Source organism: Perognathus longimembris, unplaced genomic scaffold, assembly GCF_023159225.1.
Source record: "Perognathus longimembris pacificus isolate PPM17 unplaced genomic scaffold, ASM2315922v1 HiC_scaffold_5261, whole genome shotgun sequence".
Classification (NCBI taxonomy): domain Eukaryota; kingdom Metazoa; phylum Chordata; class Mammalia; order Rodentia; family Heteromyidae; genus Perognathus; species Perognathus longimembris.
The window spans coordinates 1-127203 of NW_025960669.1; the positions used below are offsets into that span (position 1 = coordinate 1).

The window sequence follows — 127203 nt, forward strand, 5'->3', positions numbered from 1 at the left end:
CTGGTCTGCAAAATACCAGACAAACCAAACTGAGTGACATTCTACAAAATGCTGTTCCAAAACATGCAGCTTATGAGAGACAAGACTAAGGAATTGTCGCAGATTGGAAGGGAATAAGGAGATAAGACCAGTAAGTTAAGTTCAAGATTTTAGATTGCGCAATGGGGAAAAAGAGGCATTGATGGGCAAGCAGAATTCAAATTATAGTTGGTATATTAGCTACTAGCATTCTTACTATGGTTGTATTAATGTCAGCATTAGCAGAAATTAAGTGAAAGACAAAGATTTAAACATTTACAAATTTTTCCATAAGTCTAAAATTATTTCCAAGTTAAACTAAAAAGAACTATACATAGCAATTACTAAAAAGTAGTCATAGCCCGGCCCTGCTGGCTCAGACCTGTAATCCTAGCTACTCAGGAAGATGAGATCTGAGGATCATAGTTTGAAGCCAGCGTTGGCTTCGTGAGACCTTTATCTCCAATAAACTACTCAGAAAAAGCCAGAAGTGGTGTGACGGCTCAAGTGATTGAACTAGTCTTGAGACAAAGAAACTCAGGGACAGAACCCAGGCCCAGAGCTCAACTTGCAGGACCAGCAAAATAATAAAAACAAAAAGCAGGGGCTGCAAATGGGGCTTAGTGGTAGAGTGCTTCCTTGCCTAGCATGCATGAAGCCCTGGGTTTGATTCCTCAGCACCACATAAAGAGAAAAAGCCAGGAGTGGTGCTGTGGCTCAAGAGGTAGAGTGCTACTAGCATTGAGCAAAAACAAACCAGGGACAGTGCTCAGGCCCTGAGTTCAAGCCCTCATACTGACAAAAAATAAAATAAATTAAAAAATAGCCCTAGTACATTAATTGGTATTTTTAAATAAATAGCTTTAAGGGAGAGAGCAAGGGAAGGAGTAACTTTGTCCAAAAAGAAATGTACTCTTTACCTGATTTATGGAACTGTAACCCCTTTGTCCATCACCAGTATATTAACAATTAAAAAATTAGAAAAAATAGCAGCAACAACAAAATAACACTGAAGCCATAAAACTACTGATCCAAAGAGTAGCTAAGTTCAGCAGGTAAGTGGGATGTTGAGGTTGGAAGATCTTTTAGAGCACAGAAGTTCAAGAAGTGTAAGACCCGACTGGGCAACATGGCCAAGCCCCACATCAACAAACAAATAGCAAATCAAATAAAAACAGGAAAAAAAAAAAGCCTCCTGCAGGACTGGGATGTAGCTCAGTGGCAAAGCGCTTGCTTAGCAAGTGCAACCAACATCCTGGATTCCATCCCCACTAAGAAGAAAAACAATACTGCTTAACAACAACAACAATATACATATATATATATATATTATATATATTAAAAAAAAAAGTAAAGGCAGACGCAAGTGGCTCACACCTGTAATCCTAGCAACTCAGGAGGCTGAGATCTGAGGATGTGAACTTCAAAGCCAACCCGTGCAGTTGCCCATGAGACTCTTACCTCCAGTTAACCACTAGAAAACCATTAGTGGGGACTGGGAATGTGGCCTAGTGGCAAGAGTGCTTACCTCATATTCATGAAGCCCAGGGTTCGATTCCTCAGCACCACATCTACAGAAACGGCCAGAAGTGGTGCTGTGGCTCAAGTCGGAGAGGACAAACCTTGAGAGCAAGAGTTCATGGACAGCGTCCAGACTCAGAGTTCAAGCTCCACAACTGACAAAAAAACAAAATGCAAAAAAAACCTACTTCACCCACAAAAGAAAATTAAGGCACGTTGTATAAACTACCTCCAACAGAATTCCTGATAATAACAGAAATCATAACCATAGGCTAGACCCCCAAGTCTCAGGATAGTCATCAGTTGCTATAGCAGTTGTATAACCAAATACTACCAACATGCCCCCTAAGTAAATTAAAAATACTATTAACCCAATATAAGAACTTCCGCTTAAAACCAATAGACCACACCCAACAGCCCCACCAATAGAACTCAAACATTTTCACAAGTGAGTGTTCCAAAACAGAAAACTGGGCGTCATGCTACTCTTCCAATCTCACATTCGCTATCACGCTCCCTTTTCCACTCTAATCTCTTAAGCCTTAAGTATCATCCTAATCACATTGTTTCTTTTACTTCCTTCCCTTCCTCTCCTAGCAGTACTGGACATTCAACTCAAGGCCTGTTTCCAGGCCTTGCATTTGCAAGGCTTACTTCTTGAGCCACAACCCCAGCCTCCAGCTAAATACTTCTTTTTTGTTGTTGGTTGTTGTTGGTTGTGGGGCTGGACCTCAGGGCCTGGGGGCTGTGCCAGAGCTTTTTCCACTTAAGGCTGGCATTCTACCACTTTGAGCCACAGTACCACTGCCAGTTTTCTGGTGGTTAACTGGAGATAAGAGCCTCAAGGACCTTCCTGCCTGGGCTGCCTTCAAACCGTGATCCTGAGATCTCAGACCCCTGAGTAGCTAGGATTACAGGTGTTAGTCACTGGTGCTGGCTCCAGCTAAATATTTCTAATGAGTCTTTGCAGGTCATATTCCCTATAGCCTACACCGTCCATTCAAACTACTAAGAATAAAATGCATGCTTCATGTTCTGTTCCTTAAGTAGGACAGGTAGGGCCAGTGTCCTTATCATAACAGATAAATAGAAACCATTTCTATTTAGTGGCGAGAAGTAAATGACCTCTATAAGTACATCCCATTGCTCCCACACCTGTACTTGGTATCTACATAGAAAGGAAAGGCAGTATCAGGCAGGTACATATTTCGTCCTTATGATATTGACATTTAAAATTACCTGACCTGGCTGCCATGGAATAGTCCTATATGTCTACTTACAGTCCTTGAATTATTATCTTAGCTTCCAAACTCTACCAATATCCTACTTTACATCACTGTGCCATCCATGATGCACACCTGACATCTGTTAAGTTTTTTTAAAAAAGGAAAAGGAAAGAAAATAGGGAGGAAGGGATAGGGAGAGGGAGGGAGAGCAAAGACACTGATTAACATAACCAAGACAGGGGCTGGGAATATGGCCTAGTGGTAGAGTGCTTGCCTTGTATGCATGAAGCCCTGGGTTTAATTCCTCAGCAGCACATATATAGAAAAAGCCAGAAGTAGCACTGTGGTTCAAGTGGCAGAGCGCAAGCCTTAAGCAAAAAGAAGCCAGGGATGATGCTCAGGCCCTGAGTTCAAGGCCCAGGACTGGCAAAACAAAACAAAATTTTTAAAAAAGTGAGCAAGAGTATTTCCTATGACCACCTATTATGGGATAATAAACAACCATCAAAAACTTCCATCACGGGCTGGGGATATAGCCTAGTGGCAAGAGTGCCTGCCTCGGATACACGAGGCCCTAGGTTCGATTCCCCAGCACCACATACACAGAAAACGGCCAGAAGCGGCGCTGTGGCTCAAGTGGCAGAGTGCTAGCCTTGAGCGGGAAGAAGCCAGGGACAGTGCTCAGGCCCTGAGTCCAAGGCCCAGGACTGGCCAAAAAAAAAAAAAAAAAAAAAACTTCCATCACTAATAATGATCCTCTGCAAAATACATCTTAACAATATACACTACAGAATACACCACACAAAATTCTTACCTGGCAATAAGCATAGTTTCCAAGAGCCTTATGAGCTTCGTCAACAACTACACACTTGACATCAGCAGCAGGACAAGCTCCTCTAGTAAGGTCATTTACCATGACCTGAGGTGTAAGAAACAGAACTCTCTTGCTGGACCATATTTCCTTCCTGGTGACAGCTTGAGTAGAACCTGCAAATTAAAGTGACAGTCTACCTCTAAACTTCACACTGAAGCTGGAGATGTGGCTCAAGTGGTAGAATGAATCTGAATCTGCAATTCAGCCAATAAATAAACTTCATATTGTTTATCTACAAAGTCATATAATCTGGACAACTTTATGAATGGTTTGGTACATTGGTTAAGTGAAGAACAATTTTCACAATGCACTGGAATGATATTTTCATTATTTTTTGTTACTGATTGATTAGTGGACCTGATGTTGGAACTGAAGGCTTTATGCACTTGCTAAGGCAGAGGCTCTCCTGATTTTGAAGACATGGGACTCACTTTGCCCAGGGAAAGCCTGGATAACTATCTTCCTATTGATGTTCCCATTAAGTTCGGATGCCAGTTGGATAACCTCAGGCCCAGCCTCTTCTAGTTAGAGACTTGTCAACTTTTTTGTTTGTTTGTTTGTTTTTTGGCCTGGGATGGCCTGGAACCTTCATCCTCCCCATTGCAGCCTCGAGGTAGCTGGGAGCACAGGCAGGGGCTACTCATGCCAGGCCTATTAGGCCACACATTAAAGCGCTGATGTTGCCCAAATGTCAAAGCTGCCTCTAACCAAAGGCCGCAAGTAGGTTATATTTACATAATTCCTGCAGAAGTGCACACGAATTGAAGAGAAGCAAAAATATACAACAGAGAAGTTTTTCTTGAGATGAATACCACAATTATCTAGAGATTATACACTCTTCATTGCTTCCAAATATTGACAAGCTATACAAAGGTAATCTCTGAAAGCTAAATAAAGTAATCAGTACTAGACTTGCTACAAAACCTGCCATGGGAGAGAATGGGATATGTGTATGTTTGCATGCGAACTACTGTACATGGTGCAGGAGTTCCAGTAGTTCTATTTCCACCAGAATACGTCCACATCCCCTTGGGAACCCGGCTCTTCATCCATTCCTACTAACATACCTGTCAGTTCGGCCATGTGGGGTTGCGGAATACCCATCACCTGGTAGCAAGCCTCGATCTGTTGTGTCACCAAAGGCTTGGTGGGCGCCATGAAAACCACCTTGCCAGAAGGGAACCAGCGGTAGAAATTGTACATGACCACTGCGGCAATGAAGGTCTTCCCCAGCCCGGTAGGCAGGCAGACGAGCGGGTTACAGAACAGGGCGGTCCGGGAGATGCGCAGCTGGTAGTCTCGGACCGGACAATTGGTGGGATAAATCCACAGGGCGCCCGAGGAGGTGCAGAAGCCGCCATTCTCTCCCCTCAGCCGCTGCTCGGCCTCGAACGCCGCCACCAGCAACACCTCGTCATCGGACTCGGGCTGGGCCTCCTCGACCGCGGCGGACAACCGACGGCGCCCGGGAGCTGCGGACGCCGGGGTCCCGAGGCCGCTCCCTCGGGAGGCTGCAACCCGGGGCCCCGGAGGATCGGGAAAGGCTGGAGCCCCACGTCTGGAAAAGCGTTCGCTGCCGTCCGCTCATCGCGCAGAGGACGACCAGAAACTCCGCTCAGCCTCCCGCAGCCACGGCAGCGGAACCGCCACAGCTGCGGCCCCGGTAGGCTTCATTCGCACCAAAGTGTGCAAGCAGAAGGCGAGGGCGCGGCGGGCTCGGCTCCCATCCGAAATTGCCTCCAGCCAGCCTCGGGCTGCGATTGGGGATCCGGTCGTTTCCCGGAAGTCTTTGCGCGAGCTCCCGCAGGCGCATGCGCGCTGTGAGAGTGTGTGCCGCGTTACTCTAAACCTCGTCCGGTTCCCATTCGCTGTTTCTTTAGCCTAAAAAAAGTCCCAATCTAGATCTGAGTTCCGCTTGCAAGCCTTGAGAGCCTCGACGACACTGCTACGGTGTTAATCACTTACAATGATTGAATAAATAACTAGGTAAAAAGCCGTGAGACCCGGGGGACGATATTTGTGGAGGAAGTCGTGGTTACTGAGCATTTAAACCTGAAGATGAAGTGAGAAACAAATACGTGTGAATATTTGTAAATTCCTACATTTTTCTCTCTCAAGGGAAAAACATACCACGTCTTTTTTGCTGTTAGGAGTGGTAACCTATTAGATCTGTGTGTGTGTGTGTGTGTGTGTGTGTGTGTCTGTGTCTGTGTCTGCGTCTCTGTGTATGCCGTTATGGGGGCTTGAACTCTGGGCCTGGGTGCTGTCGCTGGGCTTTTTTGCTCAAGGAGAGCACTGTACCGCTTGAGCCTCACCTCCACTTCCGGCTTTTTTGCTGGTTAGTTGGGGACTTTCCTACCCAGGCTGTCATGGCATCATGATCCGCAGATCCCAGCCTTGTGAGTAGATAGGATGACAGGCATGAGCCACTATGCTCAGCTTTTAATGGTTTTTTAAGTTGTTTACTCCCAAAGGAATGCAAATCCAAACAACTCTGAAATTCCATCTCACCATAGTTAGATTGGCGAACACTGTGAATTTGAACAACAAATATTGGCAGGACTGTGAGGGGGGAGCGTGGGAAACCCAATTGCACTGTTGGTAAGAATGTAAACTCTCAACAGAAGTCTGGAGGTTCCTATGGAAAACAAAACATAAGTGTTAGGTTTTAAAGTAGGTAGCCGGTAAGGAGCCCGCCACCTGGTACTCAGGCACTTTATTACTGAACTGCTGGCCTGTGGCCAAGGTGATGCATGACCTGAGAGAAGGGGTGACCCCCACCCAGCCCTGCCTTATCTAGGGCAAGGGCAGGGGGGTATTGCCAGGTGGATTAGGTTGTGACCTCAGGGCAGAGGGAAGTAACTGCCTCCAGGTCTGCTGGTTACCCAGATAACTGGGTGGAGACTTAACCAGGTGAGGGACATGTCAGGTGAGGGACATCTTCATGGAGCCCTCCCAGGGCAGACCCTACATTAAGGGCTGGGAATATGGCCAAGTGGTAGAGTACTTGCCTCGTATACATGAAGCCCTGGGTTGGATTCCGCAGCACCACATATATAGGAAAAGCCACAGTGGCACTGTGGTTCAAGTGGTAGAGTGCTAGCCTTGAGCAAAAAGAAGCTGGGGACAGTACTCAGGCCCTGACTTCAAGCTCCCAGACTGGCAAAGAAACAAAAACAAAACCAAGAACAAAAACAAAACCAAACATAAGGGGTGGACACGTGGCTTAGTGGTAGAGCGCTTGCCAAGCATGCATGAAACCTGGGTTCAATTCTTCAGTACTACATAAACAGAAAAGGCTGGAAGTGGCACTACAGTGCTCGCCTTCAGAAAAAGCCTAGGGACACTGCCCAGACCCTCAGTTCAGCCTCAGGACTGGAGAAACAAAACAAAAAAGCAAACTTAAACATATACCTTCCTTACCACCCAGCCATATCAAGACTATCTACCTAGAACATCACAAACCAGGATACTGTAAAGACACTTGTACATCCATGTTCATTGCTGTATTATGTACAGTAGCGCAGTTGTGGAAATAGCCCAGATGCCCAGCCAAAAAAAATGTGGTACTAGTATGGAATGGAATTTTGCACAGCCATTAGAAAGAGTCATATTATGTCATTTGCAGGGAAATGGATGGATCTAGAACAAATCATGTTAAGTGAGGTAAGCCAAGCTTAGAGAGACAAATGACAATGTTTTTCTCTAAACTATACCAGCTGGTAATATGGCCTAGTGGCAAGAGTGCTTGCCTCGTATACATGAAGCCCTGGGGTCGATTCCATATCAACACATATAAACAAAATGGCCAGAAGTCATGCTGTAGCTCAAGTGGCAGATTGTTAGCCTTGAGCAAAAAGAACCCAGGGACAGTGCTCAGGCCAAGACCAAGCCTAGGACTGGCAAAAAAAAAAAAAACAAGAACAAAAAAACAACAACAAAGACCTATTTGCTTCCTAAATATAGCAGAACATGATAAACTGCACAGGACTGTAGGCATTCACACACAGTCAGATCAAAGGAGGACACTCTTAAGGGAAAAACTCAATGGCACAATGCACACGTGCCTCTGATCATATAAAATAATATTCACGTAAGTGAACTCCAGGAAATGGGAAAAAGTTTTCTCCTTGTACTATTTGTTCATTTAGAAAAATAAAACTAGGTCATATACTTTCTACCAAATAATGCTTAACATAACTTTGATAACACATATGCATATATAATATTGCAGTTTATTGAATCCAAATATAAAATTGCAAAAGATAAAACTTCCTGTAGACATCACCTTTATAATAACAATCAAAACTACAAAAATATACAAAATATATATACAAATATACAAAAACTACATTTATTGTTTAAATGGAAGTACATGTAGCCTGGTACTGTTGATTAGGAAATTAAACAAGCCATTCAAGGCAGCATCTTAACACTCCATTAGTACATCTCTGGTTTGTGTTTATTGGGGTTTTTTTTGGCAAGTCCTGGGCCATGAACTCAGGGTCTGAGCACTGTCCCTGGCTTCTTTTTGCTCAAGGCTACCACTGTGCCTCTTGAGCCACAGCGCCACTTCCGGCTTTTACTATTTATATGGTGCTGAGGAATCAGTCCCTGGGCTTCATGCATGCTAGGCAAGCACTCTACCGCTAAGCCACATTCCCAGCTCATGAGGACATTTTTGACACCTATTTCTAGCACAAGGCACATTTGACCTTTTCAGTTTTTCTTTTTTTTTTTCAGACTTAACATTTCTGATGAACTAAAGATTGGCTTTTTCACCTCAGACCACGCCACTCAGACTGAGCGCAGTGAAATTTTGCCACTAAATGAATTGACTTCATCTACAGGAAAGTTGGTACAGGTAGAGTGGGGTTTATTTCTAAACATCTAAAATAATTATGGAGAATTGTCTACATTGTATCTTTGATCAACAGAACTGAACTTACCAAAAATATGCGCATCTGAATGACAGTATGTATTATAAAAATTATGAATATAAGCTATGATTTGTATTTGTCATATGCATGCCATGCTTTTATAGGTAACTTGCTTAATGTTCTTTATTCTCAGGACATCTGTGAGCATTTCTGACTTTGATATTTAAAAGATACAAGACATTTTTGTGTATAGTTCAATGAGGTAAGACAATGAAATACTGAATACTTGGGAAACCATCACACAGCTTTGTCAGAGCCTGACATTTTATCTTATTTCTTTTAGATGTATTTTTTATTGTAAAGGGATAAAAAGCCTTTCGTATGCATCAGAACATCAAGAGTTATTGTTAAAACAAAACAAACAAAAAAAAACAACCCCTAGGGACTGGGAATTTGGCCTAGTTGCAAGAGTGCTTGCCTCCTATCCGTGAAGCCCTGGGTTCGATTCCGCAGAAGTGGCGCTGTGGCTCAAGTGGCACAATGCTAGCCTAGAGCAAAAAGAACCCAGGGACAGTGCTCAGGCCCTGAGTCCAAGCCATAGGACTCGTAAAACAAAAAGAAAAGAAAACAAAAAACGAAGGTTAGGAACAGTAGTGGTTGACATATTCCTATCACCTGTAGGCATTGCTGTGCTCTGGTGAGAAAGGCATCCCCCTCTATGGCTTTTGCCACCCACATTTTACGACATCAGTCAATTCATAAAGCATCAAACCCATGTGAGGGACTTTCAAAAGCATCACGGTAAGGACAGAAACTACTACAGACTGTAGAAAATTGAACAGCTATTAGATGGTTGCTGGTTGGCACATGCCTGTAATTCCAGCTACTCCCGAGGCTGAGATCTGATGGATATTTATATTTGTGCTACTGCTAACATCAATCTCACAATAAAGATAAATATGGGAAAAACTAGATTAAAACAATTTTTATGCCTGTCCTGGAGCTTGAATTCTGGGCCTGGAAACTGTCTTCAAGCTTTTTTGTTCAAGGCTAGAACTGTACCATTTGAAGCACACCTCTACTTCTGACGTTGTGGTAGTTAATTGGAGATGGGAGTCTCAAGACTTTTCTGCCTGAACTGGCTTCAAACAAAGATACTTAGATCTCAGCCTCCGGAGGAGCTAGGATTACAGGCATGAGCTACCAGCATTGGGCTTGTATCTTGTTTTTCTTTACTTTTTCCATACTTAAACCTTTGTTGTGCAGATTTTCTCTTATTGAGTTTATGGATAGGATTACAGGGATGCGCCACCAGCACCAGGTGTGGTCAAATTCTTTTTGCCCTTTTTTGTTGTTGTTGTTGCCAGTCCTGGGCCTTGGACTCAGCGGCTGAGCACTGTCCCTGGCTTCCTTTTGCTCAAGGCTAGCACTCTGCCACTTCAGAGCCACAGCGCCACTTCTGGCCATTTTCTGTATATGTGGTGCTGGGGAATCGAACCCAGGGCTTCTTGTATACGAGGCGAGCACTCTTGCCACTAGGCCATATCCCCAGCCCTTTTTGCCCATTTTTTAAAAACTTATGGTGCTGGGGATGGAATCCAGTAGCTCATGAATGTTAGGCAAGTGCTCTACCACAAAGCCTGACTTACACGTATTTTACAGAAGATAATAATTTAATGAAAAAGATTACTTAATGGAGTAAATGAATATGATCAAAGTACCTTGTATGTATATATAGGAGTATAACAAAACCTATTATTCATAATAAGTATTACTAAAAATGATTATTATTTTGCCTGTCCTGGGGTTTGAACTCAAGGCCTGGGCACTGTCCCTGAACTTTTGCTCAAGCTTTTGCTTCTTTTGCTCAAGGCCAGCAGCACTCTACCACTTAAGCCACAGCGCCGCTTCTGGCATTTTCTGTTTATGTGGTGCTGAGGAATCGAACCCAGGCCTTCATGCATGCTAGGCAAGCACTCTACAGCTAAGCCACATTCCCAGCTCCAATAAAACCTCTTATTTTGTACAATTAGTATGCACTAATGAAAACAAAATAAAAGGATTCTTTGGGTTTTTTGGTATGAGACAGCATTTGGGTTTTACAGATGATACTAGGATTTTATTTATTCATAAGGCATGACTGAGTCTTGAAAGAAATCTGCTTATTTGTTCATTCATCCTTGTATTAATTCACAAAACTACTCAGTAACAAAATGTATTAAAGAATGTAACCTGAGCCCTGGAAAGGTAAAGCAAAATAATAAAGTTTTAGCATAAAAATACAAATCATGTTACTCTCTTTCATGCGACTTTTAGTTTTCTTTTTGGTGAGTCAAGGGGCTTGAACTCGGGGCCTGGGTGATGTTCCCGAGCTGTGTTTTGCTCAAGGCTAGTGCTCTGCTATTTTGAGCCACAGCACCATTTCCAGTTTTCTGGTGGTCAGTTGGAGATGAGTCCCATTGACTGTCCTGCCCAGGTGGGTTTGCACTTCGACCCTCAGATCTCAGCCTCCTGAGTAACTAGGATTACAGGCATGAGCCACCAGCGTCTGGCAGTATGGCTTCATCTTATGCTTCAACTTCCATTCCAACCTCACAGCCAGAAGGCACGGCCTGACTGATTCCTGCCTGTCTCCTACTGTATGTGCTCACTCTCCTCTGCCTTCACATTTCTTGAGCCTACCATCATCCTTCTGTGTCCATGGGGGTCTGATTCTAGGAGAATCCTCCTCCATGGGATTTATTTTATATACAAATCCCTTGTATCAAATGATATATTTGAATGTAATTTGAACACATCCTCCCATACACATTTGTGTGTGTGTGTGTGTGTGTGTGCTGGTACCTGGGCTTAAAATTGAGGGCCTTGTACTCTCACGAGGCCTTTTTGGTCATGGTTGGTGCTCTACTACTTGAGCCACCCCCTTCAGCCCTGCTTTTGGCTAATTATTTTGGGAATGGAATCTCCAGGACTTTTCTGTCTAGGCTGTCTGATTCATGATCCATTGGATGTGAGTCTACTCACTAGGCAGTACTACAGATGTGAGCCACTGGCGCCCAACCCCCTGAATAGTTTTGATTCAGTTGAGGAAGACTGTCTATGCAGAATCAGCTTCTACCTTAAGGAATATTTATTACTATCTTTTGCTCTGCATTTATGTGCTTTATTTTTTCTTAAAATCTGTAGTAATGAAGACGCTTCAGGCAATGACATGTGACATCTTTCATATTAATTCTTCTCTGCAGGGGATATTCTATCTCTCCACTACCTATCTGAAGTCAAATGCCACTCTCCAGAGATGTCTTCCCTGCCAACCATATCTAGACATTTTCTCCATAACGACATATCACTTTCCAAACTTCTCTTGCTCAGTTGTTTGCCTGTTCTTGTCTGTCTACCTTCTGTAGCATGCAAGGTCCAGGAGAGCAGGAACTTTGTCCCATTCACTCTTGTATCTCCAGTCGCTTCAGGAGTGCCTGATACATCTCAGGCATTTGGCAGTCCCTGTTCTGTTTCTGGGAGAGACCAAGTAAACTTATTGGTTCAAAGTTGCTGTTCAACAAACATTCCTTGCTTTTCTTTTTTTTTTTTGGCCAGTCCTGGGCCTTGGACTCAGGACCTGAGCACTGTCCCTGGCTTCTTCCCGCTCAAGGCTAGCACTCTGCCACTTGAGCCACAGCGCTGCTTCTGGCCGTTTTCTGTGTATGTGGTGCTGGGGAATCGAACCTAGGGCCTCGTGTATCCGAGACAGGCACTCTTGCCACTAGGCTATATCCCCAGCCCTCCTTGCTTTTCTTACCTCTTGAAGAAATGTGGGCACATTTGTAGCAATAGCTAATATTTCCAGGATGGTGGGTGTTTCGTTTTGATTCACATCTTTCTTAGGCTAATCAAAAGATGAATTTAAAGTTTGCTCTCGATTCCCAGTACCAATGAAATAACTAAGGTTTGGTGGATTCTCATTGCTCTTAATTTAGAACATTACTTATTAGTTGAATTTAGCCATAAAGTATTTAATATTGAACACAAAACAAAAAAGCGAAACAACATTAATTACTAATTTTTTCATCATTTATTTTTTTGTGCCAGTTCTGAGTCTTGAACTCAGGATGCTGTCTTTGAGGTTTCTTGCTCAGGCTAGCACTCTACCACTTGAGCCACCACTCCATTTCTGGCCTATTGGTTATTATTTGGAGTTAAGACTCCTATGGACTTTCCTCCCCAGGGTGGCTTTGATCCATAATGCTCATGTCTCAGCTTCCTGAGTAGCTAGGATTATAGGCATGAGCCACCAGTGCTCACTACTAAATATTCTTATTTAAATATTGGCTATAATAATATAAAGTATAAGAGTAATCTTGTGGCAGATCTTGTATAGCTGATCCTTATGTAAATGTCTTGACAACATAGCTTTATAGTTGGTGAGAGTATGTGTGTGTATGTTTTGTACAACTGTGTATTGGGCTGTTACAAGCTAATTAACTTTCAGACGCATGTTCTATCATTCTTTTGGATGATGTAAAAAGTCTTATGTTGGTCAGAGTCTTAAAAAAATAAACCGACCAGGCACCTGTGGTTCATGTTTTTAATGCAAGCTACTCAGGAGGCTGAGATCTGAAAATTGAGGATTGATGCCAGCTTGGGCAGTAAAGTCTGTGAGACTCTTAACTTCAGTTAACCTCCAAAAAGCCTGAAGTGGAACAGTGGCTCGAGTGGTAGAGTGCTAGTATTAAGCACAAAAGCCCAGGGGCAGCACCTAGTCCCTGAGTTCAAGTCCCACAATGGTACATGTACACAAAAATAAACTTGCAAGTAAATAAATATATTTTCTTTAGGACATCTTGAAAAGGTCCTGGGCTGGGGATATGGCCTAGTGGCAAGAGTGCCTGCCTCATATACATGAAGCCCTGGGTTCAATTCCCCAGCACCACATATACAGAAAATGGCCAGAAGTGGTGCTGTGGTTCAAGTGGCAGAGTGCTAGCCTTGAGCAAAAAAGAAGCCAGGGACAGTGCTCAGGCCCTGAGTCCAAGCCCCAGGACTGGCCAAAGGGGAAAAAAAGAAAAAAAAAAAAAAGAAAAGAAAAGGTCCTGGGGCCAGGAATGTGCTTTTGTGGTAGAGTACTTGTCTAGTATGCACGAGGCCATGGGTTCAATTCCCTGGTACCACATAATTAAAAAGTAAATAACATTAATAATTAAAAAAACAAAAAGAAAGAAAGAAAGAAAGAAAATGTGCTACCTTGTGTATGCTCAGTCTCTAGGTATTTGTCCCCTAGCCACTGGCACCCGTATCTCCCCCAAACTCCCATTAGATTACAAGCATTTCTATTGGACTTTGATCCTTTTAAAGTGAGAGCAAAATTCAAATGAATTGATTTTTAAAGTTGTATTGTCATTTTAACCCCATACATGCTGTGGTTTTTAGAAACAGAAAGCCATACAACATAGAAAATTACTAAGAATACCATGAGAGGGCTGGGAATGTGGCTTAGTAGTAGAGTGCTTGCCTAGCATGCATGAAGCCCTGGTTCAACTCCTCAGTGCCACATAAACAGGAAAAGCCAGAAGTGGAGCTGTGGCTCAAGAGGTAGAGTGCTAGCTTGAGCAAAGGATGTTCAGGGACAGTGCCCAGGCATTGAGTTCAAGCCCCAGGACTGGAAAAAAAAATGCCATGAGAAATCATACATATACATCCTCACTGTATGGGAAAACATTTTCCCCACCTTTCCACCTCTCATTCTTCCTCCACTTAGAGAACTATGCAGATAATATGACATATATAGAATAATACTCTCTGCTGCTTCTGTAATGCTGTTTGTCCAAACTAAGTAGACCTCCTTCCACAGTAGATGATTTGATTCTCGACTGTGAACACTACTGTTACTGTTACTGTTAGAGTGTTGGGTTTAAGTTCCTTCTCCACTGACTACATGACATTGCATTATGACCTGGCTCTAAGTGCTTTTGTTTCCTTAAATGCAAATATGGTGATGATAATGTTATTTTCTCCATAGAGACATACATCTATCTGTGATCTTAAGAAAGTTGGTGGGGCTGGGGATAGGGCCTAGTGGCAACAGTGCTTGCCTTGTATACATGAGGCCCTGGGTTCCATTCCCCAGCACCACATATACAAAAAACGGCCAGAAGTGGCGCTGTGGCTCAAGTGGCAGAGTTCTAGCCTTGAGCAAAAAGAAGCCAGGGACAGTGCTCAGGCCCTGAGTTCAAGGCCCAGGACTGCCCCCCCCCCAAAAAAAAAGAAAGTTGGTGAAACTTAGTAAGCTTTTGTTTTGTGTTAGTCATTATTAACTTCTTGGTAACTTCAGAGTAACACTGGAGAAGTGTGTGTGCATGTGTTTGTGTGTTTGTGCACGTGTGTGTGCATGTGTTTGTGTGTGTGCGTGTGTGTATGTGCATGTGTGTGTCTGGGGGGGGGGTGTATGCACAGTACTGGGGCTTGAACTCTGACCTTGGACTCTCACTTTGCATTTTTTGCTTAAGGCTGGCTGACTACCACACCCCTTCTGGCTTTTTTCTGGCTAATTGGAGATAAGTTGAAATCCAAATTTAGAGCCATCCTTTTTATGCACAACCATGCACTTTCTCCGTTGAAGCTGGCATTTGCTTGTAGCAAATACGTGGTTTGTACTTCTTGTCGGGAAAGAGATGAACTGCCTTTTCAGGGAGGCTTGTCCTGGGCCTTTAAACAGTCTGCTTCCTGGGGCCACCTTTATATAAGACTTTAGTCCAACAACAACAACAAAAATCCCTGTTAATTATTAACCCTTGGTGTACTACCTGATACCGGACTCTACAGCTTGAGAACAGAGTGTTTTCTTCCTCACATTAAGCCTATTTATGAGTAGAGGAATGTAGCTATCAAGAGAATTTTAAAAAACCAAACACCTGCCAGACGTTTTCCTCTGGTATTTGGTGAAGAACGTTTGGTGCTGTGGCTGGCATGTCTACAATCTGAACCACTGGTGTAGATGTCCTTTGGGATTCCCGGTTTATTTTAGCATGGCTGAGCCCTCGCTGCACAGAATCCTTCTTCTGGTTATTTCTCTGGCAAAGTGTCTGGAAGGCACCAAACTTCTGTCACACCTTAAAAAATGTGGTGACCTGGAATGTGCAAGTAAGTCCACTTTTCTTCTCCTTTTAAATGAAGGCTCTGAAATCTCATACAAATGTTATTGCAGATAGGTGTGTTAAAAATAACACTTTTGAGAAAGCTTTGAATCCTGAAGTAGAGATTGATACAAAAAAAAGATTTTAGTGACAAAATATTTTGTGATTCTGTTTGAAACAAGTATAAAAGGACCAAAGACAAGGTTAATATAGAAATATATCAGAGGTTATGTTCCCTCTAAACCATAAGAATCAGTCTTCCTCCCACCCATTTTTAAAGAGAACTGGAACTGATTTCTTTAAATCAATTTCTTAAAATTCACTAAAACAAAAAGAAAGCAATTTTATTTTTTTTTTTTAGTTTTTTATTTTTTTTTGGCCAGTCCTGGGCCTTGGACTCAGGGCCTGAGCACTCTCCCTGGCTTCCTTTTGCTCAAGGCTAGCACTCTGCCACTTGAGCCACAATGCCACTTCTGGCCGTTTTCTGTATATGTGGTGCTGGGGAATCGAACCCAGGGCCTCATGTATACCAGGCAAGCTCTCTTGCCACTAGGCCATATCCCCAGCCCCAAAAAGCAATTTTAAAACAACAAAGAAAAGTTTCTTTTCTCCCTAGATCTTTGTGATTCTCATGAGTTTATAAAAAGTCTTCATTTCAAATTATCATGGTATATTTAGTGTCTTCATTTCAAAATATCATGGTTTATTTAGTCATTTCTGTGTCTTTAACTATGTGAAAATGCTAAAATAAGTGGATATAATTTTACGCCATGAAATATTAAACTTGATTTACCATGAAGAAAAATGGATTTCCATTTTAATCTTTGAGAATTTAGCTTTTTGGTACTGGAATTATTGTACAAAATAGTTGCATCTCAATATATTAAAGTTATAAATATGTTACATTCTAGTATGTGAATTATTTCTAATTTTGTGTCATTCAAACAAAAATGTGAAATATGGTCGATACATACACAATTTCCAACTAACATACTTACAAGTGAAGATTTGTCTTAATTTGTTGTATATGTATAATATGCAGAGATGGTATTTTACAGTAGTAATTCCTTCATCTCATATTTTAGAATTCTTACTGCCTGACACGAAAAGAGAACATGCAAGTGTCTAGTAACTGTATAATGTTTTAACTGTCATTGCATAACAATCACAGCGTTTTACTTTTACACATGTAGTATCATTTGAGCACCGCTATGATGATTATTATCTGAGTTTTTGAATTGGAGGGTGGACCCTCGCATGGTCGATGGGATTCATTCATGGTTACTGAAGGTGCTTGGTCTAGGGGAGTGGTGGGTTCTGTGTCCGATGCACTTAATGGTGATAACTCAGATCACCACGAAGCAGAGCACAGTGGTGCACATGAAGGGCCCCAGGTCAAGTGGACATTGGGAGAAGGCTGGGATGACGAAAGCCTCAAGGAGGAAACAGGACATGAGCTTGGCATGAAGAGAGACGGGGCTTTCTAGGCTGAGGAAAGCAGGAGGAAACGCTTAGCAGACAGGACTTTGTTCTGCAAATCTTCAGTACAAACCTGGCTCCACTCTCTCACCTAAGCTAACAGGCTCATTTGTGGCTGGAGATGGATTCTTTTCCTTAGATTATTGCAATGTCTGGAAATAACAATACATAACATAACAGTACAAGAAAGTAAAAAGTTCCCTTGGCTACAGATTGAAGAATGAGGGTGACATATTCCAGAGATGACAGATTTACTAGCTTACTTAGAGTCTCCCCTGCCCCTGCCCCATCTGTGTAAAGGAATAGAAGGAGGTTCTTTTAAAATCGTTTATGGATATTCTTGAATACTGAGCTCTGCGCTTCATTCTGTTCCCATCGTGAAGTTCATGTAGCTTTTTGAGAATGTAAAGAACGTCAAGAAATAGGCATTTCAAAATATGTAGGGTGTGGGGCTGGGAGTGTGGCTTAGTGGTAGAGTGCTGGCCTACGGAGTTTGATTGCTCCATACCACATCAACAGGAAAAGCCACTGTGGCTCAAGTGGTAGAGTGCTAGCCTAGAGCAAAAGAAACTCAGTTGACAGTGCTCAGGCCTGGAGTTCAAGCCCAGCACTGGAAAACAAAATGTAGGATGCATTAAAGGAAGGGAAATGGGAGAAGAGGCAGGCAGAGTAGTACATGTGTATAATCCCAGAATTTGGGAGGCAGAGACAGGGAAATCTCTAGTTTAAGGCCAGCCTGGGCGATTCTCGTTAAATAAAAAGTAGTTCAAAAGAGGAACAATAACATTTTAATTTGAAGTATGTATGTTTTTCTTTACACATGTACATAGTTTTACTCAGCAGAGTCTTAGCCATGAAAGATTTCACAGGACCTGATTGTCGATACCTGAACTTCACTGAGGGAGAAGAAATATCTGTTTATATTAAACTTTCGGGAGAGAGAGAAGATTTGTGGGCAGGAAGTGTAAGTATTTCGTCGTAAGAATTAGATGTAGAAAAAAAATGACCAACTTGCCCAAGGATATCTGCTTTTCCTTTCTAAAAGAACTAAGAATTTCAAAGGACTGTACAAGAGCGAAGAGACCTTACACAGACAATAGTGATTCCAAAATTCCTGTGAAAAAAGCTTTGAGAAAAGTTTCCTTGAGATAGAGGAAAAAAGGGAATACCTTAAACTTATTTTTTACACATCATACATACTTTTTTTTTTTTAAGTGGGGCTTGAAATCAGGGCCCAGAACTCTCTCAGGGCATGTAGCTCATGGCTGGTGCTCTACCGCTTGAGCCATACCTGTAGTCTGACTTTTGGCTGTTTAAACTCTTTTGCTCAGATTGGCTACAAACCTCAATCGTCTAGTCTCAGAGTCCTGAGTAGGATTACAAGTGTGAGCACCTGGTACCTGGTTTGCATTTATGATTGTGTGTATGTGTGTGTGTGAGAGAGAGAGAGAGAGAGAGTGAGAGAGAGACAAAAAGAGAGAGAGATCCATCAGTACTCAGAGAATTTATGATTCTTTGAGCTTAAGTTTTTTATTTATTTGGAGATACTTTAGAGGTACTTAGATAGATTATGTGGTGGGACCCAGCCATATCTTCGGAAGTTTTAGTTAATATTTTTTAAGGGCTGGATTGTTTTTGAAAAGATCATCAGAAAAGTTGGTAGCCTAGAGAAGTGAAGTATTTAAACTGTTTATAGAAAACCAACTATCAATTGGGAGACCCTTTTACTTGGCCCAAATTCCTAGTCTATCGAGATACCTGGAAGAATGAATTCTCTTTCAGATTATACAATAGAGGAAACTTGTGATTAATGTTTTCAGTTGAAAATGGCGTATATCATTGCTTGTATTATTATGCTTCATGATAACAGTCTACATTAAGTGATTTACTCTCAAACTGAACAGGCAGGACCAACATCATCTCCACATTGCAAACACACCAACTTCTCCCTTCTGGGATTTTTGATCCTTGTTTGGAGAAGCAAATTCTATCTGAAGCTGGTGGCTGAACTTTTGCCTGGCCAGACCTGCCCTGTTTTGCAGTGCCCAGCATTCCTTACAACTTATGAGGACTTACAAATGCCTATATATTGAAGTCATTGGAAGAATATAACGCAGGTATAAGAAATAACATAATAGGTGTCCTAAGAGGCAAAGAAAGCATTCTTCCTGGTTTATTAAGAGAGAAAATACTAGAATGGCTGTGCACTGGTAGCTCATGATTGTAACCCTAACTACTCAGGAAGCTGAGATATGAGGATTGAAGTTTGAAGCCAGCTTGGGCAAAAAAGTCCATGAGACTTTTATCTCCAATTAATGACTAAAAAGCCAGAAGTGGAGCTGTGGCTCAAGTGGTAGAGGGCTAGCCTGGGCAAAAATGCTCAGTGACAGCACCTAGAATGTAATTTCAAGCCCTAGGTCTGGCACAAAGAAAAACAAAGAATGTCTTACATGCTCTTGATCCGGGTTAATATAATTAGTTTTACTAACTTAGGTTCAGGAAGATTGACTAGCACTGAATCTTCCCTTAAGGACTTGTGGACCTTTGCAATCTTGATGAATTCATTTGTGAGTCTTTAGTGTTAAAAGCTCTTACCTGATTGTGACAGTTTGGAAATGTCACATAGATTACAGCTCCATGTAGGCTATCATCCCATTCCTTGTTTGGTATCTTAAGTCTATTAGTATAAATTTTAAGAACACATGGGCAAAGAAGATCATTAAAGAAGATGTGTGTGTGTGTGTGTGTGTGTGTGTATGTGTGTGTGTGTGTGTGTGTGTGTGTGATACTTTACATTCTGACGTTTAGGGTTTTTTTGTCTGTTTGTTTGTTTTTTTGGCGAGTGCTGGGCCTTGGACTCAGGTGTCAGTGCTGTCCCTGGCTTCTTTTTGCTCAAGGCTAGCACTGTGCCACTTGAGCCGCAGCGCCACTCCTGGCCATTTGATGTATATGTGGTGCTGCGGAATTGACCCCAGGACCTCATGTATAAGAGGTGAGCACTCTTGCCACTAGGCCATATCCCCAGCCCACATTCCAAAGTTTAATTTAAAATTGTGTCATTTTATAGTTTAGCTCATTGTACCCTTAAATTATTGTTTTTTTTAAATAATAAAAGCATGTTCCTACCCATGTTTGTTCTTTTGTTTTCCTGCTTTTCTTTTCTATCTTTTTTTTTCTTTCTTTTTGGGGCTAGAACTCAAGGCCCAGGCACGGTCACTGAGTCTCTGAGCTCTTGAGCTACCTCTTCAGCTTTTTCTGGGAAGTTTTATAGGAGGTGAAAGTCTCACGGACTTTCCTGCATGGACTGGCTTCAAACTATGATCCTCAGATCTCAGCCTCCTCAGTAGCTAGGATTACAGGCATGAGCCACAAGTTACTGGACTCACTTTCTTTAGATGGCAATTGATTGCCAATTAATGTTTTGTGACTTGATATAGATGAAAGTTATCATCACAGGGATAAATTGAGCTTAGTAATCGTTGTTTGACCAGTCTTCTTTGATAATCTCATTTCTTTGTTTTGATAGAAAGGAAAAGACTTTGGATTTTTCCCCAGAGATGCAGTCCAGGAACAAGAGGTGTTCATACATGAAGAAGCTGAAATATCAGCTAAAGTGAGTCAACTCATTCTCAGCTGTGAACTAAATGGAACTTTCTTGACTAAGTGTCCATTGATTGTGTACCATGTACAATTGATGTGTAAAATAGTTGGCCTGAGGACTTTTTTCATTTTTGAAATGTTTTAAAGATGAAAATTATAAAATTTTAAATTGTTATTATAAAGGTGATGTACAAAGGGGTTACAGTTATGTAAGTCAGGTGAGTACATTTCTTTTTGGACAGTGGAGGACTTGTTCTTGGAATAATTTATGTGACTAAGATGGTAAGATGGAACTGATTACAGTTAAGGATTTTACTTTTTGAACAATTAACAGACAGTTGAATGGATACTAGGATGGACTGAGTTCAAGCCTGACTCAACGACTCACTGTACAAGTGGCACTATGTGCCTTAATTTTGCCATCTGTAAAATGGAAATGATGGCTGTAATATAGTGTCACTTCAAATTTACTGAGGAAAACATGAGTATACAAAAAGTACATAGAGTTGCACTTAGTAAGCACTATGTGAGTGTCAGGTATAATTACGAACACCATTGTCCTACTAGGGTTGAAGCTTATTCCTACAACACTCCCTAGATCTCATGTTTATATATCCTTTATAGGGCTTGAATTCAGGTTCTTGTGCTTTTGCTTGGCTTTTTCTGCTCAACGTCAGTGCTCTATCACTTGAGCCATACCTCCACTTCTGGCTTTTTGCTGTGTAATTGGAAATAAAAGTCTCAGCGATTGGTCTGCCTCAATTGACTTTGAGCTATGATTCTCAGCTTTCATCCTCTTGAGAAACCAGGACCAGTGTCTGGCTGGAGTTTTTTTGTTATTGTTTTTGCCAGTCCTGGGGCTTGAACTCAGGGCCTGAGCACGTCCCTGGCTTCTTTTTGCTCAAGGCAACCACTGTACCACTTGAGCCACAGCACCACTTCCAGCTTTTTCTATGTATGTGGTACTGAGGAATCGAACCCAAGGCTTCATGTATACGAGGTGAGCACTTTACCACTAGGCCATAATCCCAGTCCCTGGCTGGAGTTTCATAATCTTAATAATGTTAAACTTGATAATAAGAACAGGAATTAAAAAACAACTGACTTATGAGCTAGAGGAATAGTTCCTCTAGCAGGGAGCTATTTAACTCCCTTGAATGAAACTTTTGGTCCCACTGGAAAAAAAAGGTAACTTTTTAATGTATACACTTGTATGGAGCCAAGCTCAGAGAGACAAATGGCATATGTTTTCTCTCATATTGAGAAGGTAGACCTAGATATGATAAATTATACAGGACTGTAGGCATTCACACGCAGTGAGACCAAATGAGAGAGGAATACAAAGGGGCAATACCTATGTGCATCTCATCATACAAAATAATATTTATCAAAATGAACTCTAAGAGATGGAAACAAGAGGTTTTGTTCTTTTGCTTTCTTTTCTTTTTTGGTATTGTTCATTTATCTGTTTTGGAGGAGGGGAGGAGGGTACAGAAATCATGGGACAAAGAATCAACAAATGCAGCAGTGATACTCACTAGACACGTTGTTGACAATGAGCTATTCAACTTGTGGGTGAGGATGGGAGGGAAAAACTGGGAGAGAGTGAGGGAAAGGGTGGCATTGTCCAAAAAGAAATGTACTCAATACCTGACTTATGTGACTGTAACTCCTCTGTATATCAGCTGTATAACAACTCTAAAAAAACGTGATCAGGGGCTGGGGATATAGCCTAGTGGCAAGAGTGCCTGCCTCGGATACACGAGGCCCTAGGTTCGATTCCCCAGCACCACATATACAGAAAACTGCCAGAAGTGGCGCTGTGGCTCAAGTGGCAGAGTGCTAGCCTTGAGCGGGAAGAAGCCAGGGCCAGTGCTCAGGCCCTGAGTCCAAGGCCCAGGACTGGCAAAAAAAAAAAAAAAAAAAAAAAAAAAAAACGTGATCAGTCAGTTGAATTCAGATTCCACGTTAAGCCAATTGACCACAAATGACCTCAGCATGAAGTGAGCTTATTTAGTTAAGTTCAATTATCTATTGTCTGGCTCTTCCCAACACACACTTTGGGATCAACTACCAGCTGTCTGTTTCCTGTAGAATAACTGGTCCTCTCAGTTCTGTCTCTATAATATACCTGTAGGTAAACTGTCTTCTCGAATGGTAGCCCGAGTCCCACTGATTATAATACTGCAATAGACTGCCAACTGCTCTGCTTGCTTAAAATTTGCCATCTTTCAAGCCATTCTCCAAAAGCAGTGGATCTTGGAAAAACAAAACCAAAAAAAATTCAGGCCATTAAATCCCTTCTTGGCTTTTCCCCTGGACCTGGTGCAATGCCCTTCATCCTTCTGGCCTCCCAGGTCTGGATCAGCTTCCCCTGCTCGTGCTTCTCCTTTCGCTCCCGGCCGCTGCCTCAGAACCATCTCCCTTTTTCACCAGACAAACTGGCCTTTGCACTCTCTTTCTTCTTCCTGTTAGAACGCTTTCTCTGCATTCTTCACTTCCCTAGGCTTTTTTTCCCCTTCTTCAGGTTGTGGGGCTTGCACTCATGGCTTGGGTGCTGCCCCTGAGCTTGTTTGCTCAAGGCTAGCATACTACCGCTTTGAGTCACAGTGCCACTTTCAGTGTTTGAGTGGTTAATTGGAGATAAGAGTCACATGGGTACTTTTCTGCCAGGGTTGGCTTTGAACTGCGATCCTTAGAGCTCAGCCTCCTTTTGTTTTTTTTGCTTTTGTTTGGAGACAGAGTCACTCTATATAGGACACAGGCCTCGAAGTCATGATTCTTGTGTCCCCATCTTCCAAGTGCTGGAATTATAGGCATGCATTACCATTCTTGGATTCCTTCCTTTCTTTCTTTTCTTTTTTTTTCCAGTTCTGGGGCTTGGACTCAGGGCCTGAGCACTGTCCCTGGTTTCTTTTTGCTCAAGGCTAGCACTCTGCCACTTGAGCCACAGCGTCACTTCTGGCTTTTTCTGTGTATGTGGTGCTGAGGAGTCGAACCCAGGGCTTCATGCATGCAAGGCAAGCACTCTACCGCTAAACCACATTCCCAGCCTCCTGGTTCTTTCTTTTTTAAAATTTATTTTTATTTTTCAACTTTTATTGTAACGTGTTGTAGAAAGGGGTTGCAGTTATACAAGAAAGGCAATGAGGACATTTCTTGTCCAACACTGTTACCCCCTCTCGTTTTTCTCTGGCTTTCTCTGCCCCCCACCTGTCTCTCCCCCTCCTTTCTTATCCCTTAGTCCACAGCTTCGATATTATTCTCTCTCAGGAAATGTTAGGCATAATAAGTTATTTATTTGCCTGGATGAGGTAATGTTTAATATCAGTATTAAAATTCACTAAATTTGTCCCCAAATCACTAAATTTGTCCTCGAATCACTAAATTAGATACAGTAATTACATGCAGTTTTTTTTTTCTGTGCTAATTCCTCCATAGAGCTGCAGGAAAAAAAAGTATGCTGAGTTTTCAAACCAAATGTATGTTTGGTTTTTTTTTTGTTTTTTTTTTTTTGCCAGTCCTGGAGCTTAGACTCTGGGCCTGAGCACTGTCCCTGGCTTCTTTTTGCTCAAGGCTAGCACACTGCCACTTGAGCCACAGTGCCACTTCTGGCCATTTTCTGTATATGTGGTGCTGGGGAATCGAACCCAGGGCCTCATGTATATGAGGCAGGCACTCTTGCCACTAGGCCATATCCCCAGCCCCTCAAACCAAATGTAAAGACATATATATATGTGTGTGTGTGTGTGTGTGTGTGTGTGTGTGTGTGTGTGTGTGTGTGTGTATGATATATATATGTAAAAAAAAATATATATATATATATATATCATATGGCTCAGATCTTGGAGCACTTGCCTAGCAAGCACAAAGACCTGAGTTCAAGGCTCAGTATTGCTAAAAAAAAAAATTAACAGTTAAAAAAAGCAAAAAATAATACCCATAGAAAGTCCTCCGTGATGTTTCTAAAGGAATTACTGATGATCATGAACCTGCTTATATAATAGCAGGATGCATTCATTCCCTCTGGTATTTCTGGTATTCCCCTGGCATTTCTCTTTAGGTCCCACTTCCTAACACTGTTGCTTTGGGGGTTGAATTTCCAGTACAGCCATGGGAGGACCACATGCAGATCATAATCCTTGAGTCCACTCAGAATACTCGTAGGAAGTGCAAGGTTATATGAACACGTATGTCTGGCCATCAGCGTTTATGTACAAGATCAAAGCATTGATACTCTCTGATTCTGAGCTATGTAATAATAAGTCATACACAAAAGGATGTTTATCATTACGTTTCTACATTCACTCCTAGAATTCGGTTCTAATATGTATTTGTAATATGTATTTCAGTTGTAAATGTATTTAAGATGAGACGATCTGGTTTCAGCTTTTGTTCTGTGGCTGAGCTGGTTGTGTCATCTTAAGAAAATCATTGTCATCCACTTTGAATGGTTTGGGGAGAAACCATGGTTGAGTACATTTATGTTTTTTTTTTCTTTCAGGAATCTGACTTTCTTTGTCTTCATGGAGAGAGCTATATATTTGAAAGTGAAGATAGTGAGTTAAACAGCGGCAATGGTGAAAAAATGTATTCATATAAAGAAGATGGAGACCAAAAATATAGTACATTTGCAAGTGGTTTCCTAAGACAGTCTGGATTTTATGAAACTTCTGCAAGTACTGTACTTCCAGACCAATTTGTAGCATCAGAGGCTCCTGGAAAAATCCCAAGTGCCAGTGAGCCAAGAGATTGGGAAGAAGTGGCAGCTGGAAGGGGGCAGGACCAGATTGCAGAAGTGGAAGGTGTCGTGACCTCCTCCACCCTGCCTGAAGGAAGAGAACAGTTTGGACTGGGAGAAGAACAAATTGAAGACAAGGCTTTTGAACCAGTTATTGAATCTGTACATGAAAACTCTTTTCAAAGTAGAAAATTAGCAGTGGAAGATGGAAACGATCTGGAGGAATCACACAATGCTGAGTCCCAAACAGAACATGCCTCAGAACCTGAATCTGAATTGGATTCAGAGCCACCCCATCTCGTTTCAATGACACAGGAAGACTCAGAACAAGCTGCAGAGCTAGAGCACACTCTCAAATCTCAAGCCACTGGCTGGTTTGGTGGTGGATTTACAAGTTATTTAGGTTTTGGAGAGGAGAGTACAGAACTTGAGTTATTGTCCAAAGAAAGCCATCCACTACTCCAAGATATTCCTGATGCTAAATCATCAGAGGAAGATGCCACTGTTCCATGGACAGAAATAACAACAGGGAAAGAGGACACAATCATGAACGACAGCTCCACTCAAAAGTCAAGTTGGTTTGATTTTGGTTTTGGCATGCTAGGCTTTGTATATGCTGATGAAGAGAAAATGATAACAGATGATGGACAAAACAGTGATAGTGGGCTAGATAAACACAAACATCCTCCAGCCAGTGATTCTGAGCCTGATAAAGAACAGGAAATAAACATAATCAAAGTGATGGAAGCAGAAGATCAAATACACAAGGAAGGAGTCTTAGAGGAAACAGATGATTCTGATGACACACTATATTTGAAGAAAATCTTACATAATTTTGATAACCCCTGGAGGTTCCAGAACACTCCAGAGAAGCAGAATTGCCATATTCAAATCAGATACTGGATGAAAATAATAAAGGTGAAAATGATGGAATGCAAGAGTCTTCAATTGAAAATCATGCCACAGATGACACGGAAGAATCCATGCTACTGAGAAGCAGTCACCGTTGGTCAGGTTGGTATGAAAAGATTTAGAATTTATTTGTTGACATAATGAAAACATTTGAAAATTATTATTCTAAAGGTGACATACATAGGAGTTAAAGTGATATGTCCCATGAAGATTCCATTTCTTTTGCGGCACTGTCACCCCTTCCTTCCCTCCCAGTTTTCCCCTCCCACCCACATAGTTCATTTTCAACACATGAGAAAAGTTGAGAAATTCCACATTTCCTAAACTCTCCTTAGCCCATAACAACCATCGTTCTATCAGTTTCTAGTTGGCTCTGGAACATAAATTGTAATTTTATTGTGTGAGCCCATACTGGGACTTGATTAGCTTTTTTATTTAAGGCTTGGTAATCTACCGCTGAGCTATAGCTCCACTTCTGGCTTTTTTGGCGATTAATTGAAGATGAGGGTCAGGTCCAGGTTAGTTTTAACCATGATTTTGTGTGTGTGTGTGTGTGTGTGTGTGTGTGTGTGTGTGTGTGACAGAGAGAGAGAGAGAGAGAGTCTTGCTGTGTAGTCCAAGTTGGCCTCAAAGTTGAGATATGATTCCCGCTTGAGTCTTCCAATGCTGGATTGTAGGTATGTATCGCCATACATTGCCTCTGAAAATTTTTAATTTGAGGCTTGCATTTATGCTTTACTTTTCATATGGAGCACTACAATAACAAGGCTTTTAAGTATACAAGGTAGTAGGGATTTCAAGCAAGACTAAGGTAAAAGGTTTTCAGCTTTCCTCAAGTCTCTTAGTTCTGAGATTTTTACCAGAAGGCGGTAGAAGAAAGTGAACATCAGAGGACACTTCTATTTCTAAATGTCCAGAAAATTTAGCAACTTTGGATTCAACACATGTGGATCAGACATGCACAGTGGTGCACAGCTGGAATGCCAGCAATTGGGAAGCAAGAGGATCACGAGTTGTAAAACAGCTTGGATTACAAAGCAAAAGTCTTAACTAAAACCCAAACAACCCAGGCATTGGAAGCTCACCCCATAATCTTAGCCACTCAGGAGGCTGGGCGAAGCCAGTCCAAGCAGGTTAAAGTCAGTGAGGTCCATCAAAAAGCCAGATATGGTGCTGTGGCTTAAGTAGTGGAGGGTCAAGTATCCCGAGTAAAGAAGCTAAGAAACAGACCAGAACGAATAATAAATAAGTAAAAACAAAACAAAATGAAACAAAAACAGCCGCTCTGATCCACATCCAAATAAAAAGAGAAAAACACTAGGATTGTAAACTGTGTGGAACTTTTACTTGGCTTCTGCACATCTCCATACTGAGGTGTCTATGATGGATAGATGTGAAATTTAGCAAATATTGACTAATAATACAGCAACAATTGGGCTGTAGAATGACAGCAAATGTTTCATAAGAGGCCAAGAACAGTGCAAACTCTGAAGGAAACCCATTTCCATTAGAACCAGTTGATTTTCTGAACTGGCCAGAACTGCGTATCACACCTTACCATTCCCCCAAATGTGAACTCTGCATTTCACCAACATCCTCCCTCTTCCAGCATGTGGACATTTAGATTCCAATCCTTTTCCAAATGAGAAAGGTGGATGACAACAAACAGCAGAGATTATTAAAGGCTAGTTGAAAGGAGATTCTCATGTTCCAAAGTTTTGACATTCTAAAGGAATGTTTGGTTTTCACATTCAGTCTGGAAACAAAACAAAACAAAATCTGGTTTGATTAGTCAATTCAAAACCAAGCTGACTCTGAGATCTGAGGATTGCAATTTGAAGCCAGTCAAGTCAGCCCTGGCAAACAAATCTGAGAGACTCTTATCTCCAGTTAATAGGTAAAATGCTGCAAGTAGAGCACTAACTGGAAAGAACACATTTTGGACTTACTTTGTGTCATTGTTTTACACAACCCAGTCTCGTTAATTAGTAACTAACACGGTGTCCTCTAAAATATATGACATCTGTTAATGTAAGTGATCAGAATTCCTCTAAATCAGATCAGACACCATTTTTTTGGGGGGGTGGCTGGATAGGGTTAGTTATGATGTTTGAATTCAGGGCTTAAACACTGCCCCTGAGCCTTTTCTTTTTTTTCCCCCAGTCCTAGGGCTTGAACTCAAGGCCTGAGCACTATTCCTGGCTTCTTTTTTTTCTCAAGGCTAGCACTCTACCTCTTGAGCCACAGCACCACTACTGGCTTTTTCCGTTTAAGTGGTGCTGAGGAATGAGGGCTTCATGCATGCTGGGCGACCAGTCTACTGCTAAGCCACATTCCCAGCCCCTGAGCTTGATTTTTAGCTCAAGGCCAGCACTCTGCCACTGTGATCCACAGTACCACTTTGTTGTTGCTTCTTTTTTTTTTTTTTTGCCAGTCCTAGGCTTGGACTCAGCACTGTCCCTGGCTTCTTTTCTCAAGGCTAGCACTCTGCCACTTGAGCCATAGCGCCACTTCTGGCCATTTTCTATATATGTTGTGCTGGGGAATCGAACCCAGGGCTTCATGTGTACGAGGCAAGCACTCTTGACACTAAGCCATATCCCCAACCCCTGCTTTTTGTTTTTGGTGGTTAAATGGAGGTAAAAGTCTCATGGGCTTTCCTGCCTGAACTGCTTTGAAACCCAGTCCTCAAATTTCAGCCTCCTGAGTAGCTAGGATTACAGCTATGAGCCACCAGTGCCCAGGGTTGGGTTTTTTTTTTTTTCTTTTCTTTTCTTTTCTGCTCTGGCCCTGTGCACTGTCCCTGAGCTTTTGTGCTCAAGGCCAGCACACTACCAGTTGAGCCACAGCTCTACTTCTGGCTTCTTTTTTGTTTTTGTAGTTCAGTGGAGTTAAGAATCTCATGGACTTTCCTGCCAGGCTGGGTTTGATCTCAGCCTTCTCTTGAGGCAAGCACTCTACCACTAGGCCATATTCCCAGCCCATCAGCCTTCTCTTGAGTAGTTAAGATTACAAGCACAAGCCCCAGGTGCTCAGCTGGTTCTCCCCTCCCTTCCCCTCCCCTCCTCCTTCCTTCCTCTCATCCATCTTTCTTTCTTTCTTTCCCTCTCTCCCTCCCTCCTTTACTTCCAGCCTTCTTTCCTTTTGTTCTATACTGGACTCCAATTGGGTATCTGATGCTTGCTTTCTTCACTCATTGGCTGGCCACTATGACCTGAGGCATGCCCCCCACCCCCACTGTCTCTTTTAATGTACTTTCTCAATGGTGTGATTTGATAGAGTAAATAATGATATAATAAATGGACATGGCATGAACAGGGAAGCCAAGGCTTGAATGTGAAATTAGTGAACCTGTAAGACAACAGAAAAAGGAAAATGCATGACGCTTGATTGGCGCCTTTTCATTACCATGTTTAGGATGTTTCAAACATCCTAAAGAGACAGGCGCCTTCCTGTGCCAATAGCATATAAAGTTTCTTCAGTAGTGGAGTGAATCTTCTACCTCTGTAGCAATCCCGTGAGACTTTGGAGTGATAATTGTTTTTATATTCTCTAGTGCAAGAGGCAGACATGCATGCTACAGGGGACTAGCTTTTGGAACCTGGAGATTAACTGCTGTAAGTTCTAGGATTGCTTTTCTTTGTCAAACTTTGTAATACAAAACTTTCCTGCCTGAGCTGGCTGGGCATGGGGATCCTCGGATCTCAGCCTCTTGAATAGCTAGGATTGCAGGCACAATCCACTGGCACTCAGCTTATTTTTGAGACAGGGTCCTGTAATGTAGCCTAGGCTGGTTTTCAATACACAACCCTCTTGCCTCATCCTCAGGATTGATGGGATTACTGTTGTGCACCACCATCTCCAGTTTATTATTTTTATTTAAATCATGGTTTTTAAGATTAAAAAGTGAAAAATTGAATACAATGGAGTTTTTTTTCCCCATCTTGCTCAAGGCTAGCACCCTACCACTTGAGCCACAGTGTCAATTCTGGCTTTTTCTGTTTATGTGGTCCTGAGGAATTGAACCCAGGGCTTCATGCATGCTACGCTTTCTGTTTATGTGGTCCTGAGGAATTGAACCCAGGGCTTCATGCATGTTACGCAAGCACTCTACCACTAAGCTACCTCCTCAGCAATTGTACAGCTTTTATAATTCTTTCTTGGCCAAGGAATAAAGGCGAGGCTAGGTTGTAGGTTGAATAAAGGTCCCTCCATGGTGCCAGGGTCTGGACTTTGCATGGTGTGATTCTGTATACTCTGTGTGGAAAATGACCTATGGAACCTGTGGGTAATGATAGGAGAGGTAACTGGGGGAAAGCCAAAGAAGGGGTGACATTGTCCCAAATAAGAAATTACCTGACTTATGAAATGGCAACCCCTCTGTACAAAATGTTAATAACAATAAAATTACAAACACACACACACACACACACACACACACACACACACGCGACTTTGCAGATGTGCTTAAGGATCCTGAGCTCAAGAGATGTAGGCTACAAATGTAGGAGGCTTCTAGAAAAGGCAAGGATAGGCAAAATATTTTCCTTTAGAGTTCCAGTAGGAATGTGGTCCGGTACATTTGGATTTTTATGTGCACACTTGTAATATATATATATATACACATACATACATACACACACACACACACACACACACACATATTTCTACAAACCATGCCAGCAAGCTTGTGGTAATTTATTGCACCACAACAGAAACAAATGCTGGCTACCCTTAAGCTGTTGTGCATTCTTCCTCACAGAGGAAGACAAAAGTTCAAGAACGACCTCTGAGAAAAATAAAGGGATGCCCATATAAAGCAAGTATTTTCACAAAGACATATCTATCTATCTATCTATCTATCTATCTATCTATCTATCTATTTATATTTATTTATTTACTATCTCTGAAATAGACTTACCTGAGAGAATACCTGAAAAAACACATGGCCAAACCTCATCTTGTAAAAATGCTGAACAACTAACATCATTGGGAGACCTTGAAGTGTCTGAGCAGGGGGAAACAGATACATCTGTGGAAAACTTTATCCAAAGCAGCCAGGTGGCTTCCCTTGATAATGCTTTATCTTTGCAAAACCACATTCTCCAGAAAGGTAATAATGGGGTATTCCTTCTCCAATTCACCACTTAAGGAAGAAATGCACTCAAATTTACATAGCAAACTTTAACTTATTGTTTTTTTTTCTTTTTTTGGTTAATCAACAGATGATGTTACAGGGTTTCGGGTTCTGAAGTACTTATTTCAAATTGACATTTACAATCTCATGAATTCTGCATTTTCATCAGTTATCATGTTGCTAGAAAGGGTAAGCTGGCTTTACAATTTTGTTTAGCAATAATTTTACTTGTTTTATTAAGTAGAAGAGTGATTTCAACATATGCTTGTGTAGATTTATCCTATATAAACTTCTTACAATATTGGTTTCTCTTTGAAATCTTACATGCACACAGTTTCTTTCTTTCTCTTTCTTTCTGTCTCTCTCTCTCTTTCTTTCTTTCTTTCTTTTCTTTCCAGTTCTGGGCCATGGACTCAGGGCCTGAGCACTGTCCCTGCCTTCCTTTTGCGCAAGGCTAGCACTCTGCCACTTGGGCCACAGCATCACTTCCGGCTGTTTTCTATATGTGATGCTGGGGAATCAAACCCAGGGCTTCATGTATACAAGGCAAGTTCTCTTGTCACTAGGCCATATTCCCAGCCCACACACAGTTTCTTTTCTTTTTCTTTTCTTTTTTTTTTTTTTTTTGGCCAGTCCTTGGCCTTGGACTCAGGGCCTGAGCACTGTCCCTGGCTACTTTTTGCTCAAGGCTAGCACTCTGCCACTTGAGCCACAGCGCCACTTCTGGCTTTTTTCTGTGTATGTGTTGCTGAGGAATCGAACCCAGGGCTTCATGCATGCTAGGCATGCACTCTACTATTAAGCCAGATTGCCAGCCCCAACATAATGTCCTATAACTATCACTGATGCATTGGTTTGTCCTTTGTCTTTTATAATGGAGAATTTCACAACAAAAATAAACCACAGGGGCTGGGATTACGGCCCCAGTGGTAAAGTGCTTGCCTTGTATACATGAAGCCCCGGGTTCCATTCCTCAGCACCACATGTATATAGAAAAAGCCGGAAGTGGGGCTGTGGCTCAAGTGGTAGAGTGCTCGCGTTGAACAAAAAGATGCCAGGGACAGTGCTCAGGCCCTGAGTTCAAGCCGCAGGATTGGCCACAAAAACCAAACAAAAATAAACCACATTTCTGTGAACTAGCTCTTTAACAAAGACTCAGTAAGAATAAGGGCTAAGATGCTGTATCATCTATTGTTATATTAAAGTTTCTTTTGAAATAGGAGATTAAAACAACTGCCACCTTGTTTACTCATAATTCTGAATCTGGAGATAAAATTCAAGCTGAGAACTGAGGAGCCTAGAAGCAATCATACCACAGTAACACTGAACACAGGCATTGGTTTGTGTTTTGAGACTATGTAGAGCATGCTAGTCCTAAACTCATGCTATCTACTCTTCTGGCTTCAAACCTGTCATTCTCCTGCTGGAATTCCAAGTGGATGCCATAATATCCAGTCATACTTTGTTATTGTTATTTGTTTTTGGTTTCTTAGGCCAATGCTGGGGCTTTAAATCAAGAGTCCTATGTTCTCCTTAGGCTTTCTTGTTCATGGTGAGTGGTCTACTGTTGAGCTACACCTCTAGTCCAGCTTTTTGCTTCTTCATTGAAGATGGGGTCTCACTGGCTTTGAACCACCAACTTCCAGCTACTCAGGCTCTTGAGTAGCTAGGACTATCGCCTAAGTCACTGGAATCTAGATCACATATTGGATTTTAAACATCATTCTTCCCTAAGAAACAAAGGCTCCTTGGAGAAATGATAGATCTCTTAGCAGGCACAGAGAAGTACTAGATAAACAAAGTACCTTTTTTTTTTTTTTGGCCAGTCCTGGGCCTTGGACTCAGGGCCTGAGCACCTTCCCTGGCTTCCTCCTGCTCAAGGCTAGCACTCTGCCGCCTGAGCCACAGCGCCCCTTCTGGCCGTTTTCCATATATGTGGTGCTGGGGAATCAAACCCAGAGCTTCATGTGTAGGAGGCAAGCACTCTTGCCACTAGGCCATATTCCCAGCTAAACAAAGTATCTTGTGATACCAGGAAGTCAGGCAGGAGAGGAAAACAAGCTGCCAAAAAGTGACCTTTAAAGGACTCACTGGATCCCCTGGTTGCAAAGTTGTAGCTCATTAGAAAATATATCAGCAAGTCTATACTCCAGTGGAATTAATTAGTATGTGGTAGAAAAAAACAAACAGCTTTTCACTACTGAATAATTCAAATGAACAAATTTGAGAACTTTTGAAAATGAAATAACTATTAGGCAAACACAACAGAAACAATAGCTACACATTAACAGCCATCATGACAAGCTAAATCAGTGGGACAATATTATTACAAACAGTATCCCGGGGCTGGGAATATAGCCTAGTGGCAAGAGTGCTTGACTTGTATACATGAAGCCCTAGGTTCCATTCCTCAGCACCACATAGATAGAAAGGGCCAGAAGTGGTGGTTTGGTCAAGTGGCAGAGTGCTAGCCTTGAGCAAAAAGGAACCCAGGGACAGTGCTCAGGCTCTGAGTTCAAGGCCCAGAACTGGCAAAAACAAATCAATCAATCAATTAAAGAAAGAAAGAAAAAAAAAAGAAAATGACAATCATATTAAAAAAAAGAAAGAAAAAGAAACAGTACCCACACAAAGTTTCAAAGTAGCTGCCCACTGGAAAGAAATGTACACTAGTTTTACAAAGGTCCGTCCCCTCCCCACCCCTTCTTTCCTTCCTCCCTTCCTTGTAGTTACTGGCACCTGAAATAACGGCCTCAAGTTCTCCCTCTTTCACTCAGGTTGGTGCTCTACCACTTAAGCCATTCTGTCTTTTTGCTGGTTACTGGAGGATAAGAAATTCATGGACTGTTCTCCCTGGGATGGCTTTGAACCACATTCATCAGATATCAGTCTCCTGAGTAGCTAGGATTTGAGGTGAGAGCCGCCAGCTAAGATTTATAAACTTCTTGAAAGGCTGAAATGATAATGAAATATCAAAAATTAAAAAGTTACATTAAAAGTATGGCTCGAACAGTAGAAAGCTTTGGCTAGCACATAGAAGGCCCTGAACACAATTTCCAATATCACCACACACACAAAAAAAAAAAAAAAGAAAAAAGAAAAGAAAAGAATGCGGCAAGGTATATGGCCTAGTGGTAAAGTGCTCGCCCCGTATACATGAAGCCCTGGGTTTGATTCCTCAGCACCACATGTATATAGAAAAAGCCGGAAGTGGTGCTGTGGCTCAAGTGGCAGAGTGCTAGCCTTGAGCAAAAAGAAGCCAGGGGGACAGTGCTCAGGCCCTGAGTCCAAGCTCCCAGACTGGCAAAGAAACTAAAACAAAACCGAGAAAACCAAACATAAGGGGTGGACACGTGGCTTAGCGGTAGAGCGCTTGCCAAGCATGCATGAAACCTGGGTTCAGCTATGGAGGGAATGAAACCTATCCAAGCCATAGTATGCCTTATTTTGCAAGTTCCTCTTTCTGAAAGCTTAGATCCACACCAAGAGAGAATAATTGAAATTTCCTAAGTACATGGCATCTGAGAGGTATTCTGGAAAGCCCAACCAGATTCTAGTCAGATACCAGGCCATACGCTCAAGAGCAGCGAGGTCACTGGACTATGTATTTACAATAAAGTATGCTTTTCATTTTTAGATGCTTACATCCTGCCAGGTGGATTTTGTGTTCATCAAAGATTTGCTTCCGTTGAAATTTGAGGATCGTCTTAAAGAGGAGTCTTTCAATATCATCACTAACATCTATGACAGGATCAGGGCTATTGAAAAACATGATCGCCAGGTAGACTTTCGTGTTCTCTCTGCCTGTGTGGCTTGAGCTACTTACACACATGCACACTGCAGTGCTGAATTTAGTAACTTAAACAGGGAAGAAATTTTTTCCTAGGTTGTGACTCATGTTACAGCTTCTACTTAAAGCTTTTCTGTATCTGAGGAACTTCTAGCTTTGTATGTGAGCCATTGATCTTCACACGTACCTTATCAAGTAGATCATTATTTTTCATTTATGGCAGAGGAGGGGGCTGAAGCACAGAAAGTTAACTTGCTTAAAGCTATTAATTGGTTCAGCAGCTTGGGCAGGCAGTTTGATGGTTGATCTTGCCTGCCTGCCTTCTCTCCTTCCCTCCCTCCCTCCCTCCCTCCCTCCCTCCCTCCGTCCCTCCCTCCCTCCCTTCCTTTCCTTTCCATTCTTTCTCCAAACTTCACAAGGACCAACACACACACACACACACACACACACACACACAGCAGCAAGTTCTTACATATACATTTCTTTTAAAATAATTTATGCTTAAGCAATTAAAGCCATTCTAAATAAAATTTGAGTTTGATTTTTGAAAATAATTCTTCATGGCAGAATATTTGGGTATTTGATTATGATGATTGTTTGGCATTTGTTTTTTTTCTTTCTACCTTTAAATGTAAGATTAATGATAATGTTAGGGATTTTCTTTTCTATTTTTAAATCCTAATGTCAAGTTAACTTATTTTATTTCTGTTCCTGGGGCTTGAACTCAAGTCTTAGGTGCTGTCCCTTAGCTTTTCTTGCTCAAGGTTGGCACTCTACCACTTGGGCCACAGCTCCACTTCCAACTTTTTGGTGGTTAGTTGAATTAAGAGCGTCATAAACTTTCCTGCCCAGTCTGGCTTTCAACCTCAGTCCTCAGATCTCAGCCTCCTGAGTAGCTAGGATTCCAGGTGTGAGCCATTGGTGCCCTGCTTTTGTGTATGCATAAGGGAGAGAAGACCAAAAAGAAATTGCTGACCCAAGTAGTGAGATGGAGAATTCTTAAGTGCTAAATCACAACCATGACCTATTGATATCAGAATGAGCCTCCCCTGTCAGTTGTCAATTTGAAACAACCCTTTCACCCTTCAAGATGAACTTCTATCATTAGACTTCCACACTAGATGGTAGAGCGCAAAACTGAACCCTGATGTCCTGACTGTTAGACTATACTAGACTATGCCAGGAACCAGGCAGACATCAGGTGTAGCTAAACAAAGGGATGGTTTATTGCCAGGAGGGGGATCCGCTCCTCTCCGCGGGCCAGCAGCTCCTCTCTGTGGCCGCTTGGTCTCCCCCGCCCCCAGGGTTTGGCTATCAGGCACAGTGAGGTGGTGTCTGCACCCTGCTGCTCCTGAGGGTGCTGCTTGGTGGTCCTGTGCTGGGGGTGGGGGTGGAAGGGGGGGACCCTTTCCTCTGCCGGCGGATTATTGGTGTTGCCCGCCCTGGTCATCCGCCGGCTGAGTGGTGGGTGGTGTTCACTCCTCCGCTCCTTCCACTGTCGCTGATGGTCTCCATCCCGCTCTTCCTCTCCGCCGCTCCTTCCCGTATCTAAGGTGGTCTCTGTCCCGCTCCTCCTCTCCTCCGCCCCTTCCACTGTCTGATGGTCTCTGTCCCGCTCCTCCTCCGCTCCTTCCACTGTCTGATGGTCTCCATCCCGCTCTTCCTCTCCGCCGCTCCTTCCCGTATCTAAGGTGGTCTCTGTCCCGCTCCTCCTCTCCTCCGCTCCTTCCACTGTCTCGCATGCTCTCCCCCGCTCCTCCTCTCCTCTGCTCCATCCACTGTCTAATATGGTCTCCATTCCGCTCCTCCTCTGCTCCTTCCACTGTCTGATGGTCTCCACCCGCTCCTCCTCTCCTCTGCTCCATCCACTGTCTAATATGGTCTCCATTCCGCTCCTCCTCCGCTCCTTCCACTGTCTGATGGTCTCCACCCGCTCCTCCTCTCCTCTGCTCCATCCACTGTCTAATATGGTCTCCATTCCGCTCCTCCTCCGCTCCTTCCACTGTCTGATGGTCTCCACCCGCTCCTCCTCTCCTCCGCTCGTCTGCCTTTGGTGGTCTCCGTCCCGCTCCTCCTCTCCTTCACCTGCTGTGTGTAGTGTTTTCCACCCCGCTCCTCCACTGGCTCCTGGTTAATCTCCGCTCTTGTTCAGGCTGGCTGGGTTCCTTCGCTGTGCTCCCCTTGGTGTCAAGGTGTGGATTTCTGCTTGGTTCAGCTTCTAACCCCAGGCTGGGCCGCTCCTGCCCCCAGGCCAGGGCTGGGGCTCTCCTGTCTCTAGGACTAGGATCCCGTTCTCCGAATCTTTGCAGACCCGGGCTCTGGCCTTCGGGTCCACAGGCTGGGCCGGCATGCTTAGGTGCACAGGCCGGGGCACCCCAGCAATGTGCATTTGTTGGGGCTCTGACCCTACTGTCCCTGGGGCCCGGGTTCTCTTCTCCAGTTTCCCGGGCCCCCCATCCTCCAGTCCCTGGGGCCCGGGTTCTCTTCTCCAGTTTCCCGGGCCCCCCATCTTCCTGTCCCTGGGGCCCGGGTTCTCTTCTCCAGTTTCCCGGGCCCCCCATCTTCCTGTCCCTGGGGCCCGGGTTCTCTTCTCCAGTTTCCCGGGCCCCCCATCTTCCTGTCCCTGGGGCCCGGGTTCTCTTCTCCAGTTTCCCGGGCCCCCCATCTTCCTGTCCCTGGGGCCCGGGTTCTCTTCTCCAGTTTCCCGGGCCCCCCATCTTCCTGTCCCTGGGGCCCGGGTTCTCTTCTCCAGTTTCCCGGGCCCCCCATCCTCCAGTCCCTGGGGCCCGGGTTCTCTTCTCCAGTTTCCCGGGCCCCCCATCTTCCTGTCCCTGGGGCCCGGGTTCTCTTCTCCAGTTTCCCGGGCCCCCCATCTTCCTGTCCCTGGGGCCCGGGTTCTCTTCTCCAGTTTCCCGGGCCCCCCATCCTCCTGTCCCTGGGGCCCGGGTTCTCTTCTCCAGTTTCCCGGGCCCCCCATCCTCCTATCCCTGGGGCCCGGGTTCTCTTCTGCCCTTCCCCGGGCCCTCACTTCTGTAATCCCGGCCTGGCCTCGCTTCTCCTTACCCCAGGCCTGGGGGCTCCTTCCTTGCACCTGAAATAGCTTAATGCCACGCCCCCTTCTATGTCCTAGGCCACGACACAGCAGGTTCCAGAATTCCCCTGCCTGGTGGGTTAGGACAGTTCCATTGTGATGGTTTTATGCATGTATATACTAGACTTGCATTGTAGCACTCATCTCTTGCCCTTCATCTCTCTTCCCCTTTCTTTCCCCTCCCTGGCAAGTACTGGAGCTTGAACTCCAGTCCTGGATGTTGTCCCTTAACTTTTTCCTTCAAGGCTAACATTGTAGCATTGGAAGCACAACTCCATTCCTGGCTTTTTGGTGGTTCATTGGAGATGAGAGTGTCAGGAGCTTATCCTGCCTGGGCTGGCTTTGAACTGTAATTCTCAGATCTCAGCCTCCCGGGGTAGCTAGGATTATAGATGTGAGCCACCAAGGCCTGGTAGAGTTCAGCTGTCACTCAGAATGAGATGGGACCGCAGGAGGGCAAGAGGACCAAAATCTCATTGTCTAACTTAGCTGTCTGTGAGATTTTCATGACTGGTGTTAGATTATTATAGGGACAAGAACAGAAACAGGAAACCCGGTAGGAAATTATTACCTACAGAAAAATGTATGGGAAAGCAGCAGTTGGAGGTCCTGAGGTGCACAGTTAATGTCTAAATATGTGTTGAAAGCATGACTGGTAGGGCTGATGGCATCAGAAAAGCTCTAGGGGGCTGGGGATATAGCCTAGTGGCAAGAGTGCCTGCCTCGGATACACGAGGCCCTAGGTTCCATTCCCCAGCACCACATATACAGAAAACGGCCAGAAGCGGCTCTGTGGCTCAAGTGGCAGAGTGCTAGCCTTGAGCAGGAAGAAGCCAGGGATAGTGCTCAGGCCCTGAGTTCAAGGCCCAGGACTGGCCAAAAAAAAAAAAAAAAAAAAAAAAGCTCTAGGGTTTTGGACCTACTTTGTTAACTGAAAGAATGCAGTCACCATTAACTCTGTTGAGAAAGATAAGAAGATGATAAAGCTAGAGACACAGAATGCCAGTGGGACTATTAAGCACCCATTTAAGCTGCTAAATAAGTAGTTGATTAGGAGCTCCAAGTTCTAGTAAAAGAACCAACTTGATTCACCAATGTAGGAACAATTGACATAAAGATGGTGTGTAGAACTGTGAGATTTGGTAAGATGGGCCATGAAATAGAGATGTCTGTAAGCCATGGGGCACTGCAAAGTCTGATGTTCTTTGAAGAGGGAAAAAATGGCAACAATATGGATCTTATATTTCCCCAAGCAACTTAGCACATCTAATGCCATCTCCACTGATTCCACTCCCGAAAGAAGTCCCAAAGAAAGCTTGATGGTCCGCTAATTCAATTGAAAGTCCAAGCAAGAGAAAAGAGTAGCTCGGAACGGGATTTCCTCAAGAAAGTCAAACACCCTCTCTCCCTCTGCACAATCTGCTGTCTCCACATTGGAGCTAGAGTAGCCTTTTTGAAGTCTAAATCTGATGTCTCTCTCCTGCTTCTAAAAATCCCAGGATGGCTTCTCTTCTGAAACAGCAAGACAGATGGCGATTCCATTGGCTGTTTGTGAAAGTTATGGAGAAAGCAAGAGGTTTGTGAAGCAGGAAAGAATCAGGAGAATGTGTCTTGAAGCCAGTCTCTTTGAACGGTAATTTCCTCTTTTGCTGTAATCATTTTACCTATGATTATCTTACCAGTGTTCTGGTTTTTTCTGTTCCTTCTCTCTGTGGATCTGCATTCTATATTGCTTCTTCTTTCCTTTTTCTTTTCTTTTTTTTTTTTTGCCTGTCCTGGGCCTTGGACTCAGGGCCTGAGCACCATCCCTGGCTTCTTCCTGCTCAAGGCTAGCACTCTGCCACCTGAGCCACTGCGCCCCTTCTGGCCATTTTCCATATATGTGGTACTGGGGAGTCAAACCAAGAGCTTCATGTGTAGGAGGCAAGCACTCTTGCCACTAGGCCATATTCCCAGCCCCTTTCCTTTTTCTATGGACGTAGTTATTAATAGGGATATCTCACAGAAAACTGATTGATCATGACCAGAAAACTGATTCTGCTTCCACTTCTCCTAAGTCCTGGATCTAGGAGTGTAGGGGAGGCAGCACCATATACTCATTCAAAGCAGATCCTAAAGACAGAACTGCACTCATTCATGGAGATGTCTCTTCATTTCTCACAATTGAATCTTCAGTCAATCTATTGCATTGTTCTCTTAGGCCACCCGCTGTGGGCCAAGAGTTACATGATAAGACCAGGTAATTCCTAGGGCATGAGGTCATTACTGTACTTCTTTCTACTGTGAAATAAATTCTGTGATTATAAGTGATGCTTTACAGAATAATGTAAGGGTGATAAGATACCTGGGTAAGTGCATGTATGGTGGGCCTGGCAGATGCAAATTCAGGAAACGCCAATTCATACCCAGACTGTTGCTGTCTGTCCCTTTGAGAATGATGGCAGAGATTCAATGCTATCAACCTTCCACTAGGTAGCCAGCTCACTTCTCTGGTTCATATTGCCTTGTATTGATGTCTGTGGTTGAACAGTTGACTGATGAGATTCTCTTGCACTTTGGTGGGTGACTTGGACAGTCTTTTTTTTTTTTTTTTCGGCCAGTCCTGGGCCTTGGACTCAGGGCCTGAGCACTGTCCCTGGCTTCCTTTTGCTCAAGGCTAGCACTCTGCCACTTGAGCCACAGCACCACTTCTGGCCATTTTCTGTATATGTGGTGCTGGGGAATCGAACCCAGGGCCTCATGTATACGAGGCAAGCACTCTTGCCACTAGGCCATATCCCCAGCCCCTTGGACAGTCTTAATAAAGGAAAATCCTTGCCTTGAACTCTATCCCTGCCACCAAGGTCATTTTATTCAAGGATCATTGGGCAGACATTGGAATAGCTAAGGAAAATGACTGATAGCTAGAGTGTATCATTGTGTCTACCTGGATATGGTGACATTTAGAAATGTCTCTGTTCAGTCTTAAAGTTTCAGCCACATAAATCTTCTTGTCATCAACCTGTTCATTTTGTTCCTCCCTGATTCCTGACCATTCAGCTGAACCTTTTGCACTTGTCCATAAATTAACATGGAGATGTGTTTCTGTCCCTTTCTCATCTAAGAAGTACACAAACAAATGCTCTTCTTCAAGTTCTGCTCAGTGCGAGGTATGCTCTTCAGGATTGCCTCTGAGTGGGGTGGTAAGACTCAGGTGCTTAACATCTACTGTTGGGTGACAGATCCATTTGCTAATCAGGCTTCAGTTTTTTCCCTTCAGTCAAGTGATCCTGACTTCCCTTGCGGCCAAATGCCACATTCAGTCTGGGAGAGTTCCTCAGCCTTGCCCTGTCTTTTATATCCTTGTCACTTTAAAAGTACAGATGTTCCATTCTGTCTGATGATCAGCTCTACCCTGTTTCATATCTTGTTTTATCAAATCCAGACTGAAGTCAGGCATCCATGGCAGGAGTGCCACAGAAATGAAGCCAGATGTCTCTCAGGGCTCCAATGCTAGTGGGACCACTGTGCAACTTCTCTCCACTCACTTTGACCTTGGGAATTGGTAGATTCTAAGGTTCTCTACTTTAAGTTTGTGACACTTCCCTCTGTAATAAGTGACTAAATTGTTCATAGGGATGACAAGATTTCCTTTTCATAAACTCAACTGATCAGTCTACCCATCATTATCCATGTTTTCCTTCCATCCCTCCCTCCCTCGCTTCCTTCCTTTGGTTCTTTTTTTGTTTTGTTTTGTTTTTTTGGTGGTAATTAGGTTTGAACTCAGTGCCTTGCACTAATTAGGCAAATGCTTTCCCATTTGAACCAAGCTCCAGATATTGTTTTACTTTAGGTTATTTTTCAGAAAGGGTCTCTCACTTTTTCCCTGGACTGACTCAGATTGCTATTCTCCTATACCACTTCTCATATCACTGGAAATACAGGTATGTATCTTGATGCCCAGTTTATTTTTGAGGTAAGGTCTTGGGCCTGGGCCGGTCTTAAACCGTGAATCTCCCATCTTCATTTACTCCATATCTGGGTCTATAGGCATGTATCTCCTCCTCCAGCCAACAATTGCATCTTACTCTCTATTTTTCTGCTTTTTCTGATGCTTACATTGTCTTGGATATGGCCAGTGGGACACGCTTCAATATGATTTTTCATCATTTTCATGTCCCCATCATTTTCTGAGTACTTGTTCACTTTCTAGCTAAAAAACTATTCTAGGCTCTGCTAAGTGGTTTGACTATGCACTTAGACCAATCCTTTCAATTTCATTCCATTGTCTCAGAGCAGTAGCTAGTGTCCTCCTTCTCTATGTTTATAAATACCTCTCCTGGGAGTGAAAAGGCTTAACTTCTGTCATCTTCAGTTCACTTACCTTCTTGTTCAGTATATCTGATCTTCCCACCATTGTAGCTGTTTCCTCTCCATGTCACTTCTAAGCCGGTCCACTCTTCCTCCTCTTGCCTGCTGACTTTCTCTGTACAGCTCCTGTCCTTTCTCATCATCTCATGTCATTGGCCTCCACTAGAGAAGGGAAAAAAATGAAAGGAAAGATGGAAAAGAAGGTGATTGCAGATTTTTTTTGAGAAAGAATCAGAACACATTTATTTGTTCCGTGAATAGGCTGGTAAGAAGAGCTTAAGAGGTTCATAGTCATTTGTGTTCAACATTTTCTCCAATGTCAGCAATCATATAAGGCTTTTCTCTTTAGCAGGTGTGAGGCAGGGGTTGGAAAGAAAGGTCATAAATTACAGATAGTGTCTTTCTCCTGGATACTGTTCTAGTCTTTGTGAATTCCCACAATAAATTACAATGAAGTGGCTGGCTTAAAAGATAAAAATTCATTTCTAACAGTTCTTGAAGCTGAGAAGTTCAATCAAGGCTCTCTTCCTGATTTGCACAAATCTGCCTCTCTCTATGTTCTTACATAGCCTTCAATGACTGAAGGTAACAATTCTTCTTACAAACCCATGAGGACCCTACTTACTCCTTGAAGGCTCCATCTTCAAATACTACCCCAACAGATGTTACGACTTGGTTATGGTATCCCCTCAAGAGGCTCATATTTTTATGCCTTGATCCTCGGCTGGATCCAGTCATTGAGAGGTGATGATCTTATGAGATCACACCTAATCAATGGACTAATTCATTAATGGATACATCATTCGCTGGCAGTATTGGGAGGTGATGTGAGGTGGGGCCTAGTTAGAGGAAGTAGTAAATCATTGAGATGACTTATTGAAGGGTATCCTGTCTCTGTCCACTGGACTCCAGGAGGTGAGTGACTTTGCTCTCCATGACCTTCTGCCATGAAGTTCTGCTTCTACTTTCTAAACAAAGTAGCCAGTGAATCACTGACTGAAACCCCTGAAGTCATGTTCAAAAAGAATTCTTTCCTTTTTCCTTTCGGCTATTTTGCCATGCTAACAAAAGCTATTATAGGGTTCAACATATAAAGTTAGAGAGTCCTCAGATATTCAGTCCATAATCCTTCTTTATCCTATAATAGCTGATATGTCATTATTGTCCTATGAGTATGGCTGTTATCATCGTCATTGTCGTTATTCAGAAAATGGTAGATACCATGGTAGATAGATTTAAGGGGATCACTTGCTCTTTAACCTGGGTGAAGTGCGACAATAACGAGAATATAACATTGCCCCTGTCTTAAGCATAGACTTCACTGGATTTGCTGAGATGTTAATCCAGTTTAAGGAAAGGATTTCCACGCATGGGGTGCCTGCCCTGGGTGGCTGTGAGGGAGGCAGGAGGCCCCATTTATAAAACTACAGAAGTCAAGGGAATTATTCCCACTGAAGGGGAATGAGGAAGAACAAAAGTAGTGATTCTTTGTAGACATGGTCTCTACACTTGTATCTGTTATTTGTAGATTTCAGAGTAACTCTCAGAGGGCATTCTCAGTGTTGTATTCTGAGAGGGAGAATAATCCCCTGAGGCACAACATAAGGTGGGAAGGGGTTTTATTTACAAAAGGATTCTATTTACAATCTAAAACCCAGAACCAGAGCCACCCTCCCCCTCCTAATGCTTGCCTGTCAATACCTTGTCCTGGGTTAGTTACCCAGAACCCAGACCTGAGACCTGTCTTGACCTGAACCACGACCCCCCACCTTAATTTCTAATCACTTCAGCCTCCAGGCCTCCAAATCTGCAAGCCTCCAGAGGAGCAAGCTTCCTTCCTGTGGGCTTCGCCTCTCCTCCAGCTTAAATTGAAGCCTCCTCAAACCTCCACACAGGCTTTAGGCTTCTCTGCCGGCCTAAGGCTCTGGACTCTTCCTCAGGCCTAAGGCTCAGGACTCTCCCACAGGCCTCAGGCCTAAGACTCCTCCTCAGGCCTAAGGCTTCACACTCTCCCTCAGGCCTTAGTCCTCAGACCTCCTCCTGTCAGCCCAGTTCAGCTCTGCCCCGTTCCTCTGGCCGGCCCAGGGTCGGTTCAAGGCTCCATTCTCCCGTTGGCACGGCTGGACTCTCAGCTCTGCTCCTCGGGCCCGTCTGCTTTCGCTCCGCTCTGCCTCACTCCTCTCTCCTCCTCCTCCTGAGGCTCTTCTCTTCTCTCAGCTCTCCGGCCTGTCCAGTATGGGTCACTGCTCCGCTCCTCCTCCGACCGGTCTGGACTCGGGCCTCCTGCACACTGGACCGGACTCGGGCTTCTTCCTCGTTTCTTCTCTCAGCTCTCCCCCGGTCCGCAAGTGCAGATTATTTTTTTTTGATAGGATTGTCAGCAGGTGATCACAGGAAGCTTTTACTGGAGTTTGCGGACATGAAGGTGGTTCTCGAAAACGTAGAAGTCATGCACTTCTGGAGAGGGAGCTATGATGCATCATCAATTCCTCCTACAGGTGGACAAGAGGGAATTCTTGGTCTTGAATGGTCAGATTGGGACTATCATTTTCTGGGAGCTCTCTATGTCAGAAAGGTCCTGTAGGGTGGCATAAGCTGTTCTGTTAATGTCAGCAGTCCAGGATGTGATACCTTTCCAACATCTAATCCATCTTCTCAGTCTCTGGGCTTCCTAAAACCCTACCGAACTCAATATGGCTGTTATCTTTGGTAAAACGTTAGCACTCATTTTTTAATAAGTTAAATGTATGAAGCTTGGGTAGTTTGGGCCCAGATTTGCAGAGTCAGAATTAGAAGACCGAGTTTCTCTCTTTGAAAGAGAAAAGCTTTGTAAAAGGGTGACTGTAGAAATCAATGTTTAGTCAAATATCTTGAGGGTAATGGGAGTAGTTGATAAGAAATACATAAAGTTTAGAGATATATAATAATTTCTAGAAAACTTTTCATTATTACCTGAGTTTTCCAGGATACGTATTTGTAAGTATAATGTTTGTATTTTTGCTTTATTTAATTTTCTCAAGTATATCATAAAAGAAAACTTAAAACTTCCATGTGTTGGGTAGAGGATGGGAGGTGTTACCTGTACCTTTGTCATGGATAAAAATTGTCATTTTGAAAAGTACCAAAAATATTTTATGTCATCCTTGCTTAAAAATTGTTTTTCTTGGGCTGGGAATCTGGCCTGTTAGTACAGAGCATGCGTCATATACATGAAGCCCTGGGTTTGATTCCTTTCCAATATCTACTCCATCTTCCACATACATAGAAAAAGTCAGAAGTGGCGCTGTGGCTCAAGTGCTAGAGTGCTATCCATGAGCAAAAAGAAGCCAGGGACGGTGCTCAGGCCCTGAGGTCAAGCCCAGAACTGACAAAAAAAATTGTTTTTCTCCTAGTTTGTTATAAGTTATTTGGAAAAAAAAAGTTTATTTGATTTTTATTATATGACTCATTTATTTCCCTAATACAGTGTAATTTTAGTGTGACAATTATAATTTATTGGTGGTTTGCACACATGAGTTTCACGGATGGTTATAGATTTAGGTAGACAGAACATAAATATTGGTATTCAGTTCAGTAAATCACTTCATCATGATCGTAAAAGGCATTCAGCCAGGTGCTGGTGGCTCATGCTTATGATCCTCGCTACTCAGGAGGCTGTGATCTGAGGATCACAGTTTGAAGCCAGACTAAGCAAGAAAATCCATGAGATTCTTATTTCCAGTGAGCTACTCAAAAGCTGGAGGCAGAGTTGTGGCTAAAGTGGTAAAGTGCGGGGCTGGGGATATGGCCTAGTGGCAAGAGTGCTTGCCTCGTATACATGAGGCCCTAGGTTCGATTCCCCAGCACCACATATACAGAAAATGGCCAGAAGTGGCGCTGTGGCTCAAGTGGCAGAGTGCTAGCCTTGAGCAAGAAGAAGCCAGGGACAGTGCTCAGGCCCTGAGTCCAAGTCACAGGACTGGCCAAAAAAAAAAAAAAAAAAAAAAAAAAAAAAGTGGTAAAGTGCTAGCCTTGAGAAAAGCAGCTCCCAGGCAGTATTCAGGCCTTGAGTTCAAGCCTCAAGACTGGCACACACACACACACACACACACACACACACACACACACACACACACACATGTAAGAAGGAGTTTTTTCTTCTTTTCTTTATTTCTTTTTCCTTTTTTTTTTTTTTTAACAGATTCACTCCATCTAGCCTAGTCTGGCCTTCAATTCACAATCCTCCTGCCTCCACTTCCCAAATGCTGGAATTCCAGGCATATTCTACCATGCTCAGTTTGCAAGTAGAATTTGGAAGGATTGGTTTTAAATTAGATAATGGTCCAGTACTGAATAGTATTTGAGCTCTTGCCTTACTTAAGGAGTTGTAAGTTTGCCTGTAACTGTTCTGTGACCCTTGGCAGAAAACACAAGATTCCTTGGTCAGAGACAAAGGACTTTATCAAAAAGCAGTGACCTAGAGCTCCATGATCTTCCATACGGATTCTCCCTACCCCTAACATGGACCAGGGTGGCACAAAAGTTCCATCACTTGCCTACAGGCACTGTGAGTTGAGCTGAAGGAGAGGAGCGATGAGCATGGGGATTCAATATTTGTACATGTCTCTAGACTGGGGCCTGGACACTATCCCTGAACTCTTTTTGTTCAAGTCTAGCACTCTATTGCTAGAGCCACAGCTCCATTTCTGGCTGTTGCAATTGGAAATAAGAATCTCATGGACTTTTCTACCTGCACTTGCCTAGTTTTCTGCAAAGATGATGAAAAAATTGTGAGGTTCCAAAACATCATGTGGATAATGGAATCAACCACTACCATACCACCCATGGTGTGTGTGTATGTGTGGTCTGTGTGTGTGTGTGTGTGTGTGTGTGTGTGTGTGTACGTGCCAGTACCAGGCCTTAAAAACTTGCATTCATCTTTCTTGTTCATGGCTGGTATTCTATTACTTGAGACACACTTCTAGTCTGGCTTTTTCCTGATAAATTTGAAAAGGAAACTTGAAGACTTTTCTTCTAGGGCTGGCTTCGAACCTCATTACTACAGGTCTCAGCTTTCTGAGTAGCTGGGCTCTGAATTCAAGCCTAGTACCTCACAGAAATATAAAAGAGAAAGAGATAAAAGGAAGGAAGGAGGAAGGAAGGAAGGAAAGAAGGAAGGAAGTTAGTTGAACATTGTGTCCTCACATTAGATGTAAGACCTATCTCAAAGTATTTCTGCTGGATATACCCATGCAAAACTTATAATAGTTTCCTGCAGTAGATGGGTAAGAGCAGATAATCCACTAGCTTCCACACCCCATTCCTTTGAAAGAGTCTGGAATTTACCCCAAAGTGTTTGCATGACACCTATTTCTTTTTTAAAAATTATTATTCTTAATTTATTATTATTATTATTACTAATTTATTGTTGTTACAGAAAGAGTCCAATTACATGAGTCAGGTAATGAGTACTTTTTGTTTGTTTGTTTGCAGTCCAGGGGCTTGTTACTGAAGGCCTGAGTACTGTCCCTGGCTTCTTTTTGCTCAAGGGGTAGTACTGTGCCTCTTGAGCCACAGCACCTCTTCTGACTTTTTCTGTTCATGTGGTGCTGAGGAATCAATCCCTGGGCTTCATTCATGCTAGGCAAACACTCTACCGCTAAGCCACATTCCCAGCTCATGAGGACATTTTTGACACCTATTTCTAGCACAAGGCACATTTGACCTTTTCAGTTTTTCTTTTTTTTTTCAGACTTAACATTTCTGATGAACTAAAGATTGGCTTTTTCACCACAGACCACGCCACTCAGACTGACTGCAGTGAAATTTTGCCACTAAAAGAATTGACTTCATCTACAGGAAAGATGGTACAGGTAGAGTGGGGCTTATTTCTAAACATCTATCATAGTTGCGCAAAATTGTTTCCATTGTATCTTTGATCAACAGAACTGAACTTACCAAAAATATGTGCATCTGAATGACAGTATGTGTTTCAAAAATTATGAATATAAGCTATGATTTTTATTTGTCATATGTATGCCATGCTTTTATATGTAACTTGCTTAGTTGTCGTTATTCTCAGGACATCTATAAGCATTTCTGACTTTGATATTTGAAAGATATAAGATATTTTTGTGTATAGGTGAATGAGGGAAGACAATGAAATACTGAATACTTAGGAAGCCATCACAACAGCTTTGTCAGACCTTGACATTTTCTCTTATTTCCTTTAGATGTATTTTTTATTGTAAAGGGATAAAAAGCCTTTCGTATGCATCAGAACATCAAGAGTTATTGTTAAAACAAAATGAACAAACAAACAAAAAAACAACCCCTAGGGACTGGGACTATGGCCTAGTGGCAAGAGTGCTTGCCTCCTATACATGAAGCCCTGGGTTCAATTCCTCAGCACCACATATAGAGAAAAGGCCAGAAGTGGCACTGTGGCTCTAGTGGCACAGTGCTAGCCTTGATCAAAAAGAAGCCAGGGACAGTGCTCAGGCCCTCAGTCCAAGCCTTAGAACTGGCAAAACAAAAACAAAACAAAACATGAAACCCTAATCAATAAAACGATCACATGAAGTCGCATACTACTAATTGCTCAGGGGTACCTTCTTTGCTTAAGATAGCTCAGAAATAACCCCATGACAACACATCAACAGTTTGCTCATAGGCAGGCATGGTGGTGTATGCCTGTCATTCCAGCACTCAAGAGGCAAAGGTTTGGCCTTTTATACCCAAATCCCTGGGTTCCTTTTCACTGTTGCCCCCACTTCCAAAGAAAACCTCCAACATTTAATTCACAAGCATATATAATGGCACAAAATGGACACCATCTATTTAGACATGTGGGCGGCATCTAATCTTTCACTGTGGTGATGCACAATCCCTCTGATTCGTGGGCCAGCAAATGTGCGGGTGTAAGTTCTTAACTGGGACTTCTGAGTCAGAGAACCCAAATTAAACATGAAATCAACGAATTAATAAGCCACAATGACAATGAAAACACATCACAAAGAAACCTATGGGACACAGCTAAGGCAGTACTGAGGGGCAAGATCATTGCCCTCAGCACTCACATTAAAAGAATGGAAGCAGAGCAGGTGAATAACCTCACGATGAAACTAAAACAACTGGAGAAACAAGAAATGACAGAATCTAAAACGACTAGGAGGGGAGAGATCACAAGATTAAAGAGGAGATAAATCTGATTGAAAATAGAAAGACCATTCAACAAATAAATAAGACTAAAGCTGGTTCTTTGAGAAAATAAATAAAATTGACAGACCCCTTGCAAGACTTACAAAAAAAAGAAGAGACTCGTATATGTAAAATCAAGGACTCCACCGGAAAAATTACAACAAGTAGACACGATATTCAAACAATCATAAGGAGCTATTTCCAAAACCTCTACTCAGCCAGAAACAATAATTTTACAGAAATGGATCAATTCTTAGAGAAGTACAAACTGCCCAAACTGAACCAAGAAGAAATAAATCAACTAAATAAACCAATAACTTACGGTGAGATACAGGAGGCAATCAAGAACCTCCCAACAAAGAAAAGCCCAGGCCCAGATGGATTCACCAATGAATTTACAAAACCTTTAGTGATGACCAAATACCAATGTTCCTCAAACTCTTCCGCAAAATAGAAACAGAGGGAGAAATCCCAAACTCATTCTACGAAGCTAATATCATACCCATTCCCAAACCAGGCAAAGACCCAACAAAAAAAGAGAACTACAGACCAATATCACTAATGAACACAGACGCAAAGCTCCTCAATAAAATATTAGCTAACAGGATCCAGAAACTGATCAAGAAAATCATACATCATGACCAAGTAGGCTTCATCCCACAGTCACTAGGATGGTTCAACATCCGTAAATCAATCAATGTAATTCACCACATCAACAGAACTAAAATCAAGAATCACATTGTTATCTCAGTCGATGCCCAAAAAGCCTTTGACAAAATACAACATCCATACTTATTAAAAGCTCTGGAGAGAACAGGAATAGATGAAACATTCCTCAAAACAATAAAAGCCATATACAACAGACCAACTGCTAACATCATATTAAATGGATAGAAACTTAAATCATTCCCCCTAGACTCGGGAACAAGACAAGGATGCCCACTCTCCCCACTTCTATTCAACATAGTGCTGGAATCCCTAGCCATAGCAATAAGGCAAGAGGAGGATATCAAAGGGATCCACATCGGCAAGGAAGAAATCAAGCTATCCCTATTCACAGATGACATGATCTCCAGCTCTGTTTTATTCCCTGGAAATTTTTGAGCTATAGGGTCTTGAGAACTTTTCTATTGGAGTTAGCCTCAAACATTTATGTTCCTGCTCTCTGTCTGCCAAACAGCCAGGATTATAGGTATAAGCCAATCCCACCTGAAAAAATACTATTCTTTTATAGCTAACATATTTCTAAAGAGAGAAAGGAAGCTGTTATTTATGTACCTCCTATTGGCATTGATCTGTCATTGAATGAATATTCACTTCCATGAATTTTCCCCCTAAATTCAAGACTTACATACTCAATTATTTCTTCAATGTTTCCACTTCATTTTGTTGTTTTTTTGGTGGGGGCCAGTCCTGGGGCTTGGACTCAGGGCCTGAGCACTGTCCCTGGCTTCTTCTTGCTCAAAGCTAGCACTCTGCCACTTGAGCCACAGTGCCACTTCTGGCCATTTTCTGTATATGGGGTGCTGGGGAATTGAACCCAGGGCCTCATGTATACGAGGCAAGCACTCTTGCCACTAGGCCATATTCCCAGCCCCTCCACTTCATTTTTAATGACGCTACTCAAAGTGTGGTCCAAGAATCTGGATCAGTCCAAAAGCTGTTTATTACTGAGTGATAAAAGAAAAGTTCAACGCCGGGCATTGTGGGCTCATGCCTATAATCCTAGCTACTCAGAAGGCTGAGAGCTGAGGGTCACATGTCAAAGCCAGCTCAGGCAGGAAAGTCTGTCAGACTCTTATCTCCAATTAATCACCAGAAAATTGGAAGTGGTGCGGTGGCTCAAGTGGTAGAGCTCTAGCCTTGAGCTGAAGAGCTCAGGGATAGCAAGCACCCAGGCTCTGAGTTCAAGTTCCAGGACTGAGAAGAGGAAAAAAAAGTTTGCAAACTGAAAGCTAAGGTTTAAAAATTTGATTGAGTAAACTGAATAACCATAATAATATATAGGTATATATATATATTTTTTTATTTTTTTATTTTTTTTTGGCCAGTCCTGGGGCTTGGACTAAGGGCCTGAGCACTGTCCCTGGCTTCTTTTTGCTCAAGGCTAGCACTCTGCCACTTGAGTCACAGCACCACTTCTGGCCATTTTCTATATATGTAGTGCTGGGGAATCAAACTCAGGGCCTCATGTACACGGGGCAAGCACTCTTGCCACAAGGCCATATTCCCAGCCCCCTAATAATAATTTTTTTTTTGGCAGTCCTGGTCTTGGGTTCAGGGCCTGAGCACTGTCCCTGGCTCCTTTTTGCTCAATCCTAGCACTCTGCCATTTGAGCCACAGAGCCAATTCTGGCCGTTATTTATATATCTGGTGCTGGGAAATCGAACCCAGGGCTTCATGCATACAAGGCAAGCACTCTTGCCACTAGGCCATATTCCCAGCCCCCTAATAATAATTTTTAAAGTATCATCATTGAGTAAAAATGTAGTCTCATAAAGGACTTTATCTGGCTATTCAAAACGTACTTTGTCATTTTTTTTCACATTTGTTATAAAATTTTATTTCAGTAGCCAAGTGACTAGTGCTTACAAAAAAAGTTAAATGTTAATTGGTTTTATTTCTGTTTCACCATCTACAAAATTACCTCCAACTGCTCCTTCTGGGTAAAACCTTTCATGCTTTTCCCTGAAGCATGGCCAACAAACGTCATCACTCTAATAATTGGCTGATGCTTTAAAAGCATTTCTGGGGCTGGGGATATGGCCTAGTGGTAAGAGAGCTTGCCTACTATACATGAGGCCCTGGGTTCGATTCCCCAGCACCACATATAGAGAAAACGGCCAGAAGTGGCGCTGTGGCTCAAGTGGCAGAGTGCTAGCCTTGAACAAAAAGGAAGCCAGGGACAGTGCTCAGGCCCTGAGTCCAAGGCACAGGACTGGCCAAAAAAAAAAAAAAAAGCATTTCTGCAATTTCCTGAACACTGTCTCGAAATCAAGAAAACAATCATAACTCTTGTGTCATCATATTTCTTTTCAGAGGTGTTTGTAGCTGTGGAACAGAAAATACTTTAGTTACAACTTTTCAAAAGTCTTTACAGAAGAACTAGTTTAAAACACTACCCTGAAGCCATATATTAATATTAAGTAATCATTTTTAATATATACGTAAGAAGTTTTAACGTCTTTTTCTACTGCATTACACAGTAATTTTAACAATCTTGACTCCATTTCTCATAGGCTATCATAAAGTTGTAGTCAGGCACAGGTGGCTCACACCTGTAATCCGAGCTTCTCAGCGGAGGCTCACATCTGAGGAGCATGGTTCAAAGCCTATCTGGGCAGAAAAGTCGATCAGACTCCAATTTACCACCAGAAAACCATAAGTGGAGCTGTGGCTCAAAGTGGTGGAGCACTAGCATCGAAGAAAAGAACTCGGGGACAGCACCCAGCTTCTGAGTTCAAACCCTATAACCCATAAAATGAAATATAAAGTTCCAAAGAAGACCATTAAGTGTCTGAGTCATTTTGAGTAGCCCCTAACACAGGGCATGACTGACTCTCCCCTTTAACTTTCTGGACAGACAGAAAAACACACTGCAGAGCTACCACTAGTTTCCTACAACTTTCCCTCCTGTTCACTAAAGGCCTTCTTAACCTGGCCACACATGCTCAACTTCACAAAAGATAACTGCAGAATACCCTCTAGTCAATTCTAAAGCTGCTGCCAATGCTTATTCTTGGTAACCAGCAGAATGCACGAAGATGAACATGAATTTTATGATCAAGCAACATATTTTCTAAGTGATATGTCTTATCTAAAATATACTATTATCCCTACTACTTCATGTTAATAGAAAACATTGAAAATAAGGTAATAATCTAAAACATGAAATAAAATGGACTGGCAACTAAATGAAATAGAAAATGGAAGTATGAATGGGATAATAAAGGCCAGGTAGTTACACAGATATTTTTGTGATTGTTTGCCTTGGCTTTCAAGCTTGGTATGGAACTTCAAATGAAATTTTTTTTTCTTCCTTGTGTCTGTGGTTTTTTTCTTTGTTTTTGTACTGCTCCTGGAGCTTAAACTCAGGGCCTAGGTTCTGTCCCTGAGCTTCTTTTTGTTCAAGGCTATTATTGCTATACCACTTGAACCACAGTGCCACTTCTGGCTTTTTCTGAGTAGTTTATTAGATAAAGTCTAGAGTCTCATCGATTGGTTTTGAAGCAGGATCCTCAGACCCCAGCCTCCTAAGTAGCTAGGATTACAAGTGTGAGCCACCAGCTGCCAGCCTATATGTTCTTCTTTTTTGAGGTAGGGTCTCACTATGTAGCTCAGCCTATCCTCAAACTCTTAACTCCTTCTGCCTCAACCTCTTGTATGCTGAGATTGCACATTTGTACAGTCAGGTTGACAATGCCTTTACCTTCCTTATTCATCATATACAAATGCCAGTAACCAAACACTGTATATACTAATTAATTAATTAATTTCATTTTCACAATAATCCATTTTATTAAGAACTGGCTCAGACTATTCCTCGGGAATCCATACAGTGATAGTTCACAATACAAAAGAAGCAAAAAGTAAGAGCTGAGAGAAGCAACTATAGCAAATAAACTTATTCTAAACATACTTGCTCTGAATCATTGTAGCATGAAGTTTCTGCGTGTGATCAATACCTGACAACCTGCTACTCTCACTGCAAATCCAGTCTCTAACCTGCTAGCGCCGGCCTCTCTACTCTCATTTCACTGAGGCTCTATCAAAGGCATCAATGACTTCCACACTGCCATATTAAAGGAAAACTTGGTAGTTCTTGTGACATTTCTCTTAAGCGTTCCAGAGTCTACTCTTTCCTACTGCTACTGTTGTTTCTTCCCTACTTCTCCCATACACTTCTCCATTTCCTTCTCAAACTCCTTGGTGACTGCTTTGCTTTAAACTCTGTAGACGTTAATCTTCAGGACACCCTTCTAGACCCTCTTTGGTCTCCAAACTATCAATCTGGTGAACATCACACTGAATATCAAAAAAGCCAAGCAGGGGCTGGGGATATATCCTAGTGGCAAGAGTGCCTGCCTCGGATACACGAGGCCTTAGGTTCGATTCCCCAGCACCACATATACAGAAAACGGCCAGAAGCGGCGCTGTGGCTCAAGTGGCAGAGTGCTAGCCTTGAGCAGGAAGAAGCCAGGGACAGTGCTCAGGCCCTGAGTCCAAGGCCCAGGACTGGCCAAAAAAAAAAAAAGCCAAGCAAGAGAATGATCCTGAATTCAAGTCTTAGTAACAGCACCAAATAAGTAATTGAGCCCTACACAGGAAGTGACACTGTAGCTCTAAGTAGTAGAGTGCTAGCAAGTGCCCAGGCCAAGAGTTGAAGCCCCAGAACTGAAGGGGGAAAATAAAAGCCCTACACCATCTGGCCTTCATTACTGCTCATCTGCACACCTCTTACCCTCACTCATCCTAATCTAGTCCACTGATCTTTAATAAAACTAACCAAACTAACAAATAGGGTCCTTGGACCATGCTATTCTTTCTGCCTACAGTAATCCTTCTTCCAGAAATCCCCAGTTTGCCTCCCTCACTTCCACCAGGTATCAGCTAAAACATTTCACACACAGGCTTCTCTAACCACTCTCTACACATGAAACTTTCTCCCGATGTGCCATAACTTGCTACCACTTTATTATAGATGGTTTTACTCTCACTCTTACTGGCCCCAAACTAACTTTTCCCTTATTATCTTATTCTAAGCATTCCTACTGCTCATACTTTCCAAAATGTATTCAAATTTTTTTTCTCTCTCTCTATTTTTTTTTTTTTTTTTTTTGGCCAGTCCTGGGCTTGGACTCAGGGACTGAGCACTGCCCTGGCTTCTTTTTGCTCAAGGCTAGCAGTCTGCCACTTGAGCCACAGCGCCACTTCTGGCCATTTTCTGTATATGTAGTGCTGGGGAATTGAACCCAGGGCTTCATGTATACGAGGCAAGCACTCTTGCCACTAGGCCATATCCCCAGCCCTGTATTCAAATTTTTACCATTAATTATTTAGAACAATTAAAATTCCTCCTCCTCCTTTTTTTTTTTGTCAGTCCTGGGCCTTGAACTCAGAGCCTGAGCACTACCTCTGCCTTCCTATTGCTCAAGGCTACCCCAGCCCCAAAATTCCTCCTTCTTTATAAGGTGTGTTAGCATAAACTAGTAAGTGGAAATCTTAGCACTTTCAGCAACTACCATACCTTCAACACTACTAAGTATTACCTACCATTCCATGACCTGAAGTGTTTGATTACAACTACTTCTAATTTCTTTTTTTTTTTTTTTTGGCCAGTCCTGGGGCTTGGACTCAGCGCCTGAGCATTGTACCTGGCTTCTTTTTGCTCAAGGCTAGCACTCTGCCACTTGAGTCACAGCGCCACTTCTGGCCATTTTCTGTATATGTGGTGCTGGGGAATCGAACCCAGGGCCTCATGTGTATGAGGCAAGCTCTCTTGCCACTAGGCCATATCCCCAGCCCTTCTTTAACTTTGGATGAGTATAGAAAAAATCTTTACATTTTTCTCCTGCAGGAAAAAAAATCAAAATTATTTCTATAATTTCCAAAGTAATCATATTAATGTATTGTTCTTTAAGCATGTGAAAAATTTACTTTTTATTTAAATAGTAACTAAGTATACAGGTAGGATAGGAACATCCAAACGGAAGTCAGTAATAAAACAAAGAGAAATATGTTTATTTAAACTTTAAATCAGACTGAGGATTTTCACTACAAATAAATGAGGCTAATATCTAATATGTATTTAAGGTTTAAATTGATAAACAATAAACTTGAATAAGTATTAATCCTAACAGACAATAAAACACTTAAACATTTAAAGGACCTATTGTTACCCAAATATAAACAAGGGTATTCGCGTGCATCAATCAAAAAATGTTTTAAAATTCATATTAATTAATAAAGAACAATTTGGGCATGGTGGCATATCAGAACTTGGTTGGGATGGGGGCTGGGAATATGGCCTAGTAAAAACAGTGCTTGCCATACATACATGAAGCCCTGAGTTCCACGATTCAGCACCACATATAGAGAACAGGCCACAGGTAACTCTGTGGACCAAGTGGCAGAGTGCTAGCCTTGGGCAAAAAGAACCAGGGCCAGTGCTCAGGCCCAGAGTTCAAGCTCCCAGATGTCAAAAAAAAAAAAAAAAAGAACTTGGGACGGTAAGGCAGAAGGATCACAAGTTTGAAGGTCGACTGGGATTCATAATGAAACCTTGCCTCATTTAAAAAAGCGCACGCTGGGGGCTCTGTCTTGTAATCCTAGCTACTCAAGAAGCTGAAATCGAAGGATCTCAGTTCAAAGCTAGCCCAAGCAGCCCAAGTCCATGAGACTTTCACCACCAATTAATCACCAGAAAACTGCAAATGAGCCAGTGGCTCAAAGTGGTAGAGTGCTAATGTTGAGCGAAAGAGTTCAGACTCAGCACCCATGCCCAAAGCCCCAATGACTGATTAAAAAAAGACAGAGAAAAAAAGAAAAAGACAAACAATATATAATCTTTCTTTTTTTTTCAATTTTTTATTATCAAACTGATGTACAGAGAGGTTACAGTTTCATACGTTAGGCATTGGATACATTTCTTGTACTGTTTCTTACCTTGTCCCTCATGCCCCCCTCCCTCCCCCTCTTTCCCTCCCCCCCAGGTGTTCAGTTCACTTACACCAAACAGTTTTGCAAGTATTGCTTTTGTAGTTATTTCTCTTTTTTTATCCTGTGTCTCTCAAATTTGGTATTCCCTTTGAATTTCCTACTTCCAATACCAGTAAACGCCGTTTCCAATATACTCAGATAAGATTACAGAGATAGTGTAGGTACAACCATAGGAAGGTGATACAAGAACATCATCAATAATAGAAACTACACATACACATAGGACGTTGAAAGTAGTTACAACTGTGGTATAACAATTGTTTCCATAACATGGAGTTCATTTCACTTAGCATCATCTTATGTGTTCATAAGGGTATAGCTATTGGGCCTTGTGATGCTCTGCTATGGTTTGCCTAAACCTGTACTAATTATTCCCAATAAGGGAGGCCATAGAGTCCATGTTTCTTTGGGTCTGGCTCACTTCACTTAGTATAAGTTTTTCCAAGTCCTTCCATTTCCTTACAAATGGAACAATGTCATTCTTTCTGATAGAGGCATAAAATTCCATTGTGTATATGTACCACATTTTCCTGATCCATTCATCTATGGAGGGGCATCTGGGTTGGTTCCAGATTCTCGCTATGACAAATTGTGCTGCGATGAACATTGTTGTGCTGGTGGCATTACTGTGATTTTGTTTGTGGGCTTTTGGATAGATACCCAACAGTGGTTCTTCTGGGTCATAATCTTATAATTCTATAATTCTTATAATCTATAATTCTTATAGCATATTTTAGGTTTTGGCTTGCTGTATTACCTAGATGTACCTCAAAGTCCTAAACAGAATCAATCGTCCCGCCTCAACTTTCTACGAAACCGAGACTACAGGTATGCATCACTACACACAGCTAACACAAGACAGAATTTTAAATGAAAATCCATATCTTTGTGGAGGAAAGCATTAACACTTGCTAAAGTACCATGTGTATGTGTGCAGTTATAGTTTCATAAAGGTCTCATTTCGGCTAAGTTCGTTTTTTACCCATGTCATTCCTTCAAAAATTAAGAAAAGGGGGACTGGGAATATGGCCTAGTGGCAAGGCCTAGTGCCTCTTATACATGAAACCCTGTGTTTGATTCCCCCACACCACATATATGGAAAACGGCCAGAAGTGGCGTGGTGGCTCAAGTGGCAGAGTGCTAGCCTTGAGCAAAAAGAAGCCAGGGACAGTGCTCAGGCCCTGAGTCCAAAACCAGGACTGGCCAAAAAAAAAAAAAAAGAAAAGGTTCTACAAATAAGTAAACTTAAAACAAATTAGTTAGTAAAAAGAAATTCAACTCTAAAAATGAATGCAGATTTTTGCAATTTAAAAATAAAAAACATCTGGTTTTCCCAGTTCGAGTCATATGTATTGTTTTCTAGCAATTACTCAAAAACACCTCATTGCTTTTAAAAACAACGCATCTGGGGCTAGGATTGTGGCCTAGTGGTAAAGTACTTGTCTCACATACATGAAGCCCCAGGTTTGATACCTGAGCACCACATATACAGAAAAAGTCAGAAGTGCTGCTGTGGCTCAAGTGGTAGAGTGCTAGCCTTGAGCACAAAGAAGCCAGGACAGTGCTCAGGCCCTGAGTCCAGGCCCCAAGACTGGCAAAATAATAACCAAAATCATAACAATAAAGCATCTTAGATGACTGTTTTATGTATCTTCAACAAAAATATTTTCATCATTTCTTTACATAATTTCATACCACGTACCTTTTGTTCCATGCGTAATTCCAGAAAGGAAAAAATATCTCATTCCCATATGCTGCAGTAGTTCATAACCATGATATAAACTAATACAAATGGCATACTCGCCGTCAATTATGCCTTGATGACATCCCTGAAAAAAATCAATAATAAGTTGGGCTGGGGCTATGGCCTAGTGGCAAGAGTGCTTGCCCCTTACACATGAGGCCCTGGGTTCAATTCCCCAGCACCACACATATAGAAAATGGCCAGAAGTGGCACTGTGACTCAAGTGGCAGAGTGCTAGCCTTGAGCAAAAAGAACAGTGCTCAGGCCCTGAGTCCAAGACCCAGGACTGGCAAAAAAAAAAAACCCAAAACAATCAGCACATGTTAAATTCAACCAAAGAAACATGAAGATACAAGCACTATACCCATGCTCTCAGGCTAATGTGCCCATATGATAACCAAGTTTTGTTTTTTCCAGTCCTTACGGCCACAAGCACTGTCCCTGGCTTCTTTTTGCTCAAGGCTAGGTAGCACTCTACCACTTGAGCTCACAGCTCCACCTCTGCCTTTTTCTATGTATGTGGTACTGAGGAATCAAACTCCGGGCTTCATGTATGCTAGGTAAGTACTCCACCACTAGGCCATATTCCCAGCCCCTGGTAACAAAGATTTAAAAGAAGAATACTGAGAATGTATTTCAATTATTTTCCTATAGCTTACATTTTTAGTGGCATTTCTCAGTGAATCATTCTAAATTCTTCCCTGACAGTGTTGAATAGTTTTCTATAGCACCCTAACTATCTGAAACAGTAAACTTGCCTCTTTATCAAATACACTCACCAATAAAATCAAAATCAGCAAGTTTAGATTTACTGAAAATTTTAGTGAACTTTTAACTTTAGGAAGAAATTTAAACATGTTTATTCATGTTTTAGATAACATAGTGAAATAGACTCCTTTAGAGGTTTGTTTGGCATGGCAGGACTGCATTTTCTGGTGTAAAATAAAAGTGACTCCTATGTAGTCACAAATATTCATTAATTATTCTCTCTGGCCTCTTCAAAATCTTTTTTCTCTAGCTAGGTGCTCTTACCCTTTTGCTCCTTGCTACTTGGGAGTCTGCCTCAAGAATACTTCTCACCAGCCATCCTAGCAACTAAAAGCCTAGGCTGATCAAGCATGTGTCTAGGAAGGAAGCAAGATGCTTTCTCAAGACCTAACCAGCAAAATCCAGAGCCCAAGAAAGCAAAGACCTTAATTCAGATCCCAGGAACTGCTAAATAAAAGCAATGTTCCATGGAGTTACACTTCTAGACTTGGGTGTCTTTTTATATAGTGAGCTTTTCTTCTAACCTTGGGCCCAGCTTGACAGACATTTTCATACACCTACTTCTCTCCAATGAACATTAAGTATTACAAGTTTTTTGTGATGCTTCTTCCTTTCTGGTATTACAAGTAAGCCTAAATATTCTGGGATTCAAATTTAGCTACAATTTGCTCTTTCATGGGTCAGTGATACACTTCAATAACTCATTTTATGTTTTAGCCTTCCTATCATAAACGTTTATACTTACCACAATATTTGGAGATGGGTTTTTCCTAAATTGATCTCTGGCCAGAATTATCTGGTACTTGGTTAGATTGGGGATATCTCTTCTCATCAAAACATTGCTCAGAATCAGAGAACTTGCAAATGTTTCCAAACTCTGCAAATGTAAAAAAAAATATTGTAAGTTTAAAGACCTTTTTTCAAACATATTAATTTTTGCCACATGTTAAAGTAATTAATATATTTAATAAAGTTTGTTTTGAAATGAAGTTTTGGGCTAACACAGCATAGATAATAAAATTGAAGCATCGTTGACATCTAAACCTGGATAGTATCTAAACATGGGCCTCACAAGCTAGGGCTCACACCTGTAATCCACGCAACTCAGGATCTGAGCATCACAGTTCAAAACCAGCCTGGACAGCAAAAATTAAACTCTTTTTTTTTTTTTGCCAGTCCTGGGGCTTTGACTGAGGGCCTGAGCACTGTCCCTGGCTTCTTTTTGCTCAAGGCTAGCACTCTGCCACTTGAGCCCCAGCGCCACTTCTGGCTTTTGTCTGTGTATGTGGTGCTGAGGAATCGAACCCAGGGCTTCATGCATGCTAGGCAAGCACTTTACCACTAAGCCACATTTCCAGCCCCAAGATTAAACTCTTATTTCCAATGAACTACTCAGAGAAAGCCAGAAGTCTTGCTGTGGCTCAAAAAGTAGAATGCTAGCTAGCCAAACAAAACAAGCTTATAGACAGTGCCCAGGCAAGTTTTCGCCCCAGGATTGGCAGAAAGAAAAAGAAGGGCAGTGGTATTTTTCATTACTGCATCTTCCACCTCTAGAACAAATAATAGCACATAGGTCCCAAGTAAATGTTTGCAGATGGTTGAATAAATTGAAATGTCTTTAATTTCATTCATTAATTCTTCCAACCAGTATTAAATATCCATCACATATCAAATGTACCTCTTAAATACCGGGAATCTTATGACTAAGACACATTACGCTGGCTGCTCTCATAGTTTACAATCCAAGGAAGGAAACCAAAGGATCAAGAAATGGATAGAGATGGAGATTGAAGCTCCTAGCAAGTGCAGGGTCCTATGTCTGATCCCTGATTCTAGGACAAAAAAAAAAGACTAAAAGATGGTAATAGATAAGTTTTGTTTCCTGGTTTTGTTGTGGAAAGTGTTTTTTGTTGTTGTTGTTGTTTTTTTTTTCAAATTTTTATTATCAAACTGATGTACAGAGAGGTTACAGTTTCATACGTTAGGCATTGGATACATTTCTTGTACTGTTTGTTACCTTGTCCCTCATGCCCCCCTCCCTCCCGTGGAAAGTGTTTTTATTTTTATTTTTTGTAGCCCAAATTAGCCTCAAACTTGTAATCCTCCTGCCTCATCCTCCCGAGTTCTAAGATTACAGGCATAGCCACATAACCAGTTGAAAATAGGTAATTTTGATAAATACAATGTTATTAATACAATTAAGAATCTAGAACTTCATTGTATGTATGTATGTATGTATGTGTGTGTATAAATATGTATACACACACACACACATATATATATATCACATTTTCTTGAGTGGGTCAGGGGAATGTGGTATATGTACACCATGGAATTTTATGCTTCCAACAGAAAGAAGGACATTGCCCCATTTGTAAGGAAATAGACTTGAAGCAAGCCAGACCTGAAGAAATATAGGCTATATGGTTTCCCTCATTTGTAATCAATAGAATGTATCTATAAATCTACACATAAACTTAATGGATAGTAAAAGACAAAAATATTACACTTGGACATGATAGATTAAACAGGACTCTAAACATTCACACAGTGAGAACAAAGGAGGATATTCTTAGGAGAGGATCATAGGGCTCAAGCGCTATGTGCATATGAACACAAAAAATGATGCTTGTCCAAGTGAACTCCAAGAAATGGAAATAACAAGTTTTTTCATCATATTGTTTGTGGGTTTTTTCCCCCTCTTTTCTTCTAGTTTTCCCTTTAGTCGCCGTTTTTTATTTCTGTATCCTTTGTCATGTATACAAGTTTATCTCATTTGGGGAGGGGAAGGGAAGCTTAGGAACAGTAGGACCAATTGTGCACTAATTCAGCAGTGATACTCGACAGTCACTACATTGGAAATGAACTATACAACTTGGGGGGGAGCTGTTCAGGATGGGAGGAACTGGGAGAAAATGAGGGAGGGTGTGACACTGTTTAAAAAGAAATGCACTGTCTTAAGTAACTGTAACTCCTCTGTACATCACCTTAGAATAAAAAAAAGAATCTAAAAGAGAGTAAAGTTACGTAGCTTTGAGGCTACGTATGTTAACATGAACGATGAGTTGAGTCTATGATGTTATGTTCTGACGGAGCAAGCATTCCAGAAAGAAAATAGTAAACCAACAGGAATAATCTTAATGGTAAATGAAGGAAGAAAGAGACCTCTACATGAACAGCTGCTAGAGTGACAAATAATTGTTTGTTTTAGTACATTTCTTACCTCTCTCTTCCAGCTTTCCTGAATACATTGTCTTACAAAAAAAGCACTCTAAACATATTAACAAAGTGAAATTCTAACTGCACATGACTAACAAATGAGGCAAATATTGGAGTTAAGAATGTAGTTCAGTGCTTAGGGGACTGATCTATTATGAAAGACCCTGCCACCAAAGGAGTGGGGGCAGGAGGGAGGAATGGAGGAAAGAAAGAAGAAAAAAAGAGAGAATGACCAGAATATTCTATATCTTCAATAAATAATACTTAGGAAAAAATAATGCTAAGATTTTTTTATTTAATTTCATTGTCAAGGTGATGTACAGAGGGGCTACAGTTACATATGTAAGGCAGAGAGGAAATTTCTTGTAAACTAGTTACCTCCTCCATTTTGTTCCACCTCCGTTCCTCCCTAGTGCTGCCCCCCCCCCAAGTTATACAGTTTCTTTATATTATCTTTTTCTTTTCTTTCTTTTTCTCTTTCTCTTTTTCTTTTTTCCTTTGGCCAGTCCTGTGGCCTGAACTGAGGGCCGGGGCACTGTCCTTGGCTTCTTTTCGCTCACGGCTAACATTGTACCACTTGAGCCACAGCGCCACTTTCAGCTTTTTCTGTTTATGTGGTGCTGAGGAATCAAACTCAGAGCCTGAAGCATGCTAGGCAAGCACTCTACTATTAAGCCAAATTGCCAGCCCCAACATAATGTCTTGTTAAGTATCACTGTTGTATTGGTTTGTCCTTTGCCCTTTGTAATGGAGATTTAATAACAAAAAGAAACCACAGGGCTGGGAATATGGCCTAGTGGTAAAGTGCTAGCCTCATATACATGAAGCCCTGGGTTCGATTCCTCAGCAACACATGTATATACAAAAAGCCAGAAGTGGCGCTGTGGCTCAAGTGGCAGAGTGCTAGCCTTGAGCAAAAAGGAAGCCTGGGACAGTGCTCAGGTTCTGAGTTCAAGGCCCAGGAATGGCAAAAATAAATAAACTAATTAATTAATTAAAGAAAGAAAATGACAATCATGTTAAAAAAAAAAAAAAAACAGTGTCCCCACAAAATTTCAAAGTAGCTGCCACTGGAAAGAAATCTACACTATTTTTACAAAGGTCCCTCCCCTCCCCTCCCCTTCTTTCCTTCCTCCCTTCCTTGGAGTTACTGGCACCTGAAATAAAGGCCTCAAGTTCTCCCTCTTTCACTCAGGTTGGTGCTCTACCACTTAAGCCACACCTCCACTCTGGCTTTTTGCTGGTTGATGGAGGATAAGCAGCTCATGGACTTTTCTTCCTGGGATGGCCTTGAACCACAATCATCAGATATCAGTCTCCTGAGTAGCTAGGATTTCAGGTGAGGGCCACCAGCTGAGATTTGAACTTCTTGAAAGGCTGAAATGATAATTAAATATCAAAAATTTAAAAAGTTACCTTAAAAGTATGGCCCAAATGCTAGAAAGCTTGGCTAGCAAATGGAAGGCATGAACAGAAATTCCAATATCACACACACACAAAAACAACACGAATGCAGCTGGGAATATGGCCTAGTGTAAAGTGCTTGCCTCGTATACATCAAGCCCTGGGTACGATTCCTCAGCACCACATATATAGAAAAAGCTGGAAGTGGTGCTGTGGCTCAAGTGGTAGAGTGCTATCCTTGAGCAAAAAGAAGCCAGGGACAGTGCTCAGGCCCTGAGTTCAAGGCCCACGACTGGCAAAAAAAAACAAAACGGAGCAAAATAGAAAGAAAGAAAAAGGAAAAAAATATGTATGGAAGTACTGGAGGAAAACTAGTCTATCCTCCTTATTGTTTAGAGAATTAGATTGCTGGCAGCTTTGTAAAAGGTTACCTGGGCTCATAGATCTATCTGATTACTCCTTTTTCTTCTACATGGTTAGCTTTCTTAACCATGTGGCTAACATGCAATCATCAAATTCCGTAGGTCGTTCAGAGAGCCAGCCCACTTTTGAGAAAGAAGAACATATTCATGTCTCAATAGAAGAAGTGGCAAAGAAATCACTCATCATCTTTAATCCATCCCCAAACTCATAACTTCAAAGACCTCTTCAATATATGGATTCTATAATATATGGATTCTGTATGTTCTCTTTTCTAGATTCTGCCAGTGAATTTATGCAAACCTAGAACTAGGAGAAAAAAGGCTTACCTGGATGTATGTCTTTTGGATGGCTGCCAGTTCTTCCCCAAGGTGCACAACAAGCTTCACAACTCGTCTTTCATGAGACTATGGCAAAATATCTGCAGAATCTTCAGAACAAAGCTCAATCTGCCCAATTAGTAGGTTAGTAATAGCCTGCTGCACAGCCTACACAAATCCATAAAATATGAGAATAAATTTTTTTTTATTTTATATATTTTGGCCAGTCCTGGGCCTTGGACTCAGTGCCTGAGCACTGTCCCTGACTTCCTTTTGCTCAAGGCTAGCACTCTGCCACTTGAGCCACAGCGCCACTTCTGGCCATTTTCTGTATATGTGGTGCTGGGGAATCGAACCCAGGGCTTCATGTATACTAGGCAAGCTCTCTTGACACTAGGCCATATCCCCAGCCCAGAATAAATTATTTAACATGTTGATTTTTTAACTATATACAGAAATGAAATAGTAAGAGTCTCAGGCCAGCATAGGCCCAGATAGCAAGAGTCTGTCTCAAAAGCAAACAAAAATAACCCTCCTACACCCTCCCACCAAAAAAAACCCACAGGAAGAGGGAAACTGGAAGAAAAATGACGGAGGGGGTAAAAATGTTCCACAAGAAATGTACTGATTACCTAACTTATGTAACTGTAACCCTGCCATACATCATTTTTTAATTTAAAATTTTTAAATTAAAAAAAATTACACATTCCACATACCGTATGAGAACAGGAGAAAAATAATTTTGAAACATTTTTTTCTACCTGTAACATTTCTCTAATAAGAACATTAGAGCATTTCTAACAAATTTCGTAAACGTATTTTTGGCACTTTTCAAATGTAATCTTACAGAGATAGACAAACATATTTTAGAGGAGGGCTGTAAATCCTTGAGGGGGGGGCTGGAATTTTTCCCAAGTGGAAAGAGTACACACCTGGCATTCTAACAACCCTGGTTCCAGCATCAAGAAATAAAATATCTGCATTTTGAATATTCTCCAGTATAGGGAACAAGAGCTCTTTAAAAAATGCTTGATTCTATACCTAGGCCAAGGAAAATAATAAATAAGCATAAATTATCTTGTGATGTCAGAAAAATTTTAAATGTTTTAAAGGGAAATAGAGACGCGTATGTATCTAAAGGACATAGAAATTGTGTTGAAGAAGGTCTGCAATGGCCAACGCTAATCCAGTCTCAGCAACAAAACTGAATATGGACTGTAGCCCATAGAAAACAATCAATATATATTAGTTCATAAAGATATAAAGAAGTGAATTCACAAATAACAGCTCTTTGTTACAAAAGAATGTCAGTTAAGCATAGAAGCTGAACTCATGGGATACCCCAATCATCTGAAAACCTAGTACAGTACTTGAAAGGCAGAGACTGGAGACCTTGAGTTCCAGGCTAGTCTAGAACTCACTAAGCAATCTGTTGAAAGGAAGCAAAGGAAAGAAGGAGGGTAAGAGGAAGGGTGAGTAAGAGAAAAGGGATGGAGGAGGGGTAGTAATAGTGATTTTTTTTTTTTTTTGGCCAGTCCTGTGACTTGGACTCAGGGTCTGAGCACTGTCCCTGGCTTCTTTTTGCTCAAGGCTAGCACTCTGCCACTTGAGCCACAGCGTCACATCTGGCCATTTTCTGTATATGTGGTGCTGGGGAATCGAACCCAGGGACTCATGTATATGAGGCAGGCACTCTTGCCATTAGGCCATATCCCCAGCCCAGCAATAGTGATTTTAAAGAAAACAGAAAAGTAGGGCTGGGGATATAGCCTAGTGGCAAGAGTGCCTGCCTCGGATACACGAGGCCCTAGGTTCGATTCCCCAGCACCACATATACAGAAAACGGCCAGATGTGACGCTGTGGCTCAAGTGGCAGAGTGCTAGCCTTGAGCGGGAAGAAGCCAGGGACAGTGCTCAGGCCCTGAGTCCAAGGCCCAGGACTGGCCAAAAAAAAAAAAAAAAAAAAAAAAGAAAACACAAAAGACGTTATCTTAGATTAGGAGCCCCAGAAGTAAGTCACCGTGTAGCCCTGACAGGATGTGCTGAGCATAGCTATGTACAGCGTCCCTTCTGGTCTGCAAAATACCAGACAAACCAAACTGAGTGACATTCTACAAAATGCTGTTCCAAAACATGCAGCTCATGAGAGACAAGACTAAGGAATTGTCGCAGATTGGAAGGGAATAAGGAGATAAGACCAGTAAGTTAAGTTCAAGATTTTAGATTGCGCAATGGGGAAAAAGAGGCATTGATGGGCAAGCAGAATTCAAATTATAGTTGGTATATTAGCTACTAGCATTCTTACTATGGTTGTATTAATGTCAGCATTAGCAAAAATTAAGTGAAAGACAAAGATTTAAACTTTTACAAATTTTTCCATAAGTCTAAAATTATTTCCAAGTTAAACTAAAAAGAACTATACATAGCAATTACTAAAAAGTAGTCATAGCCCGGCCCTGCTGGCTCAGACCTGTAATCCTAGCTACTCAGGAAGATGAGATCTGAGGATCATAGTTTGAAGCCAGCGTTGGCTTCGTGAGACCTTTATCTCCAATAAACTACTCAGAAAAAGCCAGAAGTGGTGTGACGGCTCAAGTGATTGAACTAAGTCTTGAGACAAAGAAACTCAGGGACAGAACCCAGGCCCAGAGCTCAACTCCCAGGACCAGCAAAACATAAAATAATAAAAATAAAAAGCAGGGGCTGCAAATGGGGCTTAGTGGTAGAGTGCTTCCTTGCCTAGCATGCATGAAGCCCTGGGTCCGATTCCTCAGCACCACATAAAGAGAAAAAGCCAGGAGTGGTGCTGTGGCTCAAGAGGTAGAGTGCTACTAGCACTGAGCAAAAACAAACCAGGGGCAGTGCTCAGGCCCTGAGTTCAAGCCCTCGTACTGGCAAAAAATAAAATAAATTAAAAAATAGCCCTAGTACATTAATTGGTATTTTTAAATAAATAGCTTTAAGGGAGAGAGCAAGGGAAGGAGTAAGTTTGTCCAAAAAGAAATGTACTCTTTACCTGATTTATGGAACTGTAACCCCTTTGTCCATCACCAGTATATTAACAAAAAATTAGAAAAAAATAGCAGCAACAACAAAATAACACTGAAGCCATAAAACTACTGATCCAAAGAGTAGCTAAGTTCAGCAGGTAAGTGGGATGTTGAGGTTGGAAGATCTCTTAGAGCACAGAAGTTCAAGAAGTGTAAGACCCGACTGGGCAACATGGCCAAGCCCCACATCAACAAACAAATAGCAAATCAAATAAAAACAGGAAAAAAAAAAAGCCTCCTGCAGGACTGGGATGTAGCTCAGTGGCAAAGCGCTTGCTTAGCAAGTGCAACCAACATCCTGGATTCCATCCCCAGTACCAAAAAAGAAAAGAAGAAAAACAATACTGCTTAACAATATATATATATATATATATATATATATATATATATATGTATGTATTAAAAAAAATAAAGGCAGATGCAAGTGGCTCACACCTGTAATCCTAGCTACTCAGGAGGCTGAGATCTGAGGATGTAAACTTCAAAGCCAACCCGTGCAGTTGCCCATGAGACTCTTACCTCCAGTTAACCACTAGAAAACCATTAGTGGGGACTGGGAATATGGCCTAGTGGCAAGAGTGCTTACCTCACACACATGAAGCCCAGGGTTCGATTCCTCAGCACCACATCTACAGAAACGGCCAGAAGTGGTGCTGTGGCTCAAGTCGGAGAGGACAAACCTTGAGAGCAAGAGTTCAGGGACAGCGTCCAGACCCAGAGTTCAAGCTCCACAACTGACAAAAAAACAAAATGCAAAAAAAAACCTACTTCACCCACAAAAGAAAATTAAGGCAGGTTGTGGAAAGGCTGTAGTCTTAAAGTCAAACTAGGTAAATACTAGAATAGAAAATCGACCTGGCCCATACAAAAATTCTTATTTGCTGAAATGTGTTTTGTTTTTGTTTTTCCAGTCCTAGGTCTTGAACTCAGGGCCGGGGCACTGTCCCTGAGATTTCTTTGCTCAGGGCCAGTAACCCTGTACCAGATGAACACAGCACCACTTCATCTTTTTCTGCTGATGTGTACTGAGAAATCAAAGCCAGGGCTTTGTGCATGCTAGGCAAGCATTCTACCTCTACGCCACATTCCAAGCCCTGAAATGCTAATAAATGGAAAGACATTTTACTTACCTTTACATGACTACCTGGTGTGGCACTAAGTGCCAAAATTCTAAAGTGATGCGTATGTTTAAACAGTTCCTTAAAACCTGAAAGAAAAAGAAAACAATATTGATTTCACCTGTCCAATGCAAGCATAGCAGTGCTTTGATTAAACAAGCTGCTCTATCTAGTCTGTTAATAATTTTTAATTGGTACAGTGCTCAGGGACAGTGCTCAGGCCCAGAGTTCAAGCCCTCATACTGGCAAAAAATAAAATAAAATAAAAATTAGCCAAAGTACATTAATTGGTATTTTTTAATAAATAGCTTTAGGGGAGAGAGCAAGGAAAAGAGTAACTTTGTCCAAAAAGAAATTTACTCTTTACCTGATTTATGGAACTGTAACCCCTTTATACATCACCATTATATTAACAATTAAAAAATCATGGGCTGGGGATATAGCCTAGTGGCAAGAGTGCCTGCCTCGGTATACCCGAGGCCCTAGGTTCGATTCCCCAGTACCACATATACAGAAAACGGCCAGAAGCGGCGCTGTGGCTCAAGTGGCAGAGTGCTAGCCTTGAGCGGGAAGAAGCCAGGGACAGTGCTTAGGCCCTGAGTCCAAGGCCCAGGACTGGCCAAAAAAATAAAAATAAAAAAAATAAAAAAAAAATCAGAAAAAAACAGCAACAGCAGCAACAAAAATAACACTGAAGCCATAAAACTACTGATCCAAAGAGTAGCTAAGTTCAGCGGGTAGGTGGGATGTTGAGTTTGGGAGATCTGTAAGAGCACAGAAGTTCAAGAAGTGTAAGACCCGACTGGTCAACATGGCCAAGCCCCACAACAACAGACAAATAGCAAATCAAATAAAAACAAACAAACAAAAAAGCCTCCTACAGGACTGGGATGTAGCTCAGTGGCAAAGCGCTTGCTTAGCAAGTGCAACCAACATCCTGGATTCCATCCCCAGTCCAAAAAAGAAAAGAAGAAAAACAATACTGTTTAACCAAAAAAAAAAAAAAAAAAAAAAAAAAAGGCAGACACAAGTGGCTCACACCTGTAATCCTAGCTACTCAGGAGGCTAAGATCTGAGGATGTGAACTTCAAAGCCAGCCCATGAACTTGCCCATGAGACTCTTACCTCCAGTTAACCACTAGAAAACCATTAGTGGGGACTGGGAATATGACCTAGTGGCAAGAGTGCTTGCCTCGTATACATGAAGCCTTGGGTTCGATTCCTCAGCACCACATCTATAGAAAATGGCCAGAAGTGGTGCTGTGGCTCAAGTCGGAGAGGACAAACCTTGAGAGCAAGAGTTCAGGGACAGCACCCAGATCCAGAGTTCAAGCCCCACAACTGACAAAGAAAACGGAAAAAAACACCTGCTTCACCCAAAAAAGAAAAGTTAAGGCAGGTTGTGGAAAGGCTGTAGTCTTAAAGTCAAACTAGGTAAATACTAGAATGGAAAATCAACCTGGCCCATACAAAAATTCTTATTTTCTGAAGTGTGTTTTATTTTTGTTTTTTCCAGTCCTAGGGATTGAACTCAGGGACTGGACACTGTCCCTGAGTTTTCTTTGCTCAAGGCTAGTAGCACTCTGCCACTTGAACACAGCACCACTTCATCTTTTTCTACTGATATGTACTGAGGAATCAAAGCCAGGGCTTTGTGCATGCTAGGCAAGCATTCTACCACTACGCCACATTCCAAGCCCTGAAATGTTAATAAATGGAAAGACATTTTACTTACCTTTACATCACTACCTGGTGTGGCACTAAGTGCCAAAATTCTAAAGTGATGCGTATATTTAAGCAGTTCTCTTACCACCTTAAAGAAAAAGAAAACAATATTGATTTCACCTGTCCAATGCAAGCATAGCAGTGGCTTGATTAAACAAGCTGCTCTATCTAGTCTGTTAATATTTCTTAACTGGTACATTGGGGATCTAGTAAGCAAAACTACCACAGAGCATCATTTATGTAGAGAAATGATCTGGGCTCCCTGAGACTCATACTGAATCTTAACATTCAAAAAATACTGTTTATCATATTTTTAACATGATACAGATTGTGCATGAAGACATAACATTATACACAACAGAGACTGAAGCAGAATTATTTCAGTTGAGAACTAACAGAAGTCTGAGGGATGAATCTCACTCAGAGTGCTTGCTGGGCATGGCCAAGGCCCTGAGGTGTAATCTCCAGGACCACAAAAACAAAACCTAAAAACAAGACAAATTTATTTCTCATTGCCAATTCTACTTGATCTAAGTACTAAAACTGATGGCCTTGGACATGAAAAAAGGACTTTAAATAAGGGTCATAGATGCAACCAAAGGAACTGAATGTGACCATTTATTGGATTGGTGCTTTCATAAATCATTTTGTTCTTTTTTTATGCCAGTCCTAGGACTTGAACTCAATGCCTAAGCACTGTCTCTGAGCTTCTTTTCCTCAAAGCTTGCACTCTGTCACTTGAGGCACAGTGCTACTTCCAGCTTTTTCCATTTATGTGGTACTGAGGGATCTAACCCAGGGCTTCATGCATGCCAGGCAAGCACTCTAGCACTAAGCCACATTCCCAGCCATAAATCATATTCTTATGGTAGACAGAATTCAGTGTTGTTTCAGATTATAAGGCAGTTCTGACTCCTCTAAATGATATAGCAATGTTTATAATAATAAGATTATTTCATGTGGATGTATCATTATACCTACCAAGACTGTTTCTCATAAACAGGAAGCCACGCCGGGTGCGGTGGCTCACACCTGTAAGCCTAGCTATTCCTGAGGCTGAGATCTGAGGATCGTGGTTCATAGCCACCCCAAGCAAAGTCCCCATGAGGCTCCTATCTCCAATAAACTACTCAGAAGAAGATGAAAGTGGTGCTGTGGATCAAGTGGTAGAGTGCAGAAGACTTGCAGTTTAATAAAGGTCATTGAATGTGACTATGAATTAAATAGAAGATAAATCTACAAAATGGATTCCAAATAGAATAAAAAGTTTAAAGTAGCATTCTCACAGGGAAATCTGAACATACATGTGTTCAATTTAGAACCATGAACAAATAGAAAAATAGGTCCATTACAAGGATATAGTTAAAAAGATCAACTATAAGAAAGATGCCAATTTTCCCTAACACAAAGACACAAGTCAATCATACTTAAGTCTCCAAGGAAGCCAAATTATGCATCCATAAACTGGTAGTGAAATTCATTTAAAACCAAAGGCAAATCCTTTCCATTCTCCCCAAAACCTACTGTGCCTCCAGAACTCACACATTTTCACAAGTGAGTGTTCCAAAACAGAAACCTGGGAGTCATGCTACTCTTCCAATCTCGCATTCACTATCACGCTCCCTTTCCACTCTAATCTCTTAAGCCTTAAGTATCATCCTAATCACACTGTTTCTTTTACTTCCTTCCCTTCCTCTCCTAGCAGTACTGGACATTCAACTCAAGGCCTGTTTCCAGGCCTTGCATTTGCAAGGCTTACTTCTTGAGCCACAACCCCAGCCTCCAGCTAAATACTTCTTTTTTGTTGTTGGTTGTGGGGCTGGACCTCAAGGCCTGGGGGCTGTGCCAGAGCTTTTTCCACTTAAGGCTGGCATTCTACCACTTTGAGCCACAGTACCACTGCCAGTTTTCTGGTGGTTAACTGGAGATAAGAGCCTCAAGGACTTTCCTGCCTGGGCTGCCTTCAAACCGTGATCCTGAGATCTCAGACCCCTGAGTAGCTAGGATTACAGGTGTTAGTCACTGGTGCTGGCTCCAGCTAAATATTTCTAATGAGTCTTTGCAGGTCATATTCCCTATAGCCTACACCGTCCATTCAAACTACTAAGAATAAAATGCATGCTTCATGTTCTGTTCCTTAAGTAGGACAGGTAGGGCCAGTGTCCTTATCATAACAGATAAATAGAAATCATTTCTATTTAGTGGCGAGAAGTAAATGACCTCTATAAGTACATCCCATTGCTCCCACACCTGTACTTGGTATCTACATAGAAAGGAAAGGCAGTATTAGGCAGGTACATATTTCGTCCTTATGATATTGACATTTAAAATTACCTGGCCTGGCTGCCATGGAATAGTCCTATATGTCTACTTACAGTCCTTGAATTATTATCTTAGCTTCCAAACTCTACCAATATCCTACTTTACCACACTGTGCCATCCATGACCGGCACCTGACATCTGTTAAGTTTTTTTGAAAAAGGAAAAGGAAAGAAAAAAAGGAGAAAGGGATAGGGAGAGGGAGGGAGAGCAGAGACACTGATTAACGTAACCAAGACAGGGGCTGGGAATATGGCCTAGTGGTAGAGTGCTTGCCTTGTATGCATGAAGCCCTGGGTTTAATTACTCAGCAGCACATATACAGAAAAAGCCAGAAGTAGCACTGTGGTTCAAGTGGCAGAGCGCAAGCCTTGAGCAAAAAGAAGCCAGGGATGATGCTCAGGCCCTGAGTTCAAGGCCCAGGACTGGCAAAACTTTTTTTTGGCCAGTCCTGGGCCTTGAACTCAGGGCCTGAGCACTGTCCCTGGCTTCTTCCCGCTCAAGGCTAGCACTCTGCCACGTGAGCCACAGCGCCGCTTCTGGCCGTTTACTGTATATGTGGTGCTGGGGAATCGAACCTAGGGCCTCGTGTATCCGAGGCAGGCACTCTTGCCACTAGGCTATATCCCCAGCCCGAAACAAAATTTTTTAAAAAGTGAGCAAGACTAAGTATTTCCTATGATCACCTATTCCGGGATAATAAACAACCATCAAAAACTTCCATCACTAATAATGATCCCCTGCAAAATACATCTTAACAATATACACTACAGAATACACCACACAAAATTCTTACCTGGCAATAAGCATAGTTTCCAAGAGCCTTATGAGCTTCATCAACAACTACACACTTGACATCAGCAGCAGGACAAGCTCCTCTAGTAAGGTCATTTACCATGACCTGAGGTGTAAGAAACAGAACTCTCTTGCTGGACCACATTTCCTTCCTGATGACAGCTAGAGTAGAACCTACAAATTAAAGTGACAGTCTACCTCTAAACTTCACACTGAAGCTGGAGGTGTGGCTCAAGTGGTAGAATGAATCTGAATCTGCAATTCAGCCAATAAATAAACTTCATATTGTTTATCTACAAAGTCATATAATCTGGACAACTTTATGAATGGCTTGGTACACTGGTTAAGTGAAGAACAATTTTCACAATGCACTGGAGTGATATTTTCATTATTTTTTGTTACTGATTGATTAGTGGACCTGATGTTGGAACTGAAGGCTTTATGCACTTGCTAAGGCAGAGGCTCTCCTGATTTTGAAGACATGGGACTCACTTTGCCCAGGGAAAGCCTGAATAACTATCTTCCTATTGATGTTCCCATTAAGTTCGGATGCCAGTTGGGAAACCCCAGGCCCAGCCTCTTCTAGTTAGAGACTTGTCAACTTTTTTTTGTTTGTTGGTTTGTTTTTTGGCCTGGAACCTTCATCCTCCCCATTGCAGCCTCGAGGTAGCTGGGAGCACAGGCAGGGGCTACTCATGCCAGGCCTATTAGGCCACACATTAAAGCGCTGATGTTGCCCAAATGTCAAAGCTGCCTCTAACCAAAGGCCACAAGTAGGTTATATTTACAGAATTCCTGCAGAAGTGCATAAGAATTGAAGAGAAGCAAAAACGTACAACGGAGAATACCACAATTATCTAGAGATTATACACTCTTCACTGCTTCCAAACATTGACAAGCTATACAAAGGTAATCTCTGAAAGCTAAATAAAGTAATCAGTACTAGACTTGCTACAAAACCTGCCATGGGAGAAAATGGGATATGTGTATGTTTGCATGCGAACTACTGTACATGGTGCAGGAGTTCCAGTAGTTCTATTTCCACCAGAATATGTCCACATCCCCTTGGGAATCCGGCTCTTCATCCATTCCTACTAACATACCTGTCAGTTCGGCCATGTGGGGTTGCGGAATACCCATCACCTGGTAGCAAGCCTCCATCTGTTGTGTCACCAAAGGCTTGGTGGGCGCCATGAAAACCACCTTGCCAGAAGGGAACCAACGGTAGAAATTGTACATGACCACTGCGGCAATGAAGGTCTTCCCCAGCCCGGTAGGCAGGCAGACGAGCGGGTTACAGAACAGGGCGGTCCGGGAGCTGCGCAGCTGGTAGTCTCGGACCGGACAATTGGTAGGATAAATCCACAGGGCGCCCGAGGAGGTGCAGAAGCCGCCATTCTCTCCCCTCAGCCGCTGCTCGGCCTCGAACGCCGCCACCAGCAACACCTCGTCATCGGACTCGGGCTGGGCCTCCTCGACCGCGGCGGACGACCGACGGCGCCCGGGAGCTGCGGACGCCGGGGTCCCGAGGCCGCTCCCTCGGGAGGCTGCAACCCGGGGCCCCGGAGGATCGGGAAAGGCTGGAGCCCCACGTCTGGAAAAGCGTTCGCTGCCGTCCGCTCATCAGGCCGAGGACGACCAGAAACTCCGCTCAGCCTCCCGCAGCCACGGCAGCGGAACCGCCACAGCTGCGGCCCCGGTAGGCTTCATTCGCACCAAAGTGTGCAAGCAGAAGGCGAGGGCGCGGCGGGCTCGGCTCCCATCCGAAATTGCCTCCAGCCAGCCTCGGGCTGCGATTGGGGATCGGGTTGTTTCCCGGAAGTCTTTGCGCGAGCTCCCGCAGGCGCATGCGCGCTGTGAGAGTGTGAGCCGCGTTACTCTAAACCTCGTCCGGTTCCCATTCGCTGTTTCTTTAGCCTAAAAAAAGTCCCAATCTAGATCTGAGTTCCGCTTGCAAGCCTTGGGAGCCTCGAAGACACTGCTACGGTGTTAATCACTTACAATGATTGAATAAATAACTAGGTAAAAAGCCGTGAGACCCGGGGGACGATATTTGTGGAGGAAGTCGTGGTTACTGAGCATTTAAACCTGAAGATGAAGTGAGAAACAAATACGTGTGAATATTTGTAAATTCCTACATTTTTCTCTTTCAAGGGAAAAACATACCACGTCTTTTTTGCTGTTAGGAGTGGTAACCTATTAGATCTGTGTGTGTGTGTGTGTGTGTGTGTGTGTGTGTGTGTGTGTCTGTGTCTGCGTCTCTGTGTATGCCGTTATGGGGGCTTGAACTCTGGGCCTGGGTGCTGTCGCTGGGCTTTTTTGCTCAAGGAGAGCACTGTACCGCTTGAGCCTCACCTCCACTTCCGGCTTTTTTGCTGGTTAGTTGGGGACTTTCCTACCCAGGCTGTCATGGCATCATGATCCGCAGATCCCAGCCTTGTGAGTAGATAGGATGACAGGCATGAGCCACTATGCTCAGCTTTTAATGGTTTTTTAAGTTGTTTACTCCCAAAGGAATGCAAATCCAAACAACTCTGAAATTCCATCTCACCATAGTTAGATTGGCGAACACTGTGAATTTGAACAACAAATATTGGCAGGACTGTGAGGGGGGGAGCGTGGGAAACCCAATTGCACTGTTGGTAAGAATGTAAACTCTCAACAGAAGTCTGGAGGTTCCTATGGAAAACAAAACATAAGTGTTAGGTTTTTAAAGTAGGTAGCCGGTAAGGCGCCCGCCACCTGGTACTCAGGCATTTTATTACTGAACTGCTGGCCTGTGGCCAAGGTGATGCATGACCTGAGAGAAGGGGTGACCCCCACCCAGCCCTGCCTTATCTAGGGCAAGGGCAGGGGGGGTATCGCCAGGTGGATTAGGTTGTGACCTCAGGGCAGAGGGAAGTAACTGCCTCCAGGTCTGCTGGTTACCCAGATAACTGGGTGGAGACTTAACCAGGTGGGGGACATGTCAGGTGAGGGACATCTTCATGGAGCCCTCCCAGGGCAGACCCTACATTAAGGGCTGGGAATATGGCCAAGTGGTAGAGTACTTGCCTCGTATACATGAAGCCCTGGGTTGGATTCCGCAGCACCACATATATAGGAAAAGCCACAGTGGCACTGTGGTTCAAGTGGTAGAGTGCTAGCCTTGAGCAAAAAGAAGCTGGGGACAGTACTCAGGCCCTGACTTCAAGCTCCCAGACTGGCAAAGAACAAAAACAAAACCAAGAAAACCAAACATAAGGGGTGGACACGTGGCTTAGTGGTAGAGCGCTTGCCAAGCATGCATGAAACCTGGGTTCAATTCTTCAGTACTACATAAACAGAAAAGGCTGGAAGTGGTGCTACAGTGCTCGCCTTCAGAAAAAGCCTAGGACACTGCCCAGACCCTCAGTTCAGCCTCAGGACTGGAGAAACAAAACAAAAAAGCAAACTTAAACATATACCTTCCTTACCACCCAGCCATATCAAGACTATCTACCTAGAACATCACAAACCAGGATACTGTAAAGACACTTGTACATCCATGTTCATTGCTGTATTATGTACAGTAGCGCAGTTGTGGAAATAGCCCAGATGCCCAGCCAAAAAAAATGTGGTACTAGTATGGAATGGAATTTTGCACAGCCATTAGAAAGAGTCATATTATGTCATTTGCAGGGAAATGGATGGATCTAGAACAAATCATGTTAAGTGAGGTAAGCCAAGCTTAGAGAGACAAATGACAATGTTTTTCTCTAAACTATACCAGCTGGTAATATGGCCTAGTGGCAAGAGTGCTTGCCTCGTATACATGAAGCCCTGGGTTCGATTCCATATCAACACATATAAAGAAAATGGCCAGAAGTCATGCTGTAGCTCAAGTGGCAGATTGTTAGCCTTGAGCAAAAAGAACCCAGGGACAGTGCTCAGGCCAAGACCAAGCCTAGGACTGGCAAAAAAAAAAAAAAAACAAGAACAAAAAAACAACAACAAAGACCTATTTGCTTCCTAAATATAGCAGAACATGATAAACTGCACAGGACTGTAGGCATTCACACACAGTCAGATCAAAGGAGGACACTCTTAAGGGAAAAACACAATGGCACAATGCACACGTGCCTCTGATCATATAAAATAATATTCACGTAAGTGAACTCCAGGAAATGGGAAAAAGTTTTCTCCTTGTACTATTTGTTCATTTAGAAAAATAAAACTAGGTCATATACTTTCTACCAAATAATGCTTAACATAACTTTGATAACACATATGCATATATAATATTGCAGTTTATTGAATCCAAATATAAAATTGCAAAAGATAAAACTTCCTGTAGACATCACCTTTATAATAACAATCCAAACTACAAAAATATACAAAATATATATACAAATATACAAAAACTACATTTATTGTTTAAATGGAAGTACATGTAGCCTGGTACTGTTGATTAGGAAATTAAACAAGCCATTCAAGGCAGCATCTTAACACTCCATTAGTACATCTCTGGTTTGTGTTTATTGGGGGTTTTTTTGGCAAGTCCTGGGCCATGAACTCAGGGTCTGAGCACTGTCCCTGGCTTCTTTTTGCTCAAGGCTACCACTGTGCCTCTTGAGCCACAGCACCACTTCTGGCTTTTACTATTTATATGGTGCTGAGGAATCAGTCCCTGGGCTTCATGCATGCTAGGCAAGCACTCTACCGCTAAGCCACATTCCCAACTCATGAGGACATTTTTGACACCTATTTCTAGCACAAGGCACATTTGACCTTTTCAGTTTTTCTTTTTTTTTTTCAGACTTAACATTTCTGATGAACTAAAGATTGGCTTTTTCACCTCAGACCACGCCACTCAGACTGAGCGCAGTGAAATTTTGCCACTAAATGAATTGACTTCATCTACAGGAAAGTTGGTACAGGTAGAGTGGGGTTTATTTCTAAACATCTAAAATAATTATGGAGAATTGTCTACATTGTATCTTTGATCAACAGAACTGAACTTACCAAAAATATGCGCATCTGAATGACAGTATGTATTATAAAAATTATGAATATAAGCTATGATTTGTATTTGTCATATGCATGCCATGCTTTTATAGGTAACTTGCTTAATGTTCTTTATTCTCAGGACATCTGTGAGCATTTCTGACTTTGATATTTAAAAGATACAAGACATTTTTGTGTATAGTTCAATGAGGTAAGACAATGAAATACTGAATACTTGGGAAACCATCACACAGCTTTGTCAGAGCCTGACATTTTATCTTATTTCTTTTAGATGTATTTTTTATTGTAAAGGGATAAAAAGCCTTTCGTATGCATCAGAACATCAAGAGTTATTGTTAAAACAAAACAAACAAAAAAAAACAACCCCTAGGGACTGGGAATTTGGCCTAGTTGCAAGAGTGCTTGCCTCCTATCCGTGAAGCCCTGGGTTCGATTCCGCAGAAGTGGCGCTGTGGCTCAAGTGGCACAATGCTAGCCTAGAGCAAAAAGAACCCAGGGACAGTGCTCAGGCCCTGAGTCCAAGCCATAGGACTCGTAAAACAAAAAGAAAAGAAAACAAAAAACGAAGGTTAGGAACAGTAGTGGTTGACATATTCCTATCACCTGTAGGCATTGCTGTGCTCTGGTGAGAAAGGCATCCCCCTCTATGGCTTTTGCCACCCACATTTTACGACATCAGTCAATTCATAAAGCATCAAACCCATGTGAGGGACTTTCAAAAGCATCACGGTAAGGACAGAAACTACTACAGACTGTAGAAAATTGAACAGCTATTAGATGGTTGCTGGTTGGCACATGCCTGTAATTCCAGCTACTCCCGAGGCTGAGATCTGATGGATATTTATATTTGTGCTACTGCTAACATCAATCTCACAATAAAGATAAATATGGGAAAAACTAGATTAAAACAATTTTTATGCCTGTCCTGGAGCTTGAATTCTGGGCCTGGAAACTGTCTTCAAGCTTTTTTGTTCAAGGCTAGAACTGTACCATTTGAAGCACACCTCTACTTCTGACGTTGTGGTAGTTAATTGGAGATGGGAGTCTCAAGACTTTTCTGCCTGAACTGGCTTCAAACAAAGATACTTAGATCTCAGCCTCCGGAGGAGCTAGGATTACAGGCATGAGCTACCAGCATTGGGCTTGTATCTTGTTTTTCTTTACTTTTTCCATACTTAAACCTTTGTTGTGCAGATTTTCTCTTATTGAGTTTATGGATAGGATTACAGGGATGCGCCACCAGCACCAGGTGTGGTCAAATTCTTTTTGCCCTTTTTTGTTGTTGTTGTTGCCAGTCCTGGGCCTTGGACTCAGCGGCTGAGCACTGTCCCTGGCTTCCTTTTGCTCAAGGCTAGCACTCTGCCACTTCAGAGCCACAGCGCCACTTCTGGCCATTTTCTGTATATGTGGTGCTGGGGAATCGAACCCAGGGCTTCTTGTATACGAGGCGAGCACTCTTGCCACTAGGCCATATCCCCAGCCCTTTTTGCCCATTTTTTAAAAACTTATGGTGCTGGGGATGGAATCCAGTAGCTCATGAATGTTAGGCAAGTGCTCTACCACAAAGCCTGACTTACACGTATTTTACAGAAGATAATAATTTAATGAAAAAGATTACTTAATGGAGTAAATGAATATGATCAAAGTACCTTGTATGTATATATAGGAGTATAACAAAACCTATTATTCATAATAAGTATTACTAATAATGATTATTATTTTGCCTGTCCTGGGGTTTGAACTCAAGGCCTGGGCACTGTCCCTGAACTTTTGCTCAAGCTTTTGCTTCTTTTGCTCAAGGCCAGCAGCACTCTACCACTTAAGCCACAGCGCCGCTTCTGGCATTTTCTGTTTATGTGGTGCTGAGGAATCGAACCCAGGCCTTCATGCATGCTAGGCAAGCACTCTACAGCTAAGCCACATTCCCAGCTCCAATAAAACCTCTTATTTTGTACAATTAGTATGCACTAATGAAAACAAAATAAAAGGATTCTTTGGGTTTTTTGGTATGAGACAGCATTTGGGTTTTACAGATGATACTAGGATTTTATTTATTCATAAGGCATGACTGAGTCTTGAAAGAAATCTGCTTATTTGTTCATTCATCCTTGTATTAATTCACAAAACTACTCAGTAACAAAATGTATTAAAGAATGTAACCTGAGCCCTGGAAAGGTAAAGCAAAATAATAAAGTTTTAGCATAAAAATACAAATCATGTTACTCTCTTTCATGCGACTTTTAGTTTTCTTTTTGGTGAGTCAAGGGGCTTGAACTCGGGGCCTGGGTGATGTTCCCGAGCTGTGTTTTGCTCAAAGCTAGTGCTCTGCTATTTTGAGCCACAGCACCATTTCCAGTTTTCTGGTGGTCAGTTGGAGATGAGTCCCATTGACTGTCCTGCCCAGGTGGGTTTGCACTTCGACCGTCAGATCTCAGCCTCCTGAGTAACTAGGATTACAGGCATGAGCCACCAGCGTCTGGCAGTATAGCTTCATTTTATGCTTCAACTTCCACTCCAACCTCACAGCCAGAAGGCACGGCCTGACTGATTCCTGCCTGTCTCCTACTGTATGTGCTCTCACTCTCCTCTGCCTTCACATTTCTTGAGCCTACCATCATCCTTCTGTGTCCATGGGGGTCTGATTCTAGGAGAATCCTCCTCCATGGGATTTATTTTATATACAAATCCCTTGTATCAAATGATATATTTGAATGTAATTTGAACACATCCTCCCATACACATTTGTGTGTGTGTGTGTGTGTGCCGGTACCTGGGCTTAAAATTGAGGGCCTTGTACTCTCACGAGGCCTTTTTGGTCATGGTTGGTGCTCTACTACTTGAGCCACCCCCTTCAGCCCTGCTTTTGGCTAATTATTTTGGGAATGGAATCTCCAGGCTTTTCTGTCTCGGCTGTCTTTGATTCATGATCCATTGGATGTGAGTCTACTCACTAGGCAGTACTACAGATGTGAGCCACTGGTGCCCAACCCCCTGAATAGTTTTGATTCAGATGAGGAAGACTGTCTATGCAGAATCAGCTTCTACCTTAAGGAATATTTATTACTATCTTTTGCTCTGCATTTATGTGCTTTATTTTTTCTTAAAATCTGTAGTAATGAAGACGCTTCAGGCAATGACATGTGACATCTTTCATATTAATTCTTCTCTGCAGGGGATATTCTATCTCTCCACTACCTATCTGAAGTCAAATGCCACTCTCCAGAGATGTCTTCCCTGCCAACCATATCTAGACATTTTCTCCATAACGACATATCACTTTCCAAACTTCTCTTGCTCAGTTGTTTGCCTGTTCTTGTCTGTCTACCTTCTGTAGCATGCAAGGTCCAGGAGAGCAGGAACTTTGTCCCATTCACTCTTGTATTTCCAGTCGCTTCAGGAGTGCCTGATACATCTCAGGCATTTGGCAGTCCCTGTTCTGTTTCTGGGAGAGACCAAGTAAACTTATTGGTTCAAAGTTGCTGTTCATCTTTTTTTTTTTTTTTTTTTTTGCCCAGTCCTGGGCCTTGGACTCAGGGCCTGAGCACTGTCCCTGGCTTCTTCCCGCTCAAGGCTAGCACTCTGCCACTTGAGCCACAGCGCTGCTTCTGGCCGTTTTCTGTGTATGTGGTGCTGGGGAATCGAACCTAGGGCCTCGTGTATCCGAGACAGGCACTCTTGCCACTAGGCTATATCCCCAGCCCTCCTTGCTTTTCTTACCTCTTGAAGAAATGTGGGCACATTTGTAGCAATAGCTAATATTTCCAGGATGGTGGGTGTTTCGTTTTGATTCACATCTTTCTTAGGCTAATCAAAAGATGAATTTAAAGTTTGCTCTCGATTCCCAGTACCAATGAAATAACTAAGGTTTGGTGGATTCTCATTGCTCTTAATTTAGAACATTACTTATTAGTTGAATTTAGCCATAAAGTATTTAATATTGAACACAAAACAAAAAAGCGAAACAACATTAATTACTAATTTTTTCATCATTTATTTTTTTGTGCCAGTTCTGAGTCTTGAACTCAGGATGCTGTCTTTGAGGTTTCTTGCTCAGGCTAGCACTCTACCACTTGAGCCACCACTCCATTTCTGGCCTATTGGTTATTATTTGGAGTTAAGACTCCTATGGACTTTCCTCCCCAGGGTGGCTTTGATCCATAATGCTCATGTCTCAGCTTCCTGAGTAGCTAGGATTATAGGCATGAGCCACCAGTGCTCACTACTAAATATTCTTATTTAAATATTGGCTATAATAATATAAAGTATAAGAGTAATCTTGTGGCAGATCTTGTATAGCTGATCCTTATGTAAATGTCTTGACAACATAGCTTTATAGTTGGTGAGAGTATGTGTGTGTATGTTTTGTACAACTGTGTATTGGGCTGTTACAAGCTAATTAACTTTCAGACGCATGTTCTATCATTCTTTTGGATGATGTAAAAAGTCTTATGTTGGTCAGAGTCTTAAAAAAATAAACCGACCAGGCACCTGTGGTTCATGTTTTTAATGCAAGCTACTCAGGAGGCTGAGATCTGAAAATTGAGGATTGATGCCAGCTTGGGCAGTAAAGTCTGTGAGACTCTTAACTTCAGTTAACCTCCAAAAAGCCTGAAGTGGAACAGTGGCTCGAGTGGTAGAGTGCTAGTATTAAGCACAAAAGCCCAGGGGCAGCACCTAGTCCCTGAGTTCAAGTCCCACAATGGTACATGTACACAAAAATAAACTTGCAAGTAAATAAATATATTTTCTTTAGGACATCTTGAAAAGGTCCTGGGCTGGGGATATGGCCTAGTGGCAAGAGTGCCTGCCTCATATACATGAAGCCCTGGGTTCAATTCCCCAGCACCACATATACAGAAAATGGCCAGAAGTGGTGCTGTGGTTCAAGTGGCAGAGTGCTAGCCTTGAGCAAAAAAGAAGCCAGGGACAGTGCTCAGGCCCTGAGTCCAAGCCCCAGGACTGGCCAAAGGGGAAAAAAAGAAAAAAAAAAAAAAAAGAAAAGGTCCTGGGGCCAGGAATGTGCTTTTGTGGTAGAGTACTTGTCTAGTATGCACGAGGCCATGGGTTCAATTCCCTGGTACCACATAATTAAAAAGTAAATAACATTAATAATTAAAAAAACAAAAAGAAAGAAAGAAAGAAAGAAAATGTGCTACCTTGTGTATGCTCAGGCTCTAGGTATTTGTCCCCTAGCCACTGGCACCCGTATCTCCCCCAAACTCCCATTAGATTACAAGCATTTCTATTGGACTTTGATCCTTTTAAAGTGAGAGCAAAATTCAAATGAATTGATTTTTAAAGTTGTATTGTCATTTTAACCCCATACATGCTGTGGTTTTTAGAAACAGAAAGCCATACAACATAGAAAATTACTAAGAATACCATGAGAGGGCTGGGAATGTGGCTTAGTAGTAGAGTGCTTGCCTAGCATGCATGAAGCCCTGGTTCAACTCCTCAGTGCCACATAAACAGGAAAAGCCAGAAGTGGAGCTGTGGCTCAAGAGGTAGAGTGCTAGCTTGAGCAAAGGATGTTCAGGGACAGTGCCCAGGCATTGAGTTCAAGCCCCAGGACTGGAAAAAAAAATGCCATGAGAAATCATACATATACATCCTCACTGTATGGGAAAACATTTTCCCCACCTCTCCACCTCTCATTCTTCCTCCACTTAGAGAACTATGCAGATAATATGACATATATAGAATAATACTCTCTGCTGCTTCTGTAATGCTGTTTGTCCAAACTAAGTAGACCTCCTTCCACAGTAGATGATTTGATTCTCGACTGTGAACACTACTGTTACTGTTACTGTTAGAGTGTTGGGTTTAAGTTCCTTCTCCACTGACTACATGACATTGCATTATGACCTGGCTCTAAGTGCTTTTGTTTCCTTAAATGCAAATATGGTGATGATAATGTTATTTTCTCCATAGAGACATACATCTATCTGTGATCTTAAGAAAGTTGGTGGGGCTGGGGATAGGGCCTAGTGGCAACAGTGCTTGCCTTGTATACATGAGGCCCTGGGTTCCATTCCCCAGCACCACATATACAAAAAACGGCCAGAAGTGGCGCTGTGGCTCAAGTGGCAGAGTTCTAACCTTGAGCAAAAAGAAGCCAGGGACAGTGCTCAGGCCCTGAGTTCAAGGCCCAGGACTGCCCCCCCCCCCAAAAAAAAAGAAAGTTGGTGAAACTTAGTAAGCTTTTGTTTTGTGTTAGTCATTATTAACTTCTTGGTAACTTCAGAGTAACACTGGAGAAGTGTGTGTGCATGTGTTTGTGTGTTTGTGCACGTGTGTGCATGTGTTTGTGTGTGTGCGTGTGTGTATGTGCATGTGTGTGTATGGGGGGGGTGTATGCACAGTACTGGGGCTTGAACTCTGACCTTGGACTCTCACTTTGCATTTTTTGCTTAAGGCTGGCTCACTACCACACCCCTTCTGGCTTTTTTCTGGCTAATTGGAGATAAGTTGAAATCCGAATTTAGAGCCATCCTTTTTATGCACAACCATGCACTTTCTCCGTTGAAGCTGGCATTTGCTTGTAGCAAATACGTGGTTTGTACTTCTTGTCAGGAAAGAGATGAACTGCCTTTTCAGGGAGGCTTGTCCTGGGCCTTTAAACAGTCTGCTTCCTGGGGCCACCTTTATATAAGACTTTAGTCCAACAACAACAACAAAAATCCCTGTTAATTATTAACCCTTGGTGTACTACCTGATACCGGACTCTACAGCTTGAGAACAGAGTGTTTTCTTCCTCACATTAAGCCTATTTATGAGTAGAGGAATGTAGCTATCAAGAGAATTTTAAAAAACCAAACACCTGCCAGACGTTTTCCTCTGGTATTTGGTGAAGAACGTTTGGTGCTGTGGCTGGCATGTCTACAATCTGAACCACTGGTGTAGATGTCCTTTGGGATTCCCGGTTTATTTTAGCATGGCTGAGCTCTCGCTGCACAGAATCCTTCTTCTGGTTATTTCTCTGGCAAAGTGTCTGGAAGGCACCAAACTTCTGTCACACCTTAAAAAATGTGGTGACCTGGAATGTGCAAGTAAGTCCACTTTTCTTCTCCTTTTAAATGAAGGCTCTGAAATCTCATACAAATGTTATTGCAGATAGGTGTGTTAAAAATAACACTTTTGAGAAAGCTTTGAATCCTGAAGTAGAGACTGATACAAAAAAAAAAGATTTTAGTGACAAAATATTTTGTGATTCTGTTTGAAACAAGTATAAAAGGACCAAAGACAAGGTTAATATACAAATATATCAGAGGTTATGTTCCCTCTAAACCATAAGAATCAGTCTTCCTCCCACCCATTTTTAAAGAGAACCGGAACTGATTTCTTTAAATCAATTTCTTAAAATTCACTAAAACAAAAAGAAAGCAATTTTATTTTATTTTTTTATTTTTTTGGCCAGTCCTGGGCCTTGGACTCAGGGCTTGAGCACTGTCCCTAGCTTCCTTTTGCTCAAGGCTAGCACTCTGCCACTTGAGCCACAGCGCCACTTCTGGCCGTTTTCTGTATATGTGGTGCTGGGGAATCGAACCCAGGGCCTCATGTATACCAGGCAAGCTCTCTTGCCAACTAGGCCATATCCCCAGCCCCAAGAAAGCAATTTTAAAACAACAAAGAAAAGTTTCTTTTCTCCTAGATCTTTGTGATTCTCATGAGTTTATAAAAAGTCTTCATTTCAAATTATCATGATATATTTAGTGTCTTCATTTCAAAATATCGTGATTTATTTAGTCATTTCTGTGTCTTTAACTATGTAAAAAATGCTAAAATAAGTGTAGGATATAATTTTACGCGTGAAATATTAAACTTGATTTACCATGAAAAATAATGAGTTTCCATTTTAATCTTTGAGAATTTACCTTTTTGGTATTGGAATTATTGTACAAAATAGTTGCATCTCAATATATTAAAGTTATAAATATGTTACATTCTAGTATGTGAATTATTTCTAATTTTGTGTCATTCAAACAAAAATGTGAAATATGGTCAATACATACACAATTTCCAACTAACATACTTACAAGTGAAGATTTGTCTTAATTTGTTGTGTATGTATAATATGCAGAGATGGTATTTTACAGTAGTAATTCCTTCATCTCATATTTTAGAATTCTTACTGCCTGACACGAAAAGAGAACATGCAAGTGTCTAGTAACTGTATAATGTTTTAACTGTCATTGCATAACAATCACAGCGTTTTACTTTTATACATGTAGTATCATTTGAGCACCGCTATGATGATTATTATCTGAGTTTTTGAATTGGAGGGTGGACCCTAGCATGGTCGATGGGATTCATTCATGGTTACTGAAGGTGCTTGGTCTAGGGGAGTGGTGGGTTCTGTGTCCGATGCACTTAATGGTGATAACTCAGATCACCACGAAGCAGAGCACAGTGGTGCACATGAAGGGCCCCAGGTCAAGTGGACATTGGGAGAAGGCTGGGATGACGAAAGCCTCAAGGAGGAAACAGGACATGAGCTTGGCATGAAGAGAGACGGGGCTTTCTAGGCTGAGGAAAGCAGGAGGAAACGCTTAGCAGACAGGACTTTGTTCTGCAAATCTTCAGTACAAACCTGGCTCCACTCTCTCACCTAAGCTAACAGGCTCATTTGTGGCTGGAGATGGATTCTTTTCCTTAGATTATTGGAATGTCTGGAAATAACAATACATATCATAACAGTACAAGAAAGTAAAAAGTTCCCTTGGCTACAGATTGAAGAATGAGGGTGACATATTCCAGAGATGACAGATTTACTAGCTTACTTAGAGTCTCCCCCGCCCCTGCCCCATCTGTGTAAAGGAATAGAAGGAGGTTCTTTTAAAATCGTTTATGGATATTCTTGAATACTGAGCTCTGCGCTTCATTCTGTTCCCATCGTGAAGTTCATGTAGCTTTTTGAGAATGTAAAGAACGTCAAGAAATAGGCATTTCAAAATATGTAGGGTGTGGGGCTGGGAGTGTGGCTTAGTGGTAGAGTGCTGGCCTACGGAGTTTGATTGCTCCATACCACATCAACAGGAAAAGCCACTGTGGCTCAAGTGGTAGAGTGCTAGCCTAGAGCAAAAGAAACTCAGTTGACAGTGCTCAGGCCTGGAGTTCAAGCCCAGCACTGGAAAACAAAATGTAGGATGCATTAAAGGAAGGGAAATGGGAGAAGAGGCAGGCAGAGTAGTACATGTGTATAATCCCAGAATTTGGGACTCAGGCCCTGAGGTCAAGCCCAGAACTGACAAAAAAAAATTGTTTTTCTCCTAGTTTGTTATAAGTTATTTGGAAAAAAAAAGTTTATTTGATTTTTATTATATGACTCATTTATTTCCCTAATACAGTGTAATTTTAGTGTGACAATTATAATTTATTGGTGGTTTGCACACATGAGTTTCACGGATGGTTATAGATTTAGGTAGACAGAACATAAATATTGGTATTCAGTTCAGTAAATCACTTCATCATGATCGTAAAAGGCATTCAGCCAGGTGCTGGTGGCTCATGCTTATGATCCTCGCTACTCAGGAGGCTGTGATCTGAGGATCACAGTTTGAAGCCAGACTAAGCAAGAAAATCCATGAGATTCTTATTTCCAGTGAGCTACTCAAAAGCTGGAGGCAGAGTTGTGGCTAAAGTGGTAAAGTGCGGGGCTGGGGATATGGCCTAGTGGCAAGAGTGCTTGCCTCGTATACATGAGGCCCTAGGTTTGATTCCCCAGCACCACATATACAGAAAATGGCCAGAAGTGGCGCTGTGGCTCAAGTGGCAGAGTGCTAGCCTTGAGCAAGAAGAAGCCAGGGACAGTGCTCAGGCCCTGAGTCCAAGTCACAGGACTGGCCAAAAAAAAAAAAAAAAAGTGGTAAAGTGCTAGCCTTGAGAAAAGCAGCTCAGGGGCAGTATTCAGGCCTTGAGTTCAAGCCTCAAGACTGGCACACACACACACACACACACACACACACACACACACACACACAGTGTAAGAAGGAGTTTTTTCTTCTTTTCTTTATTTCTTTTTCCTTTTTTTTTTTTTTTTTAACAGATTCACTCCATCTAGCCTAGTCTGGCCTTCAATTCACAATCCTCCTGCCTCCACTTCCCAAATGCTGGAATTCCAGGCATATTCTACCATGCTCAGTTTGCAAGTAGAATTTGGAAGGATTGGTTTTAAATTAGATAATGGTCCAGTACTGAATAGTATTTGAGCTCTTGCCTTACTTAAGGAGTTGTAAGTTTGCCTGTAACTGTTCTGTGACCCTTGGCAGAAAACACAAGATTCCTTGGTCAGAGACAAAGGACTTTATCAAAAAGCAATGACCTAGAGCTCCATGATCTTCCATACGGATTCTCCCTACCCCTAACATGGACCAGGGTGGCACAAAAGTTCCATCAGTTGCCTACAGGCACTGTGAGTTGAGCTGAAGGAGAGGAGCGATGAGCCTGGGGATTCAATATTTGTACATGTCTCTAGACTGGGGCCTGGACACTATCCCTGAACTCTTTTTGTTCAAGTCTAGCACTCTATTGCTAGAGCCACAGCTCCATTTCTGGCTGTTGCAATTGGAAATAAGAATCTCATGGACTTTTCTACCTGCGCTTGCCTAGTTTTCTGCAAAGATGATGAAAAAATTGTGAGGTTCCAAAACATCATGTGGATAATGGAATCAACCACTACCATACCACCCATGGTGTGTGTGTATGTGTGGTCTGTGTGTGTGTGTGTGTGTGTGTGTGTGTGTGTGTACGTACCAGTACCAGGCCTTAAAAACTTGCATTCATCTTTCTTGTTCATGGCTGGTATTCTATTACTTGAGACACACTTCTAGTCTGGCTTTTTCCTGATAAATTTGAAAAGGAAACTTGAAGACTTTTCTTCTAGGGCTGGCTTCGAACCTCATTAATACAGGTCTCAGCTTTCTGAGTAGCTGGGCTCTGAATTCAAGCCTAGTACCTCACAGAAATATAAAAGAGAAAGAGATAAAAGGAAGGAAGGAGGAAGGAAGGAATGAAAGAAGGAAGGAAGTTAGTTGAACATTGTGTCCTCACATTAGATGTAAGACCTATCTCAAAGTATTTCTGCTGGATATACCCATGCAAAACTTATAATAGTTTCCTGCAGTAGATGGGTAAGAGCAGATAATCCACTAGCTTCCGCACCCCATTCCTTTGAAAGAGTCTGGAATTTACCCCAAAGTGTTTGCATGACACCTATTTCTTTTTTAAAAATTATTATTCTTAATTTATTATTATTATTATTACTAATTTATTGTTGTTACAGAAAGAGTCCAATTACATGAGTCAGGTAATGAGTACTTTTTGTTTGTTTGTTTGCAGTCCAGGGGCTTGTTACTGAAGGCCTGAGTACTGTCCCTGGCTTCTTTTTGCTCAAGGGTAGTACTGTGCCTCTTGAGCCACAGCACCTCTTCTGACTTTTTCTGTTCATGTGGTGCTGAGGAATCAATCCCTGGGCTTCATGCATGCTAGGCAAGCACTCTACCGCTAAGCCACATTCCCAGCTCATGAGGACATTTTTGACACCTATTTCTAGCACAAGGCACATTTGACCTTTTAAGTTTTTCTTTTTTTTTTTCAGACTTAACATTTCTGATGAACTAAAGATTGGCTTTTTCACCACAGACCACGCCACTCAGACTGACTGCTTTGAAATTTTGCCACTAAAAGAATTGACTTCATCTACAGGAAAGATAGTACAGGTAGAGTGGGGCTTATTTCTAAACATCTAAAATAGTTGCGCAAAATTGTTTCCATTGTATCTTTGATCAACAGAACTGAACTTACCAAAAATATGTGCATCTGAATGACAGTATGTGTTTCAAAAATTATGAATATAAGCTATGATTTTTATTTGTCATATGTATGCCATGCTTTTATATGTAACTTGCTTAGTTGTCGTTATTCTCAGGACATCTATAAGCATTTCTGACTTTGATATTTGAAAGATATAAGATATTTTTGTGTATAGGTGAATGAGGGAAGACAATGAAATACTGAATACTTAGGAAGCCATCACAACAGCTTTGTCAGACCTTGACATTTTCTCTTATTTCCTTTAGATGTATATTTTTATTGTAAAGGGATAAAAAGCCTTTTGTATGCATCAGAACATCAAGAGTTATTGTTAAAACAAAATGAACAAACAAACAAAAAAACAACCCCTAGGGACTGGGACTATGGCCTAGTGGCAAGAGTGCTTGCCTCCTATACATGAAGCCCTGGGTTCAATTCCTCAGCACCACATATAGAGAAAAGGCCAGAAGTGGCACTGTGGCTCAAGTGGCACAGTGCTAGCCTTGAGCAGAAAGAAGCTAGGGACAGTGCTCAGGCCCTGAGTCCAAGCCTTAGAACTGGCAAAACAAAAACAAAACAAAACAAGAAACCCTAATCAATAAAATGATCACATGAAGTCGCATACTACTAATTGCTCAGGGGTACCTTCTTTGCTTAAGATAACTCAGAAATAACCCCATGACAACACATCAACAGTTTGCTCATAGGCAGGCATGGTGGTGTATGCCTATCATTCCAGCACTCAAGAGGCAAAGGTTTGGCCTTTTATACCCAAATCCCTGGGTTCCTTTTCATTGTTGCCCCCCCTTCCAAAGAAACCCTCCAACATTTAGTTCACAAGCATATATAATGGCACAAAATGGACACCATCTATTTAGACATGTGGGCGGCATCTAATCCTTCACTGTGGTGATGCACAATCCCTCTGATTCGTGGGCCAGCAAACGTGGGGTGTAAGTTCTTAACTGGGACTTCTGAGTCAGAGGACCCAAATTAAACATGAAATCAACGAATTCATAAGACACAATGACAATGAAAACACATCACAAAGAAACCTATGGGACACAGCTAAGGCAGTACTGAGGGGCAAGATCATTGCCCTCAGCACTCACATTAAAAGAATGGAAGCAGAGCAGGTGAATAACCTCACGATGAAACTAAAACAACTGGAAAAACAAGAAATGACAGAATCTAAAACGACTAGGAGGGGAGAGATCACAAGATTAAAGAGGAGATAAATCTGATTGAAAATAGAAAGACCATTCAACAAATAAATAAGACTAAAGCTGGTTCTTTGAGAAAATAAATAAAATTGACAGACCCCTCGCAAGACTTACAAAAAAAAGAAGAGACTCATATACGTAAAATCAAGGACTCCACCAGAAAAATTACAACAAGTAGACACGATATTCAAACAATCATAAGGAGCTATTTCCAAAACCTCTATTCAGCAAAAAACAATAATTTTACAGAAATGGATCAATTCTTAGAGAAGTACAAACTGCCCAAACTGAACCAAGAAGAAATAAATCAATTAAATAAACCAATAACTTACAGTGAGATACAGGAGGTAATCAAGAACCTTCCAACAAAGAAAAGCCCAGGCCCAGATGGATTCACTAATGAATTCTACAAAACCTTTAGTGATGACCAAATACCAATGTTCCTCAAACTCTTCCGCAAAATAGAAACAGAGGGAGAAATCCCAAACTCATTCTACGAAGCTAATATCATACCCATTCCCAAACCAGGCAAAGACCCAACAAAAAAAGAGAACTACAGACCAATATCACTAATGAACACAGACGCAAAGCTCCTCAATAAAATATTAGCTAACAGGATCCAGAAACTGATCAAGAAAATCATACATCATGACCAAGTAGGCTTCATCCCACAGTCACTAGGATGGTTCAACATCCGTAAATCAATCAATGTAATTCACCACATCAACAGAACTAAAATCAAGAATCACATTGTTATCTCAGTCGATGCCCAAAAAGCCTTTGACAAAATACAACATCCATACTTATTAAAAGCTCTGGAGAGAACAGGAATAGATGAAACATTCCTCAAAACAATAAAAGCCATATACAACAGACCAACTGCTAACATCATATTAAATGGATAGAAACTTAAATCATTCCCCCTAGACTCGGGAGCAAGACAAGGATGCCCACTCTCCCCACTTCTATTCAACATAGTGCTGGAATCCCTAGCCATAGCAATAAGGCAAGAGGAGGATATCAAAGGGATCCACATTGGCAAGGAAGAAATCAAACTATCCCTATTCACAGATGACATGATCTTATATCTGAAAAGACCCAAAAAACTCAGTACCCAAACTCCTACACCTAATAAACCATTTTGGCAAAGTAGCAGGATACAAAATCAATCCACAAAAGTCAGCAGCTTTTCTGTACACCAGCAATGTACAAACAGAAAAGGAAATTATGGAAACAATTCCATTTACAGTAGCCAAAAAAAATAAATAAATAAAGTACCTAGGGATCTAGGGATCAACCTAACCAAGGACGTGACGGACATATTTAATGAGAACTATAAAAATCTAATAAGGGAAATCAAAGAAGACACAAGGAGATGGAAAGACCTCCCATGCTCATGGGTACGCAGAATCAATAAAGTGAAAATGGCCATATTGCCCAAATTGTTATACAAATTCAATACAATCCCTATCAAAATCCCAGTTACATTCTTCACTGAAATAGAGAAAGCAGTCCACAAATTCATATGGAACAGAAAAAGACCTAGAATAGCCAAAGCAACTCTAGGCAAAAAAAGCAGTGCAGGAGGTATCACAATACCAGACTTCAAGCTCTACTATAGAGCCATCATAACTAAAACAGCCTGGTATTGGTATAAAAACAGACCGGAAGACCAATAGATTCGAATTGAAGATCCAGAAATAAAACCGCACTCTTACAGTCACCTGATGTTCGACAAAGGAGCTAAAGACATACAATGGAATAAACATAGCCTCTTCAACTACTGGTGCTGGGAAAACTGGGCAGCCATATGCAGAAAACTCAAAGTAGACCCAAGCCTATCACCACACACCAAGATCAACTCAAAATGGATCAAGGACCTCAACATCAATCCTGAATCCTTGAAACTACTGAAGGACAGAGTAGGAAAGACGCTAGAACTTATAGGCACAGGAAGGAACTTCCTGAATAGAGTGCCAGGGGCACAACAAATAGGGGAGAGACTCGACAAATGCGACTACTACAAATTAAAAAGTTTCTGCACAGCTAAGGACAGAGCCACCAAAATAGAAAGACAGCCAACCATATGGGAAAGAATCTTTACCAGCACAGGAACAGACAAAGGCCTAATATCTGTCATCTACAGAGAACTCAAAAAACTAAGCCCCTCCAAGCCCAGTACACCAATTAGGAAATGGGCAAAGGAGCTCAAGAGAGACTTCACAAGAGAAGAAATAAAAATAGCAAAGAAACATATGAGGAAATGTTCAACATCCCTGGTAGTAAAGGAAATGCAAATAAAAACAACCCTGAGATACCACCTCACTCCAGTTAGAATGGCCTATACTCTGAACTCAGGCAACAACAAATGCTGAAGGGGGTACGGGAAAAGAGGACCCCTTCTCCATTGTTGGTGGGAGTGCAAATTAGTACAACCACTTTGGAGAACAGTATGGAGGTTTCTCAAAAAGCTCAACATAGACCTACCCTATGACCCAGCCATACCACACCTAGGCATCTATCCTGAACAGCAGGTCCCAAGATATCAAAAAGACATGTGTACTTCCATGTTTATCGCGGCACAATTCACAATAGCCAAAATATGCAATCAACCCAGGTGCCCCTCCACAGATGAATGGATCCAAAAAATATGGTACCTATACACAATGGAATACTACATGGCGATTAGGAATGGTGAAAAATTGTTATTCGCAGGGAAATGGTCAGAACTTGAACAACTAATGTTGAGCGAGACAAGCCTAGAACACAGAAAACAAAGGGGCATGATCTCCCTGATATATGACTGTTAAGCTGGGGTGACAGGGAGACAGTAGAGACCAGGTCTGTGAAACCAAAAACTGCTTGTCAAATGGTATTTCCCACAGGATTGGGTCAGTGACCTAACATTATGTAAGTAAAACCAAACAACTACTCAAATATAAAGGTCAAAAATTGACCTCTCAGTGGATCACAATAGCTCAAAAGCTATGTATGTACATTCATATGAGACTACTGTCAACATAGTCTAATATCGACATGACATTTAAAGCCCTAGGCGAATTTTCTTTGGTGTACACCATGTGGCTAATGTATATGTTCTTGGTATACTGTGTATTGTATATATGTCTACCTGACCTAGGGAAGGGAAAGAAAATCAGGGTGTAAGATATCACAAGAAATGTATACACTGCCCTAGTATGTAACTGTACCCTTTTTGTACAACACCTTGTCAAAACAGTTGTTTAATTAATAAATAAATTTTTAAAAATTCAACCTAGCGATTTCTAATTATAATGCTAAGCTGTACACTTTTAAACAAGGGTACTGTAGCTCCTTAGGTGATGTTGAAGGGAAATGAATCTCCACAAAAGAAAAAAAAAAAAAAGCCAGAAGTACAGGGTTCGCTCAAGGGGTAGAGCCAAAAATGCTAAGCAAGAACATAAGGCCCTGGATTCCTGTCCCCCAATACTAATATACACACACACACAAACAAAAAACATGGCAAACAAGTCTTATAATCACAAATTACATTTGCCTTCAAATTGTTTGAGGTTTGAATGTTAAACACTGGTACTTGTTTTTAGGTTGTGTTTCTCAAATTTAAACATTGAGCCATGTTAACTCCTGTCTACTTACCCGCTCTTCACGCCCTTCAGCAAGGATCACCACAATCCTGCCTTGACGTTCATGGCCAGTTCTCCACATTCGTTGTATAAGGCGAATCGGGCTCTTTTGGGCATCAAAACATATTATAAGTCCAACTTCTCCAATGTCTGAACCTCCTTCACCAACACAGGTAGAGACTAATGCGTTGTTACCATCATCACAAGATCGCTCACTACCTGAAATAAAAACAATTTAACACTACTAGGTCTAATAAAAGAACTGCAGATCAAAGTATTTTTCTCAACTCACGTGAAAATGGAAAAATCAGATTAAAAATCAGCATTATAGATGCCACAGAATAGGAAAAAGGGTCACAAAGTGGCATGTTATGCCAAAAGAGACTAATGTAGGATAGAAAGAGCAAGGTTGTGATGTCAGAAGGCTTTGTCAACAATAGAAGTTTCTCAGGGAGAAAGCCATGATTTTATTTTTAATAGCACCGCAAGGAACATAAAGGCAGGTGAATGGCCTATAGCAATTACTCCTATTACTCATTTCTTAGATTTAAATGTTACTTGCACGTACAATACTTTTCTATTATTCATTTTGTGAGTAGGTGCATGTACTGACGGTACTGGGGCCTGAACTCAGGGCCTGAGTGCTATCCCTTAGCTTTATCACTGAAACCTGGCACTCTACCACTTGAGCCACTGCTTCACTTCTGGCTTTGCTGGATAATTGTAAATAAGAGTCTCATGGACTTTTCTGCGCACGCGGGTTTTGAACCTTGAGCCGTAGTTCTCATCTACCCGCTAGGTAGAATTATATGCATGAGCCCCCAACACACAGCTCTTTCACCATTATCAGTAGAATTTTATAATTTTATTTTTTGGTTTTTATTCTCCTCTGTTGCTATTTTTTATTTTTGTGCCTTTTTTTTTGGTTTTTGTTTTGCCATTCCTGGGCCCTGAAATCAGGGTCTGAGTACTGTCTCTGGCTTCTTTTTGCTCAAGGCTAGCACTCTGCCTCTTGAGCCACAGCGCCACTTCTGGTGCTGGGGAATCAAAACCAGGGCTTCATGTATATGAGGCAAGCTCTATTGCCGCTAAGGCATATTCCCAGCCCTTTGTGTGCCTTTTGTCTTGTATGTACGTGTATCTATTGTGGGGAGGGGAAGGCAAAGCACAGAAATGGTGGGACAAAGGGTGAACGAATACAGCAGTGACACTCACTAGACATAATATGTTGCAAATGAACCACACAATTGGTAAGGTGGGAGGTCAGGAGGGAAAAAATTGGGAGAAAATGAGGGGCGAGGTCAAGCTGTTCAGAAAGAAACATATTCATTACCTAACTTATGCAACTGTCAGTCTATCACCTTTACAATAAAAGGTTTTTAATTAAAGAATTCAAATCATAGGGACATTCCAATCTTTCTCTCTGAACAGTTTGTAAAACCACAGCAGCTTAAGAATGAGTTAACGAAAAAGTCAACCAGGCATCAAAACCTCCTTAAGCCTTCCAAACATCATTCAGAATAGCTATTAGCCTCCATTTTGTTCAACATACATCAACATAAGCTACAGACTTTTGTGTGACACGTGCAAGACATGGTGGTAATTAAAGGAGATAATACAACATCAAAGCTTGAACTCACTGATGATGATAGCTTCTATATACAAGAGCAATACTATGGGGCAGGTGGCAGAAGCTGAAATTAAATACATGGCATGGCTACTAACACCCAAGGACCCTGGGAGGTAGACTGCATTTTATTAAAAGAATTCAAGATCCAAGAGGTTAAGCTACTTGCCTTACCTCTCATTAAGAAATGCCACTATGTAAATTAGATTTTCAAAAACCTACTATACTAATCCTGAAGCAAATTCTGTTTTGAAAAGCACCTGACAGAAGTCAACTAATAATGGAATTAAATAAGCCTCCCCGACCCTAAGGCAATGAATCTAGACTGGTCCTAGGGAGGGATTTAACAAATTTGTGTAGGAGGGGAGGGGGCAGCTTAAAAATGGTTGCCATTCTCACCCCACCAGATATGACCCACTTGGCTTACTGAGACTGTATTCCGTTTGCCAGCAGCTGGTGGCTCACATCTGTAATCCTAGCTACTCAGGAGGCTGAGATCTGAGGATTGCAGTTTGAAGGAAGCCAGGTCAGGAAAATCTGTGAGACTTTGATCTCCAACTAAATCACAGAAAAAGTCAAAAGTAGCATCGTTGCTCAAGTGGTAGAGTGCTAATCTTAAGCAAAACAAGCTCAGGGACAGTGCCCAGGCTCAGAGTTCAAGCCTCAGGACAGGCAAAACAAACAAACAAATCAATGGTATTCCTTCACTATCATTTACACACACATACCATAAAAGGAGGAATAATACATACAGCTTATATTTATGTTTCATGTTTAGTCCAATTACTTTCCATCTGTACAGTAATTGTCATTACAGGACTAATGCAACAAAACTAATATTTTAAAGCAAAGATAAAGGGAAAATATGTGCCAATGTTGAAAAAAATTTCATTTACTTCAGTAGTAGAGTCTGAACTCAGGGCTTTATATTTGCTAGTCTGGTGCTCTACCATTTGGGCCATACCTCCAGCTCTGTTTTATTCCCTGGAAATTTTTGAGATATAGGGTCTTGAGAACTTTCTATTGGAGTTAGCCTCAAACTTTTATGTTCCTGCTCTCTGTCTGCCAAACAGCCAGGATTATAGGGATAAGCCAATCCCACCGAAAAAATATTATTCTTTTATAGCTAACATATTTCTAAAGAGAGAAAGGAAGCTGTTATTTATGTACCTCCTATTGGCAGTGATCTGTCATTGAATATTCACTTCCATGAATTTTACCCCTAAATTCAAGACTTACATATTCAATTACTTCTTCAATGTTTCCACTTCATTTTGTTTTTTTTTTGGGGGTCAGTCCTGGGGCTTGGACTCAGGGCCTGAGCACTGACTCTCCCTGGCTTCTTCTTGCTCAAAGCTAGCACTCTGCCACTTGAGCCACAGTGCCACTTCTGGCCATTTTCTGTATATGTGGTGCTGGGGAATTGAACCCAGGGCCTCGTGTATCCGAGACAGGCACTCTTGCCACTAGGCCATATTCCCAGCCCCTCCACTTCAGTTTTAATGACGCTACTCAAAGTGTGGTCCAAGAATCTGGATCAGTCCAAAAGCTGTTTATTACTGAGTGATAAAAGAAAAGTTCAACGCCGGGCATTGTGGGCTCATGCCTATAATCCTAGCTACTCAGAAGGCTGAGATCTGAGGGTCCACACTTCAAAGCCAGCTCAGGCAGGAAAGTCTGTCAGACTCTTATCTCCAATTAATCACCAGAAAATTGGAAGTGGTGCGGTGGCTCAAGTGGTAGAGCTCTAGCCTTGAGCTGAAGAGCTCAGGGATAGCAAGCACCCAGTCTCTGAGTTCAAGTTCCAGGACTGAGAAGAAGAAAAAAAGTTTGCAAACTGAAAGCTAAGGTTTAAAAATTTGATTGAGTAAACTGATTAACCCTAATTATATATATATATATATTTATTTTTATTTTTATTTTTTTTTTGGCCAGTCCTGGGGCTTGGACTCAGGGCCTGAGCAATATCCCTGGCTTCTTTTTCCTCAAGGCTAGCACTCTGCCACTTGAGTCACAGCACCACTTCTGGCCATTTTCTATATATGTGGCGCTGGGGAATCGAACCCAGGGCCTCATGTACACTGGGCAAGCACTCTTGCCACTAGGCCATATTCCCAGCCCCCTAATAATAATTGTTAAAGTGTCATCATTGAGTAAAAATGTAGTCTCATAAAGGACTTTATCTGGCCATTCAAAACGTACTTTGTCATTTTTTTTCACATTTGTTATAAAATTTTATTTCGGTAGCCAAGTGACTAGTGATTACAAAAAAGGTTAAATGTTAATTGGTTTTATTTCTGTTTCAGCATCTACAAAATTACCTCCAACTGCTCCTTCTTGGTAAAACCTTTCATGCTTTTCCCTGAAGCATGGCCAACAAACGTCATCACTCTAATAATTGGCTGATGCTTTCAAAGCATTTCTGCAATTTCCTGAACACTGTCTCGAAATGAAGAAAACAATCATAACTCTTGTGTCATCATATTTCTTTTCAGAGGTGTTTGTAGCTGTGGAACAGAAAATACTTTAGTTACAACTTTTCAAAAGTCTTTACAGAAGAACTAGTTTAAAACACTACCCTGAAGCCATATATTAATATTAAGTAATCATTTTTAATATATACGTAAGAAGTTTTAACGTCTTTTTCTACTGCATTACACAATAATTTTAACAATCTTGACTCCATTTCTCATAGGCTATCATAAAGTTGTAGTCAGGCACAGGTGGCTCACACCTGTAATCCGAGCTTCTCAGCGGAGGCTCACATCTGAGGAGCATGGTTCAAAGCCTATCTGGGCAGAAAAGTCGATCAGACTCCAATTTACCACCAGAAAACCATAAGTGGAGCTGTGGCTCAAAGTGGTGGAGCACTAGCCTCGAAGAAAAGAACTCGGGGACAGCACCCAGCTTCTGAGTTCAAACCCTATAACCCATAAAATGAAATATAAAGTTCCAAAGAAGACCATTAAGTGTCTGAGTCATTTTGAGTAGCACCGAACACAGGACATGACTGACTCTCCCCTTTAACTTTCTGGACAGACAGAAAAACACACTGCAGAGCTACCACTAGTTTCCTACAACTTTCCCTCCTGTTCACTAAAGGCCCTCTTAACCTGGCCACACATGCTCAACTTCACAAAAGATAACTGCAGAATACCCTCTAGTCAATTCTAAAGCCGCTGCCAATGCTTATTCTTGGTAACCAGCAGAATGCACGAAGATGAACATGAATTTTATGATCAAGCAACATATTTTCTAAGTGATATGTCTTATCTAAAATATACTATTATCCCTACTACTTCATGTTAATAAAAAACATTGAAAATAAGGTAATAATCTAAAACATGAAATAAAATGGACTGGCAACTAAATGAAATAGAAAATGGAAGTATGAATGGGATAATAAAGGCCAGGTAGTTACACAGATATTTTTGTGATTGTTTGCCTTGGCTTTCAAGCTTGGTATGGAACTTCAAATGAAATTTTTTTTTCTTCCTTGTGTCTGTGGTTTTTTTCTTTGTTTTTGTACTGCTCCTGGAGCTTAAACTCAGGGCCTAGGTTCTGTCCCTGAGCTTCTTTTTGTTCAAGGCTATTATTGCTATACCACTTGAACCACAGTGCCACTTCTGGCTTTTTCTGAGTAGTTTATTAGATAAAGTCTAGAGTCTCATCGATTGGTTTTGAAGCAGGATCCTCAGACCCCAGCCTCCTAAGTAGCTAGGATTACAAGTGTGAGCCACCAGCTGCCAGCCTATATGTTCTTCTTTTTTGAGGTAGGGTCTCACTATGTAGCTCAGCCTATCCTCAAACTCTTAACTCCTTCTGCCTCAACCTCTTGTATGCTGAGATTGCACATTTGTACAGTCAGGTTGACAATGCCTTTACCTTCCTTATTCATCATATACAAATGCCAGTAAGCAAACACTGTATATACTAATTAATTAATTAATTTCATTTTCACACTAATCCATTTTATTAAGAACTGGCTCAGACTATTCCACGGGAATCCATACAGTGATAGTTCACAATACAAAAGAAGCAAAAAGTAAGAGCTGAGAGAAGCAACTATAGCAAATAAACTTATTCTAAACATACTTGCTCTGAATCATTGTAGCATGAAGTTTCTGCGTGTGATCAATACCTGACAACCTGCTACTCTCACTGCAAATCCAGTCTCTAACCTGCTAGCGCCAGCCTCTCTACTCTCATTTCACTGAGGCTCTATCAAAGGCATCAATGACTTCCACACTGCCATATTAAAGGAAAACTTGGTAGTTCTTGTGACAGTTCTCTTAAGCGTTCCAGAGTCTACGCTTTCCTACTGCTACTGCTGTTTCTTCCCTCCTTCTCCCATACACTTCTCCATTTCCTTCTCAAACTCCTTGGTGACGGCTTTGCTTTAAACTCTGTAGACGTTAATCTTCAGGACACCCTTCTAGACCCTCTTTGGTCTCCAAACTATCAATCTGGTGAACATCACACTGAATATCAAAAAAGCCAAGCAGGGGCTGGGGATATTGCCTAGTGGCAAGAGTGCCTGCCTCGCATACACGAGGCCTTAGGTTCGATTCCCCAGCACCACATATACAGAAAACGGCCAGAAGCGGCGCTGTGGCTCAAGTGGCAGAGTGCTAGCCTTGAGCAGGAAGAAGCCAGGGACAGTGCTCAGGCCCTGAGTCCAAGGCCCAGGACTGGCCAAAAAAAAAAAAAAAAAAAGGCCAAGCAAGAGAATGATCCTGAATTCAAGTCTTAGTAACAGCACCAAATAAGTAATTGAGCCCTACACAGGAAGTGACACTGTAGCTCTAAGTAGTAGAGTGCTAGCAAGTGCCCAGGCCAAGAGTTGAAGCCCTAGAACTGAAGGGGGAAAATAAAAGCCCTACACCATCTGGCCTTCATTACTGCTCATCTGCACACCTCTTACCCTCACTCATCCTAATCTAGTCCACTGATCTTTAATAAAACTAACCAAACTAACAAATAGGGTCCTTGGACCATGCTATTCTTTCTGCCTACAGTAATCCTTCTTCCAGAAATCCCCAGTTTGCCTCCCTCACTTCCACCAGGTATCAGCTAAAACATTTCACACACAGGCTTCTCTAACCACTCTCTACACATGAAACTTTCTCCCGATGTGCCATAACTTGCTACCACTTTATTATAGATGGTTTTACTCTCACTCTTACTGGCCCCAAACTAACTTTTCCCTTATTATCTTATTCTAAGCATTCCTACTGCTCATACTTTCCAAAATGTATTCAAATTTTTTTTCTCTCTCTCTTTTTTTTTTTTTTTTTTGGCCAGTCCTGGGCTTGGACTCAGGGCCTGAGCACTGCCCTGGCTTCTTTTTGCTCAAGGCTAGCAGTCTGCCACTTGAGCCACAGCGCCACTTCTGGCCATTTTCTGTATATGTGGTGCTGGGGAATTGAACCCAGGGCCTCATGTATACGAGGCAAGCACTCTTGCCACTAGGCCATATCCCCAGCCCTGTATTCAAATTTTTACCATTAATTATTTAGAACAATTAAAATTCCTCCTCCTCCTTTTTTTTTTTGTCAGTCCTGGGCCTTGAACTCAGAGCCTGAGCACTACCTCTGGCTTCCTATTGCTCAAGGCTACCCCAGCCCCAAAATTCCTCCTTCTTTATAAGGTGTGTTAGCATAAACTAGTAAGTGGAAATCTTAGCACTTTCAGCAACTACCATACCTTCAACACTACTAAGTATTACCTACCATTCCATGACCTGAAGTGTTTGATTACAACTACTTCTAATTTCTTTTTTTTTTTTTTTTTGGCCAGTCCTGGGGCTTGGACTCAGCGCCTGAGCATTGTACCTGGCTTCTTTTTGCTCAAGGCTAGCACTCTGCCACTTGAGTCACAGCGCCACTTCTGGCCATTTTCTGTATATGTGGTGCTGGGGAATCGAACCCAGGGCCTCATGTGTATGAGGCAAGCTCTCTTGCCACTAGGCCATATCCCCAGCCCTTCTAATTTCTTTAACTTTGGATGAGTATAGAAAAAATCTTTACATTTTTCTCCTGCAGGAAAAAAAATCAAAATTATTTCTATAATTTCCAAAGTAATCATATTAATGTATTGTTCTTTAAGCATATGTGAAAAATTTACTTTTTATTTAAATAGTAACTAAGTATACAGGTAGGATAGGAACATCCAAACGGAAGTCAGTAATAAAACAAAGAGAAATATGTTTATTTAAACTTTAAATCAGACTGAGGATTTTCACTACAAATAAATGAGGCTAATATCTAATATGTATTTAAGGTTTAAATTGATAAACAATAAACTTGAATAAGTATTAATCCTAACAGACAATAAAACACTTAAACATTTAAAGGACCTATTGTTACCCAAATATAAACAAGGGTATTCGCGTGCATCAATCAAAAAATGTTTTAAAATTCATATTAATTAATAAAGAACAATTTGGGCATGGTGGCATATCAGAACTTGGTTGGGATGGGGGCTGGGAATATGGCCTAGTAAAAACAGTGCTTGCCATACATACATGAAGCCCTGAGTTCCACGACTCAGCACCACATATAGAGAACAGGCCACAGGTAACTCTGTGGACCAAGTGGCAGAGTGCTAGCCTTGGGCAAAAAGAACCAGGGCCAGTGCTCAGGCCCAGAGTTCAAGCTCCCAGATGTCAAAAAAAAAAAAAAAAGAACTTGGGACGGTAAGGCAGAAGGATCACAAGTTTGAAGGTCGACTGGGATTCATAATGAAACCTTGCCTCATTTAAAAAAGCGCACGCTGGGGGCTCTGTCTTGTAATCCTAGCTACTCAAGAAGCTGAAATCGAAGGATCTCAGTTCAAAGCTAGCCCAAGCAGTCCAAGTCCATGAGACTTTCACCACCAATTAATCACCAGAAAACTGCAAATGAGCCAGTGGCTCAAAGTGGTAGAGTGCTAATGTTGAGCGAAAGAGTTCAGACTCAGCACCCATGCCCAAAGCCCCAATGACTGATTAAAAAAAGACAGAGAAAAAAAGAAAAAGACAAACAATATATAATCTTTCTTTTTTTTTTTCAATTTTTTATTATCAAACTGATGTACAGAGAGGTTACAGTTTCATACGTTAGGCATTGGATACATTTCTTGTACTGTTTCTTACCTTGTCCCTCATGCCCCCCTCCCTCCCCCTCTTTCCCTCCCCCCCAGGTGTTCAGTTCACTTACACCAAACAGTTTTGCAAGTATTGCTTTTGTAGTTATTTCTCTTTTTTTATCCTGTGTCTCTCAAATTTGGTATTCCCTTTGAATTTCCTACTTCCAATACCAGTAAACGCCGTTTCCAATATACTCAGATAAGATTACAGAGATAGTGTAGGTACAACCATAGGAAGGTGATACAAGAACATCATCAATAATAGAAACTACACATACACATAGGACGTTGAAAGTAGTTACAACTGTGGTATAACAATTGTTTCCATAACATGGAGTTCATTTCACTTAGCATCATCTTATGTGTTCATAAGGGTATAGCTATTGGGCCTTGTGATGCTCTGCTATGGTTTGCCTAAACCTGTACTAATTATTCCCAATAAGGGAGGCCATAGAGTCCATGTTTCTTTGGGTCTGGCTCACTTCACTTAGTATAAGTTTTTCCAAGTCCTTCCATTTCCTTACAAATGGAACAATGTCATTCTTTCTGATAGAGGCATAAAATTCCATTGTGTATATGTACCACATTTTCCTGATCCATTCATCTATGGAGGGGCATCTGGGTTGGTTCCAGATTCTCGCTATGACAAATTGTGCTGCGATGAACATTGTTGTGCTGGTGGCATTACTGTGATTTTGTTTGTGGGCTTTTGGATAGATACCCAACAGTGGGGCTTCTGGGTCATAATCTTATAATTCTATAATTCTTATAATCTATAATTCTTATAGCATATTTTAGGTTTTGGCTTGCTGTATTACCTAGATGTACCTCAAAGTCCTAAACAGAATCAATCGTCCCGCCTCAACTTTCTACGAAACCGAGACTACAGGTATGCATCACTACACACAGCTAACACAAGACAGAATTTTAAATGAAAATCCATATCTTTGTGGAGGAAAGCATTAACACTTGCTAAAGTACCATGTGTATGTGTGCAGTTATAGTTTCATAAAGGTCTCATTTCGGCTAAGTTCGTTTTTTACCCATGTCATTCCTTCAAAAATTAAGAAAAGGGGGACTGGGAATATGGCCTAGTGGCAAGGCCTAGTGCCTCTTATACATGAAACCCTGTGTTTGATTCCCCCACACCACATATATGGAAAACGGCCAGAAGTGGCGTGGTGGCTCAAGTGGCAGAGTGCTAGCCTTGAGCAAAAAGAAGCCAGGGACAGTGCTCAGGCCCTGAGTCCAAAACCAGGACTGGCCAAAAAAAAAAAAAAAAAAAAAGTAAGAAAGGTTCTACAAATAAGTAAACTTAAAACAAATTAGTTAGTAAAAAGAAATTCAACTCTAAAAATGAATGCAGATTTTTGCAATTTAAAAATAAAAAACATCTGGTTTTCCCAGTTTGAGTCATATGTATTGTTTTCTAGCAATTACTCAAAAACACCTCATTGCTTTTAAAAATAACGCATCTGGGGCTAGGATTGTGGCCTAGTGGTAAAGTACTTGTCTCACATACATGAAGCCCCAGGTTTGATACCTGAGCACCACATATACAGAAAAAGTCAGAAGTGCTGCTGTGGCTCAAGTGGTAGAGTGCTAGCCTTGAGCACAAAGAAGCCAGGACAGTGCTCAGGCCCTGAGTCCAGGCCCCAAGACTGGCAAAATAATAACCCAAATCATAACAATAAAGCATCTTAGATGACTGTTTTATGTATCTTCAACAAAAATATTTTCATCATTTCTTTACATAATTTCATACCACGTACCTTTTGTTCCATGCGTAATTCCAGAAAGGAAAAAATATCTCATTCCCATATGCTGCAGTAGTTCATAACCATGATATAAACTAATACAAATGGCATACTCGCCGTCAATTATGCCTTGATGACATCCCTGAAAAAAATCAATAATAAGTTGGGCTGGGGATATGGCCTAGTGGCAAGAGTGCTTGCCCCTTACACATGAGGCCCTGGGTTCAATTCCCCAGCACCACACATATAGAAAATGGCCAGAAGTGGCACTGTGACTCAAGTGGCAGAGTGCTAGCCTTGAGCAAAAAGAACAGTGCTCAGGCCCTGAGTCCAAGACCCAGGACTGGCAAAAAAAAAAAACCCCAAAACAATCAGCACATGTTAAATTCAACCAAAGAAACATGAAGATACAAGCACTATACCCATGCTCTCAGGCTAATGTGCCCATATGATAACCAAGTTTTGTTTTTTCCAGTCCTTACGGCCACAAGCACTGTCCCTGGCTTCTTTTTGCTCAAGGCTAGGTAGCACTCTACCACTTGAGCTCACAGCTCCACCTCTGCCTTTTTCTATGTATGTGGTACTGAGGAATCAAACTCCGGGCTTCATGTATGCTAGGTAAGTACTCCACCACTAGGCCATATTCCCAGCCCCTGGTAACAAAGATTTAAAAGAAGAATACTGAGAATGTATTTCAATTATTTTCCTATAGCTTACATTTTTAGTGGCATTTCTCAGTGAATCATTCTAAATTCTTCCCTGACAGTGTTGAATAGTTTTCTATAGCACCCTAACTATCTGAAACAGTAAACTTGCCTCTTTATCAAATACACTCACCAATAAAATCAAAATCAGCAAGTTTAGATTTACTGAAAATTTTAGTGAACTTTTAACTTTAGGAAGAAATTTAAACATGTTTATTCATGTTTTAGATAACATAGTGAAATAGACTCCTTTAGAGGTTTGTTTGGCATGGCAGGACTGCATTTTCTGGTGTAAAATAAAAGTGACTCCTATGTAGTCACAAATATTCATTAATTATTCTCTCTGGCCTCTTCAAAATCTTTTTTTTTTTTTTTTGTTTTTTTTGTTTTTTTTTTTTTTTTTTTGGCCAGTCCTGGGCCTTGGACTCAGGGCCTGAGCACTGTCCCTGGCTTCCTTTAGCTCAAGGCTAGCACTCTGCCACTTGAGCCACAGCGCCACTTGTGGCCGTTTTCTGTATATGTGGTGCTGGGGAATCGAACCCAGGGCCTCATGTATACGAGACAAGCTCTCTTGCCACTGGGCCATATCCCCAGCCCCAAAATCTTTTTTCTCTAGCTAGGTGCTCTTACCCTTTTGCTCCTTGCTACTTGGGAGTCTGCCTCAAGAATACTTCTCACCAGCCATCCTAGCAACTAAAAGCCTAGGCTGATCAAGCATGTGTCTAGGAAGGAAGCAAGATGCTTTCTCAAGACCTAACCAGCAAAATCCAGAGCCCAAGAAAGCAAAGACCTTAATTCAGATCCCAGGAACTGCTAAATAAAAGCAATGTTCCATGGAGTTACACTTCTAGACTTGGGTGTCTTTTTATATAGTGAGCTTTTCTTCCAACCTTGGGCCCAGCTTGACAGATATTTTCATACACCTACTTCTCTCCAATGAACATTAAGTATTACAAGTTTTTTGTGATGCTTCTTCCTTTCTGGTATTACAAGTAAGCCTAAATATTCTGGGATTCAAATTTAGCTACAATTTGCTCTTTCATGGGTCAGTGATACGCTTCAATAACTCATTTTATGTTTTAGCCTTCCTATCATAAACATTTATACTTACCACAATATTTGGAGATGGGTTTTTCCTAAATTGATCTCTGGCCAGAATTATCTGGTACTTGGTTAGATTGGGGATATCTCTTCTCATCAAAACATTGCTCAGAATCAGAGAACTTGCAAATGTTTCCAAACTCTGCAAATGTAAAAAAAAATATTGTAAGTTTAAAGACCTTTTTTCAAACATATTAATTTTTGCCACATGTTAAAGTAATTAATATATTTAATAAAGTTTGTTTTGAAATGAAGTTTTGGGCTAACACAGCATAGATAATAAAATTGAAGCATCGTTGACATCTAAACCTGGATAGTATCTAAACATGGGCCTCACAAGCTAGGGCTCACACCTGTAATCCAAGCAACTCAGGATCTGAGCATCACAGTTCAAAACCAGCCTGGACAGCAAAGATTAAACTCTTTTTTTTTGCCAGTCCTGGGGCTTTGACTGAGGGCCTGAGCACTGTCCCTGGCTTCTTTTTGCTCAAGGCTAGCACTCTGCCACTTGAGCCCCAGCGCCACTTCTGGCTTTTGTCTGTGTATGTGGTGCTGAGGAATCGAACCCAGGGCTTCATGCATGCTAGGCAAGCACTTTACCACTAAGCCACATTTCCAGCCCCAAGATTAAACTCTTATTTCCAATGAACTACTCAGAGAAAGCCAGAAGTCTTGCTGTGGCTCAAAAAGTAGAATGCTAGCTAGCCAAACAAAACAAGCTTATAGACAGTGCCCAGGCAAGTTTTCGCCCCAGGATTGGCAGAAAGAAAAAGAAGGGCAGTGGTATTTTTCATTGCTGCATCTTCCACCTCTAGAACAAATAATAGCACATAGGTCCCAAGTAAATGTTTGCAGATGGTTGAATAAATTGAAATGTCTTTAATTTCATTCATTAATTCTTCCAACCAGTATTAAATATCCATCACACATCAAATGTACCTCTTAAATACCGGGAATCTTATGACTAAGACAAATGACGCTGGCTGCTCTCATAGTTTACAATCCAAGGAAGGAAACCAAAGGATCAAGAAATGGATAGAGATGGAGATTGAAGCTCCTAGCAAGTGCAGGGTCCTATGTCTGATCCCTGATTCTAGGACAAAAAAAAAGACTAAAAGATGGTAATAGATAAGTTTTGTTTCTTGGTTTTGTTGTGGAAAGTGTTTTTTGTTGTTGTTGTTGTTGTTTTTTTCAAATTTTTATTATCAAACTGATGTACAGAGAGGTTACAGTTTCATACGTTAGGCATTGGATACATTTCTTGTACTGTTTGTTACCTTGTCCCTCATGCCCCCCTCCCTCCCGTGGAAAGTGTTTTTATTTTTATTTTTTGTAGCCCAAATTAGCCTCAAACTTGTAATCCTCCTGCCTCATCCTCCCGAGTTCTAAGATTACAGGCATAGCCACATAACCAGTTGAAAATAGGTAATTTTGATAAATACAATGTTATTAATACAATTAAGAATCTAGAACTTCATTGTATGTATGTATGTATGTATGTGTGTGTATAAATATGTATACACACACACACACACATATATATATATCACATTTTCTTGAGTGGGTCAGGGGAATGTGGTATATGTACACCATGGAATTTTATGCTTCCAACAGAAACAAGGACATTGCCCCATTTGTAAGGAAACAGACTTGAAGCAAGCCAGACCTGAAGAAATATAGGCTATATGGTTTCCCTCATTTGTAATCAATAGAATGTATCTATAAATCTACAAATAAACTTAATGGATAGTAAAGGACAAAAATATTACACTTGGACATGATAGATTAAACAGGACTCTAAACATTCACACAGTGAGAACAAAGGAGGATATTCTTAGGAGAGGATCATAGGGCTCAAGCGCTGTGTGCATATGAACACAAAAAATGATGCTTGTCCAAGTGAACTCCAAGAAATGGAAATAACAAGTTTTTTCATCATATTGTTTGTGGGTTTTTTTCTCCCTCTTTTCTTCTAGTTTTCCCTTTAGTCGCCATTTTTTATTTCTGTATCCTTTGTCATGTATACAAGTTTATCTCATTTGGGGAGGGGAAGGGAAGCTTAGGAACAGTAGGACCAATTGTGCACTAATTCAGCAGTGATACTCGACAGTCACTACATTGGAAATGAACTATACAACTTGGGGGGGAGCTGTTCAGGATGGGAGGAACTGGGAGAAAATGAGGGAGGGTGTGACACTGTTTAAAAAGAAATGCACTGTCTTAAGTAACTGTAACTCCTCTGTACATCACCTTAGAATAAAAAAAAGAATCTAAAAGAGAGTAAAGTTACGTAGCTTTGAGGCTACGTATGTTAACATGAACGATGAGTTGAGTCTATGATGTTATGTTCTGACGGAGCAAGCATTCCAGAAAGAAAATAGTAAACCAACAGGAGTAATCTTAATGGTAAATGAAGGAAGAAAGAGACCTCTACATGAACAGCTGCCAGAGTGACAAATAATTGTTTATTTTAGTACATTTCTTACCTCTCTCTTCCAGCTTTCCTGAATACATTGTCTTACAAAAAAAGCACTGTAAACATATTAACAAAGTGAAATTCTAACTGCACATGACTAACAAATGAGGCAAATATTGGAGTTAAGAATGTAGTTCAGTGCTTAGGGGACTGATCTATTATGAAAGACCCTGCCACCAAAGGAGTGGGGGCAGGAGGGAGGACTGGAGGAAAGAAAGAAGAAAAAAAGAGAGAATGACCAGAATATTCTATATCTTCAATAAATAATACTTAGGAAAAAATAATGCTAAGATTTTTTTATTTAATTTCATTGTCAAGGTGATGTACAGAGGGGCTACAGTTACATATGTAAGGCAGAGAGGAAATTTCTTGTAAACTAGTTACCTCCTCCATTTTGTTCCACCTCCGTTCCTCCCTAGTGCTGCCCCCCCCCCAAGTTATACAGTTTCTTTATATTATCTTTTTCTTTTCTTTCTTTTTCTCTTTTTCTTTTTCTTTTTTCCTTTGGCCAGTCCTGTGGCCTGAACTGAGGGCCGGGGCACTGTCCCTGGCTTCTTTTCGCTCACGGCTAACATTGTACCACTTGAGCCACAGCGCCACTTTCAGCTTTTTCTGGTTATGTGGTGCTGAGGAATCAAACTCAGAGCCTGAAGCATCACTGTTGTATTGGTTTGTCCTTTGCCCTTTGTAATGGAGATTTCACAACAAAAAGAAACCACAGGGCTGGGAATATGGCCTAGTGGTAAAGTGCTAGCCTCATATACATGAAGCCCTGGGTTCAATTCCTCAGCAACACATGTATATACAAAAAGCCAGAAGTGGCACTGTGGCTCAAGTGGCAGAGTGCTAGCCTTGAGCAAAAAGGAAGCCAGGGACAGTGCTCAGGTTCTGAGTTCAAGGCCCAGGAATGGCAAAAATAAATAAACTAATTAATTAATTAAAGAAAGAAAATGACAATCATGTTAAAAAAAAAAAAAAAAAACAGTGTCCCCACAAAATTTCAAAGTAGCTGCCACTGGAATGAAATCTACACTAGTTTTACAAAGGTCCCTCCCCTCCCCTCCCCTTCTTTCCTTCCTCCCTTCCTTGGAGTTACTGGCACCTGAAATAAAGGCCTCAAGTTCTCCCTCTTTCACTCAGGTTGGTGCTCTACCACTTAAGCCACACCTCCACTCTGGCTTTTTGCTGGTTGATGGAGGATAAGCAGCTCATGGACTTTTCTTCCTGGGATGGCCTTGAACCACAATCATCAGATATCAGTCTCCTGAGTAGCTAGGATTTCAGGTGAGGGCCACCAGCTGAGATTTGAACTTCTTGAAAGGCTGAAATGATAATTAAATATCAAAAATTTAAAAAGTTACCTTAAAAGTATGGCCCAAATGCTAGAAAGCTTGGCTAGCAAATGGAAGGCATGAACAGAAATTCCAATATCACACACACACAAAAAAACAACACGAATGCAGCTGGGAATATGGCCTAGTGTAAAGTGCTTGCCTCGTATACATGAAGCCCTGGGTACGATTCTTCAGCACCACATATATAGAAAAAGCTGGAAGTGGTGCTGTGGCTCAAGTGGTAGAGTGCTATCCTTGAGCAAAAAGAAGCCAGGGACAGTGCTCAGGCCCTGAGTTCAAGGCCCACGACTGGCAAAAAAAAACAAAACGGAGCAAAATAGAAAGAAAGAAAAAGGAAAAAAATATGTATGGAAGTACTGGAGGAAAACTAGTCTATCCTCCTTATTGTTTAGAGAATTAGATTGCTGGCAGCTTTGTAAAAGGTTACCTGGGCTCATAGATCTATCTGATTACTCCTTTTTCTTCTACATGGTTAGCTTTCTTAACCATGTGGCTAACATGCAATCATCAAATTCCGTAGGTCGTTCAGAGAGCCAGCCCACTTTTAAGAAAGAAGAACATATTCATGTCTCAATAGAAGAAGTGGCAAAGAAATCACTCATCATCTTTAATCCATCCCCAAACTCATAACTTCAAAGACCTCTTCAATATATGGATTCTATAATATATGGATTCTGTATGTTCTCTTTTCTAGATTCTGCCAGTGAATTTATGCAAACCTAGAACTAGGAGAAAAAAGGCTTACCTGGATGTATGTCTTTTGGATGGCTGCCAGTTCTTCCCCAAGGTGCACAACAAGCTTCACAACTCGTCTTTCATGAGACTATGGCAAAATATCTGCAGAATCTTCAGAACAAAGCTCAATCTGCCCAATTAGTAGGTTAGTAATAGCCTGCTGCACAGCCTACACAAATCCATAAAATATGAGAATAAATTTTTTTTTATTTTATATATTTTGGCCAGTCCTGGGCCTTGGACTCAGTGCCTGAGCACTGTCCCTGACTTCCTTTTGCTCAAGGCTAGCACTCTGCCACTTGAGCCACAGCGCCACTTCTGGCCATTTTCCGTATATGTCGTGCTGGGGAATCAAACCCAGGGCTTCATGTATACTAGGCAAGCTCTCTTGACACTAGGCCATATCCCCAGCCCAGAATAAATTATTTAACATGTTGATTTTTTAACTATATACAGAAATGAAATAGTAAGAGTCTCAGGCCAGCATAGGCCCAGATAGCAAGAGTCTGTCTTAAAAGCGATGAGCCTGGGGATTCAATATTTGTACATGTCTCTAGACTGGGGCCTGGACACTATCCCTGAACTCTTTTTGTTCAAGTCTAGCACTCTATTGTTAGAGCCACAGCTCCATTTCTGGCTGTTGCAATTGGAAATAAGAATCTCATGGACTTTTCTACCTGCACTTGCCTAGTTTTCTGCAAAGATGATGAAAAAATTGTGAGGTTCCAAAACATCATGTGGATAATGGAATCAACCACTACCATACCACCCATGGTGTGTGTGTATGTGTGGTCTGTGTGTGTGTGTGTGTGTGTGTGTGTGTGTGTGTGTGTGTGTGTACGTACCAGTACCAGGCCTTAAAAACTTGCATTCATCTTTCTTGTTCATGGCTGGTATTCTATTACTTGAGACACACTTCTAGTCTGGCTTTTTCCTGATAAATTTGAAAAGGAAACTTGAAGACTTTTCTTCTAGGGCTGGCTTCGAACCTCATTACTACAGGTCTCAGCTTTCTGAGTAGCTGGGCTCTGAATTCAAGCCTATTACCTCACAGAAATATAAAAGAGAAAGAGATAAAAGGAAGGAAGGAGGAAGGAAGGAATGAAAGAAGGAAGGAAGTTAGTTGAACATTGTGTCCTCACATTAGATGTAAGACCTATCTCAAAGTATTTCTGCTGGATATACCCATGCAAAACTTATAATAGTTTCCTGCAGTAGATGGGTAAGAGCAGATAATCCACTAGCTTCTGCACCCCATTCCTTTGAAAGAGTCTGGAATTTACCCCAAAGTGTTTGCATGACACCTATTTCTTTTTTAAAAATTATTATTCTTAATTTATTATTATTATTATTACTAATTTATTGTTGTTACAGAAAGAGTCCAATTACATGAGTCAGGTAATGAGTACTTTTTGTTTGTTTGTTTGCAGTCCAGGGGCTTGTTACTGAAGGCCTGAGTACTGTCCCTGGCTTCTTTTTGCTCAAGGGTAGTACTGTGCCTCTTGAGCCACAGCACCTCTTCTGACTTTTTCTGTTCATGTGGTGCTGAGGAATCAATCCCTGGGCTTCATGCATGCTAGGCAAGCACTCTACCGCTAAGCCACATTCCCAGCTCATGAGGACATTTTTGACACCTATTTCTAGCACAAGGCACATTTGACCTTTTAAGTTTTTCTTTTTTTTTTTCAGACTTAACATTTCTGATGAACTAAAGATTGGCTTTTTCACCACAGACCACGCCACTCAGACTGACTGCAGTGAAATTTTGCCACTAAAAGAATTGACTTCATCTACAGGAAAGATAGTACAGGTAGAGTGGGGCTTATTTCTAAACATCTAAAATAGTTGCGCAAAATTGTTTCCATTGTATCTTTGATCAACAGAACTGAACTTACCAAAAATATGTGCATCTGAATGACAGTATGTGTTTCAAAAATTATGAATATAAGCTATGATTTTTATTTGTCATATGTATGCCATGCTTTTATATGTAACTTGCTTAGTTGTCGTTATTCTCAGGACATCTATAAGCATTTCTGACTTTGATATTTGAAAGATATAAGATATTTTTGTGTATAGGTGAATGAGGGAAGACAATGAAATACTGAATACTTAGGAAGCCATCACAACAGCTTTGTCAGACCTTGACATTTTCTCTTATTTCCTTTAGATGTATATTTTTATTGTAAAGGGATAAAAAGCCTTTTGTATGCATCAGAACATCAAGAGTTATTGTTAAAACAAAATGAACAAACAAACAAAAAAACAACCCCTAGGGACTGGGACTATGGCGTAGTGGCAAGAGTGCTTGCCTCCTATACATGAAGCCCTGGGTTCAATTCCTCAGCACCACATATAGAGAAAAGGCCAGAAGTGGCACTGTGGCTCAAGTGGCACAGTGCTAGCCTTGAGCAAAAAGAAGCTAGGGACAGTGCTCAGGCCCTGAGTCCAAGCCTTAGAACTGGCAAAACAAAAACAAAACAAAACAAGAAACCCTAATCAATAAAATGATCACATGAAGTCGCATACTACTAATTGCTCAGGGGTACCTTCTTTGCTTAAGATAACTCAGAAATAACCCCATGACAACACATCAACAGTTTGCTCATAGGCAGGCATGGTGGTGTATGCCTATCATTCCAGCACTCAAGAGGCAAAGGTTTGGCCTTTTATACCCAAATCCCTGGGTTCCTTTTCATTGTTGCCCCCCCTTCCAAAGAAACCCTCCAACATTTAGTTCACAAGCATATATAATGGCACAAAATGGACACCATCTATTTAGACATGTGGGCGGCATCTAATCCTTCACTGTGGTGATGCACAATCCCTCTGATTCGTGGGCCAGCAAACGTGGGGTGTAAGTTCTTAACTGGGACTTCTGAGTCAGAGGACCCAAATTAAACATGAAATCAACGAATTCATAAGACACAATGACAATGAAAACACATCACAAAGAAACCTATGGGACACAGCTAAGGCAGTACTGAGGGGCAAGATCATTGCCCTCAGCACTCACATTAAAAGAATGGAAGCAGAGCAGGTGAATAACCTCACGATGAAACTAAAACAACTGGAAAAACAAGAAATGACAGAATCTAAAACGACTAGGAGGGGAGAGATCACAAGATTAAAGAGGAGATAAATCTGATTGAAAATAGAAAGACCATTCAACAAATAAATAAGACTAAAGCTGGTTCTTTGAGAAAATAAATAAAATTGACAGACCCCTCGCAAGACTTACAAAAAAAAGAAGAGACTCATATACGTAAAATCAAGGACTCCACCAGAAAAATTACAACAAGTAGACACGATATTCAAACAATCATAAGGAGCTATTTCCAAAACCTCTATTCAGCAAAAAACAATAATTTTACAGAAATGGATCAATTCTTAGAGAAGTACAAACTGCCCAAACTGAACCAAGAAGAAATAAATCAATTAAATAAACCAATAACTTACAGTGAGATACAGGAGGTAATCAAGAACCTTCCAACAAAGAAAAGCCCAGGCCCAGATGGATTCACTAATGAATTCTACAAAACCTTTAGTGATGACCAAATACCAATGTTCCTCAAACTCTTCCGCAAAATAGAAACAGAGGGAGAAATCCCAAACTCATTCTACGAAGCTAATATCATACCCATTCCCAAACCAGGCAAAGACCCAACAAAAAAAGAGAACTACAGACCAATATCACTAATGAACACAGACGCAAAGCTCCTCAATAAAATATTAGCTAACAGGATCCAGAAACTGATCAAGAAAATCATACATCATGACCAAGTAGGCTTCATCCCACAGTCACTAGGATGGTTCAACATCCGTAAATCAATCAATGTAATTCACCACATCAACAGAACTAAAATCAAGAATCACATTGTTATCTCAGTCGATGCCCAAAAAGCCTTTGACAAAATACAACATCCATACTTATTAAAAGCTCTGGAGAGAACAGGAATAGATGAAACATTCCTCAAAACAATAAAAGCCATATACAACAGACCAACTGCTAACATCATATTAAATGGATAGAAACTTAAATCATTCCCCCTAGACTCGGGAGCAAGACAAGGATGCCCACTCTCCCCACTTCTATTCAACATAGTGCTGGAATCCCTAGCCATAGCAATAAGGCAAGAGGAGGATATCAAAGGGATCCACATCGGCAAGGAAGAAATCAAACTATCCTTATTCACAGATGACATGATCTTATATCTGAAAAGACCCAAAAAACTCAGTACCCAAACTCCTACACCTAATAAACCATTTTGGCAAAGTAGCAGGATACAAAATCAATCCACAAAAGTCAGCAGCTTTTCTGTACACCAGCAATGTACAAACAGAAAAGGAAATTATGGAAACAATTCCATTTACAGTAGCCAAAAAAAAATAAATAAATAAAGTACCTAGGGATCTAGGGATCAACCTAACCAAGGACGTGACGGCCATATTTAATGAGAACTATAAAAATCTAATAAGGGAAATCAAAGAAGACACAAGGAGATGAAAAGACCTCCCATGCTCATGGGTACGCAGAATCAATAAAGTGAAAATGGCCATATTGCCCAAATTGTTATACAAATTCAATACAATCCCTATCAAAATCCCAGTTACATTCTTCACTGAAATAGAGAAAGCAGTCCACAAATTCATATGGAACAGAAAAAGACCTAGAATAGCCAAAGCAACTCTAGGCAAAAAAAGCAGTGCAGGAGGTATCACAATACCAGACTTCAAGCTCTACTATAGAGCCATCATAACTAAAACAGCCTGGTATTGGTATAAAAACAGACCGGAAGACCAATAGATTCGAATTGAAGATCCAGAAATAAAACCGCACTCTTACAGTCACCTGATGTTCGACAAAGGAGCTAAAGACATATAATGGAATAAACATAGCCTCTTCAACTACTGGTGCTGGGAAAACTGGGCAGCCATATGCAGAAAACTCAAAGTAGACCCAAGCCTATCACCACACACCAAGATCAACTCAAAATGGATCAAGGACCTCAACATCAATCCTGAATCCTTGAAACTACTGAAGGACAGAGTAGGAAAGACGCTAGAACTTATAGGCACAGGAAGGAACTTCCTGAATAGAGTGCCAGGGGCACAACAAATAGGGGAGAGACTCGACAAATGCGACTACTACAAATTAAAAAGTTTCTGCACAGCTAAGGACAGAGCCACCAAAATAGAAAGACAGCCAACCATATGGGAAAGAATCTTTACCAGCACAGGAACAGACAAAGGCCTAATATCTGTCATCTACAGAGAACTCAAAAAACTAAGCCCCTCCAAGCCCAGTACACCAATTAGGAAATGGGCAAAGGAGCTCAAGAGAGACTTCACAAGAGAAGAAATAAAAATAGCAAAGAAACATATGAGGAAATGTTCAACATCCCTGGTAGTAAAGGAAATGCAAATAAAAACAACCCTGAGATACCACCTCACTCCAGTTAGAATGGCCTATACTCTGAACTCAGGCAACAACAAATGCTGAAGGGGGTACGGGAAAAGAGGACCCCTTCTCCATTGTTGGTGGGAGTGCAAATTAGTACAACCACTTTGGAGAACAGTATGGAGGTTTCTCAAAAAGCTCAACATAGACCTACCCTATGACCCAGCCATACCACACCTAGGCATCTATCCTGAACAGCAGGTCCCAAGATATCAAAAAGACATGTGTACTTCCATGTTTATCGCTGCACAATTCACAATAGCCAAAATATGCAATCAACCCAGATGCCCCTCCACAGATGAATGGATCCAAAAAATATGGTACCTATACACAATGGAATACTACATGGCGATTAGGAATGGTGAAAAATTGTTATTCGCAGGGAAATGGTCAGAACTTGAACAACTAATGTTGAGCGAGACAAGCCTAGAACACAGAAAACAAAGGGGCATGATCTCCCTGATATATGACTGTTAAGCTGGGGTGACAGGGAGACAGTAGAGACCAGGTCTGTGAAACCAAAAACTGCTTGTCAAATGGTATTTCCCACAGGATTGGGTCAGTGACCTAACATTATGTAAGTAAAACCAAACAACTACTCAAATATAAAGGTCAAAAATTGACCTCTCAGTGGATCACAATAGCTCAAAAGCTATGTATGTACATTCATATGAGACTACTGTCAACATAGTCTAATATCGACATGACATTTAAAGCCCTAGGCGAATTTTCTTTGGTGTACACCATGTGGCTAATGTATATGTTCTTGGTATACTGTGTATTGTATATATGTCTACCTGACCTAGGGAAGGGAAAGAAAATCAGGGTGTAAGATATCACAAGAAATGTATACACTGCCCTAGTATGTACCTGTACCCTTTTTGTACAACACCTTGTCAAAACAGTTGTTTAATTAATAAATAAATTTTTAAAAATTCAACCTAGCGATTTCTAATTATAATGCTAAGCTGTACACTTTTAAACAAGGGTACTGTAGCTCCTTAGGTGATGTTGAAGGGAAATGAATCTCCACAAAAGAAAAAAAAAAAAAAGCCAGAAGTACAGGGTTCGCTCAAGGGGTAGAGCCAAAAATGCTAAGCAAGAACATAAGGCCCTGGATTCCTGTCCCCCAATGCTAATATACACACACACACAAACAAAAAACATGGCAAACAAGTCTTATAATCACAAATTACATTTGCCTTCAAATTGTTTGAGGTTTGAATGTTAAACACTGGTACTTGTTTTTAGGTTGTGTTTCTCAAATTTAAACATTGAGCCATGTTAACTCCTGTCTACTTACCCGCTCTTCACGCCCTTCAGCAAGGATCACCACAATCCTGCCTTGACGTTCATGGCCAGTTCTCCACATTCGTTGTATAAGGCGAATCGGGCTCTTTTGGGCATCAAAACATATTATAAGTCCAACTTCTCCAATGTCTGAACCTCCTTCACCAACACAGGTAGAGACTAATGCGTTGTTACCATCATCACAAGATCGCTCACTACCTGAAATAAAAACAATTTAACACTACTAGGTCTAATAAAAGAACTGCAGATCAAAGTATTTTTCTCAACTCACGTGAAAATGGAAAAATCAGATTAAAAATCAGCATTATAGATGCCACAGAATAGGAAAAAGGGTCACAAAGTGGCATGTTATGCCAAAAGAGACTAATGTAGGATAGAAAGAGCAAGGTTGTGATGTCAGAAGGCTTTGTCAACAATAGAAGTTTCTCAGGGAGAAAGCCATGATTTTATTTTTAATAGCACTGCAAGGAACATAAAGGCAGGTGAATGGCCTATAGCAATTACTCCTATTACTCATTTCTTAGATTTAAATGTTACTTGCACGTACAATACTTTTCTATTATTCATTTTGTGAGTAGGTGCATGTACTGACGGTACTGGGGCCTGAACTCAGGGCCTGAGTGCTATCCCTTAGCTTTATCACTGAAACCTGGCACTCTACCACTTGAGCCACTGCTTCACTTCTGGCTTTGCTGGATAATTGTAAATAAGAGTCTCATGGACTTTTCTGCGCACGCGGGTTTTAAACCTTGAGCCTTAGTTCTCATCTACCCGCTAGGTAGAATTATATGCATGAGCCCCCAACACACAGCTCTTTCACCATTATCAGTAGAATTTTATAATTTTATTTTTTGGTTTTTATTCTCCTCTGTTGCTATTTTTTATTTTTGTGCCTTTTTTTTTGGTTTTTGTTTTGCCATTCCTGGGCCCTGAAATCAGGGTCTGAGTACTGTCTCTGGCTTCTTTTTGCTCAAGGCTAGCACTCTGCCTCTTGAGCCACAGCGCCACTTCTGGTGCTGGGGAATCAAAACCAGGGCTTCATGTATATGAGGCAAGCTCTATTGCTGCTAAGGCATATTCCCAGCCCTTTGTGTGCCTTTTGTCTTGTATGTACGTGTATCTATTGTGGGGAGGGGAAGGCAAAGCACAGAAATGGTGGGACAAAGGGTGAACGAATACAGCAGTGACACTCACTAGACATAATATGTTGCAAATGAACCACACAATTGGTAAGGTGGGAGGTCAGGAGGGAAAAAATTGGGAGAAAATGAGGGGCGAGGTCAAGCTGTTCAGAAAGAAACATATTCATTACCTAACTTATGCAACTGTCAGTCTATCACCTTTACAATAAAAGGTTTTTAATTAAAGAATTCAAATCATAGGGACATTCCAATCTTTCTCTCTGAACAGTTTGTAAAACCACAGCAGCTTAAGAATGAGTTAACGAAAAAGTCAACCAGGCATCAAAACCTCCTTAAGCCTTCCAAACATCATTCAGAATAGCTATTAGCCTCCATTTTGTTCAACATACATCAACATAAGCTACAGACTTTTGTGTGACACGTGCAAGACATGGTGGTAATTAAAGGAGATAATACAACATCAAAGCTTGAACTCACTGATGATGATAGCTTCTATATACAAGAGCAATACTATGGGGCAGGTGGCAGAAGCTGAAATTAAATACATGGCATGGCTACTAACACCCAAGGACCCTGGGAGGTAGACTGCATTTTATTAAAAGAATTCAAGATCCAAGAGGTTAAGCTACTTGCCTTACCTCTCATTAAGAAATGCCACTATGTAAATTAGATTTTCAAAAACCTACTATACTAATCCTGAAGCAAATTCTGTTTTGAAAAGCACCTGACAGAAGTCAACTAATAATGGAATTAAATAAGCCTCCCCGACCCTAAGGCAATGAATCTAGACTGGTCCTAGGGAGGGATTTAACAAATTTGTGTAGGAGGGGAGGGGGCAGCTTAAAAATGGTTGCCATTCTCACCCCACCAGATATGACCCACTTGGCTTACTGAGACTGTATTCCGTTTGCCAGCAGCTGGTGGCTCACATCTGTAATCCTAGCTACTCAGGAGGCTGAGATCTGAGGATTGCAGTTTGAAGGAAGCCAGGTCAGGAAAATCTGTGAGACTTTGATCTCCAACTAAATCACAGAAAAAGTCAAAAGTAGCATCGTTGCTCAAGTGGTAGAGTGCTAATCTTAAGCAAAACAAGCTCAGGGACAGTGCCCAGGCTCAGAGTTCAAGCCTCAGGACAGGCAAAACAAACAAACAAATCAATGGTATTCCTTCACTATCATTTACACACACATACCATAAAAGGAGGAATAATACATACAGCTTATATTTATGTTTCATGTTTAGTCCAATTACTTTCCATCTGTACAGTAATTGTCATTACAGGACTAATGCAACAAAACTAATATTTTAAAGCAAAGATAAAGGGAAAATATGTGCCAATGTTGAAAAAAATTTCATTTACTTCAGTAGTAGAGTCTGAACTCAGGGCTTTATATTTGCTAGTCTGGTGCTCTACCATTTGGGCCATACCTCCAGCTCTGTTTTATTCCCTGGAAATTTTGAGATATAGGGTCTTGAGAACTTTCTATTGGAGTTAGCCTCAAACTTTTATGTTCCTGCTCTCTGTCTGCCAAACAGCCAGGATTATAGGGATAAGCCAATCCCACCGAAAAAATATTATTCTTTTATAGCTAACATATTTCTAAAGAGAGAAAGGAAGCTGTTATTTATGTACCTCCTATTGGCAGTGATCTGTCATTGAATATTCACTTCCATGAATTTTACCCCTAAATTCAAGACTTACATATTCAATTACTTCTTCAATGTTTCCACTTCATTTTGTTTTTTTTTTGGGGGTCAGTCCTGGGGCTTGGACTCAGGGCCTGAGCACTGACTCTCCCTGGCTTCTTCTTGCTCAAAGCTAGCACTCTGCCACTTGAGCCACAGTGCCACTTCTGGCCATTTTCTGTATATGTGGTGCTGGGGAATTGAACCCAGGGCCTCGTGTATCCGAGACAGGCACTCTTGCCACTAGGCCATATTCCCAGCCCCTCCACTTCATTTTTAATGACGCTACTCAAAGTGTGGTCCAAGAATCTGGATCAGTCCAAAAGCTGTTTATTACTGAGTGATAAAAGAAAAGTTCAACGCCGGGCATTGTGGGCTCATGCCTATAATCCTAGCTACTCAGAAGGCTGAGATCTGAGGGTCCACACTTCAAAGCCAGCTCAGGCAGGAAAGTCTGTCAGACTCTTATCTCCAATTAATCACCAGAAAATTGGAAGTGGTGCGGTGGCTCAAGTGGTAGAGCTCTAGCCTTGAGCTGAAGAGCTCAGGGATAGCAAGCACCCAGTCTCTGAGTTCAAGTTCCAGGACTGAGAAGAAGAAAAAAAGTTTGCAAACTGAAAGCTAAGGTTTAAAAATTTGATTGAGTAAACTGATTAACCCTAATTATATATATATATATATATTTATTTTTATTTTTATTTTTTTTTTGGCCAGTCCTGGGGCTTGGACTCAGGGCCTGAGCAATATCCCTGGCTTCTTTTTCCTCAAGGCTAGCACTCTGCCACTTGAGTCACAGCACCACTTCTGGCCATTTTCTATATATGTGGCGCTGGGGAATCGAACCCAGGGCCTCATGTACACTGGGCAAGCACTCTTGCCACTAGGCCATATTCCCAGCCCCCTAATAATAATTGTTAAAGTGTCATCATTGAGTAAAAATGTAGTCTCATAAAGGACTTTATCTGGCCATTCAAAACGTACTTTGTCATTTTTTTTCACATTTGTTATAAAATTTTATTTCGGTAGCCAAGTGACTAGTGATTACAAAAAAGGTTAAATGTTAATTGGTTTTATTTCTGTTTCAGCATCTACAAAATTACCTCCAACTGCTCCTTCTTGGTAAAACCTTTCATGCTTTTCCCTGAAGCATGGCCAACAAACGTCATCACTCTAATAATTGGCTGATGCTTTCAAAGCATTTCTGCAATTTCCTGAACACTGTCTCGAAATGAAGAAAACAATCATAACTCTTGTGTCATCATATTTCTTTTCAGAGGTGTTTGTAGCTGTGGAACAGAAAATACTTTAGTTACAACTTTTCAAAAGTCTTTACAGAAGAACTAGTTTAAAACACTACCCTGAAGCCATATATTAATATTAAGTAATCATTTTTAATATATACGTAAGAAGTTTTAACGTCTTTTTCTACTGCATTACACAATAATTTTAACAATCTTGACTCCATTTCTCATAGGCTATCATAAAGTTGTAGTCAGGCACAGGTGGCTCACACCTGTAATCCTAGCTTCTCAGCGGAGGCTCACATCTGAGGAGCATGGTTCAAAGCCTATCTGGGCAGAAAAGTCGATCAGACTCCAATTTACCACCAGAAAACCATAAGTGGAGCTGTGGCTCAAAGTGGTGGAGCACTAGCCTCGAAGAAAAGAACTCGGGGACAGCACCCAGCTTCTGAGTTCAAACCCTATAACCCATAAAATGAAATATAAAGTTCCAAAGAAGACCATTAAGTGTCTGAGTCATTTTGAGTAGCACCGAACACAGGACATGACTGACTCTCCCCTTTAACTTTCTGGACAGACAGAAAAACACACTGCAGAGCTACCACTAGTTTCCTACAACTTTCCCTCCTGTTCACTAAAGGCCCTCTTAACCTGGCCACACATGCTCAACTTCACAAAAGATAACTGCAGAATACCCTCTAGTCAATTCTAAAGCCGCTGCCAATGCTTATTCTTGGTAACCAGCAGAATGCACGAAGATGAACATGAATTTTATGATCAAGCAACATATTTTCTAAGTGATATGTCTTATCTAAAATATACTATTATCCCTACTACTTCATGTTAATAAAAAACATTGAAAATAAGGTAATAATCTAAAACATGAAATAAAATGGACTGGCAACTAAATGAAATAGAAAATGGAAGTATGAATGGGATAATAAAGGCCAGGTAGTTACACAGATATTTTTGTGATTGTTTGCCTTGGCTTTCAAGCTTGGTATGGAACTTCAAATGAAATTTTTTTTTCTTCCTTGTGTCTGTGGTTTTTTTCTTTGTTTTTGTACTGCTCCTGGAGCTTAAACTCAGGGCCTAGGTTCTGTCCCTGAGCTTCTTTTTGTTCAAGGCTATTATTGCTATACCACTTGAACCACAGTGCCACTTCTGGCTTTTTCTGAGTAGTTTATTAGATAAAGTCTAGAGTCTCATCGATTGGTTTTGAAGCAGGATCCTCAGACCCCAGCCTCCTAAGTAGCTAGGATTACAAGTGTGAGCCACCAGCTGCCAGCCTATATGTTCTTCTTTTTTGAGGTAGGGTCTCACTATGTAGCTCAGCCTATCCTCAAACTCTTAACTCCTTCTGCCTCAACCTCTTGTATGCTGAGATTGCACATTTGTACAGTCAGGTTGACAATGCCTTTACCTTCCTTATTCATCATATACAAATGCCAGTAACCAAACACTGTATATACTAATTAATTAATTAATTTCATTTTCACACTAATCCATTTTATTAAGAACTGGCTCAGACTATTCCACGGGAATCCATACAGTGATAGTTCACAATACAAAAGAAGCAAAAAGTAAGAGCTGAGAGAAGCAACTATAGCAAATAAACTTATTCTAAACATACTTGCTCTGAATCATTGTAGCATGAAGTTTCTGCGTGTGATCAATACCTGACAACCTGCTACTCTCACTGCAAATCCAGTCTCTAACCTCCTAGCGCCAGCCTCTCTACTCTCATTTCACTGAGGCTCTATCAAAGGCATCAATGACTTCCACACTGCCATATTAAAGGAAAACTTGGTAGTTCTTGTGACAGTTCTCTTAAGCGTTCCAGAGTCTACTCTTTCCTACTGCTACTGCTGTTTCTTCCCTACTTCTCCCATACACTTCTCCATTTCCTTCTCAAACTCCTTGGTGACGGCTTTGCTTTAAACTCTGTAGACGTTAATCTTCAGGACACCCTTCTAGACCTCTTTGGTCTCCAAACTATCAATCTGGTGAACATCACACTGAATATCAAAAAAGCCAAGCAAGAGAATGATCCTGAATTCAAGTCTTAGTAACAGCACCAAATAAGTAATTGAGCCCTACACAGGAAGTGACACTGTAGCTCTAAGCAGTACAGTGCTAGCAGTGCCCAGGCCAAGAGTTGAAGCCCCACAACTGAGGGGGGAAAAAAAAGCCCTACACCATCTGGCCTTCATTACTGCTCATCTGCACACCTCTTACCCTCACTCATCCTAATCTAGTCCACTGATCTTTAATAAAACTAACCAAACTAACAAATAGGGTCCTTGGACCATGCTATTCTTTCTGCCTACAATAATTTGCCTCCCTCACTTCCACCAGGTATCAGCTAAAACATTTCACACACAGGCTTCTCTAACCACTCTCTACACATGAAACTTTCTCCCGATGTGCGATAACTTGCTACTACTTTATTATAGATGGTTTTACTCTCACTCTTACTGGCCCCAAACTAACTTTTCCCTTATTATCTTATTCTAAGCATTCCTACTGCTCATACTTTCCAAAATTTATTCAAATTTTAACATTAATTTTTTAGAACAACTAAAATTCCTCTTCCTCCTTTTTTTTTTGTCATTCCTGGGCCTTGAACAGAAGTGGCGTGGTGGCTCAAGTGGCAGAGTGCTAGCCTTGAGCAAAAAGAAGCCAGGGACAGTGCTCAGGCCCTGAGTCCAAAACCAGGACTGGCCAAAAAAAAAAGAAAAAAAATTAAGAAAAGGTTCTACAAATAAGTAAACTTAAAACAAATTAGTAGTAAAAAGAAATTCAACTCTAAAATTGAATGCAGATTTTTGCAATTTAAAAATAAAAAACATCTGGTTTTCCCAATTCAAGTCATATGTATTGTTTTCTACCAATTACTCAAAAACATCTCATTGCTTTTAAAAATAATGCATCTGGGGCTAGGGTTGTGGCTTAGTGTTAAAGTACTTGTCTCACATACATGAAGCCCCAGGTTTGATACCTGAGCACCACATATACAGAAAAAGTCAGAAGTGCTGCTGTGGCTCAAGTGGTAGAGTGCTAGCCTTGAGCACAAAGAAGCCAGGACAGTGCTCAGGCCCTGAGTCCAGGCTTCAGGACTGGCAAAATAATAACCCAAATCATAACAATAAAGCATCTTAGATGACTGTTTTATGTATCTTCAACAAAAACATTTTCATCCTTTCTTTACATAATTTCATACCACTTACCTTTTGTTCCATGCGTAATTCCAGAAAAGAAAAAATATGATGATCTCATTCCCATATGCTGCAGTAATTCATAACC

The 127203-nt window shown here is 41.4% G+C and overlaps 2 protein-coding genes, 1 long non-coding RNA gene and 2 pseudogenes across 4 annotated transcripts; 1 reads left to right on the plus strand and 4 right to left on the minus strand.

Moving 5' to 3' along the window:
- Positions 1-1589: 1589 nt before the first annotated feature.
- LOC125345059 lies at positions 1590-5394 on the minus strand (annotated as a pseudogene).
- Positions 5395-15283: 9889 nt separating this feature from the next.
- On the plus strand, positions 15284-48979 carry LOC125345058 (melanoma inhibitory activity protein 2-like). Its single transcript, XM_048337308.1, is given in 13 exon segments — positions 15284-15656; positions 17959-18092; positions 20655-20741; positions 25233-26337; positions 26340-26483; positions 31297-31494; positions 31607-31725; positions 31728-31877; positions 35156-35299; positions 39899-40032; positions 44278-44355; positions 48481-48595; positions 48962-48979. Coding segments are annotated over 13 exon segments (2541 nt in total). The 5' UTR covers positions 15284-15541.
- Positions 48980-49564: 585 nt separating this feature from the next.
- On the minus strand, positions 49565-76287 carry LOC125345060 (annotated as a pseudogene).
- A 23706-nt stretch (positions 76288-99993) lies between these two features.
- Positions 99994-113090, minus strand: LOC125345061 (Fanconi anemia group M protein-like). Its single transcript, XM_048337310.1, has 4 exons — positions 113067-113090; positions 108501-108632; positions 106701-106827; positions 99994-100307 (listed from the first exon to the last, which is right to left on the minus strand). Exons 2-4 carry the CDS (start codon positions 108585-108587, stop codon positions 100192-100194), a joined length of 330 nt encoding a protein of 109 aa, XP_048193267.1. The 5' UTR covers positions 108588-108632; positions 113067-113090; the 3' UTR covers positions 99994-100191.
- Positions 113091-113197: 107 nt separating this feature from the next.
- Positions 113198-127185, minus strand: LOC125345062. Of its 2 annotated transcripts, none has more exons than XR_007209700.1 (3): positions 123757-124009; positions 119821-120026; positions 113198-113225 (listed from the first exon to the last, which is right to left on the minus strand). It is a non-coding gene; the product is annotated as an uncharacterized LOC125345062 (long non-coding RNA). The 2 variants fall into 2 exon arrangements; XR_007209699.1 differs by lacking the exon at positions 113198-113225 and adding an exon at positions 127128-127185 and having other exon boundaries at positions 119695-120026; positions 123757-123942.
- Between the last annotated feature and the right edge of the window lie 18 nt (positions 127186-127203).

Bases quoted from the DNA above. Each gene is read 5' to 3' on its own strand.
- LOC125345061 (XM_048337310.1), bottom strand. From the start codon at position 108,587: ATGAGAAGAGATATCCCCAATCTAACCAAGTACCAGATAATTCTGGCC. The intron at 106,828-108,500 runs GTAAGTATAAAT...GATTTTTTTCAG, and splicing joins ACCCATCTCCAAATATTGTG to GGATGTCATCAAGGCATAAT. The intron at 100,308-106,700 runs GTACGTGGTATG...TCTGTTCCACAG, and splicing joins AATTACGCATGGAACAAAAG to CTACAAACACCTCTGAAAAG.